The sequence below is a fragment of the Punica granatum genome, chromosome 4 (genome assembly GCF_007655135.1).
Source record: "Punica granatum isolate Tunisia-2019 chromosome 4, ASM765513v2, whole genome shotgun sequence".
NCBI lineage: Eukaryota > Viridiplantae > Streptophyta > Magnoliopsida > Myrtales > Lythraceae > Punica > Punica granatum.
The window spans coordinates 21,374,300-21,518,478 of record NC_045130.1 but is presented as its reverse complement, the minus strand read 5'-3'; positions in this window follow the sequence as shown (position 1 = coordinate 21,518,478).

Genomic DNA, 144,179 nt, shown 5'->3' with positions numbered 1-144,179 from the left:
GATGACTTCTGAGTTGCTTGGGCACTCCGGAGATTACTGTAATCTCTGTTTGTCAAGATTAGACCTCCAAGGACTTGAAGAGTGTATCTGAGACCTCTAAAGCACTGTTTGAGAGATCAGATGAGTTGTGTGAATTATTCCGACGACTCCACATTGAGCCTTAAGAAGGCTAGCATTGTGTAACGTAAGCATTCGGCGTCAAATTTCCCCAAAGAGGACCTCCGGATATGGATTTCCACTGAAAATGGTCATTTCCGCTCTTCGGAGGTTACTCGGGAAACCGCGAAGGGTTTTGCTGTCTGTTTTGCCCAATTGTGAATGTCTGCTAGAGTTTTCTGGGCAATGCAGTATGAACTTCGTTTGCCGTAATTCCATCAGACCCTTCTCCGGCTATGCTCTTCTGAAGAGGGGTATGCTTGTTTTGCCGTTCGGAAGTCATTTGAAGTGTCTGTGTGACTTCCAAAAGACAATCTGAAGCGTTGTTCCTACTCTGTGTGCTGATGGGGCATGGCCGCGTCTGATATTTGGAATTAACTTTTCTCTAGGAAACCGGCATTTTTGGACTTCCACTGAAAAGTTGTCTGTATACAGAAAGTTGTTCTGTATAGAACAGATGATTTGCAAAATGCCTTTGGGGACACTCTTCATCTATTTGGCACTGGTGTGGATTTTTGGAGTCCAATATTCACTATCTTCCGATGACCGAGCGAACTATCGGAAAATAGTGCCGTCCGTGTAATACACTGAAAACGCCGGTTTTGGACATTGTTGAGTTCTTTGGTCGCTCTGTTCCCCTTTGGTGACCCCTAGAGTCCTTCTGTCATGTCCATGGGCCATTTGCTCAATTTTGCCAACTTGAGGATGAATAGTGATTTCTTGCTCTGCCGAGCCGTTTTCTGTATTCTGCTCAAGTCGTGGCTTGGGTCATTGCTAATATCATTGTTTGGAATGGTGAGCCAAAATGGGGTGCTGACAGCTTGCCCCTCTTTGACTGCTTGCTCGAGTAGAGGATGCAATCAAAGATTTCAAAAGCACCCCAGTTTGATAGAAATGATCAAAATGGAATTTCCTATATGGCCCTCTCCTTTTGTTTTGGATATGTAGGATGTTGTACCTAATAAGAGGGAATATGGTGAGATGTGCACAATAACATGTAGAGTTCGGAACAAAGCTGAAACAGGCAATTAAAGTCGGGACTGACCCGACGGGGATTGACCCCAATGCAAGAAAAGTAATCGGGACTGACCGAAGGGGTTTGCAATATGCACGAAGAGTAATCGGGACTGACCCGAAGGGGACTGACCCCAATGCAGAAAAGTAATCGGGACTGACCCGAAGGGGACTGACCCAATGCAGGAAAAGTAGTCGGGACTGACCCGAAGGGTTGCAATATGCACGGGCGCATACCGAATGAACTGCATGGTTCAAAGGCGTACCCGGTGGACTTGCGAGATGCACGAGCGCTTGCTCGGCGAGTTTGCAATATGCACGGGGCGCATACCGAATGAACTGCATGGTTCAAAGGCGCCTACCCGGTGGACTTGCGATGTGCATGCAATTCTGAGAGGGTGCACGCTAATGAAAATGCATGCGGAAATAAATGTGCACTGCGGTCCTGAGAGGGTGCACGCTAATGAAATGCATTGCGAAATAAATGTGCACGCGGTCCTGAGAGGGTGCATAATGAAATGCATTGCGGAAATAAATGTGCACTGCGGTCCTGAGAGGGTGCACGCTAATGAAAATGCATTGCGGAATAAATGTGCACTGCGGTCCTGAGAGGGTGCACGCTAATGAAAATGCATTGCGGAAATAAATGCACTGCAGTCCTGAGAGGGTGCACGCTAATGAAAGTGCATTGCGGAAATAAATGTGCACTGCAGTCCTGAGAGGGTGCACGCTAATGAAAGTGCATTGCGGAAATAAATGTGCACTGCAGTCCTGAGAGGGTGCACGCTAATGAAAATGCATTGCGGAAATAAATGTGCACTGCAGTCCTGAGAGGGTGCACGCTAATGAAAATGCATTGCGGAAATAAATGTGCACTGCAGTCCTGAGAGGGTGCACGCTAATGAAAATGCATTGCGGAAATAAATGTGCACTGCGGTCCTGAGAGGGTGCACGCTAATGAAAGTGCATTGCGGAAATAAATGTGCACTGCAGTCCTGAGAGGGTGCACGCTAATGAAAATGCATTGCGGAAATAAATGTGCACTGCGGTCCTGAGAGGGTGCACGCTAATGAAAGTGCATTGCGGAAATAAATGTGCACTGCGGTCCTGAGAGGGTGCACGCTAATGAAAGTGCATTGCGGAAATAAATGTGCACTGCAGTCCTGAGAGGGTGCACGCTAATGAAAGTGCATTGCAGAAATAAATGTGTGAGAAGTAAATGCAAACACTGGGGAGTGGTGTGAGGTGTGGAAGGAATCATTGTGTTCCTTCCCTCGTTGATTTCGTCCATGTCGCAATCAATGCTGTGGTGGGACGTTTCATTGCTCGCCAACTGATTGCGATGTAACTGAGTGCCTGGAGTGTTGTCCTGAAGGTCTCTCTTCGGATTTAGACTGTAGCCTTTGGCATAAGACAGACATGCATTCGTCAAAAAGAAACTCTTTTCGGGGTTCAAATCCTGCTTCCTGCAACTAGAATCAAAAGGGCTAATAGTGGTTGTCAATCCTACTCTATAGCCATAATGAAGATGTATCAAGAAGTCTGAATAATAATGCTTTGGGGATTTGAACATGATGACCATTTAAAGGGGTGGTCGTCTCCCACTAGATTGTGACTCGACAAAAGGCTTATATTTACAGAATGGGCTTGACCCGTAGAATTTGCATTAAGGAAAATGGAAGGATTTTGGGATCCTCCATATCAAGGATACGACGATTCGACTGCATGTCGAAACGTGTCTTGTGCTGTGAGAGTCAAAGAGAGTTTGCTTGCATCGGAGACTGCCAAACTACTACTTGTTGTCGCTTCACACTGAGTGTAGTTGTTACTTCATAGTCGAGCTGCCGAAGGCCCCTAACTTTTGCCTAGGTCGCAAGATGCGTGACGACCTAGCGGGGTATTCTTTTAGACTCTTTTCTCATTTAGAGCTCACCTTTTGCTATGACCGTCCCAATTGGATTTGGTCATACCTCTCGGTTCCTCTAACTTTTGCCTAGAGCGCCTTTTCGGGTTTTCACTCTAGCGAGGATTTCGCTTTGTACTCTCCTTTTGCCACGATTCCCCTTTTTCGGGATTTTAAACCGTGCCCCTCATTCCCTAATTTTTGCCTAGGCCGCCTCAAAGAGGTTTTCAACCTAGCGGGAGATTTACTATTTTTCTCTCAGGACAAGTTCAGAGAAAGGGAAAAAGGCAGAAGCGGGGAGTGTATTAATAAGCGGAAATGAAAATGCTGGGAGATTGTACATGCGAAGAAAGTAAAGAAATGTAAATGTGCATTTGAGGAAAACATCCACGTGGAATGAGAGAAACACTATCATGGATAGTATTTCTTGAGTGTATCAGCATTGACCGGAAGAGCATTCTCGTTCCCGTCCATATCATTGAGAATGATTGCCCCACCGTCAAAGACTTCTTTAACAATGAAGGGACCGTCGTATTTGTAAGCGAATTTGCCCCTGGAATCAGGGGCAATATGCAGAACCTTTCGCAGGACGAGGTCGCCGGGGCTGAACTCGCGGGGACGAACTTTCTTGTTAAAAGCTCGGGCCATTCTTTGCTGATAGCACTGACCGTGGCAAAGTGCTGTTAGCCGCTTCTCATCAATGAGATTGAGCTGTTCGTAGCGTTGCTTTGCCCACTCTGCTTCCTTGAGCTTGGACTCGGCAAGGATCCTCATAGAGGGAATCTCTACTTCGATTGGAAGAACTGCTTCCATGCCGTAGACCAAAGAGTATGGGGTTGATCCAGTGGACGAGCGGATAGAAGTCCGATACGCCAAGAGTGCGAATGGGAGCATCTCGTGCCAGTCTCTGTAATTAACTGTCATCTTTTCGATGATCTTCTTTATGTTCTTGTTTGCTGCCTCTACTGCACCGTTCATTTGTGGACGATACGGAGAGGAGTTGCGGTGTAGAATCTTGAACTGTGCACAGAGCTCATCGATGAGCTTATTGTTCAAATTCTTGGCGTTGTCTGTGACAAGTGTCGCAGGGACCCCGTAACGTGCAATGATGTCACGTCTGAGGAAGCGTGCCACGGTCTTTGCAGTGACTGATGCAAGAGTGATAGCTTCGATCCATTTGGTGAAGTAGTCGATAGCTACCAATATGTACAAGTGCCCATTGGATGCTTTGGGGTTAATAGGACCAATCACGTCCATGCCCCACATTGAAAAGGGCCACGGAGCAGCCATTGGATGCAGCTCATTGGGTGGTGCTCTGATCTGATTTGCGTAAACTTGACACAAGTGACAGTGCCTGACATGTTTGACGCAGTCAGTCTCCATGGTGGACCAGAAGTACCCAAGTCGCATGAGCTTCTTTGCTAGCATGAGCCCGTTCATATGAGGTCCGCAATTTCCCTCGTGCACTTCTTCCATGAGGCGTTGTGCCTCATTCTCATCAACACACCGAAGCAGTGTGGCATCGAAAGAACGGCGGTAAAGGATTTCACCGCTCAGGAAGAAATTTGCTGCAATGCGCCGAAGAGTCCTCCGGTCATGTCGATCGGTGAATGCTGGGAACTGACCCGTTTGTAGCAAGTGTTTAATGTCTGCGTACCACGGCTTGCCGTCGATAGCGTCGATTACATCGCAATGGGCAGGACCCTGAGCAATCTCAAATTCGAGGGGCTCGATGAGATTCTCTTTTGTAATGCTAACCATGGAAGCGAGTGTTGCGAGTGCATCAGCGAACTGGTTCTTCATGCGTGGTGTGTATGTAAATGAGATGTCCTTGAAGTTTTCTGTCAAGTCTTCAAGGTACTCATGATATGGCACCAGTTTTGGATCTTTCGTCTTCCATTGTTTGAGTGTCTGAAAGATTGTGAGCATGGAATCTCCAAACACTTCAAGCTCCTTGACTTTGAGGTCGATTGCCGCCTGCAAGCCGAGGATACATGCCTCATATTCGGCTATGTTGTTGGTGCAGGGGAAATCAATCTTCGCTGCAACAGGAAAATGGCGCCCTTCCGGGGATATCAGCACTGCGCCAATCCCTGATCCGGTGGAATTAACTGCACCATCGAAGTACATCTTCCATCTGGTGGTTTCCTCCTCACCACTCATTTGGAGGATTTTTTCGTCGGGGAAATCAGAGTCGATCGGTGTGTCATCGACAATCGGGAATTCTGCTAAATGATCTGCTATCGCTTGGCCCTTGACTGATGTGCGCGACACATATTCGATGTCGTACTCCGTCAGTTGGCAACGCCATTTTGCTATGTTCCTCATGGAGGACGGAGTACTAAGCAGATATTTCAAAGGATCTGTCTTCGACAGCAGGCGAACAGTATGGTAGAGAGTGTATTGCCGGAGTCTCTGCATGACCCACACAAGTGCGCAACACATTTTCTCTATCTCAGGGTAGTTGGACTCCCCTTCAGTGAACTTTTTGCTCAAATAATAAATGGCTCGCTCTGCGTGAGAGGACTCGTCCTTTTGTCCTAACATGCATCCGATGGATTGTCGGCGCACCGTCAAGTACAAAATGAGAGGACGATCAGGTGAAGGTGGAACTAACACCGGCGGCTGACTTAAATATGCCTTGATGGTATCAAAAGCTTTCTGACACTCATCATCCCATTCGACCGCTGCATTCTTGCGAAGCAAACGGAAGAGTGGTTGGCACTTGTCTGTCAAATTTGCGATGAAACGCGCGATGTAATTCAGCCGTCCTAAGAAGCTCCTCACTTCGCGCACTGTCGATGGAGGGGGCAATTCCATGATCGCTTTAACTTTGTCAGGGTCGACCTTGATGCCTTCCTCACTGACTATAAACCCTAACAATTTCCCTGACTTGACGCCAAATGTGCATTTTGTTGGGTTAAGTCGGAGTTTGTATTTCTTGAGGCGGTCGAACAATCGTTTGAGGTTAACCAAATGATCTTCTCCTTCTTTGGACTTCGCGATCATGTCGTCTACATAGACCTCGATCTCTTTATGCATCATGTCATGAAAGAGAGTGACCATTGCTCGTTGATAGGTTGCCCCGGCATTTTTGAGACCGAAAGGCATGACCTTGTAGCAAAATGTACCCCACATCGTGATGAATGTGGTCTTGACTTTGTCTTCTTCGGCCATCTGAATCTGATTGTATCCAGAGAAACCGTCCATGAAGGAGAATTGTGAGTGGCGTGCTGTATTGTCCACCAAGACATCGATGTGTGGCAGCGGAAAATTATCCTTTGGGCTAGCCCTATTGAGATCTCGGTAGTCGATGCAGACTCTGACTTTCCCATTTTTCTTTTCCACTGGAACAATGTTCGCTACCCATTCAGAGTAATTGCATACCTCCAGGAATCCCGCGTCTACTTGCTTGATGACTTCTTCCTTAATGCGTAAGAGAAGGTCAGCTCTTTGACGTCGCAAGTGTTGGCGTTTGGGTGGGAATCTTTCAGTATCGAGTGGGAGGAAATGCTTTACGATTGAGGGGTCTAGGCCTGGCATATCGGCGTAGGACCAAGCGAAGACCTCCTGGTACTCTGTCAAGAAGTCGATCATTCGGGTCCTCTGTGCAGAGTCGAGTCCTATTCCGATTCTAAGGGTGCGTGGTTCGTCTGCATTGCCTACGTTGATGTCTTCGGTTGGCTCAACGGAAGTGAGTTGGTGGTTTTCGAGACGATGCAAACTCTCTTCTATCTCGGGCACGCGACCATCCTCGTCAAGTCCTTCCCGAAGTATATGGGTAGGGACTTTCCGAGATGTGTTTCGAGTGAATCCGAATCGTTATATCCATGATTTGGATTCGATTGGAGCCTGGACATGAAAGTGAATTGTCTTAGAAATTAAAGATGTTAGAAGCGAGTGCAAGAGAGAATTTAGGGACAGGAAATCAAAAACATGCAGGGATTCTATTAACAAGCCATAACAAAAACCCCTCTTCTGTCATGTGGCTTATGGCATTGCCGACATGCAGGTAGCATTATGTATAAAGACCGTCTTACACATCGGCAACTATGGCCGAGTAGAGCGGGATTGAAGTCCAGTTGGTAAGCTCCTCATCCTCCTGTGCAGGACGGATATGAACCTTAGAAGATGTCTCCTCAATGACGGCATGTATGGCTGGCAAAGCCAAAAACGCTTCAACCGCATCCGAAGAGAAGTCATCTGTTTCAGTGATTGGGTTCTCTGAGGTGTCTCCCATGATTTGTGGTGGTGCTGCAAAAAACTGTGAGAGTGGTGGAAATGGCATGCCCCTATAGAGCTTCCCATAATGTGCAGCAAGGTGGTGTAGATGTTTTCCGCGACGGGCTTGTGTGACCTCATGGCAGGAAGGGCGAAAGCCGAGTCCCCTCCTATTGCGGTATTCCTCCATTTCGATTGGTCGAAGGATTCCCTGTGCGCGTGCCCCGAGTCCAGTTCCAGGGACATAATTGTTCTTCAAGAGAACCTTTCCAATCATGCGATCAGTTCGCGATGGACTAACCTCTCCGTAGTCTCGAATTACGGAGATCATGTCAAAAGAATGGAAAGGGAGATTCTGATCTTCTCCAATGCTGATATAAGGGATGGCCGTTTCTTTATAGACCGCGTAATCTTCCTCGCCGTTGACAGTGATGAGTTTGCCTTCGGCAAAGAATTTTAACTTCTGGTGCAATGATGAAGGAACGGCGCCGGCGGCGTGAATCCATGGTCTTCCAAGTAGGAGACTAAAAGCATTGGGTATTTCCAAGATCTGGAAGGTAATAGAGAATGAGCAAGGACCCACCTCGATTAGGAGATCAATTTCACCGTTCACCACTCTCTTAGAGCCGTCAAAGGCTCGAACGGTGGTCTTGCTTGCACGAATGTGACTCATGTCCACGTTCATCTGTTTCAACGTGGAGACGGGGCAAACGTTAAGAGCAGAGCCGTTGTCGATCATGACTCGACCAACGATGTGGTTGTTGCACTTGCAAACTATGTGCAACGCCCGCAAATGTGCTTGTCCTTCCGTGGGAATTTCGTCTTCCGAAAAGGAAATCTGATTTGAGAAAATAGAATTCACCGTCTCCTCAATTCTATTCGGTGCAGTATCTTTCGGGACTTGTGCCGCGGTGAGAACTTTCAGCAAAGCGTTCCGATGAGGTTCGGAGTTCAAAAGCAATGCGAGCAATGATATATGAGCTGGTGACTTGCTCATTTGCTCGATCACTTTGTACTCGCTTGCTTTGATCACCTTCATGAAGTCTTCGGCTTCTTGATCGGTGACCTTCTTTGTAGAGAATGACACGGCTTTTGGAGCGATTGAGGATTCAGTAGCAAGAGCCTTTCCTTTGTCAATATGCTCTGGACCCTGATATACTCGTCCCGAACGCGTGATTCCCATCGTGCTCATCTTCAATTCTGCACTGGCAACCTCGCTCTCGTATGTCCAGGGAACTCGACTATCGTGATAAGGCTCCTTTGCAGGAACTTCTATAACGAACGGGGCGGGAGCGAATGCGAGTTCTACTGGAGCATAGTTAATAGCAAATGGAATTGAGGGCTTTCGCGCATCTTCTTCCTCCTCAATAGCAGCAATGCTAATCATGTTCACAGAAGGTCCTGCACCTGATCCATGATCCGGAAGAGGATTTGCACGGACATTTGGCGGCTTCACCTCATTAAAGGAGATTTGTCTTGCATCAATCATCTCCTGAATTTTATCCCGGAGTCTCCAACAAGTGTCCAGGGTATGACCAGGAGCACCCCGATGAAATTCGCATCGAAGATTCTGGTTCTGCATGGACGGATCGAAACGAGGATTTGGTGCTTCCGTTTTGATCTTGTCGCCTGCAAGGAGCTGTCTGAATATGTAAGAGGGAGGAGCCGGCAAATTGGTGTATTGCTTGCGTGAACGCGGTTGAGCAGTATTGTCTTGTTGAGTTCTAGGAGCTGGGACACGTTGAGCCGGCTGAGGAGGCCTCGAAGTCGGGGGTCTAACTGGTTGAACTTGAACAGAAGGGTACGGTTGCGGAGGTTGCGACTGGATAACAGTGGGCGGGGTTGAGAAGTAAGCTTGCGGCGTTTGATGAGGTTGCATATACTGCACGGGATGCGCATATGGCTGAGAAATCGGTAATGCAGGGGCGTAGTCCACCGACATTGGGTGTGGAGCTTGATGTCCAGGATTGACGATGCCGATAGTCGCGTTTTTGTCTCTTCTGGATGTTCCGGCAGTTTGTTTCTTCGGTGTCTCTCTGTCTTTATTCCTTGCCGGATCTTCAATTCTTCCTAACTTAACTCCCATATCCAACTTCTTTCCTGCCTCAATCAGGTCTGAGAAAGAGGAAGTATGAGCCAGGAGATGTGAATAATACGCGCCTCTGAGCGTAGAATGAAACAGTTGAACTTGCTGACGCTCAGTGATTGGAGGTATATGCTTTGCCGCTTTTCCCCTCCATTCCGTTGCGTATGCTTCGAAAGTTTGACTTTCTTTCATCTCTGCCATGCTAAGATCAAGAAGAGTAGGAGGTGTCTCTGCACAGAATCGGTATTGGTCGAGGAATTTCTGAGAGAGATCTGTCCATGTAGAGATGTCGCCGGCTTTCAGGGTCATAAACCAATCTAGCGCTGATCCCGTAAGACTGTCTTGGAAAGTCTGGACGACAAATTCCTCATAATCCCAATACGGAAGCATTTTGCTATGGTAGTGACGGAGATGATGCCGAGGGTCTTTGGTCCCGTCGTACCTCTTGAAATCTGGAATTTTGATCTTAGGGGGTAACAACATGCCTGGAAAGAGATTCCAGTCACTATCGCTGAAGTCATGACGGGACGTGCCTGCTTGGAGGGTTCGAATGGTTTCCTCCATTCTCTTCATTCCTTTTCTCCTGTTCATTTTCAGGAGGAATGTTCGTCGGTAGAATTGCAGGTGCGGCATGAGTAGGTGTGCCAGGCTCAGTGGGAGGAATATTTAGAGGCGGTGGAGTTTGGTAGGAGAAGCTCATTTGGGTTTGTGGAGCTTGGAATGAAAAAGGTTCCATAGTGGGAGCAGGGACTTGTGTGATCGCGACTGGAGGAACCGTCGGTGGTGGAACGGTGTAAATGGGGGATTGAGTAGGTATGGTGAGCGGCGGCAAAGTGATCATTGCGGGATCTGTTGATAGGAACGCCGCGGGTGGAAATGGCACTGATGTCGGAGCCGGTGGTGGTGGCATAGGATCACTGACTGGAGTGATTGTCGGCACATATGTCGTTGCTGGAAAAGACATATCTTCGCTATCAGTCACATAAATAGGAGGGTCAATCGGATTCCGATGAACAGTTGTCCTGCGTTCAGGAGGCGGAGTATGGCTTGAGGAAGCTCGGTTTTGATCCCGAAGCATTGCCATGAGCTCTGTCATATTGGTGTTCATATTGGCAGCCAACTGATTAACAATCCCTTCAAGTGCGGCAAAGCGCACGGGATCGACAACATTGGGTGACACTTGTGCAGGAGAAGGGAAGTGCGCTGGAATAGCACCGGAATACGTTGTAGGTGCTGGGAATGATATCACGTGTGTGTCTTCCGGGATGGACTGTGCAGGCATCGGTGGCGCGTCTTGCTCCGAGATAACAGGTTGTTGCTCTTCAGCCATTTTTCCGCGTGCCCGAGTAGGGTATCGATGCGACGCCAGTTGTTAATACCTATATATGTGTAAGTGTATAAGTGCAATTGTTATGTGTTAACCATCTTCTAGATGTAAATGACAGTATATAAATGCATGAGATGTATGAGTTTAAAAACACTAATGCCATTACATCAGCTTGATTCGCGTTTCATAATTTACAAAGGCAGTCTGTTCAAAAGGAAACATAAACATTAAACCGCCAACTGTTACGACCCGTAGCTGAGTGAGCGCTACGCGGATTCTGTACAGGCAAAAACGCTCAGTAAATGAGCTCAAGGGTGGGAGATCCTGCTCGCTCTTGCCTGCGCTCGATCCAGCGTAGCGTTCAAACGCGCTATCTCCCTGTCTTGGCCGGCTACGCGTGCACGAGTTTGAACCAACTCGCTCTGAAGCTCTCTGTGATCAGTGAGTTCTGCGCGAATATCCACTAGCTCACAGCGAAGACGATCTCGTTCTGCTCTAATAACCTGCAGCTCTGTGCGTGCGACTCCTTGACTTGAGCTCTCTGCATCCGAAATGTCTGCGTGCGATGTTGGCAGTATCCGTGGCATGCGTAGTCGACGAACAGGTGCGAATCCATATGGATGGAACTGCATCACATACGCTGCTGTAGCTGCAAAAGCTCGCTCCTCGTCAGTGGGATGTTCTGGAAAGTACAATTGCTGGATGATGCGCGTGCTCCATAAGCGTCGGACCTCTCTAACCCGTAGAATCCTATCCGGGAGTGAAATTGTGGTGTTTGACCATCTGAAGCGGTGTGAAGTGCGATCTGCTTCTATAGGAATATCTTGTAACCCGCCGAGTTGTCTGATGACTCGGGATGGAAAGATAAGTGTGCTCCCCAAATGACTGATTAAGGGAAGCCCTATAATCGAAGGACATCCCATGATCATGGGACCGCCAGGATTCCAACGTGTAGTCCATAAAAACTGTGCTGGGGTGAGCTCCTCCATAAACTGCATCCAGTCGGTGTAGTTACGGTCGGAAGGTCGAAACACATGAAGTAAGCGAGCGATGAGTGATCGCTCGTCGGTGATACATGAAAAAGGATGAGATAAGCCGAACGGCCTGAGGTGTGCGAGAAGCCAAATCTGAAGCAAATGTGGAGATCCTCTCATCCTGCCCCGTCGATTCTCTCGTACATAGTCAAGAGACCGAATGGTCTCAGCCAAAACGGCTTCCACATAACTATGGCCTCCTACCACTTGGAGGATGACTTGAGCAAGTGCCCCGTCTGTGAGGTGCGACGAGTACGGGAATAGCATGGTTCCGAAGATGAGTAAAAGAAATCCGTGACAAGCGTCGCGCTGATAAGACTCTCCTGTGGCATTCAAAGCACGGGTCTGTATGAAGTCTATGAGCCATGTGGTCCTAATGCTGTGCTCCCCTCCATACTGAAGCTCGCAATAAACTTCTTCGTTGCGGAGACCTAAAAGGACGGCTAGTCTGTTCTGTATCGTGGCAAACGGGTTGGGCACCACGATGTCATGAACCGGTGTAGACAGCTGAAGAAGCGTCGCATATTCCTCTATTGTAGGTGCTAACTCTGTCCCATGGAAGCTGAAAACGGCTCGCTGAGTATCCCAAAAACTAATGGCAGTTCTGAGTAGGGTCCAATCAATGGGAGAATCGGCGAGCAATGGTAGGTCTCCTATGAAGAGCCGGAGGAATGCGCGGTCTACTGGGCGGAATATGTTCCAAAGGCGAGTAATGTCCGCTGACGGTGTGATGATGACATCCAGCCTAGGACAGGGACGCGGGCGATCCATTCTTACCTAAATGGATAAGATATTGGTTTAATGTTTATAAACAAACTGATGTAATGTCCTAGTTTGTTTTGGAAATATGCATGCAGGTACAGAAAATAAATTATAGCACGAGTTCTTTACATTATACAACACTCTCTTAGTGAAAACAACAAAAGGCTCGCCTAAAAAAGAAAACTACGAGCCGACTCAAAGACTCAACTTTTGGGTCGGTAGGCGGCGTGAAGGTTATTTTTGGTCCAGCATGACGGTCCCTGTTTATGCATGGTTTCAGTGCTCTACTGGGAAAACCACTAACTAGGGATGGGGGCCCTCGATTCAAGGGTGTCAATTCCTTGAAATCGAGAGAGGATCTTTGGGGGCCGGTTCGGTGGCGGAGCCGACTCGATCCGTTCCCTTACTCGGAACCTCTGACTAACCTAGCTTCCAAAATTGGCGCCCGTGGGATTTCAGGCGAGGTACCTAAATCCACTAGTATGATGCAATGCAAGTGCGGAAAGTAAAGGTGCATAAAGTAGATAAGCGGAAAATTGCAGAAAGCGGTAAATGAACATGCAAGCAAACAAACGGGATCGAGCCTGAACCCACTAAGTATGTCCCCAGTGGAGTCGCCAAGCTGTACGGACCCGAATGTGGACTCTCGTCGGGGCCCGCATCGCGCGCTTTTGGATCGCGCGGCTTGGTCGGAACGTCCACCTTCCCGCGGGGGCGCGCGTCGGACACGCGTGAGAGAAGGAGTCGCCACTTATCATTTTACGACCCGAAGGTCGAGGGCGGATAAGTTACCCTGGGTCTAGGGGTATGGAACACCTAGTTTGTTGTTAAGGCATTGGTATGTGCGGAACCGGAAAGTCCGTGTTCGGGGGTTCATGTTACGTGCGGGCCTATATCCCGCACGCCCTTTCGGTACTCTGGTTTGCTAGGCTTGCATGTTTTATTATTTACCGCGTGAATTAAGCTGCACTCGGCTCGCACGTTTTGACACCGGAGATTCGATGAACCAAACGATGTCGGTTGAGAAGCCGGGAGAGAAGTAAATCTATATGTCAGGGAATTGGTTCACAATCTTGCGTTACAGTTCATCGAACCATGGAGGTTGAATCCCTGCGTGAACCAGAACCGCGAGATCTTGGATTTACTTGTGTCTGGGCAAGCATTAGACCGATTCGATTAATTCGACTCTCGGACCGTTCGCTCACTGACTGGAATTCTTACAGAATAAATGCACCAAATAGAATCTTTACAATGCTCTCAAAACAATAAATACAAATTACAAAAGGGTCGAATTCCAGTCGTTTTGCGTTCGGTTATTATTCCACTCTAACTCACCGTGAGTTTAGGGAAAAGACCGAAGAACTGAAATTCAATGGACGCTATCACTGAATAGGGCGTTGGACCCTGTGACTGTTGATTAGGGTGTTGGACCCTGTGCTCGATGATTAGGGCGTTGAACCCTAATATTATTCGGCCTAGGGATCAGGCTCGACCCGCATGGCAAACAGGTGCGGAAAGATAACACGCAACATGTTAATAACAGACAAAGTGTTTGTTATTGTCGTGTTTACGTGAATTAACAGATTATTAACCCAAGGGTGTTTTTGCAAGCAAATGCCATATGCTAAACAATCAAACATATGTCAATGTTTCAGCATTCGGCTTTGTTTTGAGAACTTGACAAAGAGAGTCAAATCTCAGGTGTGTGAATCGCTTTTACAGTTGTTCTGTATTGTGACACTGAATTACCACTGAATTAACCAAACTCGTGTTTTGACTCTAGATTTGGAATCTAGAATTCCTCCTAACCATTATCTAGTGTTTGGTTAGGTCGAGTGAAAGGTTAATCAGCATTTCACAGGTTTTCTGACAAGGATCAACTGTTCTAGTTACCCGAGTCTATGTTAGGATAACAGAAACTCATCAGTTAGATAAGAAAAGGCTATGCAGATGAACCTGCACCTGAACAGGTAGCCCGTTCTTATCCCGTACTGTAGTGTTTCTGTTATGCTAACCCTAAGGATGTCGCTGGATTGTGAAAAGACAATTTTGCCCTCTATTTGAAAATTGTTTTCAAAAAAGGGGAAAGATCGCAGTGCGGGCCACCTCGGCCTGTAGCCGGTGTCGACCGATTCCCTGGATCATCCAGGGTTGTGCAAGAACCCCAAAAAAGCCAAAGAACCGGTCGATCTGCCCGGAAGTGATCTAGAAAGATCTTCTGTATCTTGACCTGAGTTACCTAGAATCAGGTAAAAACTCAAGTTGAGACACAGAAGCCCTTTCCAGACATCCATGCTACATCGGACCGCGCGTTTCGGGTTTTGAAATTGATAAGTTTGAAAAGGGCACCAACGTCCTTTGACGACTCGTCGACGCGAGTTATCAATTAATGTCCAATTCGGGTAAACTTTATCAGTGTGAAGTGAGTTTAATCGTGTGAGCGTCCCGGTTAACCAGTTTGTGGCATTAATGCTTAAGGGTTGTGCCGAATGCATTAATTGTGAAAACGATTCGCGACTCGACGACCAAGACGATTCCATAAGGATCGAGGATAATTTGGTCTAATGACCGAAACTATCCTCATAACCAAATGGACCCGAATGAGTCATCGATACTCGAATCCATGCATGCTTCGTTTGAAAGAGTCTTTACATGATATTTTAATGGGAATCGTAAAGACATTGAAGTAAAACTTCACATCATCCGATCAACAAATTAAACTTGAGATAAGGAACTCATTCTTGACCCAAGGAAGGCCAAGAAGCCCTCGGCTTCATCTTGTGAAGGGTGGCCGAAGGTTCTCATGGCTCTATCCGAGTCACGAATGATTTCCTAATCGTGGTTTAATTATTTCTCGCATGCTCAAACATCAACCGTGATAAATAGCACCCTTTTTTAACAAAAGCCGGCGTTATCACGATTTGTTTAGCTCATTCAAACATACAAACATTCACAAACGTGTTAATTAAGGAAAAGGATAACATAACACCGGCTTCATGCATTCAATAATGATAAACAAACTCGGAAATTAACTTGAATAGGCTAAGGAGACCGATCTTAACCCGAAAAGAGCAATTTAAATCTCAACCCTCTCCTTTAGAGAATTGGCCGAGACTTAATGTGCCATAATAGGGTCGGGATAGTCTTCTTTATGATGATCCAAGCCCCTTTCCGACATGGTAGCAAGTCCTAAGATAGTGTACGTGCATAATATAACATAAAATTGCATAAAAATTAAATCTTGCAAATGAAACATGCATGAAACACCATAATACTCCATAGCCATGCAAAAATATAAAAAGTCCTAACTCCTCTAAGTCAGAAGTGTTTTACCTAGCCTCGGAATATGAGGAAAGAGTCGGGGAAGTGTTTGAGAGTCGGGTGACTCGGTGGAACCCTTAACAGGGTATTCGGGCGCAAGGGTGGACGTGCACGGGCGTTGGTGGGCACTGACAAGCGCTGGTGTTGGGCAAGGACGTGCGCGGGTGACGGGCGCGGGCGTGCGCGGATGGCGGGCACGGACGGGCGCGGGTGACGGGCGCGGGCGTGCGCGGATGACGGGCGCGGGCGTGCGCGGATGACGGGCGCGGGCGTGCGCTGGTGACGGGCGCGGCGTGCGCGGGTGACGGGCGCGGGCGTGCGCGGATGACGGGCGCGGCGTGCGCTGGTGACGGGTGCGGGCGTGCGCTGGTGACGGGCGCGGCGTGCGCTGGTGACGGGCGCGGGCGTGCGCTGGTGACGGGCGCTGGCTGCGCTCGGTGACGCCTGGCTGCGGATGCTGGCTGCGCTCGGTGACGCCTGGCTGCGCTCGGTGACGCCTGGCTGCGGATGCTGGCTGCGCTCGGTGACGCCTGGCTGCGCTCGGTGACGCCTGGTGACGGGCACTGTTCACCCGAGAGCTCCAACTTCACCCGAAATGATCCAAAATGATAAGCAAACGACTCCAAACTAAAAAACTGGGTTCAGAAATGGAATCCTTGGGTCCGAAACATGTCGTCTATGAAGTTTGAAGAATTTTGGATATAAGTCGGAATAGTGCCCGCTATGGATCCCGACCTAAACTCCAAAGCTATTTGGCTTGATTCTTGATTTTCATGAAGTTCTTTGCTTGCTGCTGGTTCCTAAGGAGTTGAGAGCATTTTCTAGAGGGAGAAACTAGCAAGATGAGGTGTGCCTCATGAATGATTAGCTTAATCACAAATAGGCAATATATATGTGAAGCTAATGAGCAATTAAGCAAAACAAAGCACCATTAAGGGCCTCATTAATGAAGGTCGGTTGCCCTAATGGAGATGAGGATGAATGTCATCCAAGTATCTTGATGAGGAAGAGCCAAGAAGCATTAATGGAGGTGGAGTTAATGGCTTGAGTGTTGACTTGGAAGACCAAAGATATTTTGGGCTAGGTGAGGGCAAGAGAGGAAAGGGGAAAAGGCCGAAAAGTTTGGGGCAAAGGGCGGTTGCCCTTGGGCAGCCCGTGGGTCCCACGGCTTGTGAGGAGAAACCGGGAAAAGACTCGGGTCTCGATTGGTCGCGTATTCGAAGTTCGTGGTTCGAATTGAACGTCGAATTGTCTGTATACGCGTGAAAACGGAGTTAATGAGCCCAAGATTGACATTTTCTATTGAGAAATGTCCCGGATGTGTGTGGGGCTCGGGAGCCGATTTTGCCCATTGCAAGTGATCGGGGCGAAGTTGTCCGCTTCTGACAGCATATCCCGTGTCTGCATCTCATGTTGGTCATTTTGGCATAAGTTGTCAAACCACGTGAACAATCATCCCTTAAGCCGGTAATGCTAACGTGGGGGCCGGAGACGTCCTAGGAGGCCGAGACTGGTTTTCTCAAGATGACTTCTGAGTTGCTTGGGCACTCCGGAGATTACTGTAATCTCTGTTTGTCAAGATTAGACCTCCAAGGACTTGAAGAGTGTATCTGAGACCTCTAAAGCACTGTTTGAGAGATCTAGATGAGTTGTGTGAATTATTCCGACGACTCCACATTGAGCCTTAAGAAGGCTAGCATTGTGTAACGTAAGCATTCGGCGTCAAATTTCCCCAAAGAGGACCTCCGGATATGGATTTCCACTGAAAATGGTCATTTCCGCTCTTCGGAGGTTACTCGGGAAACCGCGAAGGGTTTTGCTGTCTGTTTTGCCCAATTGTGAATGTCTGCTAGAGTTTTCTGGGCAATGCAGTATGAACTTCGTTTGCCGTAATTCCATCAGACCCTTCTCCGGCTATGCTCTTCTGAAGAGGGGTGTGCTTGTTTTGCCGTTCGGAAGTCATTTGAAGTGTCTGTGTGACTTCCAAAAGACAATCTGAAGCGTTGTTCCTACTCTGTGTGCTGATGGGGCATGGCCGCGTCTGATATTTGGAATTAACTTTTCTCTAGGAAACCGGCATTTTTGGACTTCCACTGAAAAGTTGTCTGTATACAGAAAGTTGTTCTGTATAGAACAGATGATTTGCAAAATGCCTTTGGGGACACTCTTCATCTATTTGGCACTGGTGTGGATTTTTGGAGTCCAATATTCACTATCTTCCGATGACCGAGCGAACTATCGGAAAATAGTGCCGTCCGTGTAATACACTGAAAACGCCGGTTTTGGACATTGTTGAGTTCTTTGGTCGCTCTGTTCCCCTTTGGTGACCCCTAGAGTCCTTCTGTCATGTCCATGGGCCATTTGCTCAATTTTGCCAACTTGAGGATGAATAGTGATTTCTTGCTCTGCCGAGCCGTTTTCTGTATTCTGCTCAAGTCGTGGCTTGGGTCATTGCTAATATCATTGTTTGGAATGGTGAGCCAAAATGGGGTGCTGACACCCGTGACATGCGTCGCGCTGGTAGGACTCCAGTCTGAAAGCTATGCGATCCTGACGCCGTGATCCCATCCTTGATGAAGCTCTTGGTGGACCTCTTGGACGGGTATGCCGAGGAGGGCGGAGAGTTGGCTTCGAATTACTGCGAATGGGTTGGGCACAAAGATGCCTTGGGTGGTAGGCGTGGGCCTCTGGATGAGTGCCATATACTCCTCAATTGTGGGTGCCAACTCTGTTCCCTGGAAGTTGAACACTGCATGTTAGGGGTCCCAGAATTCGGCGGTGGTCCTTAGGAAGATCCAATCCACCGGAGTTTCAGTGAGCATAACCACGTCTCCGATGATGCCTTGAATAAAGGCGCGATCCACTAGGCGGAGTGTCCTCCAAATGCGCATGATTTCTTGTCTAGGCGGTGTGATTGCTTCAAGCCTGAGGCCGGGAGCCGGGTGGTCCATCCTTACCTAAATGGAGGAGATGCCGACTTAACGTCTTAAGAATCAAACCAATGTAATGTCCTAAGTCGTTTTGGAAATAATGCATGCAGTGTGGAAAGATAAACTATAACCGTGTTCTTTACAGTATACATCATTCTTTCTCAAAGAAAACAACAAAAGTAAATGTGCTTAACATAAATGTACGGAAAGCGATAAATAAACATGCAAGCAAGCAAATGGATTTGAGCCCGAACCCACTAAGTATGTCCCCAGTGGAGTTGCCAAGCTGTGCGCACCCGAATTTCATCTCGTCGAGGCACGCATGCGCGAAGCCTATGCAACGCGCCTTGGGAGTGTCCACCTTCCCGGGGACGCGCGATGGACGCGCGTGAGAAGGAGTCGCCACTTATTGTTTACGACCCGTAGGTCGAGGGCTGTTGAGTCGCCCGGGTTTAGGGTACGGGGTACACCTAAATACTAAGGCAATGGTCGTACGGAACCAGAAATTCCGAATTCGGGGGTTCTATTACGTGTGGGCCTATATCCCGCACGCCCTTTCGGTACTCTAGTTTGCTAGGCTTGCCGTTTTGTTTATTTACCACGTGATTTAGGGTTGCACTTGACTCGCCCATTTTGACACCGTAAAGTCGATGAATTGATCAAGTTGGGCCAAGAATCCGAAAGATGAGTAAACTTGTGCGTCGAGGAATCGGTTCACATTCTTCGCGTTACAGTTCATCGGACCGTGGTGGTCGATTTCCTGCACGAACCGAGACCACGAGTATTCGAGTTTACTCCTCTCTTGGTAACAATAGACCAACTTGACCGGTTCAACACTCGGACCTCTCGCTCGCCGATCGGGGATCCTTACAAATGAATGAGTGAATGTACAAACAAAATCCTTGCAATGTTCTCTCGAATAATTACAAAGTGCAACTGAATAAGTAAATGGATCCCGATCGGTTTGCATTAAGCCAATATTCCACTTCGGCTCACCGTGTGTTTTGAATGACCGATAAATAAATTAAGGCAACGCGGGCTCAAGGAGCCGGGGGTCGGGTCCGATTGAACCGACGGTTTGCGGGAGAACCGATTAGTTCTCACTGTAACCGTTCAGCCAATCGAGCTCCCGGGTGATATCTAAACACGTTTCACACATCGAATCCAAATTGCCTTCCACATAGGCCATATTTGGAATGTGACGGTGACTCGAGGCTAGATCCCATTCCGCACTCGGGTTGCACGCGCTCAGTGAGTTAGGAGGCGTTGGACCTCGTGTTCGGTGATTTGGGGGGTTGAACCCCGTGCAACACGTAACCTATGGGCTCGGACCCGAACCGCAACAAATTAGCAAGAGTAAATGGAAAACAGAAGAAAACTGATGAAACTAATGGAAAACAAACAATAACTGACAAATAGAGTTAAATACAGACAAGTTGTATATTAAGTCGAGTGTACGTGACTTAATCAGTTATTAACCGGGGTTGATTATCAAACAATGTATCTAACCTAGGCAAACAAAGAAGTGGGCTAGGATAGGGTTCTAGGCCAATTATATGTGTGAATTTATTTTAGAACTTTATTCGGTGAGGTGTCACTGCGGTTTCACCGAATTAGCCAAACTTGTATTTTTGACTCTAGATTGGAACCTAACATTCCACCTATCCATTATCTAATGTTTGATTAAGTCGAATACATGATTAATCCAGTTCTTCGTGTTTTGCAACGAAAATAAGAACGTCCACCACCGGATCTACAATAGGGGGTAGAAACACCGAAAGCAGACGGAATGGGCCATACGAATGAAACTCGCACCCGAACGGGCAGCCCCTTTCCGTCCATAGATCGAGGTGTTTCCGACCCCCTAATGCCTAGGATATCGGTGAATCATGGAATGACAATTATGCCCTTGGGTAATAAAACATGTGATGTTTAGATATAAATTAAAGATCGTGTGACACGAGGAGGTCTAAAAAGAACTCGCGCGCCTCGACTCGAGCCGCCTCAAATTGGGCCCGGACTCGAGTCGTAATGCGCGAGTACTCGCTAGACTCCGATTCTACTCGCATTACACATCTCAATGTTTTGAAATTGTGAGCTTTTTAAGGAAAATGGCATTTCCGCCGTTCCGTGAACCATCGATGTGTTTACGAATCAGTGATCAATTTATCCAATTATTTAGTCCAAGTGATTTAATTAATCGAATAACACGTCCCATTTCTCCCATTCGTGAAATTCTTCGATGATTATTGTTCCACATTGCGGTTATGGTTTTGATGGGTAATTGTCCGGATCTAGCATGCCTAACAAGTAACTTGCACTTATTCATCAACTAAAGAGGAATATAACCACAAACAATTCCAAGAATCGGCTTTAAAATGGTAGGAGAGACAAACCCTCACTCAAAGGGGTCTCGAAGCTTTCGGCCATTCCCTAAGGATAGTCGGCCGAATGCCCCTCGACCCGATATGAGTGTCGATGGGTCTCTCGTATCAATTTTAACCGACCCTTGCATGCATCAAGTAACGTGCACACGAGAATAACACACATCCCATTAAGTCAATGTCAACAAAGCGATATTTACTCATTTAATGATAAACTCGGAAGTGAATCACGGGAAACGCACGGCATCACGGAACGAAGAAATCCAAGACTTCGAGTGGGTCAAGGAACCTCACGGCCCCCTTTGCAAGGAAGATGGCCGTAGGTTTTCCTTGACACAACCGACCCATAGGGTCTCTCCCTCCTAGATTCCGAACCTTTCTCGTCGTGCCATCACATTTCAATCACGATTAGAGACATCACGATCGTGGGAACGACTAAATCCGGAAGGATGAGATGGTCATGGACCCTAGAGAGTCAAAGAGGCTCACGGCTCCCCATATGAGGCTTGGCCGAGAGGTTCCATGGCTCTCTTGAGTCTATGTCGGCCTCATCCCTTTAGATTTGAGCCATTTCACGTTATGCATACATATCATATGATAATAAAAATCTAAAACGTGGGGAAATGAACACATTCGAAGAAGGAGAGAACCTCATGTCCTCGGATGAGCTTGGAAAGCTCACGGCACCCTCCAATGGGTACCAGCCGTGAGCCCTCATGGCTCCTCCTCGACATGAAGGTCTCTTCAACTCCAACCATGGCGTCATGGCATGCACATTTATACGATGTATGGACGTAGCAAAAAAGAATAAAACACGTAACATTGCATGGGGTTGCATGGGAGTACATGAATCCGCATGGAAGAAAATAACTCGCATGTTCTTCAATTAACGATCACCTCAACTCCTTAAGACAAACAAATATGAAGAACCTAACTTCTCTAAGTCGTAGAGGAATGTTACCTAGCCTCGATGTACGAGGGAAAGAGTCGGGGAAGCGGCGAGAGGGTCGGGTGACCCAATTGGACGTCACGGGCGGGAGACACCTGTAAGGCAACTTGGAGAAAACGAGGTCGACACGCTAGCTCCGACCACGGCACGGTGCAAGATCGGGTTCCTTGGACTCCTAAGGGACGGACCTAGACGTTCGTGGATAGTCCCGAATAAGCCAAGGCCTAGACAAACCCGAAACAGTGAGAGAAAGTTCGGTGAAAAACAACGGAACCCGATAAAGGGAAAGGAGTGAAACGGAGGTTGTGCATGGTTGTATAGCTCTTGGACCGTGACCACCTCTTCACGAGGAAGAGTGAGGGTCATGAGGGACCCTTCGAACGTGATGGCACGACTCGCCGAAGTCGTGGGAAGAAATGGCACGTCGTAGAAGTCCGGATGCACCCGATGACGGTCTCGGGACCCGATGGTTCTCACGGCTAGAATGTGATATTAGAGGCTTCAAATGGAAAATATGAGCTCGGGAATGGACTTAGAGGGTGGGAAATATGTAGGATATGAAGTTTGGTTATGTTTGGCTTGAGTCGGGTCGGGCGGTGCTCGAAATACCGAGTGGTTTTCCATCGGTTTTGGCCGGTTTCGGCCTTGGGACGGGTCGGACGAAATGAGGGAGAGGGCTGGGGTTTGAGAGGATTTTAGAGAGAAGTTGGCTTGAGAGAGAGTGAGAATGAGGAAGTGATTAAACTTAACGGTGTAAGGGCTTATAAAGGGGACCTTAATGAAGCAATTAGGGAAGGTTAAGTGTGCTTATGAGGGTTAAGTGTGGGCTGCCGAAAATATCAAGAGGGTTAGGGTGGGGTTTTGTGAGTGGAAGGTTGATGGGAGTTGATGGGAATTGATGGAAAGATGGGAGTTGATGTGAAGAAGTGTAAGGGATATTTGAATTGTGTGGTGGAGGGAATGGGGGAGGATTGAGCCGCCGGCCATGGGATCTAGCCGTGGCTAGGAGTTGGAGCGGAGGCTTAGGGTTTGAGCCGTGGCTTGGAGGCTTGGCTTGGCTGAGCTGTGGGTCCCATTCGACTAGGAGAAAAGCCAGGAGAAGCTCGAGGCTCGATCGATCGCGCGTCCGATCCCTGAGTTCCGATTAAATGATAGATTTGGAATGTTTGCACGAAGAGAATTTGAATGAGCCTAATATCACCATATGTCATGTGAACGAATATTCGAGTGACTCGGCACCTCGAGAGTCGGTTTTGCCCCATTTGGACACTTAGAGTGGAGTTGACCGTCCCCGTTCTCCAATTGCTCCTTTGTGCATTGTAGTGTTCGTCTCGGTGAGCTTTTTGTCTCGTGCGGGATCGTTGGCTCGTCGTCCTCGACTGGAGGCCCTGGGCCGGAGGTGACCTAGGGATCCGCGATTGGGGTTTTCTCAGTGTTTCCCGAATGTCTTGAGGTGTTTGGAAACCGCTGTGGCCTCCGTTCGTCAGAAACATGCTCCGAAGACTTGCAGAGAGGCGTTCGTGACCACTGAAATGTCACTCGGGAGACTTGACTGATTTGCTTGGCCCGAGACGAAGTGATTTCCCTAGTCCTAGGAGTTGTAGGGAGTGAGTGGTGTGAAGCTCGGACGTCAACTTTTCACCGAATGAGCTCTGAACGCTAGATTCTGTTTGACGGGGTCCCCTTTTCCGGGTCGGGACTCACTCGGGAGACCAATGTTTGGAAGATTGTGAGCATAGAGTCGCTGAATACTTCTAGCTCTTTTACCTTGAAGTCGATTGCCGCTTGTAGGCCGAGGATGCATGCCTCGTATTCGGCCACGTTATTGGTGCACGGGAAGTCGATCTTTGCCGCCACCGGGTAATAGCGTCCGTCCTAGGTGTCAGCACCCCATTTTGGCCCACCGGCTTCCCGCACAAGGATTCCCGACTGAAGCTCTGGACACTATTCATCGCCCGGCAATCGGAGGCAAATAGGCGGGCACGGGGTCATGAACAATAAAGAAAAACACGGTCCACTGAGAAAGGCGGAAGAAAGCAGTAAGAAGAACAGACGAACGAGGAATCCCGAAAACAACGGAGTTGGCACTGTGGCACTATTCATCACTGAGTCACCGAAGCACCGAAAGGTGCCCAATATGGGGCTCCAAAAATCCCTCCCAGTGCCAAAATGACCAATGACACGTCCGGGCGCATTTCCGGGACATCCTGCTTAAGCCGGGACACCCCGATCCCCCCACAGACGCCTTTTCTAACAGAGCTCCCGGGGTTCGCTCCACTGACAAGCAAACGGCCCCTCAAAACGGGTGTACAGGCGCCCAGGGACCACCAGGGCCGGGGAACAAGCTTCAGACAACCTTCCGGAACTCGGCTCGATCTCCCGAAGTACGCTTCAGTGATCACGAACGCCTCCCGGTGAACCTTCGGGTATTTCCACGGAAAGCAGAGACCACAACGATCTCTGAGTACCTCACGATAACCTCCAAGCACCTCAAGGCATTTAGGGCACACTGAGAAAATCCTGGTCGAAGTCCCTAGGCCTTCCCGGGCCAACGATCCCCCCACGGGGCAAAAGGATCGTCAAAACAAATGCAAGGATGCACAAAGGTCAATCGGGGGTCGAGGGGCGCTAAATTCCACTCCGAACGTCCAAACGGGGCGAAACCGACTCCCGAGGCGCCGAGTCGCCCGAACGTTCATCCACGCGACGCATGGCGATATTGGGCTCGCTCAAATCCTCATAGTCCAAGCATTCCAAATCTTCAAATTAATTGAACATCGGAGGTCGGATGCGCGCTCAATCAAGTCTCAAGCGTTTGCCGGCTTTTCTCCTAATCGGATGGGACCCACAGCTCAGCCAAGCCAAGCCGTCAAGCCGCGGCTCAACCCCAAGCCACGGCTCAACCCTCGGCTCCGATTTGACAGCCCAAGCCGCGGCTCAAACGGCTCAATTTGGTGGCTCAAACCCAAGAAGCTCCCTCCACCACACATTTCAAATCCTTCTTACACCCATCACTTCCTATCACTTCCACTCTTCCATCCATCAACTCCACTCTTCCATCCATCACTTCCCATCAACCTTTTCAAGACAACTTCCCCTCCCTAATCCCTCTTAAGAAATTCGGATGCCCTAAGCACCATTTAATTGCATTTAACTTCACTCAATCTTGTCATTAAGCTTGCATTTATAAGTCCATTTGGTCATTAACTTAAACACTTCTTCATTCTCCTTCTCTCTCAAGCCAATCTCTCTCTAAAATCCTCTCAAACTCCAGCCCCTCCCCTCACTTTCATTCAGCCCGTGCCAAGGCCGAAACCGGCTAAAATCGCCGGAAAACCACCCGGTATTCCGGTAACCACCCGACCCGACTTAACCCAAAAATTCTCAAACTTCATAGCCTACATATTACCTACCCCCTAAGTCCATTTCCGGACTTGGATTTTCGATTTGAGGTCCCCAAGACCCCGTTCCAGCCGAAATTGCAATCGGGTCCCGAGACCCTCACCGTGCGCACCGAACACTAACGGCGTGCCATTTCATCCCACGACCTCGGAGAGTCGTGCCATCACATTTAAAGGGTTCCTCACAACCCTCACCCTCTCTCGTGAAGAGGTGGTCACGATCCGAGGGCCGACCAACCGTGCACGACCTCCGTTTTGCCCATTTTCGCTAACCGGGTTTTTGTGTTTTCACTGGAATTTCTCTCATCATTTCCGACTTATTCAGGGTTCGGCACGCTCGGAGCTTTCCGTGCCCACCTAGATCTGCCTCTTAGGAGTCCAACGAGCCCGACCTTGCACCGTTCCGTGATCGGAGCGAGCGTGCCAAGCCGTTTTCCCGTGACTGCCGCGGCTGCCCACACTCGGGTCACTCCATCCGCAACTTCAAGCCGAGTCTTGCGACTCCCACGGCCACTTCTCCGACTCCTTCCTCGTGTTCCGAGGCTAGGTAAGACTCCTCTATGACTTAGAGAAGCTAGGTTCTTCGATATTTGTTTGATATGGGGTGTTAGGGGGCTCATTTCGCATGATTTTCCTTAGATCCCGGGTTTGGCCCTTGAGCAACTTCGTGAACCATCCGACTTTGAAATGAGCTGAAATTTTTACCACAGACTCTTGATGTTATTTTAAGTCCCCACATAAAATTTCAGATTTTTTTGGGCGCTGGATCTCTGGATAAAAAATGTTTACCCGTTATTTCGGTATTCTCGGCCAGATTTTGATATGTCTCGTGAACCATCCGAGTTCGAAATGAGCTGAAATTTTTACCACAGACACTGGATGTTATTTTAAGTCCCCATACAAAATTTCAGATTTTTCTGTGCACTGGATCTCCGGATAAAAAATGTTTACCCGTTATTTCGGTGTTTCCGGTCTGATTTTGATAGATCTCGCGAACCATCCGACTTCAAAATGAACTGAAATTTTTACCACACATTCCTGATGTTATTTTAAGGTTCCACACAAAATTTCATATTTTTATGGGCGCTGAAACTCCAAATAAAAATTATTTACCGAACTTTTCGTATATTCGACAAATGATATCACCCTGTTTTTTTGGGTCTAATTTAGCCCTCTCCAAACTGAATCTAGATCCAAAATAGACCCCTTGACCCTGATCCAACTCTGTTTTCATGTTTATTACGTTTACGATTTACCTCATTTTTCGTGCCGATGCCATTTTATTGATTCCATTATATATCATGTTTGTGTTTGTATTACATGTTTATTTGTGATTCCAAGACCATGGTGGCATCGACTTTGTAAATGTGTGTTCTTATTATGTTTGGCGTCTTACGCATGCAAGAAACGATTAAAACCGATTCTTGTAATTGATTGCAATTATATTTTTTGTTTAAATCATTAGCTTCACGATTAATTTACATGTTAGGCGCATTAACCCCGAACAATCATCTCATTAGCCCATAATAATCAAGGTTTAACTCCTCAATCACTAAACCATTCCACAAACGAGAAATGGGACGCATCATTTGATTAATTAAATCACTTGGACTAAATAATTGGACAAATTGAATATTAATTCGTAAACGTATCGATGGTTCATGGAACGGCGGAAATGCCCTTTTCCTTAAAAGCTCATAATTTCAAAACATCGAGACGTGTAACACGAATAGAATCGTGTCTAGCAAGTACTCGCGTACTATGACTCGAGTCCGGGCCCAATTTGAGGCGGCTCGAGTCGAGATGCGCGAGTCCTCTTTAGACCTCTTCGTGTCACACGATCTTTAATTTATATATGAACATCACATGTTTTACCACTCAAGGGCATAGTCGTCATTCCGTGATTCATCGATATCCTAGGCTTTAGGGAGTCGGAAACACCTCGATCTATGGACGGAAAGGGGCGGCCCGTTCGGGTGCGAGTTTCATTCGTACGGCCCATTCCGTTCACTTTCGGTGTTTCTATCTTCCTATCGTAGATTCGGTGGTGAACCTTTTTATTTCAGTTGAAAAAGACGAAGAACCGGATTAATCATGTACTTGACTTAAACAAACATTAGATAATGGATAGGTGGAATATTAGATTCCAATCTAGAGTCAAAATACGAGTTTGGCTAATTCAGTGAAACCGCAGTGACACTTAATTGAATAAGAGTCATAAAACAAACACACACATGTAATCGGCTTAGAACCTTATCCTAGCCCGCCCTCTACGTTTGCCTAGGTTAGATGCATTGTTTGCCAATCAACCACGGGTAATAACTGATTAAATCACGTACATTCGACTTAATACACCACTTGTCTGTATTCACCGACAATTGTCAGTTGCTTTCTGTATCGTGTCAGTTGCATCCGTTTTTTTTTGTTTTATTCTTGCTTTTGATGATTTATTGCGGTTCGGGCCCGAACCCATAGGTCACGTGTTGCATGGGGTCCAACGCCCCAAATCACCAAACACGAGATCCAACGCCTCTTAACTCACCGAGCGAGTGCAACCCGAGTGCGGAATGGGATCTAGCCTCGATTCACCGTCACACTCCGAATACGGCCTATGTGGAAGGCGGATTTGGATTGAGTGCGTGAAACGTGTTTAGATATCACCCGGGAGCTCGATCGATCCAACGGTTACAGTGGAAACAAGTCGTTTTTCTGCAAACCGACGGTTCGATCGGACCCGACCCCCGGTTCTTTGAGCCCGCGTTACCTTAATTTATTTATCGGTTATTCAAAATACACGGTGAGCAGGAGCGGAATAGTGGCCCAATGCAAACCGATCGGGATCCATTTACTTATTCGGTTATACTTTGTAATTGTTCGAGAGAACATTGTGAAGATTCTATTTGTATGTTCATTCATCTCCTTGTAAGGATCCCCGATCGGTGAGCGAGAGGTCCGAGTGCTGGATCGATTAAGTTGGTCTATCGCCACCAAAGGGTGAGTAAGCTTGGATACTCGTGGTTTCAGTTCACGCAGGGAATCAACCATCACGGTTCGATGAACTGTAACGCTAAGATAGTGAACCGACTCCTCGATGCACAAGCCTACTCATCTTTCGGACTCTTGGTCCAACTTGATCAATTCATCGAATTTACGGTGTCAAAACGAGCGAGTCGAGCGCAACTCTAAATCACGCGGTAAATAAACAAAATGGCAAGCCTAGCAAGCTAGAGTACCGAGAGGGCGTGCGGGATATAGGCCCGCACGTAATAGAACCCCCGAATTCGGAATTTTCGGTTCCGTACGACCATTGCCTTAGCATTTAGGTGTACTCCGTACCCCTAGACCCGGGTAACTTGCCGGCCCTCGACCTTCGGGTCGTAAAATGGCAAGTGGCGACTCCTTCTCACGTGCGTCCGTCGCGCGTCCCCGGGAAGGTGGACACTCCCAAGCCGCGTTTGCTTAGGCGCGCGCATGCGTGCCCCGACGAGATGAAATTCGGGTGCGCACAGCTTGGCGACTCCACTGGGGACATCTAGAGGGTTCGGGCTCAATCCCGTTTGCTTGCTTGCTTGTTTATTTACTGCTTTCCGTCGTTTACGGCTTATCTACTTATGCACATTTATTTCACGCATGCATTGCATATCATGCTAGCTTTAGGTGCCTTGTCCGAAATCCCACGGGCGCCAAAATAGTAAGCTAGGTTAGTCAGAGGTTCCGAAATCCTCGCTCGATTTCAAGGAATTCACACCCTTGAGTCGGGAGCCCCCATCCATAGATAGCACGGTCCTTGTAGCACCGAACCATGCATCGTGCTATGCCTCCATGCAAGCCTTCAACCCGACGCCGACAACAGTCCATCGAGTCGGCCTGCGTGCCACTTGAGTCTTTTCCATTTCGAGAGCGATGTACATGTAATTTCTATTAAGCCGTGGGCATTTACTCTCTTCGCACACATGCATCATGCAATTTTCAAAAAATAGGATGTCATTCATGTTGACGAGTCCTAGGCGGATTTTCCTGTTGTCTTGGTAAGGGACGCCTCGCTCGGCCTCCTGCCCGCGCCTCGGCAGAGTCCACCAGAACACAAGAACCTCACCGACCCGCCACGAAATGCAGATGGCGTATACTCTGGGACAACATGATCGACCTCATCAACACTAGGTTCGATCACCGAGAGGTCGTTGAGAAACGAAGAACTCGCCGGCCAACCACCTTAGAGGGAGCTCTCCCAAACTCGTGCCAAGATGCAGAGATGCGGTCAGGAGCTCGCTTGAGCGAACGCCGCCCTGGAGAGGTCTAGGAAAGGGCCTCATGAAGACCCACACATGCACTCTAGGATAGATATCTCCGCGAGGCCCTCGCCTAGACCCGGCGCTTTCCAAGGCGGCGCTCGCTCAAACCCCGAGTGTGGTGGCAAATCAGCTTAAGGCTCTATTTTACAAAATTTGCATTGTACTTTGAACTTTTCGAGTCAATGTGAACGACAACATTAGCTTTTGAAAACTCACGCATTGCACGCATCCTATTTATTTACTATTTTACACGAGAATTAACACTACCACACGGTAGACAAAGTTGTGACCGCCTTTGCAGGTGGATCTCTCGTGGTCCTCACCCTTCCTCCACGGCGAGACGATCAGTAGCTCAAGGGCCAACCATCTAAGCAACACTAACTCCCCATTAATCCCGCGCAATCGATTACGTCATTGCATGGTTGAGCACACGTCCCTCGATGCTACAAGTGCTTCCACCAGCACAATAGTGTGCTCTTTCCGCGTCGTGCGAGCACACCCCTACCTTGCCCATGCACGCATCCTCGACACACCTTGTGCATGTCCCTCAGCGCGCTCGCACGACGCCTACCAGGCTAGTTCAATCCCCTAAGCCCTTATGCTGAAATCGCGAATATAGTTTGCTCCTTCATTGTTTTCTTTCCCATTGTAGAAAATTCTACACAAGAAGACAGCATGAATACTGATCGACCACAATTGAGACAACAAACGTCTTACATCCATCCAGCTCTGTGGGATTTCAACACTAAGTCCTCATCCCTGCTCCACAAAGCAAGACCGCAAGCAAATCAGCGTCACCGCATTGCAGCGCCTCACGCTATTCCTCAGCATTGACCTTTGCTTTCGCATTTCTTGCACTTTCCTATCAACCCCGCATTTACTACATCGGGCTTCGGCCCCGCATCGGGCTCCGGCCCTGCATCGGGCTCCGGCCCCGCATTTATTGCATCGGGCTCCGGCCCCGCATTTATTGCATCGGGCTTCGGCCCCGCATCGGGCTCCAGCCCTGCATCGGGCTCCGGCCTCGCATTTACTGCATCGGGCTTCGGCCCCGCATCGGGCTCCGGCCCTGCATCGGGCTCCGGCCCCGCATTTATTGCATCGGGCTCCGGCCCCGCATCGGGCTCCAGCCCTGCATCGGGCTCCGGCCTCGCATTTGCTGCATCGGGCCTCGGCCCCGCATCGGGCTCCGGCCCCGCATTTATTGCATCGGGCTTCGGCCCCGCATCGGGCTCCGGCCCCGCATTTACTGCATCGGGCCTCGGCCTCGCATCGGGCTCCGGCCCTGCATCGGGCTCCGGCCCCGCATTTATTGCATCGGGCTTCGGCCCCGCATCGGGCTCCAGCCCTGCATCGGGCTCCGGCCCCGCATTTACTGCATCGGGATTCGGCCCCGCATCGGGCTCCGGCCCTGCATTTACTGCATTGGGCTTCAGCCCCGCATCGGGCTCCAGCCCTACATCGGGCTCCGGCCTCGCATTTATTGCATTGGGCTTCGGCCCCGCATCGGGCTCCGACCCTGCATCGGGCTCCGGCCCTGCATTTACTGCATCGGGCTCCGACCCTGCATTGGGCTTCGACCCCGCATTTACTGCATTAGGCTTCGACCATACATCGGCCTCTGGCCCTGCATTTACTTTTGGGTTTCGGCCCTGCAGCGGGCTCCGGCCCCATTTTTGGGCTTCGGCCCCGCATCGGGCCTCGATCTTGCATTTACTGCTTTCGGGCCTTGGTCCTACATTTACTGCTTTCGGGCCCCGGCCCAGTATTTACTGCTTTTAGGGTTTGACACCTCGCATCTACTGCTTTCAGGCTCATCTAAAGTCAAAAATCGACTTGGATTCAAATTCATCCAAGCGATACTCCGATGAGCAAGTCTAATCCTTCAACCGCAAAAGATCACAAGCAACGACTCCGACGAACAGAGCATGGCCCTGCCCACCCGCCGCGAGAGTCACTAGCACGGTCACATCTCCAACCGGAGAATGATCCCTACCCACCTTCCGCTGTGGCCAACGACCAGCCGCCGGGGCAACACGCATTCTTCCTTAAACTCTCTTCTATATATGCATTCATAAATGGGTTCCCGACGTGAACAAACCCTTCTAGTGGCACTAGGACAGTCCCGAAGACGCCCTATTGATTCTGTCGGATCTGTTCAACTCGCCAGTCCTCTTAGGACCCGGCTCCTCGAGTCTTTCTTAAGACGGCTGCGAATGCCAACCCGCAATTAGGGAAAGTACGCCTATACGGCTCACAATCACAGTCTGACCACCCCAGGGTGGTGATGATTAGACTCCCGGAATTTAGTGTCCCCCACGCGCGGCACCCACGGGTCGCGCGCTGGATGAGGGAACCTCCCATGGGTCCACCTTACATTTCTTACCACACATTTCACCGCATAATCGCCTAATACATCACTTCCTTTGTTGTATTTCACAGGGGCACGCCGGTCACAGGCAAAGAGCAATGCGCGGGTTCACACCTCCTCGAGAACTCTATCGGGCCCTTCACCCTTTTACTTCGATCGGGGAAGGGTCCGACCATGAGGTACCCCCCTACGGAGCTGAAGACGAAGACAATTGAGCGAATTACTCAGCATCGATGAAACCGTCTTCCTTGAACATTCGACAACTTTAATAGCGTGCACCATCCAAGAGGCACGCACTGTATTGAACAGCAAGAAACGATCGGGGATATCGCACCAGAAGCTTGCCACGGGCCAACTTAATAAATGAAGACTGGGGCATCCCCGTTTGGACATTCGTACAGGGGCAACATCGGTTGTTTATTCGCGGAGCAATCCTACATTTTCTTTTCTTAGACAATAGGGGAAATTCACTTATAGTACTTGTAAGGGCAAATGACGAAGTTCGACTTCCGAGTGCCTAAGAGTCAAGCTTCCGAGAAGACCGTTCCCCATGAAGTGGGATTGGGTCAAGTACACTAAAGCATCTCAGCAATACAAAGTCGAGGAGTTTCAAACAAAGGCACGGGGCACAAAACAAACCCCAGCTGCGAAAAAAGAGCGAAAAGACGCGGGAAAAACCCGCCAACAAAGAAGAGAAGAGAGAGCGAAAAGACGCGGGAAAAACCCGCCAACAAAAAAATGGGCCAATGCCGAGGTTCACCAAAGCACCGGCTCCGCCAATCCAAAGAAATCAACAAACCCCAACAAAAAGGGGGGCAGCAGTCGCAACTCCTTGACGAAGACAAAATATCTCGCACTCGGAGGTCGAATTTTTCGAACCCTTCACCCTTGCAAACTCGAGAGACAAAAGAATCGAGCCCGCTAGGTCGAAAACCCCCCTTTGGGGGCGGCCTAGGCAAAAATTAGGACAAAAGAGAGGCACGACTGAAAATCCCAAGGCGGGCGGTCGTGGCAAAAGGAGAGTTCATCCCCTTTAGGTTGAGAGGTACGGCCCCGAGGTGGGTGACCGTAGCAAAAGGAGAGCAAAACGAGAGATAAACAAAACAGTCACCCTAGGCTCTCGCACACTGCGCGAGCTAGGGATCCCCAAGGGAAATGGCCAGGTTATCCACTCCAAAGCGATCCCCGATCGGCTTTTCAACACAATCCAACTTTCCAAGGCGGATTCTTTCCCAGGCATACTGGACAACCGAGCACGTCATCCGAGGAGTTTGGCACAGCCCATATCGCGGAAAGACAAGAAGGGGGGTACATTTCGCTGCAGGCGTGAACCCGTGTATCCTTTTAGCTTGGGGCAACGTGCTCTCTAAGCTCTCTCTTTTCTCCTTATCATTTACATAACTCCAAACTGGATCACAGTCACCCCTCAATCGACTACCACAAAGCCAAAATCCCAGACATTCCTTTCCGGGAGCCTAGTCATAACACTTTGGGAAGACTAGACTGAGGTCTGGTCAAATTTGCGCAGAACTCCCCATACGGGTCACAAACGCAGCCGCCTTGCGCTACCCTGACGAGAAGGGTCCTAAGCCGACAAGCGCGTCGAACAATCGACGAAGTCGTTAGGGCGTCACTGAGGACGTCTTAATTTACCCACGCGTGGTCAAGAAAGTCCCTGAAGGCCTCGCCTCGAGGCCTTTGAAAGCGGAATCCAGTCGTATTTACCGAAGCAAAGTTCTTTACGGGTCACCTAGGGAACCCAAAACTGAAGCGTCGTGTGTCACAATGACATCATCTTCATAAGCATTGGTACACCAATACATCGTTAATGACTCACTACGACTTGCTAATGATGTTAGGGTCACAGGTGCCGAGCAGCTAAAACCACGGCAGACGTTGATTCCCGGTCTCACGAGATTCGTAGGTGCTCACTATTCTGCAGGGCCAAGTCCCGACTTCACTTTTTTGCAGGGCCAAGTCCCGTCATTACTTTTCTGCAGGGCCAAGTCCCGTCATTACTTTTCTGCAAGGCCGAGTCCCGTCATCAGCATTCTGCAGGGCCGAGTCCCGCCTTTACTCTTATGCAGGGCCGAGTCCCATCTTTACTTTTCTGCAGGGCCGAGTCCCATCTGCAGGGCCAAGTCCCACCACTACTTTTATGCAGGGCCGAGTCCCGTCATCAGCATTCTGCAGGGCCGAGTCCCGCCTTTGCTCTTATGCAGGGCCGAGTCCCATCTTTACTTTTATGCAGGGCCGAGTCCCGTTTTCACTTTTCTGCAGGGCCAAGTCCCGTCATTACTTTTCTGCAGGGCCAAGTCCCATCTTTACTTTTCTACAGGGCCAAGTCCCGTCTTTACTCTTATGCAGGGCCGAGTCCCATCATTACTCTTATGCAGGGCCGAGTCCCATCTGCAGGGCCAAGTCCCGTCATTACTTTTCTGCAGGGCCAAGTCCCATCTTTACTTTTATGCAGGGCCGAGTCCCGTCTTTACTCTCATGCAGGGCCAAGTCCCGTCATTACTTTTCTGCAGGGCCAAGTCCCGTCTTCATTCTTATGCAGGGCCGAGTCCCGTCTTTACTCTTATACAGGGCCGAGTCCCGTCTTTATTCTTATGCAGGGCCGAGTCCCATCTGCAGGGCCAAGACCCACCACCACTCTCATGCAGGGCCAAGTCCCATCTTTACTTTTCTGCAGGGCCAAGTCCCATCTTTACTTTTGTGTAGGGCCGAGTCCCGTCTTTACTCTTATGCAGGGCCAAGTCCCGTCTTTATTCTTATGCAGGCCGAGTCCCATCATTACTCTTCTGCAGGGCCAAGTCCCATCTGTAGGGCCAAGTCCCACCACCACCTTTTACGCAGGGCCAAGTCCCACCGCCGCGTTTCTGCAGGGCCGAGTCCCGTCTTCACTCTTCGCAGGGCCGAGTCCCGCCATTACTTTACTGCTTTACGGATTTCGCGTCCACTTTACTGCTTTTCGGATTTCGCATCCACGGACTTCGCGTCCACTTTACTGCTTTTCGGACTTCGCGTCCACTTTACTGCTTTCCGGACTTCGCGTCCACTTTACTGCTTTCCGGACTTCGCGTCCACTTTACGGCTTTCCGGACTTCGCGTCCACTTTATCGCTTTCCGAACTTCGCGTCCACGGACTTCGCGTCCACTTTACTGCTTTCCGGACTTCGTGTCCACTTTACTGCTTTCCACGGGCTTCGGCCTAGTAACTTTACTGCTTTCCATGGGTTTCGGCCTAGTAACTTTACTACTTTCCACGGGCTTCGGCCTAGTGATTTTACTGCTTTCCACGGGCCTTGACCCTACACATGCTGTCGTGCGGGGTTACACCCCCCATCTACATTCCATAATATTCGCTTCATAATCAGGTGGTTATCCTACGGCAGGTTCGGGCACCTTCGCACATCCTCCCTAAATATCCAACACGGGGGAGCAAGCTATCACATAAAACGACAACTGAAGCGGTCGCCGGGACCAAAAAGGGTGCCTCTCATGGTCTTTGGCTACATCCTCTAACCGAGCATGCAACCAAAGAGGGGCAAGCTGTCAGCACCCCATTTTGGCCCACCGGCTTCCCTCACAAGGATTCCCGACTGAAGCTCGGGACACTATTCATCTCCCGGCAATCGGAGGCAAATAGGCGGGCACGGGGTCATGAACAATAAAGAAAAACACGGTCCACTGAGAAAGGCGGAAGAAAGCAGTAAGAAGAACAGACGAACGAGGAATCCCGAAAACAACGGAGTTGGCACTGTGGCACTATTCATCACTGAGTCACCGAAGCACCGAAAGGTGCCCAATATGGGGCTCCAAAAATCCCTCCCAGTGCCAAAATGACCAATGACACGTCCGGGCGCATTTCCGGGACATCCTGCTTAAGCCGGGACACCCCGATCCCCCACAGACGCCTTTTCTAACAGAGCTCCCGGGGTTCGCTCCACTGACAAGCAAACGGCCCCTCAAAACGGGTGTACAGGCGCCCAGGGACCACCAGGGCCGGGGAACAAGCTTCAGACAACCTTCCGGAACTCGGCTCGATCTCCCGAAGTACGCTTCAGTGATCACGAACGCCTCCCGGTGAACCTTCGGGTATTTCCACGGAAAGCAGAGACCACAACGATCTCTGAGTACCTCACGATAACCTCCAAGCACCTCAAGGCATTTAGGGCACACTGAGAAAATCCTGGTCGAAGTCCCTAGGCCTTCCCGGGCCAACGATCCCCCCACGGGGCAAAAGGATCGTCAAAACAAATGCAAGGATGCACAAAGGTCAATCGGGGGTCGAGGGGCGCTAAATTCCACTCCGAACGTCCAAACGGGGCGAAACCGACTCCCGAGGCGCCGAGTCGCCCGAACGTTCATCCACGCGACGCATGGCGATATTGGGCTCGCTCAAATCCTCGTAGTCCAAGCATTCCAAATCTTCAAATTAATTGAACATCGGAGGTCGGATGCGCGCTCAATCAAGTCTCAAGCGTTTGCCGGCTTTTCTCCAAATCGGATGGGACCCACAGCTCAGCCAAGCCAAGCCGTCAAGCCGCGGCTCAACCCCAAGCCACGGCTCAACCCTCGGCTCCGATTTGACAGCCCAAGCCGCGGCTCAAACGGCTCAATTTGGTGGCTCAAACCCAAGAAGCTCCCTCCACCACACATTTCAAATCCTTCTTACACCCATCACTTCCTATCACTTCCACTCTTCCATCCATCAACTCCACTCTTCCATCCATCACTTCCCATCAACCTTTTCAAGACAACTTCCCCTCCCTAATCCCTCTTAAGAAATTCGGATGCCCTAAGCACCATTTAATTGCATTTAACTTCACTCAATCTTGTCATTAAGCTTGCATTTATAAGTCCATTTGGTCATTAACTTAAACACTTCTTCATTCTCCTTCTCTCTCAAGCCAATCTCTCTCTAAAATCCTCTCAAACTCCAGCCCCTCCCCTCACTTTCATTCAGCCCGTGCCAAGGCCGAAACCGGCTAAAATCGCCGGAAAACCACCCGGTATTCCGGTAACCACCCGACCCGACTTAACCCAAAAATTCTCAAACTTCATAGCCTACATATTACCTACCCCCTAAGTCCATTTCCGGACTTGGATTTTCGATTTGAGGTCCCCAAGACCCCGTTCCAGCCGAAATTGCAATCGGGTCCCGAGACCCTCACCGTGCGCACCGAACACTAACGGCGTGCCATTTCATCCCACGACCTCGGAGAGTCGTGCCATCACATTTAAAGGGTTCCTCACAACCCTCACCCTCTCTCGTGAAGAGGTGGTCACGATCCGAGGGCCGACCAACCGTGCACGACCTCCGTTTTGCCAATTTTCGCTAACCGGGTTTTTGTGTTTTCACTGGAATTTCTCTCATCATTTCCGACTTATTCAGGGTTCGGCACGCTCGGAGCTTTCCGTGCCCACCTAGATCTGCCTCTTAGGGGTCCAACGAGCCCGACCTTGCACCGTTCCGTGATCGGAGCGAGCGTGCCAAGCCGTTTTCCCGTGACTGCCGCGGCTGCCCACACTCGGGTCACTCCATCCGCAACTTCAAGCCGAGTCTTGCGACTCCCACGGCCACTTCTCCGACTCCTTCCTCGTGTTCCGAGGCTAGGTAAGACTCCTCTATGACTTAGAGAAGCTAGGTTCTTCGATATTTGTTTGATATGGGGTGTTAGGGGGCTCATTTCGCATGATTTTCCTTAGATCCCGGGTTTGGCCCTTGAGCAACTTCGTGAACCATCCGACTTTGAAATGAGCTGAAATTTTTACCACAGACTCTTGATGTTATTTTAAGTCCCCACATAAAATTTCAGATTTTTTTGGGCGCTGGATCTCTGGATAAAAAATGTTTACCCGTTATTTCGGTATTCTCGGCCAGATTTTGATATGTCTCGTGAACCATCCGAGTTCGAAATGAGCTGAAATTTTTACCACAGACACTGGATGTTATTTTAAGTCCCCATACAAAATTTCAGATTTTTCTGTGCACTGGATCTCCGGATAAAAAATGTTTACCCGTTATTTCGGTGTTTCCGGTCTGATTTTGATAGATCTCGCGAACCATCCGACTTCAAAATGAACTGAAATTTTTACCACACATTCCTGATGTTATTTTAAGGTTCCACACAAAATTTCATATTTTTATGGGCGCTGAAACTCCAAATAAAAATTATTTACCGAACTTTTCGTATATTCGACAAATGATATCACCCTGTTTTTTTGGGTCTAATTTAGCCCTCTCCAAACTGAATCTAGATCCAAAATAGACCCCTTGACCCTGATCCAACTCTGTTTTCATGTTTATTACGTTTACGATTTACCTCATTTTTCGTGCCGATGCCATTTTATTGATTCCATTATATATCATGTTTGTGTTTGTATTACATGTTTATTTGTGATTCCAAGACCATGGTGGCATCGACTTTGTAAATGTGTGTTCTTATTATGTTTGGCGTCTTACGCATGCAAGAAACGATTAAAACCGATTCTTGTAATTGATTGCAATTATATTTTTTGTTTAAATCATTAGCTTCACGATTAATTTACATGTTAGGCGCATTAACCCCGAACAATCATCTCATTAGCCCATAATAATCAAGGTTTAACTCCTCAATCACTAAACCATTCCACAAACGAGAAATGGGACGCATCATTTGATTAATTAAATCACTTGGACTAAATAATTGGACAAATTGAATATTAATTCGTAAACGTATCGATGGTTCATGGAACGGCGGAAATGCCCTTTTCCTTAAAAGCTCATAATTTCAAAACATCGAGACGTGTAACACGAATAGAATCGTGTCTAGCAAGTACTCGCGTACTATGACTCGAGTCCGGGCCCAATTTGAGGCGGCTCGAGTCGAGATGCGCGAGTCCTCTTTAGACCTCTTCGTGTCACACGATCTTTAATTTATATATGAACATCACATGTTTTACCACTCAAGGGCATAGTCGTCATTCCGTGATTCATCGATATCCTAGGCTTTAGGGAGTCGGAAACACCTCGATCTATGGACGGAAAGGGGCTGCCCGTTCGGGTGCGAGTTTCATTCGTACGGCCCATTCCGTTCACTTTCGGTGTTTCTATCTTCCTATCGTAGATTCGGTGGTGAACCTTTTTATTTCAGTTGAAAAAGACGAAGAACCGGATTAATCATGTACTTGACTTAAACAAACATTAGATAATGAATAGGTGGAATATTATATTCAAATCTAGAGTCAAAATACGAGTTTGGCTAATTCAGTGAAACCGCAGTGACACTTAATTGAATAAGAGTCATAAAACAAACACACACATGTAATCGGCTTAGAACCTTATCCTAGCCCGCCCTCTACGTTTGCCTAGGTTAGATGCATTGTTTGCCAATCAACCACGGGTAATAACTGATTAAATCACGTACATTCGACTTAATACACCACTTGTCTGTATTCACCGACAATTGTCAGTTGCTTTCTGTATCGTGTCAGTTACATCAGTTTTTTTTTGTTTTATTCTTGCTTTTGATGATTTATTGCGGTTCGGGCCCGAACCCATAGGTCACGTGTTGCATGGGGTCCAACGCCCCAAATCACCAAACACGAGATCCAACGCCTCTTAACTCACCGAGCGAGTGCAACCCGAGTGCGGAATGGGATCTAGCCTCGATTCACCGTCACACTCCGAATACGGCCTATGTGGAAGGCGGATTTGGATTGAGCGCGTGAAACGTGTTTAGATATCACCCGGGAGCTCGATCGATCCAACGGTTACAGTGGAAACAAGTCGTTTTTCTGCAAACCGACGGTTCGATCGGACCCGACCCCCGGTTCTTTGAGCCCGCGTTGCCTTAATTTATTTATCGGTTATTCAAAATACACGGTGAGCAGGAGCGGAATAGTGGCCCAATGCAAACCGATCGGGATCCATTTACTTATTCGGTTATACTTTGTAATTGTTCGAGAGAACATTGTGAGGATTCTATTTGTATGTTCATTCATCTCCTTGTAAGGATCCCCGATCGGTGAGCGAGAGGTCCGAGTGCTGGATCAATTAAGTTGGTCTATCGCCACCAAAGGGTGAGTAAGCTTGGATACTCGTGGTTTCAGTTCACGCAGGGAATCAACCATCACGGTTCGATGAACTGTAACGCTAAGATAGTGAACCGACTCCTCGATGCACAAGCCTACTCATCTTTCGGACTCTTGGTCCAACTTGATCAATTCATCGAATTTACGGTGTCAAAACGGGCGAGTCGAGCGCAACTCTAAATCATGCGGTAAATAAACAAAATGGCAAGCCTAGCAAGCTAGAGTACCGAGAGGGCGTGCGGGATATAGGCCCGCACGTAATAGAACCCCCGAATTCGGAATTTTCGGTTCCGTACGACCATTGCCTTAGCATTTAGGTGTACCCCGTACCCCTAGACCCGGGTAACTTGCCGGCCCTCGACCTTCGGGTCGTAAAATGGCAAGTGGCGACTCCTTCTCACGTGCGTCCGTCGCGCGTCCCCGGGAAGGTGGACACTCCCAAGCCGCGTTTGCTTAGGCGCGCGCATGCGTGCCCCGACGAGATGAAATTCGGGTGCGCACACTAGGATATTAGCACTGCGCCGATGCCAGACCCCATGGAGTTGACGACACCGTCAAAATACATCTTCCATTCCGTCTTCTCCTCCTCATTATCTACTTGAAGAATCCCCTCATCCGAGATGTCGGGATTGATCGGCGTACTGTCCTCAATTGGGAATTCTGCCAGATGATCTGCGATCGCCTACCCTTTAACCGAGGTACGGGACATGTACTCAGTGTCGTATTCCGTTAACTGACAGCGCCACTTGGCGATGTTCTGCATAGAGGATGGGCTATCAAGCAAATATTTCAGGGGATCCGTCTTTGACAGCAAGCGAATCGTGTGATAAAGAGTGTATTGTCGGAGTCTCTGCATGACCCACACCAATGTACAGCACATCTTCTCGATTTCCGGATAATTGGACTCTCCGTCGGTGAACTTTTTGCTCAGATAGTAGATTGCGTGCTCCGTGTGTGTGGATTCCTCCTCCTGCCCTAACATGCACCCCAATGATTGTCGGCGTACCGTTAGGTAAAGTACGAGGGGGCGGCCTGGTGTAGGCGGAACAAATACAGGCGGTTGAACTAGAAATGCCTTGATGGTGTCGAAGGCTTTCCGACATTCTTCGTTCCATTCGATCGCTGCGTTCTTGCGGAGCAAGCGAAAGAGTGGTTGGCATTTGTCTGTCAAGTTTGTGATAAATCGTGCGATGTAGTTCAATCGCCCTAAGAAGCCTTGTACTTCACGGATCGACGATGGTGGAGGGAGCTCTCTGATGGCTTTGACTTTATGCGGATCAACTTCGATGCCGCGTTCATTGACCACAAACCCCAACAACTTCCCCGACCTGGCGTCGAATGTGCACTTCGTCGGATTGAGCTGAAGCTTATATTTTTTTAGGCGATCGAAAAGGAGCTCTAAGTTGACAAGGTGATCTGCCCCTTCTCTTGACTTGGCGATCATGTCATCGACGTAGACCTCTATTTCCTTGTGCATCATGTCGTGGAACAACGTGACCATGACCCTCTGATAGGTTGCCCCGGCGTTCTTGAGGCCGAAAGGCATGACTCGATAACAGAAGGTTCCCCACATTGTCGTGAATGTCGTCTTGATCTTGTCTTCTTCGACCATTCGAATTTGGTTATATCCGGAGAAGTCGTCCATAAAGGAGAATTGAGTATGGCGCGCGGTGTTGTCGACCAAAACGTCAATGTGAGGTAATGGAAAGTTGTCTTTGGGACTGGCTTTGTTGAGGTCTCGGTAGTCGACGCAAACTCGGACCCTTCCGTCTTTCTTCTCTACCGGTACAATATTTGCCACCCATTCGGAATAGTTACAGACTTCGAGGAAGCTCGCGTTGATCTGCTTGACAACCTCCTTTTTGATGCGGAGGAGGAGGCTCGCTCGTTGTCGTCACAACTGCTGTCGCTTGGGTGGGAACTTTTTCGTGTCAAGTGGGAGGAAGTGCTTGACTATCGATGGATCTAGACCCGGCATGTAGGCGTAGGACCCGGCGAAAACTTCTTGGTACCTTGTCAGGAAATCGATCATTCGGGCTCATTGCGTTGGGTCGAGGCCCGTGCCAATCTTTAAGGTACGGGGCTCATCTTCGGTGCCCACATTAATCTGTTCCGTTGGCTCGAGTGAGGTGAGCTGGCGGTCCTCGAGGCGGCGCAAACTCTCTTCTATCTCGAGCACTTGACTGTCTTCGTTGAGCTCTTCCCCGAAGTATATGGGCCCGGGCTCTTCGAGACACTCTTCGGATGGGTTCGAATTGACATGTCAATGATTTGGATTCGAGTGGAGCCTGGAAAATTGAAAGGATTGTTTTAGAAAATTTAGAACGCTGTGAACGAGAGAGTAGGGAAAGAAGATAAAACATGCAGGAATTAAAAAAAAATGCATGTAGGGATTTCATTGATATTATGAATCGTGAAACCATAACAGAGATCCCTCTTCCGTCGTGCGGCCTATGGCTACACCAATACGCGGGAAACATCTTGTACATAGATAAATCTTACACATCGGCGATCACAGCCGAATAGCGCGGGACTGAAGTCCAGTTGTTAAGCTCCTCATTTTCCTGCGCCGGGCGGATGTGAACCCCTAAAGGAATATCCTCGGTGACGGCATACACGGTTGGCAAAGCGTCAGGCGTGTCATCGAAGTCCGAGGAAGGGCCGTCAAGGGTGCTCCCGATGATGAGTGGAGGTCCGGGAAAGAAGTGAGACAGCGAGGGAACTTGCATGCCCCTGTTGAGCTTCCCATAGTGCATGGCGAGGTGGTGGAGGTGGTTGCCCCTGCGAGCTTCAATGATTTCATGGCAAGAGGGGCGAAAGCCGAGTCCCCTCCTATGCTTATACTCTTCAACTTCAATGGGCGGTTGATCCCTTGCCGGCGCGCCCCAAGGCCGGTGCCGGGGATGTAGTTGTGGCGCAAGAGAACTTTCCTTATCATGCGGTCGGTGCTGGATGGTCCGACCTCTCCGTAATCTCGAATGACGGAGATGGTCTCGAAGAAGTGGAAGGGCACATTTTCGTCGTTTCCGACGCTGATGTAAGGGATCGCCGTCTCTTTATAGATGGCGTAATCTTCCTCCCCTTTGACCGTGATAATCCTCTCTTCAACGATGAATTTCAGCTTCTGATGTAGAGAGGAGAGAATGGCGCCGGCCAAGTGGATCCAAGGCCTTCCGAGTAGGAGGCTGAAGGCGTTCGGGATATCCAGCACTTGGAATGTGACGCTGAAAGAGCACGGGCCAACATCTATGAGGAGGTCGATTTCCCCATTCACCTCCCTCCGCGAGCCGTCGAAGGCTCGGACCGCTGTCTTGCTCGGGTGGACGCGGTTGAGATCCGCGTTCATCTGCTTCAAAGTAGTCATCGGGCATACGTTGAGCGCGGAGCCGTTGTCAATCATGACTCGACCAACGATATGGTTATTGCACTTGCAGACAATGTGCAATGCCCGGGAATGTACGCATCCTTCAGAGGGGAGCTCGTCGTTCGAAAACGAGATGGTATTAGAGAAGATGGAGTTGATGGTTTCCTCTATCCGGTCCGGAGACGTCCCCTTGGGAACTTATGCAGCCGTTAGGACCCGCAGGAGGGCTTCCCTATGTGGTTCCAAGCTAAGGAGGAGGGTGAGCAACGATATATGGGCCGGAGATTTGGCCATCTGTTCCACTACCTTATACTCACTCGCCTTGATGATTTTCATGAAGGCTTCAGCTTCTTCTTTGGTCACCTTCTTGGGCGGAGTAGGCGGGACTCCGGGTATCGCCTCGGTTTCCGCGGCGGGTGCCTTCCCTCTGTCTGTGGCTGCTGGATTCTCATATACCCGTCCCGAGCGCGTTATGCCCATGACGCCGAATTGTTGCTCAAGGCTTCCGACACCTCCCTCATAAAGTCGATGAATTGATCAAGTTGGGCCAATAATCCGAAAGATGAGTAGGCTTGTGCGTCGAGGAATCGGTTCACTATCTTAGCGTTATAGTTCATCGAACCGTGATGGTCGATTCCCTGCGCAAACCGAAACCGCAAGTATTCGAGCTTACTCATCTCTTGGTGATGATAGACCAACTTAACCGGTTCGACACTCGAACCTCTCGCTCACCGATCGGGGATCCTTACAAATGGATGAATGAATGTACAAACAAATCCTCGCAATGTTCTCTCGAGTAATTACAAAATACAACCGAATAAGTAAATGGATCCCGATCGGTTTGCATTGGGCCAATATTCCGCTCCGGCTCACCGTGTGTTTTGAATAACCGATAAATAAATTAAGGCAACGTGGGCTCAAGGAGCCGGGGGTCGGGTCCGATCGAACCAACGGTCTGCCGGAGAACCGGTTGATTCCTACTGTAACCGTTGGACCGATCAAGCTCCCGGGTGATATCTAAACACGTTTCATACATCCAATCCAAATTGCCTTCCACATAGGCCATGTTTGGAGTATGATGATGAATCGAGGCTAGATCCCATTCCGCACTCGGGTTGCACGCGCTCAGTGAGTTGGGAGGTGTTGGACCTCGTGTTCGGTGGTTTGGGGCATTGGACCCCGTGCAACACGTAACCTAATTACGTGAGGTGAGGTGACACTGCGGTTTCACCGAATTAGCCAAACTCGTGTTTTGACTCTAGATTGGAATCTAGTATTCCACCTATCCATTATCTAATGTTTGTTTAAATCAAATATATAATTAATCCGGCTCTTCGTATTTCGTAACTGAAATAAAATGTTCACCGCCGAATCTACGATAGGAAGATAGAAGCACCAAAAATGAACGGAATGGGCTGTGCGAATGAAACTCGCACCCGAACGGGTTGCCCTTTCTCGCCCGTAGATCGAGGTGTTTCCAAATCCCTAACGCCTAGGATATTGGTGAATCACGGAATGACGGTTATGCCCTTAGATAATAAAATTGTGATGTTCGTATGCAAATTGAAGATCGCATCACACGAAGGGGTCTAAAAAGGACTCGCGCATCTCGACTCGAGCTGCCTCAAATTGGGCCCGGACTCGAGTCATAGCACGCGAGTACTCGCTAGACACCGATCCTATTCGTGTTACATTTCTCGGTGTTTTGAAATTGTGATCTTTTAATGAAAAGAGCATTCTCGCCGTTCCGCGAACCATCGATGCGTTTACGAGTTAATAATTAACTTTGTCCAATTATTTAGTCCAAGTGATTTAATTAGCCGAATGATACGTCTCGTATCTCCCATTCGTGAAATTATTCGATGACGGTGACCTTGTATTACTGGTATTATGGATTTAACGAGTGGTTGTCCGAAACCAACGTGCCTAACAAGTAATTAACATATAGACAACAATTAAAAGGAAGCGTAATTGTGAACAATTCTAAGGATCAACTTCGGAATGATGAAGAGGCCAACCGGAACTCCAAAAGAGGTTACGAAGGAGTCGGCCATCCCCCAAAGGATGATTGGCCGAATGCTCCTTGACCCGATTCGGGTCTCGGTGGATCTCTCACGTCATTCCTAATCGTTCCTTGCATACATCAAGCAACGTACACGTGAGAATAACACACATTTCACTAAATCAATATCAACAAGATCCCGATTTGCACAAATAAACACGTGAGACACTCAAAACACCATATTTGAGGAACCAACAAAACGACATTGACTCATTTAACGATAAACTCGGAAGTAAATCACGGGAAAAGCACGGCATTACGAAGCAAAGAGTCCCAAGGCTTCGAGTAGGTCAAGGGACCTCTCGGCCCCCTTGTAAGGAGGATGGCTGTGAGCCTCCCTTGACACGTCCGACCCCTTTGGGTCTTTTACACCTAGATCCCGAGCCTTTCCCGTCGTGCATGCATATCATAATCACGGTTAGAGATAATGAGGGGTAGGGATCAACGAACCTCGGGGCGAAAGAGCTTCCCGTGCGTCCGTGAGGGACAAGGGGACTCTCGGCCATCCCTTCGGGAAGCATGGCCGTGAGTTCCCGTGACCCCTACGGACCACGAGGACCTCTTCAACCTCGAAATAGGTCATCTCCCATTACGGCATGCATGTTCATACGACGTTCAGGCGTAGCAAAGGAAATAAAAGAACGGGACTATGCATGGGTTGCATGGGAAGTTCGGATCTAAAAGAAAAGAGTGACTTTCATGCTTTCGGGTCTTTTAATCACCTTAATACTTCAATACAAACAAGCATCGAGGATCCTAACTTCTCTAAGTCGTAAAGGGATGTTACCTAGCCTCGATGCACGAGGGAAAGAGTCGGGGAAGTGACCTTGGGAGTCGCAAGACTTGGCTGGTCACGGCGGGCAGTGACGGGTACCCGAGAGCAGCGACTGTGGCAGCTTAGGAAAATCGAACTTGGCATGCTAGCTCCGAGCACGGCACGGTGCAAGATCGGGCTCCTTGGACTCCTAAGAGACGGATCTAGGCGTTCGTGGACAGTCCGAACGTGCCAAACCCTAGACAAGCCCGAAATAGTGAGAGAAAGCTCGGTAAAAGAAAATGGACCCGGTAAAGAAGGATCGGGTGGAACAGTGGTATGGCTCTCGGACTGTGACCACCTCTTCACGGGGGAGAGTGAGGGTTATGAGGGACCCTTTGAACGTGATGGCACGAGTCGCCAAAGTCGTGGGTGGAAATGGCACGTGTAGAGGTCCAGGTGCACCCGGCTAGTGACTTTCGGGACCCGATGGTGCTTTCGGCTGAAACGTGGTGTTGGGGGCCTCAAATGAAAAATCTAAGCCCGGAAATGGACTTAGGGGGTGGGAAATATGTAGGTTAGGAAGTTTGGTGATTTTTGGCTTAAGTCAGGTCGGGTGGTTATTGGAATACCGGGTGGTTTTCCATCGGTTTTGGCCAGTTTCGGCCTTGGGATGGGCTGTACGAGGATGATGGAAAGGGCTGGAGGTTGAGAGCTTTTTAGAGAGAAGTTGGCTTGAGAGAGAGTGAGAATGAAGAAGTGATTAGAGTTAATGATGAATGGGAACTTATAGGAGTGACTAATGGTGTGATTAGGATGAGCTAAGTGTAGTTAGGGAAGCTTATGTGGGCTACCAAAATTCCCAATGGGATTAGGGAGGGGAAAGTGTCACTTAGAGTGTGGGGAAAGGAAGGGAAAAGTGGATGGGAGGTGATGGATGGGTGATGTGTGTAAGAGATATTTGAAATTTGTAGTAGAGGGAATGGGAGAAGGGTTGAGCCGCCGGCCCTAAGGGATTTAGCCGTGGCTTGGGCGGTGGAGCCGTGGCTTGGGGATTGAGCCGTGGCCTGGGGTTGAGCTGAGGCTTGGAGGCTTGGATTGGCTGAGCTGTGGGTCCCATTCGACTAGGAGAAAAGCCGGGAGAAGCTCCAGACTTGATTGAACGTGCGTCCGATCCCCGATGTTCGATTAATTAATAGATTTGGAATGCTTGTACGAAGAGGATTTGAATGAGCCTAATATCGCCATATGTCATGTGAGCGAATATTCGGGTGATTCGGCACCTCGAGAGTCGGTTTTGCCCCGTTTGGATATTCAGAGTGGAGTTGAGTGTCCCTGTTCTCCAATTGCTCCTTTGTGCATCGTAGTGGTCGTCTCGGTGAGCCTTTTGTCCCGTGCGGGATCGTTGGCTCGCCGTCCCTGACCGAAGACCATTAGCCGGAGGAGACCTAGGGACTTGCGACCAAGGCTTTCTCAGTGTTTCCAGAATATCTCGAGGTGTTCGGGGATCGCTGTGATCTCTGTTTTCCATGAATGTGCCCCGAAGATTCGTCGGGAGGCGCTTATGACCACTGAAACGTCCCTCGGGAAGCCTGACTGATTCGCTTGGCTCGAGGCGAAATGATTTATTTGACCCTAAGAGTGGTAGGGAATGAGTGGCGTGGAGCCCGGACGTCAACTTTCCACCGAATGCGATCCCCGCGTTGGATTCCGTTTGATAGCGACCCCTTTTCCGGGTCCGGACTTACTCGGGAGACCAAGAGGAGCCTCGAAAGGCGATCCAGAACTTGTTCCATGGTCCTAGTGGTCCTTAGGTGCGTGCGGACCCGTTTCCGGGTGCCGTTTACTTGTCAGTGGATCGGGCCCCTCGGAGCCCTGTCAGAGAAAAGGCGTTTGCGAGAGTTCGGGGGGTGCCCCGGCTTGAGCATGACATCTCCGAAACGCGTCCGGACGTTTCATTGATCACTTTGGCACCGAAAGGGATTTTTAGAGTCCCATATTGGGCACCTTTCGATGCTTCGGTGACTCGGTGATGAATAGTGCCGCAGTGCCAACTCCTATTGCTTCGGGACTTGTCGTCTGTTTACCCTTTTTATTGTTCTCCCCTGTCTTCTTAGTGGACCATGCTCCTCTCCTGTACTTCATGGTTCCGTGCCCGCATGCTAGCCTCCGATTGTCCAGTGATGAATAGTAATCCGGGCTTTGGCCGGGGATTCTCGTGTAGGGAGCCGGTGGGCCAAAATGGGGTGCTGACAGCTTACCCATCTTTGGTTGCATGCTCGGTTAGAGGATGTGTAGCCAAAGATTATAAGAAGTACCCCCTTTTGGGTCCGGCGACCGCTCTGATACCGTTCCCTCATGGCTGCTCGCACCCTGCTTGGATGTATCGGGATATAGTGCTGAAACTTAGAACCGGGATGGACCCGAACATGAATTTAGACCATGATGGACCCGAACAGGAATTTAGACCGGGATGGACCCGAACTGAAATTTAGATCGGGATGGACCCGAAACAGGAATTTAGACCGGGATAGACCCGAAACAGGAATTTAGACCGGGATGGACCCGAACATGAATTTAGATCGGGATGGACCCGAAACAAGAATTTAGACCGGGGTGGACCCGAAACAGGAATTTAGACCGGGGTGGACCCGAAACAGGAATTTAGACCGGGGTGGACCCGAAACAGGAATTTAGACCGGGGTGGACCCGAAACATGAATTTCGACCGGGATGGACCGGAACATGAATTTAGACCGGGATGGACCGAAACAGGAATTTAGACCGGGATGGATCCGAAACAGGAATTTAGACCAGAGTGGACCCGAACAGGAATTTAGACCGGGATGGACCCGAACAGGAATTTAGACCAGGGTGGACCCGAACAGGAATTTAGACCGGGATGGACCCGAACAGGAATTTAGACCGGGATGGACCCGAACATGAATTTAGACAGAGATGGACCCGAAACAGGAATTTAGACCGGGGTGGACCCAAAACAGGAATTTAGACCGGGGTGGACCAGAACATGAATTTAGACCGAGATGGACCCGAACAGGAATTTAGACCGGGATGGACCCGAAACAGGAATTTAGGCCGGGATGGACCCGAACAGGAATTTAGACCGGGTGGACCCGAACAGGAATTTAGACCGGGATGGACCCGAAACAGGAATTTAGACCGGGATGGACCCGAAACAGGAATTTAGACCGGGATGGACCCGAAACAGGAATTTAGACCGGGATGGACCCGAAACAGGAATTTAGACCGGGATGGACCCGAACAGGAATTTAGACCGGGATGGACCCGAAATAGGAATTTAGACCGGGATGGACCCGAACAGGAATTCAGACCGGGATGGACCCGAACAGGAATTTAGACCAGGGTGGACCCGAACAGGAATTTAGACCGGGATGGACCCGAACAGGAATTTAGACCGGGATGGACCCGAACATGAATTTAGACAGGGATGGACCCGAAACAGGAATTTAGACCGGGGTGGACCCAAAACAGGAATTTAGACCGGAGTGGACCAGAACATGAATTTAGACCGAGATGGACCCGAACAGGAATTTAGACCGGGATGGACCCGAAACAGGAATTTAGACCGGGATGGACCCGAACAGGAATTTAGACCGGGGTGGACCCGAACAGGAATTTAGACCGGGATGGACCCGAAACAGGAATTTAGACCGGGATGGACCCGAAACAGGAATTTAGACCGCGATGGACAGGAACATGAATTTAGACCGGGATGGACCCGAATCAGGAATTTAGACCGGGATGGACCCGAAACAGGAATTTAGACCGGGATGGACCCGAACAGGAATTTAGACCGGGATGGACCCGAAATAGGAATTTAGACCGGGATGGACCCGAACAGGAATTCAGACCGGGATGGACCCGAAACAGGAATTCATACCGGGATGGACCCGAAACAGGGATTAAGACTTTGGAATTTGAACAAAGCGCTGTGTGATATAGCCCGCTTGGCGCTTGGGCTGAACCGCCTCATGCGCGGCGACTGATGATGTTCTCTTATCGTTTGTCCTTCTTTGAACATCGTCGGTTTGGGCGGTGTGGCGCATCCCTCGACGGCTTCCGGCATATCGAAAGCACGTCCTGTCGCGTGAGGCAGACATGAATCCGTCGGCGGGGAGTATCCTTTAGGATTCCTGATCGCGCCTGCATGTAGAAAAGAGAAAACCTACAAAGGATGTCACCTGCGCGAAATCGTTGAGACTACGACGTGTAAGAGGAATCTATGTAAAGATGTATCGGGGATGTATAGGTGGCCATTGGAGGGCGGCCGCGTCCCTATCGGAGAATGGCTTTTTCTGAAACGGGTAACCCGTGGAATATGTGCTTAAAGGTAAAGGAAGAGATCTTATGGGATCCTCCAAATCAAGGATACGTCGATTCGACCCCATTCTGGGGCGAGCCTCGATCCTGGAGAGTCGAAGAGAGTTTGCTTGCATCGGAGGATGCCGAACCACTACTCGGTGTCGCTTCACGGAGAAGTGTTGCCTTCCTTTTGTAGTCGAACTGACATTGTCCCCTAACTTTTTCCTAGGCCGCGAGATGCGTGATAGCCTAGCGGGGTATTTTATTTGATTTTTCTCACATGAATGCTCACCTTTTGCTACGATCACCCGTGTTTGGGTGAGATCGCACCCCTCGGATCCTCTGACTTTTGCCTAGTCCACCCTTTGAGGGTTTTCGACCTAGCGAGGAAATGATTTATGCTCTCCTTTTGCCACGACTCCCCTTCGCGGGATTTTAAGTCGTGCCACTCGTTCCCTAGCTTTTGCCTAGGCCTCCTCGAGGAGGTTTTCGACCTAGCGGGAGAATTATTCTTTTTTCTCTCAAGAAGATTTTGTACTGGAAAAATGGCTGGAGTTGGTACTCGTATATATGAACGGAAATGTTTTACAAACGAGACGGATGCGAGGCCCGGCAAATGAAAGGCAAATACGAGTGATCAGGGATAATATTTCTTGATGGCGTCAGCGTTGACGGAAAGTGAGTTTTCGGTGCCATCCATATCGCTCAAAATGATTGCTCCCTCGGAGAAAGTCTCTTTAACGACGAAGGGACCGTCGTATTTGTACGAGAACTTCCCTCGAGAATCGGGTGCGACATATAAGACCTTTCTCAGGACAAGGTCGCCGGGACTGAACTCTCGGTGACGGACCTTGGCGTTGAATGCTCGAGCCATCCTCTGTTGGTAGCACTGTCCGTGGCATAGTGCTTTCAGCCTTTTCTCGTCAATGAGGTTTAATTGATCGTATCGTTGTCTTGCCCATTCCGCTTCCTCAAGTTCGGCCTCGGCAAGGATCCTCATGGAAGGTATTTCGACGTCAATTGGGAGGACTGCCTCCATACCATAGACCAGTGAGTACGGAGTTGCCCCTGTTGAAGTTCGTATGGATGTTCGGTACGCTAGGAGTGCATAGGGGAGCATCTCGTGCCAATCCTTGTAGTTCACCGTCATTTTTTCGATGATCTTCTTGATGTTCTTATTTGCCGCCTCCACCACACCGTTCATTTAGGGACGATATGGGGTGGAGTTGCGGTGTTGGATTTTGAATTGTGCACAGAGCTCGTCGATAACCTTGTTGTTCAGGTTCTTGGCGTTGTCCATGATGATTGTCACGGGGACCCCGTACCGGGCAATGACGTCGCGTCTGAGAAAACGGGCCACGGCTTTTGTGGTGACTGACGCGAGAGTGATAGCCTTGATCCATTTGGTGAAGTAATCAATCGCCACCAAGATAAACATATGTCCGTTAGACGCCTTGGGGTTGATCGGGCCAATCACATCCATTCCCCACATTGAGAAAGGCCACGGGGCTGTCATAGGGTGTAGCTCATTGGGCGGCGCTTTAATCTGATCGGCGTAAATTTGGCATCGGTGGCAATGCCTGACGTGCTTTACACAATTAGTCTCCATGGTGGACCAATAGTAGCCTAAGCGCATAATCTTTTTGGCGAGCATGAGACCGTTCATATGGGGTCCACAATTTCCTTCGTGCACTTCCTCCATAAGACGTCGTGATTCGTGTTCTTCGATACACCGGAGGAGCGTGGAGTCAAAGGAACGGCGGTAAAGTATCTCGCCGTTCAGAAAATAGTGTATCGCAAGGCGTCTGAGCGTCTTTCGGTCGCGGCGATCGGCGAACGGGGGATATTGGCCTGTTTGTAAGAAGTTCCTGATGTCCTCGTACCATGGCTTCGCTTCGGACGCTTCGATTGCGCTGCAGTGGACTGGGCCTTTGGCCACTTCGATTTCGAGAGGTTCAATGACGTTCCCCTCTGAGATGCTCGCCATAGATGCGAGTGTTACGAGCGCATCCGCGAACTGGTTCTTCGCGCGCGGAGTGTAGGTGAATGAGATCTTCTCAAAACTCTTAGCTAATTCCTCGAGGTACTCATGGTACGGGACTAACTTTGCGTCCTTTGTCTTCCACTGCCCCAGTGTTTGGAATATTGTGAGCATGGAGTCACAAAATACCTCTAACTCCTTCACCTTGAAGTCGATTGCCGCTTACCAACCGAGGATGCATGCCTCGTACTCGGCCACATTATTGGTGCAAGAGAAATTCACTTTTGCAGCGACCGGATAATGACGTCCGTCCGGGGATATCAACACTGCGCCAACTCCAAATCCCATGGAATTGATAACCCCGTCGAAGTACATCTTCCATGTTGGCTCCTCCTTCTCTTCATCCACTTGGAGGATTCCTTCGTCTGGGAAATCGGTGTTAATCGCCGTGTCGTCGTTGATCAGGAATTCTGCTAGGTGGTCGGCGATTGCTTGCCCCTTAACAGATGTACGGGGCACGTACTCTATGTCGTACTCCGTCAGTTGACAGCGCCATTTTGCGATTTTTCTCATGGAGAAGGGGCTATCGAGCAAATATCGCAGGGGGTCCGCTTTTGACAGCAAGCGGATTGTGTGATAAAGCATGTACTGTCGGAGCCTTTGCATGACCCATACTAACGCGCAACACATCTTCTCAATCTCCGGATAATTGGATTCCCCTTCGGTGAACTTCTTGCTCAAGTAATATATCGCTCTTTTCGTGCGTGTTGACTCGTCTTCTTGCCCTAGCATGCACCCTAAGGATTGCCGGCGTACCGTGATGTATAAAATGAGGGGCTGATTCGGCACGGGTGGGACCAATATCGGCGGTCGAATTAGGTAGGCCTTGATGGTGTCGAAGGCATTCTGACATTCGTGGTCCCACTCCATTGCTGCATTCTTGCGGAGCAAGCGAAAGAGCGGTTGACACTTATCCGTCAGGTTTGCGATGAAGCGCGCAATGTAGTTCAGCCGCCCTAAGAAACCGCGCACCTCTCGAACCATTGACGGCGGGAGAAGCTCTTTGATCGCCTTGACTTTGTCCGGATCCACCTCGATACCACGCTCGCTGACCACGAATTCTAACAGCTTTCCTGATCGGGCTCCGAATGTGCATTTTGCCGGATTAAGCCGGAGCTTGTATTCTTTTAAGCGATCGAAAAGGCGTTTCAGGTTGACAAGGTGGTCTTCCACTTTTTTAGACTTGGCGATCATGTCGTCGACATACACTTCGACTTCCTTGTGCATCATGTCATGGAATAATGTGACCATGGCCCTCTGATAAGTTGCCCCTGTGTTCTTGAGGCCGAAAGACATAACACGATAGCAAAAATCCCCCACATCGTGGTGAACGTCGTCTTGAATTTGTCCTTTTCGGCCATTCGAATTTGGTTGTATCCGGAGAAGCTGTCCATGAATGAGAACTGGGCGTGGCGTGCCGTATTGTCGACTAGGACGTCAATGTGTGGCAGGGGAAAATTGTCCTTAGGGCTGGCTTTGTTGAGGTCTCGATAGTCGACGCAGACTCGGACTCTTCCGTCCTTTTTTTCCACCGGCACAATATTGGCCACCCATTCGGAATAGTTGCAAACTTCAAGGAACCCCGCGTTGATCTGTTTGACGACCTCTTCTTTGATGCGGAGGAGAAGGCTAGCCCACTGTCGTCGTAACTATTGCCGCTTGGGTGAGAATTTCTTAGTGTCGAGTGGAAGGAAGTGCTCGACTATTGAGAGGTTTAAGCCGGGCATATCAGCATAGGACCAGGCGAAGACCTCTTGGTATTCCCTTAGGAAATCGATCATCCGGGCTCGTTGCGCAGGGTCGAGGGCTGTCCCAATTTTCAAAGTGCGGGGCTCTTTTTCGGTGCCCACGTTGATCTCTTCTGTTGGCTCGACCGAGGTGATTTGATGGTCCTCGAGGCGATGCAAACTCTCTTCTATCTCGGGCACTTGACTGTCCTCGGGAAGCCCTTCCCTAAAGTATACGGGTTGGGGCTCACCGAGGTGCTCTTCGAATGGGTTCGAATTGAAGTGTCGATGATTTGGATTCGAGTGGAGCCTGGAAATTCGAGAGAATAGTCTTAGAAAATTTAGAGTGCTGCGAAATAAAGAGATGAAAGAGGAGATGAAACGCATGGGAGTTCAAAAAATGCACGTAGAGATTTCATTGATGATATGAACATGAAGCCATGATAGAAACCCCTCTCCCGTCGTGTGGCGCATGGCTATGCCGACACGCGGGGAACATCTTGTACATATGCTTTACACATCGGCGATCACAGCCGAGTAGCGCGGGACTGAGGTCCAGTTGTCAAGCTCCTCATTTTCCTGCGCCAGGCGGATGTGAACCCTTGAAGGAGTCTCCTCGGTGATAGTGTACACGACTGACGGAGCGACAGGAGTGTCGTCGGAGTCCGAGGAAGGGCCGTCAAGGGCGCCCCCGATGATATGTGAAGGCCCGGGAAAGAAGTGGGATAGCGGGGGAATTGTAATGCCCCTATTGAGCCTCCCGTAGTGTGCGGCGAGGCGGTGGAGATGGTTGCCCCTGCGGGCTTCGACGATTTCATGGCAGGAGGGGCGAAAGCCGAGTCCCCTCCTATGCTTGTATTCTTCAACTTCGATGGGGCGGCTGATCCCTTGTCCACGTGCCCCAAGGCCGGTGCCGGGAATGTAGTTGTGGCGTAAGAGTACCTTCCCTATCATGCGGTCGGCGCGGGACGGTCCGATTTCTCCGTAGTCCCGAATGACGGAGATAGTTTCGAACGAATGGAACGGAAGGTTTTCATCGTCCCCGACGCTGATGTAGGGCACCGCCGTCTCTTTATAGATGGCATAGTCCTCTTCTCCTTTCACCATGATTAGCTTCTCTTCGACGATAAATTTCAGCCTTTGATGTAAAGAGGAGGGGACGGTGCCGGCCGAGTGGATCCAAGGCCTTCCGAGCAATAGGCTGAACGCGTTCGGGATGTCGAGCACCTGGAACGTGATGCTGAACGAGCACGGGCCAACGTCTATGAGAAGGTCGATTTCTCCATTTACCTCTCTCCGTGAACCGTCAAAGGCTCGGACCGCTGTTTTGCTTGGGCGGACGCGGTTGAGGTCCACGTTCATCTGATTCAAGGTGGTTACCGGACAAACGTTGAGCGTGGAACCATTATCAATCATGACTTGGCCGATGATGTAGTTATTACATTTGCAAACAATGTGCAATGCCCGCGAATGTGTCCAGCCTTCAGATGGGAGCTCGTCGTCCGAGAACGAGATGGTATTGGAGAAGATGGAGCCAACAGTCTCCTCTATCCTATCCGGAGGTGTTTCCTTCGGGACCTGTGCCGCAGTCAATACCCGCAGGAGGGCCTCTTGGTGAGGTTCCGAGCTGAGGAGGAGAGCAAGCAGTGAGATGTGGGCCGGGGACTTGGCCATTTGCTCGACTACTTTGTACTCGCTCGCCTTTATGATTTTCATGAACGCTTCTGCTTCCTCTTCGGTCACCCTCTTGGATAGGAAAGGCGTGCCTTCGGGTACTGCCTGTGCACACCCGAAATTCATCTCGTCGGGGCACGCATGCGCGCGCCTAAGCAAATGCGACTTGGGAGTGTCCACTTTCCCGGGGACGCGCGACGGACGCACGTGAGAAGGAGTCGCCACTTGTCATTTTACGACCCGAAGGTCGAGGGCCGGCAAGTTACCCGGGTCTAGGGGTGCGGGGTGCACCTAAATGTTAAGGCAATGGTCGTACGGAACCGGAAATTCCGAATTCGGGGGTTCTATTGCGTGCGGGCCTATATCCCGCACGCCCTTTCGGTACTCTAGCTTGCTAGGCTTGCCGTTTCATTTATTTACCGCGTGATTTAGAGTTGCACTGGACTCGCCCGTTTTGACACCGTAACTTCGATGAATAGGTCAAGTTGGGCCAAGAGTCCGAAAGATGAGTAAGCTTGTGCATCGAGGAGTCGGTTCACTATCTTAGCGTTACAGTTCATCGAACCGTGATGGTCGAATCCCTGCGTGGACCGAAGCCACGAGTATCCGAGCTTACTCACCCTTTGGTGGCGATAGACCAACTTATCCGATCCGGCACTCGGACCTCTCGCGCACCGATCGGGGATCCTTACAAGTATACGAATGAACATACAAATAGAATTCTTGCAGTGTTCTCTCAACTAATTACAAGGTATAACTGAATAAGTAAATGGATCCCGATCGGTTTGCATTGGGCCAATATTCCGCTCCGGCTCACCGTGTATTTTGAACAACCGATAAGTAAATTAAGGCAACGCGGGCTCAAGGAGCCGGGGGTCCAGTCCAATCGAACCGACGGTTTGCAGGAGAACCGATTAGTTCCCACTGTAACCGTTGGACCGATCGAGCTCCCGGGTGATATCTAAACACGTTTCACACATCCAATCCAAATTGCCTTCCACATAGGCCATATTTGGAGTGTGATGGTGACTCGAGGCTAGATCCCATTTTGCACTCGGGTTGCACGCTCTCGGTGAGTTAAGAGGCGTTGGACCTCGTATTCGGTGGTTTGGGGGGCGTTGGACCCCGTGCGACACGTAACCTATGGGCTTGGGCCCGAACCGCAATAAATCATCATAGGCAAAGACAAAACAGAAGAAAACTGATAAAACTGACATAATACAGACAATAACTGACAACTGTCGGTGAATACAGACAAGTGGTGTATTAAGTCGAATGTACGTGATTTAATCAATTATTAACCGGGGTTGATTAGCAGACAATGTATCTAACCTAGGTAAACATAGGGGGCGAACTAAGACATTATTTTAAGCCAATTATATGTGTGAATTTGTTTTAGGACTCTTATTTAGTTGGGGTGGCACTGCGGTTTCACCGAATTAGCCAAACTCGAGTTTTGACTCTAGATTGGAATATATCATTCCGCCTATCCATTATCTAGTGTTTGATTAGGCCGGATGTATGATTAGTCCGATTCTTTGTGCTTTGTAACTGAAATAAAACGCTCCCCACCGAATCTACAATAGGAAGATAGAAACACCGAATGTGGACGGAATGGGCCGTGCGAATGAGACTCGCACCGGGACGGGTTGCCCTTTTCCGTCCATAGATCGAGGTGTTTCCGACTCCCTAGCGCCTAGGGTATCGGTGAATCACGGAATGACGGTTATGCCCTCGGATAGCGAAATTGTGATGTTCGTATGCAAATTGGAGATCGTATGACACGAAGGGGTATGAGGAAGACTCGTGCGTCTCGACTCTAGCCTCCTCAAATCGGGCCCGGACTCGAGTCGTGGCACGCGAGTATTCGCTAGACATCGGTTCTATTCCTGTCGCACGTCTCGGTGTTTTGAAATTGTGGGTTTTTAAAGGAAAAGGGCATTTCCGCCATTCCGTGAACCATCGATGCGTTTACGAATTAATATTTGATTTGTCCAATTATTTAATCCAAATTGTGCGCACCCGAATTTAATCTCGTCGGGGCACGCATGCGCGCGCCTAAGCAAACGCAGCTTGGGAGTGTCCACCTTCCCGGGGATGCGCGACGGACGCACGTGAGAAGGAGTCGCCACTTACTGTTTACGACCCGTAGGTCGAGGGCCGTTGAGTCGCCCAGGTCTAGGGGTACGGGGTACACCTAAATGCTAAGGCAGTGGTCATGCGGAACCGAAAATTCCGAATTCGGGGGTTCTATTACGTGCGAGCCTATATCCCGCACGCCCTTTCGGTACTATAGCTTGCTAGGCTTGCCGTTTTGTTTATTTACCGCGTGATTTAGGGTTGCACTTGACTCGCCCGTTTTGACGCCGTAAAGTCGATGAATTGATCAAGTTGGACCAAGAATCCGAAAGATGAGTAGGCTCGCACGTCGAGGAATCGGTTCACTATCTTAGCGTTACAGTTCATCGAACCGTGATGGTCGATTCCCTACGCGAACCGAAACCGCGAGTATTCGAGCTTACTCACCTCTTGGTAACAATAGACCGACTTGGCCGGTTCGACACTCGGACCTCTCACTCGCCGATCGAGGATCCTTACAAGTGAATGATTATACAAATAAAATCCTCACGATGTTCTCTCGAATAATTATAAAGTGCAACTGAATAAGTAAATGGATCCCGATCGGTTTGCATTGGGCCAATATTCCGCTCCGGCTCACCGTGTGTTTTGAATGACCGATAAATAAATTAACACAACGCGGGCTCAAAGAGCCGGGGGTCGGGTCCAATCGAACCGACGGTTTGCAGGAGAACCGATTAGTTCCCACTGTAACCGTTGGACCGATCGAGCTCTCGGGTGATATCTAAACACGTTTCACACATCCAATCCAAATTTCCTTCCACATAGGCCATATTTGGAGTGTGATGGCGACTCGAGGCTAGATCCCATTCCGCACTCGGGTTGCACGCGCTCGGTGAGTTAAGAGGCGTTGGACCTCGTGTTCGGTGATTTGGGGCGTTGGACCCCGTGCAATACGTGACCTATGGGTTCGGGCCCGAACCGCAATAAATCATCAAAAGCAAGAATAAAACAGAAGAAAACTGATATAACTGACATAATACAAAAAGCAACTGACAATTACTAATAAGTGTCGGTGAATACAAACGAATTATGTATTAGGCCTAATATACGTAATTTAATCAGTTATTATCCGTGGTTGATTGGCAAACAATGCATCTAACCTAGGCAAACATAGAGGGCGGGCTAGGATAAGGTTCTAAGCCAATTACATGTGTGTGTTTGTTTTATGACTCTCATTCAGTTAAGTGTCACTGTGGTTTCACCGAATTAGCCAAACTCGTGTTTTGACTCTAGATTGGGATCTATATTCCCACCTATCCATTATCTAGGATTCGATTAGGCCGAATGTACGATTAATTCGGTTGTTCGTGTTTTGCAACTGAAATAAAATGTTTCCCACCAAATCTACGATAGGAAGATGGAAACATCGAGAGTGGGCGGAATGGGTCGTGCGAATGAGACTCGCACCCGGACGGATGGCCCTTTTCCGTCCATAGATCAAGGCGTTTCCGGCTCCCTAGCGCCTAGGGTATCGGTGAATCATGGAATGACGGTTATGCCCTTGGATGATAAAATTGTGATGTTCGTGTATAAATTGGAGATTTGCGTCACACGAAGGAGTCTAAGAAGGACTCTCGTGCCTCGACTCGGGCACGTGAGTACTCACTACACATTAACTCCATTTGTGTCACGTGTCTCGGTATTTTGAAATTGTGAATTTTGATGAAAAAGGGCATTCACGTCGTTCCGTAAATCATCGATGCGTTTACAAATTAATAACCAATTTACCCAATTATTTAGTCCGAATGATTTATTTAACCGAATGTTACGTCCCGTTTATTCCGCTTGTAAAGTTATTCGGTGGTGGTAATTTCATGTGGTTATCTCGGTTTTAATGGGGAATTATTCAAAATTAACGTATCTATCATCCAATTATCATGTGAATAACGAAAAATATGAGACACGGATACAAACAATCCCAAGGGACGATTCCAATCATGCCTTACATGCATAATATGCTTAAACTCAAGAACGAAATCTATTTCAACAAAACAAAAGAAAGTCGACGCCGTCAAGGTCTCTCAAACGCAAACGGACACACAAACACGTACACATAACACGTAATATAACGAAATCCACAAAAATGACGTCGACTCATACGATGGGAAAACGTGAAACATGGGAACCGACTCATTTCGGGATGGGAGAAACCACCTTAGACCCGTGTGGTCCAAGGGGACTCTCGGCCACACCCATCCAAGAGTGGCCGTGAGTCCTCATGGCTCACGCGAGTCAAGGGGAGCTCTCTAAACCCGATCTAAGCCTATTCCCACCATGCTAATACGTGGTACATGACAAAACAGCGGCAAAAGAGAACGGGGACCGGCTAGCTTCGAGGAAAAAGAAGTGCCCTAGCCTCGGAGGAACCATAGAGGCTCACGGGTCGCCCCCTCAAGGCTAGACCGTGGGTTCCATGGTTCGGCCGTGACTCGGGACCTCTCCCGCTTCGATCCACGTCGTCTCCCCTCATGAGATATACGTTCATGTAGTTTACGAGCATGATAGATAAAGTAAATAGATGCTGGACGTTGTATGGCATGCATGAGGCGTCCGGATCCGAGAAAAATATGCAAGCTTTCACCTATCCCGAACCTTTAAAGCATATTAACACCACACGTAAGTAAATATCAAAGATCCTAACTCCTCTAAGTTAAAAGGGGTGTTACCTAGCCTCGATGTACGAGGGAAAGAGTCGGGGAAGTGGCCGTGGGAGTCACAAGACTCGGATAGAGGGCCACGGGTGGGTGACCCGAATGTGGGCAGCCGCGGCAGTCCGTGGAAGAATGGGTCGGCACGCTCACTCCGGTCACGGCACGGTGCGAGGTCGGGCTCGTTGGACTCCTAAGAGGCGGATCTACATGAGCACGGGCAGACCCGAGTGTGCCAAGGCCTGAACAAACCCGAAAATGTGAGAGAAAACTCGGTAAAAATGAGGAAAACCCGGTTTGACAGAAACGGGTGAATGGCGGTTGTGCACGGTTGATCGGCCCTCGGACCGTGACCACCTCTCCACGGGGGAGGGTGAGGGTTGTGAGGAACCCTTTGAACGTGATGGCACGACTCTCCGAAGTCGTGGGAAGAAATGGCACGTCGAGGAGCTCGGTTGCACGCGATTGACGTTATCGGGACCCGACTCTCTTCACGGCTGGAACGTGGTGTTGGAGGCTTCAAATCGAAAATCTAAGCCCGGAAATGGACTTAGGGGGTGGAAAATATGTAGGCTAGGAATTTTGATGATTTTTGGCTTAAGTCGGGTCGGGTGGTTACCGGAATACCGGGTGGTTTTCCGGCGATTTTAGCCGGTTTCGGCCTTGGCACGGGCTGAACGAAAGTGAGGGGAGGGGCTGGAGTTTGAGAGGATTTTAGAGGGAGATTGGCTTGAGAGAGAAGGAGAATGAAGAAGTGATTAAAGTGTCTTGCAATTAGGCACTTATAGGATGCCTTAATGAGCCAAATTAGTGAGTTTAAGTGCAATTAGAGGGGGGAGCTTAGGGGTTCCGAATTTTTGGAGGGAAGATTAGGGTGGGGAAGTTGTCTTGTTGAGTGTGGGGAAAGGAAGAGAAGGGAAAGTTGATGGGAGGTGATGGGGAAGTGATAGGAGTTGATGGGTGTGTAAGAGGAAGTGAAAGAAGTGAGGGAAATTTGAATTGTGGTGGGGGGTGCTTGGAGTCGACGGTGGGAGGAAGGAGCCGACGGCTTGGGGCTGTCCAATCGGAGCCGAGGGTTGAGCCGTGGCTTGGGGTTGAGCCGCGGCTTGATGGCTTGGCTTGGCTGAGCTGTGGGTCCCATCTGATTGAGAGAAAAGCCGGAAAATGCTTGAAACCCGATTGAGCTTGCATCCGACCTCCGATGTCCAGTTAATTTGAAGATTTGGAATGCTTGAACGACGAGGATTTGAATGAGCCTAATATCGCCATGTGTCGTGTGGACGAGCGTTCGGGCGACTCGGCGCCTCGGGAGTCGGTTTTGCCCTGTTTGGACGTTCGGAGTGGAATTTAGCGCCCCTCGACCCCCGATTGTTCTTTGTGCATCCTTGCATTTGTTTTGGCGAGCCTTTTGCCCCGTGAGTGATTGTTGGCTCGTCGTCCTCGGTCGGGGACCATTGGCCCGGGAAGACCTAGGGACCTTGATCGGGATTTTCTCAGTGTGCCGTGCTCTTCTCTTATTGTTCATGACCCCGTGCCCGCCTATTTGCCTCCGATTGTCGGGTGATGAATAGTGCCCCGGGCTTCGGTCGGGAATCCTCGTGTGGGAAGCCGGTGGGCCAAAATGGGGTGCTGACAGCTTGCCCCTCTTTGGTTACATGCTCGGTTAGAGGATGTGGCCAAAGATCATGAGAGGCACCCCTTTTTGGCCTCGGCGACCGCTTCTGTCGTCGCTCTCTGTGATAGCTTGCTCCCTCGTGTTGGATACTTAGGGAGGATGTGCGAAGGTGCCCGAACCTATCGTAGGATGACCACCTGATTAAGAAAGCGAAGATTATGAAATGCAAGTGAGGGGTCTAAGCCCGTAGAAAACGGTAAAGTGGACGCGAAGTCCATGGGCGCGGAATCCGGAAAGCAATAAAGTTACTAGGCCGAAGCCCGTGGAAAACAGTAAAATGGACGCGAAGTCCGTGGACACGAAGTCCGAAAAGCAATAAATTGTAAGTTTACGAAAAGTAGAGACACGGGTTTATGGGTCCATGTGGTGCAGGGAGGTAAGAACACGGGCTTATGGGCCCATGCAGCAAAGTAAAGACAGGACTCGGTCCTGCAGAGGGTGAAGACGGGACTCGGCCCTGCAGAAAAGTAATGATTGGACTTGGCCCTGCATAAAAGTAATGATGGGACTTGGCCCTGCATAAAAGCAAAGATGGGACTCGGCCCTATAGAAAAGTAAAAACAGGACTCGGCCCTGCAGAAAAGTAAAGACGGGACTCGGCCCTGCAGAAAAGTAATGATGGGACTTGGCCCTGCATAAAAGCAAAGATGGGACTCGGCCCTACATAAAAGTAAAGATGGGGCTCGGCCCTGCAGAAAAGTAATGATGGGACTTGGCCCTGCATAAAAGTGAAGACGGGACTCGGCCCTATAGAAAAGTAAAAACGGGACTCGGCCCTGCAGAAAAGTAAAGACGGGACTCGGCCCTGCAGAAAAGTAATGATGGGACTTGGCCCTGCGTAAAAGCAAAGATGGGACTCGGCCCTACATAAAAGTAAAGATGGGGCTCGGCCCTGCAGAAAAGTAATGATGGGACTTGGCCCTGCATAAAAGTGAAGACGGGACTCGGCCCTATAGAAAAGTAAAAACGGGACTCGGCCCTGCAAAAAAGTAAAGACGGGACTCGGCCCTGCAGAAAAGTAATGATGGGACTTGGCCCTGCATAAAAGCAAAGATGGGATTCGGCCCTACATAAAAGTAAAGATGGGGCTCGGCCCTGCATAAAAGTGAAGACGGGACTCGGCCCTGCAGAAAAGTGAAGACGGGACTCGGCCCTGCATAAAAGTGAAGACGGGACTCGGCCCTGCAGAAAAGTGAAGACGAGACTCGGCCCTGCATAAAAGTGAAGACGGGACTCGGCCCTGCAGAAAAGTGATGACGGGACTCGGCCCTGCATGAAAGTGAAGACGAGACTCGGCCCTGCATGAAAGTGAAGACGGGGCTCGGCCCTGCATGAATGTGAAGACGGGACTCGGCCCTGCATAAAAGTGAAGACGGGACTCGGCCCTGCATAAATGTAAAGATGGGGCTCGGCCCTGCATGAAAGTGAAGACGGGACTCGGCCCTGCATAAAAGTGAAGATGGGGCTCGGCCCTGCATAAAGTGAAGACGGGACTTGGCCCTGCAGAATAGTGAGCGCCTACGTATCCCGTGAGACCAGGAATCGACGTCTGCCATGGTTCTAGCTGCTTGGCATCTATGATCCTAACATCATTAGCAAGTCGTAGTGAGTCATTAACGATGTACAGGTGTATCAATGCTTATGAAGATAACGTCATTGTGACACACGATGCTTCAGTTTTGGATTCCCTAGGTGACTCGTGAAGAACTTTGCTTAGGCAAGTACGACTGGATCTCGCCTTCAAAGGCCTCAATGCGAGGCCTTCAGGGACTTTTGTCGACCATGCATGGGCATATTAAGACGTTCTCAGTGATGCCCTAGCGACTCTATCGATTGTTCGACGCGTTTGTCGGCTCAGGACCCTTCTCGTCAGGGTAGCGCAAGGCGGCTGCGTTTGTGACCCGCATGGGGAGTTCTGCGCAAGTTTGACCAGACCTCAGTCTAGTCTTCCCAAAGTGTTATGACTAGGCTCCCGGAAAGGAATGTCTGGGATTTTGACTTTGTGGTAGTCGATTGAAGGGTGGCTGTGACCCATTTTGGAGTTATGTAAATGACAAGGAGAAAAGAGAAAGCTTAGAGAGCACGTTGCCCCAAGCTAAAAGGATACACGGGTTCACGCCTGCAGCGAAATGTACCCCCTTTTTGTCTTTCCGCGGTGTGGGCTGCGCCAAACTCCTCGGATGGCGTGCTCGATTGTCCACTACGCCTGGGGAAGAATCCTCCTTGGAAAGTTGAGTTATGTTGAAGAGCCGATCGGGGATCGCGTTGGAGTAGACATCCTGGCCATTTCCCTTGGGGATCCTTAGCTCGCGCAGTGTGCGAGAGCCTCGGGTGACTGTTTTGTTTATCTTTCGTTTTGCTCTCCTTTTGCTACGGTCACCCACCTCGGGGCCGCACCTCTCAACCTAAAGGGGATGAACTCTCCTTTTGCCATGACCGCCCGCCTCGGGATTTTCGGTCATGCCTCTCTTTTGCCCTAGCTTTTGCCTAGGTCGCCCCGAGGGGTTTTCGACCTAGCGGGCTCGATTCTTTTGTCTCTCGAGTTTGTAAAGGCAAGGTGCTCGAATGATTCGACGTTCGAGTGCGTTACGTTCTGTCTCCGTCGAGGAGTTGCGTCTGCTGCTCCCCCTTTTTGTCGGGGTTTGTTGATTTCTTTTTCGAATTGGCGGTGTCAGAGTTTTATATCTCGGCGGTGCCTTGTTTTGTTCATTAGCGGGTTTTTCCCGCATCTTTTCTCTCTCTCTTCATTGGCGGGTTTATCCCGCTTCTTTTCGCTCTGTTTTTTTTGCAGCTGGGGTCTATATTGTGCCCCTTGTATTTGTTTGAAACTCCTCGACTTTGCATCATCGAGGCTGCTTTTGTTTGCTTCGCCCCATGGAGACTTGACGTACTTTGTTGTCCTAGCCCAATTTTGTGAGGGTTGGTTTTCTCAGAAGTCTGATGCTTGTGCACTCAAAAGCCGAACTTCGCGTCTTTTGTCCTTGCAAACTTTACAAGTCCTTTCCCCTATTGTCTAAAAAGAAAACAAAATTGCCCCAGGAGTGTGGGTGACCAAGGTTGCCTCGCATGAATGTTGGACGGGGATGCACCGGTCTTTGTGATTTGTGTCGGGCGTCTTGTACAATCATCGTCCCCTATCGTGCTTGTGGTTCTAGCATCAGCTGTACGCCGGAAAGGTGTGCTCTCGAAGCCGATAGGCATGTTTGTTTGTCGATTGAGACGGTTGCGCTGAAGGCATGCAGCTCGTTCGGATGCTTCCGTCGTCGGCTTCATAGGGGGTACCTCCTTGTCGGGCCCTTCCCTACTAAAGTATAGGAAGAAAGACCCGATAGGAGTTCTCGAGGAGGTGTGAACCCGCATATCGCTCTTCGCCCGCGACTGGCGTGTCCCTGTGAAGGATGACAAAGAGGATGATGCATTAGGCGATTATGCGGTGGAATATGTAGTAAGAAATGTAAGGTGGACCCATGGGAAATTCCTTCATCCAGCGCGCGACCCATGGGGTGCCGCACGTTGGGGACACTCAATTCCGAGATCTAGTCATCGCCACCCTGGAGTGGGCAGACCGTGGCTAGGGGCCACATAGGTGTACTTTCCCCAATTACTGGTTGGCATGCACAGCCGTCCTAGCGAAGGCTCGAGATGCCGGATCCCATGAGGACAGACGAATCGAACAATTCCGACAAAACCAATAGGGCGTCCCGAGAACTGTCCTAATGCCCCTTTCTTGTCCGGAGTCTGCTTGGGAATGCATTAAGCTAAATGTAAAGAGAGAGTTTAAGGAGGAGTATGTTTTTGCAAGGCGCCTGGTTCTCCGTCTGTTGGTTAGTATCCACTGCGGTGGGTGGGGTCGGCGTCTCAAAAGCGCAGCTCGAAATACATAAGTCGCTGTGTCGGTTGGCTGCGCTTGAGTGGAACCTAGCAATGAAAATAATTCTTTTCAGCAGGCGAAAGTGCTTGAAATAAATGAGGAGAAAGAATATACAGGTGCGACGATTTCAAAACATGCGAAGGTATTTTCATTAAGATTGGCATTCGAGTTACAACAAAAGTCCTTCTTCCGCCGTGCGGCTCATAGTTTCGACCGCGCGTAGGGAACGTTCTTCGTAGGTAGTCTCATGGGGAAATCAACCCTTCCTCTTCGGCATTGTCCTTGCCCCTAGGGTAAATACCGATCAGATCGATAGCCGCGTCAGAGCTTGATCCATGGTCGGGGAGAGGGTTAGCCTGGACGTTCGGTGGCTTGACTTCATTGAAAGAGAGTCGGTTCTTCTCAATCATCTCCTGTAATTTGCCCCGGAGGGTGTAACATTCGTCCGTAGTGTGCCCCGGGGCACCCATATGGTATTCACAACGGAGATTCTGATCCTGATTCGCGGGATTGAACTGGGGATGAGGGGCCACGAGTCTAATTTCCTTAGCTGCCAAAAGTTGGCGATAGACTTGTGACTGGGGAACCAGTAAAGGCGGGTACTGCGGACGCGGCCTAGCCTGCCCTCCTTGTCGGGGTTGCAAGTTTGGGGCTTGTTGAGCCGTTGGTGGAGCTTCTAAAGCTAGAGGCCCATTTGGAGATGCCCAATGAGGGGTAGACGTGTAATTGTGACCGTGTGATTGCGGGGCCCGTGTCGGAGGGTAAGCCGATGGCGCCGAGTGATTAATCGGCAGGGCCGGGTATTGCTGCTGGTACGGCATGGGCATTTGGTGTCCAAGGTTGACGGCATTAACGGACGCGTCTCTGCCCTTTTTGTTACCCGTTGGTGATGGCGCAGTAGCGGCATTCTTTGATGACTGCTCCTCCTTTCCGGTCGGTCCTTCTATCTTCCCAAGCTTGATGCCCGTGTCAAGTTTCTTCCCAGCGTCGATCAGATTGGAGAATGAGGAAGTGTGGGCCAACAAATGCGAATAATACACTCCTCTTAGCGTGGAGTGGAACAGCTGGATCTGTTGCGCCTCGCTGATCGGAGGGATGTGCTTTGCTGCTTGGGTCCGCCACTTGGTAGCATACTCCTCAAACTTTTGGCCCCGCGCCATTTCTTTCGTGCTTAACTCTAAAAGGGTGGGAGGCATTTCTGCGCAATACCGGTACTGGTCGATGAACTTCCGAGAGAGGCCCTCCCACATCGGGATGTCTTCGGCCTTCAGCGACATGAACCAATCGAGGGCCGATCCCGACAGGCTATCTTGGAAGGAGTGAATGACAAACTCCTCGTACTCCCAGTATTGCAGCATCTTTCCCCGGTAGTGGCAAAGATGGTGGCGCGGATCCGTCGTGCCCTCATAAGTCTTGAACTCTGGGATCTTGAACTTTGGGGGCAGCCGCATAGTCAGGAATAGGCTGCAGTCGCCGTAGCATGCGATGGGACGAGCATCACCCGCTTGTAGGGCCCGTATCGTCTCTTCTATCCTCTTGAGCCTTCGTTCCTGTTCGGTGTCAGCCTTGGGGAAGAAATGCATTGGGGAGGCGAACTGGGCCGCGTGAGGCTGTAGAGTCGGATAGGGAGGAAGCTCCGTGGCTTGAGGATGAGTTGGGGCCGGTGCGGTGGTTGCCGGGAAAACCGTCGGCGGAGGCACCGTGTAGATCATAGCCGGAGCCGGTATGGGAGCAGGTGGAGGTGCAGACAGAATGCGTTCCGAGGATAGGAAGGCTGCCGGTGGAAGAGGGACGGCCGTGGGGGCCGGTGGTGGCGGATATGGGCCGGTGACAAGATGAGCCATGGACGTGTGCAATGTTGGTGGCGGGGGTGCCTCCATATTCTCCGGGGCCTGAGTCGGCGGAATCCAGGGAGTCGGCTCAGTCATTGGCCCTTGTCCCGGCGGAGGCGTGGAACTCAAGGAGGCCCGGTTGGGTCCTCTGAGCAGGGCGAGTAGCTCTGCCATGTTAGTGGCCATTTGGTTGACCGTGCCTTCGAGGACCGCAATGCGGGCTTGGTCATCGGTGGCGGCGGAGGTTGGTGAGACCGGTGGCTGAGGTGCCCCCGAAGACGCCGGGGGCGGGAGATGTGTTGGAAGAGCGCCGGAGTACACCGGGAGTACGCCTGCAGGAGTGAGAGGCGGTGGAGTGTGTGTTTGCGGTGGCTGAGAGAGAGTTGGGACCGAAGGGTTGACTTCTTCGGAAACATCGAGGTGATCTCCTTCCGCCATCCTGAGACGCTGACGAGTTGGGTAGCGGTGTGACACCAGTGGTAATCACCTGTATTAACAAGTGTGTAAATTTCTACGCAAACGAGTTACGTTCTAAAAATAAAAACGTGTGAAATAATAAGTAAGGGGATGACGTGCATGAGATGCATGGATTTGAAAACTAATGTTGTCACTCGCATTGATTCAAAAGGTTTCTAAGATACAATGCAATTAAAAACAAGCCCTAAGTCGTTCTTCCACCACGCTCAGGGTGCGAGTGACTGTTGCCGTGGAGAGCACCGATTCAGGTGAGGGCCTGGTGGAGGCGTCTATCCTAAGGGGTGCGTGGACCTCCACGGGCTCTCTTCCTGAACCTCTCCAAGGCGACATTCGCTCGTGCCAGCTCCTGCTCGCGCCTCTACAGCTCGGCGCGGGCCTGGGCGAGCTCTCTCTGTAATTGCCGCTGATCCACAAGCTGCTCGTCTTTCTCTGCGATTTCCCGACGAAGGTGATCTCTCTCGGCCCTGAGGTTAGCAAGCTCCGCTTGGATGGCCACGTTCGGGGTGAGAGATGCTCCCGTTGGTCTGTTATCTTCAGCTCGTGAAGAGTCGGCGGAATCCTCGTGTGCTGTAGGACCCCACCGATAGAAACGGAGGACATATTCCTCGGTAGCCTGGAAATCCTGTTCTTCAAGGGTTGGATGCTCGGGGAAATACGGACGCTCGATGACCACGGTTCGCCACGCGTCCAAAACCCGTTCGATGTCTCTTTGGCGATCTACGGATGTCTGATCCTCCCGCCAAGTGTGTTCGAATTTAGCCCGTGCCGTGTCCTCGGGGACTGTCTGCAGGCTGCCAAACTGCCTCATCACTCGCGCCGGGAAATATGCGGTGGACCCCGCATGACTTACGAGTGGGACTCCGTTAAAATCAGGACACCTAAGGGCCGCGGGTCCGGGTGGCATCCACGCGGCTCGCCACTTAAAGCCCCTAGGTGGTATTTTGCGAAAAATTTTGATCCACTCGGAAATCTTGCGTTCTTCCACGCGCACGAGGGACAACAATCGAGAAATGATCGACTCAGAACCATTAAAATACATAACCGGGCCCACTAGACCGAAGGGGTTTGCGTGGCTTTGAAACCAAATTTGTAAGAGGATGGGGGATCCTCTTATTCTTCGGTCGCGTGTTCTCAAAACACGGTCGAGGGACCGAACGGTCTCCGCCACAAGGGCTACCTCGTAACCGCGCCCTCCGACCACTTGGAGGACAACACCGGCCAAGGCCGCATCGATGAGACTATGCGAGCGAGGGAATAAGAGGGTCCCAAAGATTAGCAATAGAACAGCATGACACAAATCCTTTTGAAGAAAATCCCCCTGGACCCTATTCGCTCGGGACTCAATAAAAAGAAGGAGTTTCTCGATTGCAATCTCCGTGCTGCCGGAGTATGCGAGTTCAGCATTTAAACGGGTCGTAGGAACCCCGAGTAGGCGTGAGATTAGGGTTGGTCGGGTGGTGTGGAAGTTGGGTTCTACAATGCCGTGGACAACTGCAATCCAACCGATGAGTGTCCGGTACTCCTCGATGGTTGGCGTGAGCTCGGTACCCTGTATATCGAAGACGGCACGACTTGGGTTCCAGAATGCGATGGCGGCCTCGAGGAAATTCCAATCTACACGTCGGGTAGCCAAAAAGGGAACATCTCCTACGAACGCAGCGATATAGTGGCGGTCGACCGGGCGTAGCGCTGTCCATATGCGGGCAATCTCCTCGAGTGGCGGTGTGACTCTATCGAGGCGCGGACAGGAGGATGAGTGCGCCATCCCTTACCAAGATGAAAGGAAGATCGACTTAAGACTCATCAATGGGAATGACATCCTAATTTTGAAAATTTACATGATGCATGCTTGCGAAAATGTAAATGCCCACGACTTAATTCATGATACAAGGTACATGTACATCGCTCTTGAAACAGAAAAAGATTCAAATTGGCACGCAGGCCGACTCGATGGACTGTTGTCGGAGTCGAGTTGGAGGACGGCATGGAAGCATAGTACGATGCATGGTTTCGGTACTACAGGGACCGTGCTACGTAAGGATGGGGGCTCCCGACTCAAGGGTGTCAATTCCTTGAAATCGAGCGGGGATCTTTGGGGGCCTAATCGAAGGTCCAACCGTGCGACGTACCCTTACTCGGAACCCCTATTTAACCTATGCTCCTATTACCGGTCATGGGACGCGACCCATAGGTACCTAGAAGCTAGTAGGATATGCAATGCATGTGCGGGAAATAAATGTGCGTTAAGTAGATAAGTGGGAAATGCGGAAAGCGGTAAATAAACAAGCAAACAAAGCAAGCGGGAACGAGCCCGAACCCTCTAAGTGTCCCCCGTGGAGTCGCCAAGCTGTGCGCACCCGAATTTAATCTCGTCGGGGCACGCATGCGCGCGCCTAAGCAAACGCGGCTTGGGAGTGTCCACCTTCCCGGGGATGCGCGACGGACGCACGTGAGAAGGAGTCGCCACTTACTGTTTACGACCCGTAGGTCGAGGGCCGTTGAGTCGCCCAGGTCTAGGGGTACGGGGTACACCTAAATGCTAAGGCAGTGGTCATGCGGAACCGAAAATTCCGAATTCGGGGGTTCTATTACGTGCGAGCCTATATCCCGCACGCCCTTTCGGTACTCTAGCTTGCTAGGCTTGCCGTTTTGTTTATTTACCGCGTGATTTAGGGTTGCACTTGACTCGCCCGTTTTGACGCCGTAAAGTCGATGAATTGATCAAGTTGGACCAAGAATCCGAAAGAAGAGTAGCCTCACACGTCGAGGAATCGGTTCACTATCTTAGCGTTACAGTTCATCGAACCGTGATGGTCGATTCCCTGCGCGAACCGAAACCGCGAGTATTCGAGCTTACTCACCTCTTGGTAACAATAGACCGACTTGGCCGGTTCGACACTCGGACCTCTCGCTCGCCGATCGGGGATCCTTACAAGTGAATGATTATACAAATAAAATCCTCTCGATGTTCTCTCGAATAATTATAAAGTGCAACTGAATAAGTAAATGGATCTCGATCGGTTTGCATTGGGCCAATATTCCGCTCCGGCTCACCGTGTGTTTTGAATGACCGATAAATAAATTAACGCAACGCGGACTCAAAGAGCCGGGGGTCGGGTCCAATCGAACCGACGGTTTGCAGGAGAACCGATTAGTTCCCACTGTAACCGTTGGACCGATCGAGCTCCCGGGTGATATCTAAACACGTTTCACACATCCAATCCAAATTTCCTTCCACATAGGCCATATTTGGAGTGTGATGGCGACTCGAGGCTAGATCCCATTCCGCACTCGGGTTGCACGCGCTTGGTGAGTTAAGAGGCGTTGGACCTCGTGTTCGGTGATTTGGGGCGTTGGACCCCGTGCAATACGTGACCTATGGGTTCGGGCCCGAACCGCAATAAATCATCAAAAGCAAGAATAAAACAGAAGAAAACTGATATAACTGACATAATACAGAAAGCAACTGACAATTACTAATAAGTGTCGGTGAATACAAACGAATTATGTATTAGGCCGAATATACGTAATTTAATCAGTTATTATCCGTGGTTGATTGGCAAACAATGCATCTAACCTAGGCAAACATAGAGGGCGGGCTAGGATAAGGTTCTAAGCCAATTACATGTGTGTGTTTGTTTTATGACTCTCATTCAGTTAAGTGTCACTGTGGTTTCACCGAATTAGCCAAACTCGTGTTTTGACTCTAGATTGGGATCTATATTCCCACCTATCCATTATCTAGGATTCGATTAGGCCGAATGTACGATTAATCCGGTTGTTCGTGTTTTGCAACTGAAATAAAATGTTTCCCACCGAATCTACGATAGGAAGATGGAAACATCGAGAGTGGGCGGAATGGGTCGTGCGAATGAGACTCGCACCCGGACGGATGGCCCTTTTCCGTCCATAGATCAAGGCGTTTCCGGCTCCCTAGCGCCTAGGGTATCGGTGAATCATGGAATGACGGTTATGCCCTTGGATGATAAAATTGTGATGTTCGTGTATAAATTGGAGATTTGCGTCACACGAAGGAGTCTAAGAAGGACTCTCGTGCCTCGACTCGGGCCGCCTCAAATTGGGCCCGGACCCGAGTCACGGCACGTGAGTACTCACTACACATTAACTCCATTCGTGTCACGTGTCTCGGTATTTTGAAATTGTGAATTTTGATGAAAAAGGGCATTCACGTCGTTCCGTAAATCATCGATGCGTTTACAAATTAATAACCAATTTACCCAATTATTTAGTCCGAATGATTTATTTAACCGAATGTTACGTCCCGTTTATTCCGCTTGTAAAGTTATTCGGTGGTGGTAATTTCATGTGGTTATCTCGGTTTTAATGGGGAATTATTCAAAATTAACGTATCTATCATCCAATTATCATGTGAATAACGAAAAAAATGAGACACGGATACAAACAATCCCAAGGGACGATTCCAATCATGCCTTACATGCATAATATGCTTAAACTCAAGAACGAAATCTATTTCAACAAAACAAAAGAAAGTCGATGCCGTCAAGGTCTCTCAAACGCAAACGGACACACAAACACGTACACATAACACGTAATATAACGAAATCCACAAAAATGACGTCGACTCATACGATGGGAAAACGTGAAACATGGGAACCGACTCATTTCGGGATGGGAGAAACCACCTTAGACCCGTGTGGTCCAAGGGGACTCTCGGCCACACCCATCCAAGAGTGGCCGTGAGTCCTCATGGCTCACGCGAGTCAAGGGGAGCTCTCTAAACCCGATCTAAGCCTATTCCCACCATGCTAATACGTGGTACATGACAAAACAGCGGCAAAAGAGAACGGGGACCGGCTAGCTTCGAGGAAAAAGAAGTGCCCTAGCCTCGGAGGAACCATAGAGGCTCACGGGTCGCCCCCTCAAGGCTAGATCGTGGGTTCCATGGTTCGGCCGTGACTCGGGACCTCTCCCGCTTCGATCCACGTCGTCTCCCCTCATGAGATATACGTTCATGTAGTTTACGAGCATGATAGATAAAGTAAATAGATGCTGGACGTTGTATGGCATGCATGAGACGTCCGGATCCGAGAAAAAAATGCAAGCTTTCACCTATCCCGAACCTTTAAAGCATATTAACACCACACGTAAGTAAATATCAAAGATCCTAACTCCTCTAAGTTAAAAGGGGTGTTACCTAGCCTCGATGTACGAGGGAAAGAGTCGGGGAAGTGGCCGTGGGAGTCACAAGACTCGGATAGAGGGCCACGGGTGGGTGACCCAAATGTGGGCAGCCGCGGCAGTCCGTGGAAGAATGGGTCAGCACGCTCACTCCGGTCACGGCACGGTGCGAGGTCGGGCTCGTTGGACTCCTAAGAGGCGGATCTACATGAGCACGGGCAGACCTGAGCGTGCCAAGGCCTGAACAAACCCGAAAATGTGAGAGAAAACTCGGTAAAAATGAGGAAAACCCGGTTTGAGAGAAACGGGTGAATGGCGGTTGTACACGGTTGATCGGCCCTCGGACCGTGACCACCTCTTCACGGGGGAGGGTGAGGGTTGTGAGGAACCCTTTGAACGTGATGGCACGACTCTCCGAAGTCGTGGGAAGAAATGGCACGTCGAGGAGCTCGGTTGCACGCGATTGACGTTATCGGGACCCGACTCTCTTCACGGTTGGAACGTGGTGTTGGAGGCTTCAAATCGAAAATCTAAGCCCGGAAATGGACTTAGGGGGTGGAAAATATGTAGGCTAGGAATTTTGATGATTTTTGGCTTAAGTCGGGTCGGGTGGTTACCGGAATACCGGGTGGTTTTCCGGCGATTTTAGCCGGTTTCGGCCTTGGCATGGGCTGAACGAAAGTGAGGGGAGGGGCTGGAGTTTGAGAGGATTTTAGAGGGAGATTGGCTTGAGAGAGAAGGAGAATGAAGAAGTGATTAAAGTGTCTTGCAATTAGGCACTTATAGGATGCCTTAATGAGCCAAATTAGTGAGTTTAAGTGCAATTAGAGGGGGGAGCTTAGGGTTTTCGAATTTTTGGAGGGAAGATTAGGGTGGGGAAGTTGTCTTGTTGAGTGTGGGGAAAGGAAGAGAAGGGAAAGTTGATGGGAGGTGATGGGGAAGTGATAGGAGTTGATGGGTGTGTAAGAGGAAGTGAAAGAAGTGAGGGAAATTTGAATTGTGTGGTGGGGGGTGCTTGGAGCCGACGGTGGGAGGGAGGAGCCGACGGCTTGGGGCTGTCCAATCGGAGCCAAGGGTTGAGCCGTGGCTTGGGGTTGAGCCGCGGCTTGATGGCTTGGCTTGGCTGAGCTATGGGTCCCGTCTGATTGAGAGAAAAGCCGGAAAATGCTTGAAATCCGATTGAGCTTGCATCCGACCTCCGATGTCCAGTTAATTTGAAGATTTGGAATGCTTGAACGACGAGGATTTGAATGAGCCTAATATCGCCATGCGTCGTGTGGACGAGCGTTCGGGCGACTCGGGCCTTGGGAGTCGGTTTTGCCTTGTTTGGACGTTCGGAGTGGAATTTAGCGCCCCTCGACCCCCGATTGTTTTTTGTGCATCCTTGCATTTGTTTTGGCGATCCTTTTGCCCTGTGAGTGATTGTTGGCTCGTCGTCCTCGGTCGTGGACCGTTGGCCCGGGAAGACCTAGGGACCTTGATCGGGATTTTCTCAGTGTGCCGTGCTCTTCTCTTATTGTTCATGACCCCGTGCCCGCCTATTTGCCTCCGATTGTCGGGTGATGAATAGTGCCCCGGGCTTCGGTCGGGAATCCTCGTGTGGGAAGCCGGTGGGCCAAAATGGGGTGCTGACACAAATGATTTAATTAACCGAATGAGACGTCCCGTTTGCCCACTTGTGAGATTCTTCGGTGATTATTGTTCCACGTTACGGTTACGGTTTTAACGGGAAGTATCCGGGTCTAACATGTCTAATGAGTAATGAACGTGTAGACAATGAGTAAAAGGAAGCGTAATCACGAACAATTCCAAGGATTGATTTCGGAACAACGAAGAGACCAACCGAGGCTCCAAGGAGGTCACAGATGATTCGGCCACCTCTCAAGGATGAATGGCCGAATGCTCCTTGACCCGATTCGAGTTTCGGTGGGTCTTTCACGTCGTTCCTAATCGGCCCTTGCATGCAACGAACGACATACGCATAAAGATGACGAACGTTTCATTAGATTGACATTATCGTAACACCAATTTACGCGAATAAACACACAAGACATCCAAAGCATCATATTCACGAAATCCAAAAACAATCTTATCCAATTTCACGATAGGATCAAGGGTGGTGTGCGGGAATCATGCGGCCTCGAGGAAAGGAGAGCTTGGAGGCTTCGCCACACCAAGGAGCCTCACGGCCCCTATTGCAAAGGGGATGGCCGTGAGCTCCTTGGCATGGCCGAGCCCTTCTCGAGCTCTTCTCCCTTGATCCCGTATTATTCCCTTCATTTAATCACGTTTAGCCATGGTCACGATCGCATAAAATTATACAAAACACACACGAATGGCACGTTTGAATGGAAACAACGTCACGACATCGATTCAACTAATAACGCAAAGAAGGAAAACACGGGAATCGGCCCGACTCGGGGTGGAAGAAGACTTCTCGGACTCGTGTGGTCCAAGGAAGCTCTCGGCCATGTTCCTTCAAGGAAGGCCGTGGGCTTCCATGGCTCACGCGGGTCGGGAGAGTTTCTCCGGCCCCGATTCGAGTCTTTTCCCGTCATGCCATCATGCTACATGCAACTAACGGTAAAGAGATGTAGGAATCAACTCTTTTCGGGAAAGGAGAGAACACCCTAGCCCCAGGCAAGCCAAGGGGGCTCACGGGTCTCTCCCTAGAGACTAAGCCGTGAGTCTCGTGGCTCAACCGTGGCCAAGGGGGCCTCACCCGTCCGAAACCGAGCCCCTTTCCACCATGGCACGCAAGCTCACACCTCATATGGACACGGCACGATCATACAAGTAGACATAAGGCACGCACGTTGCATGAAAATGCATGGGAGGCGTGGATCCGAGGAAAAAATAAAAACTTTCATGCATTCCGGATCTTGAACTATATTAACGTCTCATGCAAACGAATGTCGGAGATCCTAGATTCTTTAAGTCGTGAAGAAGTGTTACCTAGCCTCGGTGCTCGAGGAAAAGAGTCGGGGAAGTGGCCGTGGGAGTCGTGAGACTCGGGTTGGACGTTACGGGCGGGTGACCCGGGTGAAGGCGCAGCCGCGGCAGTCTCGGGAAAATGGCTCGGCACGCTTGCTCCGGGCACGGCACAGCGCGAGATCGGGCTCGTTGGACTCTTTAGAGACAGATCTAGACGACCATGGGCAGACCCGAACGTGCCAAGGCCTGAACAAACCCGAAAATGTGAGAGAAAGTTCGGTAAAAATGTGAGGAACCCGGTAAGAGAGGAACGGATGAACGACGGTTGTGTACGGTTGATCGGCCCTCGGACCGTGACCACCTCTTCACGGGGGAGGGTGAGGGTTGTGAGGAACCCTTGGAACGTGATGGCACGACTCACCGAAGTCGTGGGAAGAAATGGCATGTCGGAAGGCTCGGTGTGCACGGCTAGGGGGTCTCGGGACCCAATTGTTCTTGTGGCTGGAACGGGATGTTGGGGACCTTAAATGGAAAATCTAAGCCTGGAAATGGACTTAGGGGGTGGGAAATATGTAGGCTAGGGTGTTTGGTGATTTTTGGCTTAAGTCGGGTCGGGTGGTTACCGGAATACCGGGTGGTTTTCCGGCGGTTTTGGCCGGTTTTGGCCTTGGCTCGGGATGGGCGAGTGAGTGGGAATGGGCTGGGGTTTGAGAGGATTCTAGAGGGAGATTGGCTTGAGAGAGAAGGAGAATGAAGAAGTGATTAAAGTTAATGATGGATGGGGCTTTATAGGCTAGGCTAATGGCCCGATTAGGGAGATTTAATCACGGCTTAGAGGCTTAAGAGGGGGCTGCTGAATTTTTGAGGGAGATTAGGGTGGGGAAAGAGTCATGTTGAGTGTGGGGGAAGCTAGAGGAGTGATGGGTGTGATGGATGGATGATGGGAGGTGATGGATGTGAGAGAAATTCAAAATGCGTAGTGGAGGGAAGGCCTTGGGAGATGGAGCCGCCGGCCATGGGTTCTAGCCGAGGCTAGGTGCGGCCAAACCGTGGCTTGGAGGGTTGAGCCGTGGCTTGGGGTTGAGCCGCGGCTTGATGGTTTGGCTTGGCTGAGCTGTGGGTCCCTTTCGATTGAGAAAAAAGCCGGAAAATGCTTGAAATTTGATTGAGCTCGCATCCGATCTCCGATGTCCAATTAATTTGTAGATTTGGAATGCTTGAACGACGAGGGTTTGAATGAGCCTAATATCGCCATGCGTTGTGTGAATGCACGTTCGGGCGACTCGGCGCCTCGAGAGTCGGTTTTGCCCTATTTGGACGTTCGGAGCGGAGTTTAGCGTCCCCCGGTCCCCGATTGCTCTTTGTGCGTCTTGACATTCGTTTTGGCAACCCTTTTGCCCCGTGGGGATCGTTGGCTCGTCGTCCCCGGCTGAGGACCGTTAGCTCGGGGAGGCCTAGGGACTTGTGACCGGGATTTTCTCAGTGTTCCCTGAATGTCTTGAGGTGCTCGGGGATCGTTGTGATCTCTGTTTTCCGTGGACTTGCCTTGAAGGCTCGCCGGGAGACGTTCATGACCACTGGAACGTCCCTCGGAGAACCCAGTCGAGCTCCGGAAGGTCATCTAAGGCTTGTTCCCCGACCTTGGTGGTCCCCGGGTGCCTGTAGGCCCGTTTTGGGGGGCCGTCTGCTTGTCAGTGGAGCGAGCCCCAGGAGCTCTGTCAGAAAAGGCGTTCGTGAGAGATTGGGGTGTCCAGGCTCATGTGGCATGCCCCGGAAATGCGTCCGGATGTGTCATTGGTCATTTTGGCACCGAGGGGGATTTTTAAAGTCCCATATTGGGCACCTTTCAGCGTTTCAGCGACTCGGTGATGAATAGTGCCACGGTGCCAACTTCGCTGTTTTCGGGGCTCCTCGTCTGTAGGTTCTTCCGACTGATCTCTTCAGCTTTTCTAATGGACCCGGCTCTTCTCTTGTCGTTCATGACTTTGTGACCGCACGTTCGCCTCTGATTTGCTGGGTGATGAATAGTGACCCGGGCTTTGGTCGGAGGTTCTCATGTGGGAAGCCGGTGGGCCAAAATGGGTGTTGACAACTTGCCCCTCTTTGGTTGCATGCTCGGTTAGAGGATGTAGCCAAAGATCATAAAAAGCACCCCCTTTTTGGGCCCGGCGACTGCTCTGTTGTAGCTTCCCCGTGGCTGCTCGTGCCCTGCTTGGATGTATTGGGACACTGTGCGGGAAATTAGAATCGGGATGGGCCCGAATGCCTATGAACCAGGATAGCCCTGAATGTGACCGGGATAGACCCGAATGCATGAACCAGGATAGACCTGAATAACCGGGGTAGGCCGGAATGCATGAACCAGGATAGACCTGAATAACCGGGGTAGGCCGGAATGCATGAACCAGGATAGACCTGAATGACCGAGATAGACCCGAATGCATGAACCAGGATAAACCTAAATGACCGGGGTGGACCCAAATGCATGAACCAGGATAGACCTGAATGACCAAGATGGACCCGAATGCATGAAACAGGATAGACCTAGATGATCGGGATGGACCCGAATGCATGAACCAGGATAGACCTGAATGACCGGGATGGACCCGAATGCATGAACCAGGATAGACCTGAATGACCGGGATGGACCCGAATGCATGAACCAGGATAGACCTGAATGATCGGGATAGACCCGAATGCATGAACCAGGATAGACCTGAATGACCGGGATGGACCCGAATGGATCCTGAGTGACTGGGATTTAGACCGGAAGGATCTGAATGACCGGAATTTTGACCGAATGGATCCTGAGTGACCGAGATTTAGACCAGAAGGATCCGAACGAATGAAAATTAGGTCGAATGAGCCCAAACGACCGAGAGGACCTGAGTGACCGGAATTTAGACCGGGAGGACCTGAGTAACCGAACGGGGCTGAATGAGGCCAGGGTGGACCTGAATGATCGGGACGGACCCGAATGTGACCAGGATGGACCTGAATGACCGGGATGGACTCGAATGTGACCAGGGTGGACCTGAATGACCGGGATGGACCCGAATGTGACCAGGATGATCCTGAATGACCGGGATGGACCCGAATGTGACCAGGGTGGACCTGAATGACCGGGATGAACTCGAATGTGACCAGGATGGACCTGAATGACCGGGGTGGACCCGGATGTGATCGGAAATTTAGACCGGAAAATGCTATTTGATATGGGTCGCTCGGGGTTAAGTTCGAACTGCCTTATGTGCGGTGACTGATGGCGATCTCCTGCTGTTTGTTCTTCTTTCAACCTTGTTGGACTAGATGGCGTGGGGCATTCCTTGACGACTTCCGGCGCCTCGAGAGCACGGTTTGCCACATGAGGCAGATGCGAATCCGTCGACGGGGAGCGTCCCTTAGGGTTCCCGATCTTACCTGTACAGGGGAAAGAGAAGCCTACAAAGGATGTCAGCCGCGCGAAATCATTTAGACTACAACGCGTAAATGAATCTATGTAAAGATGTGTTGGGGACATGATATCGGTGGCCATTTGGAAGGTGGCCGTGTCCCTATTGGAGAATAGCTTTTCTGAGACGGATACATCGATTCGACCCCATTCCAGGGCGAGTCTCGAGCCTGGAGAGTCGAAGAGAGTTCGCTTGCGTTGGAGAATGCCGAACCACTACTCGGTGCAGCTTCACGGGGAAGTGTTGCCATTCTTTCGTGGTCGAGCCGATATTGTCCCCTAACTTTTGCCTAGGCCGCAAAATGCGTGATGACCTAGCGGGGTGCTTTATTTGATCTTCTCACATAAGTGCTCACCTTTTGCTGCGGTCCGCCGTGTCCGGGTGAGACCGCACCCCTCGGGTCCTCTAACTTTTGCCTAGGCCGCCTCGAAGAGGTTTTCGACCTAGCGAGGAAATGATTTATGCTCTCCTTTTGCCGCGACTCCCCTTTGCGGGATTTTAAGTCGTGCCACTCGTTCTCTAACTTTTGCCTAGGCCGCCTCGAAGAGGTTTTCGACCTAGCGGGAAAATTTATTTTTTTCTCTCAAGAAAGCTTAGTATTGGACAAATGGTGGGAATTGACGCTCGTCCACGAAAACGGAAATGTCTTATAATGAAAAGGGCACGGAGCCCGGCGAATGATAAAAACAAAAACACATACAAGCGCTCAAGGATAATACTTCTTGATGGCGCCGGCGTTGACGGGGAGGGTGTTTTCGGTGCCGTCCATATCGCTCAGAATGACTGCTCCTCCGGAGAAGACCTCTTTGACGACGAAGGGGCCGTCGTATTTGTACGAGAACTTCCCTCGAGAGTCCGGCATGACGTGTAGGACTTTCCTCAAAACGAGGTCGCCGGGGCTGAAGTCGTGGTGGCGGACTCTTGCGTTGAAGGCTCGAGCCATTCTTTGCTGGTAGCACTGTCCGTGGCATAGCGCTTTCAGCATCTTTTCATCAATGAAGTTCAACTGTTCGTACCGCTGCTTCGCCCATTTTGCTTCTTCAAGTTCGGTCTCGGCAAGAACCCTCATGGAAGGGATCTCCACTTCGATTGGGAGGACGACCTCCATGCCATAGACTAGGGAGTACGGGGTTGCCCCAGTTGAGGTCCGTATGGATGTCCGGTACGCCAAGAGTGCATAGGGGAGCATCTCGTGCCAATCCTTGTAGTTCACCGTCATTTTTTTGATGATCTTTTTGATGTTCTTATTCGCCGCTTCCACCGCACCGTTCATTTGGGGACGATACGGGGTGGAGTTGCGGTGTCGAATTTTGAATTGTGCACAGAGCTCGTCGATAACCTTGTTGTTCAGGTTCTTGGCGTTGTCTGTGATGATTGTCGCAGGGACCTTGTACCGGCCGATGACGTCGCGTCTGAGAAAACGGGCCACGGCTTTTGCGGTGACTGACGCAAGAGTGACGGCTTCGATCCATTTGGTGAAGTAGTCGATCGCCACCAAAATGAACATATGTCCGTTAGACGCTTTGGGGTTGATCGGGCCGATCACGTCCATCCCCCACATTGAGAAGGGCCACGGGGCTGTCATAGGTCGTAGTTCGTTGGGCGGCGCCTTAATCTTATCGGCGTACACTTGGCATCGGTGACAGTGCCTGACGTGCTTTGCGCAGTCAATCTCCATGGTGGACCAATAATAGCCTAAGCGCATGATCTTCTTGGCGAGCATAAGGCCATTCATGTGGGGCCCACAATTTCCTCCATGTACCTCCTCCATAAGGCGCCGTGACTCGTGTTCGTCAATGCATCGGAGTAGCGTGGAATTAAAGGAACGGCGATATAGTATCTCGCCGCTCAGAAAGTAGTGCATCGCAAGGCGCCTGAGCGTCTTTCGATCGCGGCGATCGGCGAACGGGGGATAATGGCCCGTTTTCAAGAAGTTCTTGATGTCCTCATACCACGGCTTCGCTTCGGACGCTTCGATCGCGTTGCAGTGGGCTGGGCGTCTGGCCACTTCGATTTCGAGAGGTTCGACGACGTTCCCTTCTGAGATACTCGCCATGGACGCGAGTGTCGCGAGTGCGTTAGCGAACTGATTCTTTGCGCGTGGAGTGTAGGTGAACGAGATCTTCTCGAAATTCTTCGCCAATTCCTCAAGGTATTCGTGGTACGGGACTAACTTCGCGTCTTTTGTCTTCCATTGCCCCAACGTTTGGAAGATTGTGAGCATGGAATCACCGAACACCTCTAACTCCTTCACCTTGAAATCAATCGCCGCTTGCAAACCGAGAATGCACGCCTCGTACTCGGCCACGTTGTTGGTACAGGAGAAATCCACTTTTGCCGCGACCGGATAATGGCGCCCGTTCGGGGATATCACAACTGCCCCAACTCCAGATCCCACGGAATTGACAGCCCCGTCAAAGTACATCTTCCACGTCGATTCCTCTTTCTCTTCATCCACCTGGAGGATTCCTTCATCCGGAAAGTCCGTGTTGATCGGCGTGTCGTCATCGATCGGGAATTCTGCTAGGTGGTCGGCAATCGCTTGCCCCTTGACAGATGTGCGAGGCACGTACTCTATGTCATATTCCGTCAACTGACAGCGCCATTTTGCGATGTTCCTCATGGATGAGGGGCCGTCGAGCAAATACCGCAAGGGGTCCGCTTTTGACAATAAGCAGATCGTGTGATAGAGTGTGTACTGTTGGAGCCTTTGCATGACCCATACTAACGCGCAACACATCTTCTCGATCTCCGGATAATTGGATTCCCCTTCGGTGAACTTATTGCTCAAGTAGTATATCACCCTTTCCGTGCGCGTTGACTCGTCTTCTTGCCCCAGCATGCACCCTAAGGACTGTCGGCGCACTGTGAGGTACAAAATGAGGGGCTGGCTCGGCACGGGTGGTACCAATATTGGCGGCTGAATTAGGTAGGCCTTGATGGTGTCAAAGGCCTTCTGGCACTCGTGGTCCCATTCCATCGCTGTATTTTTGCGGAGCAAGCGAAAGAGCGGTTGGCACTTATCTGTCAGGTTTGCAATGAAGCGTGCAATGTAATTCAGTCGCCCCAAAAAGCCGCGCACTTCTCGGACCGTTGACGGCGGGGGAAGCTCTTTGATCACCTTGACTTTATCCGGGTCTACCTCGATACCGCGCTCACTGACCACGAATCCCAGTAGTTTTCCTGACCGAGCGCCGAATGTGCACTTTGCCGGATTAAGCCGGAGTTTGTATTCTTTTAGGCGGTCGAAAAGGCGCTTCATGTTGACGAGGTGGTCTTCTCCTTCTTTGGACTTGGCGATCATGTCGTCAACATATACCTCGACTTCCTTGTGCATCATGTCGTGGAATAGTGTGACCATAGCCATCTGATAAGTTGCCCCCGCATTCTTGAGGCCGAAAGGCATAACGCGGTAGCAAAAGGTTCCCCACATCGTAGTGAACGTCGTCTTGAGTTTGTCCTTCTCGGCCATTCGGATCTGATTGTATCCGGAGAAGCCGTCCATGAAAGAGAATTGGGCGTGGCGTGCCGTATTGTCGACTAAGACGTCGATGTGCGGCAAGGGGAAGTTGTCTTTAGGGCTGGCCTTATTGAGATCTCGGTAGTCAACGCAGACTCGAACCCTTCCATCCTTCTTTACCACTAGCACGATGTTCGCCACCCACTCAGAATAATTGCAGACCTCGAGGAACCCCGCGTTGATCTGCTTGACGACTTCCTCCTTGATGTGGAGGAGAAGACTAGCTCGCTGTCGTCGTAACTGTTGCCGCTTGGGCGGGAATTTCTCGGTGTCGAGTGGGAGGAAGTGCTCGACTATTGAGGGGTCTAGGCCGGGCATGTCGGCGTAAGACCAGGCGAAGACCTCTTGATATTCCTTTAAGAAGTCGATCATCTGGGCTCGTTGCGTAGGGTTGAGGGCTGTCCCAATCTTCAAGGTGCGAGGCTCTTCTTCGGTGCCCACGTTGATCTCCTCCGTTGGCTCGATCGAGGTGATTTGATGGTCTTCGAGGCGACGCAAACTCTCTTCTATCTCGGGCACTTGACTATCCTCGGGAAGCCCTTCCCCAAAGTATACGGGTTGAGGCTCACCGAGTTGCTCTCGGGATAGGTTCGCATCGAAGCATCGAGGATTTGGATTCGAGTGGAGCCTGGAAAATTGAGAGAATTGTCTTAGAAAATTTTATAGTGCTGCGAAATGGAGAATAGGAGAGGGAGAAAGAATGCAAGGGAATTCAAAAAATGCGTGAGAGATTTCATTGATGTTGTGAACAAGAAGTCATAATAGAAACCCCTCTCCCGTCGTGTGGCGCATGGCCATGCCGACACGCGGGGAACATCTTATACATAGATAAGCCTTACACATCGGCAATCACAGCCGAGTAGCGCGGGACTGAGGTCCAGTTGTCCAGCTCCTCGTTTTCCTGCGCCAAGCGGATGTGAACCCCTGAAGGAATCTCCTCGGTGACGGCGTACACGGCTGACGGAGCGGCAGGAGTGTCGTCGGAGTCCGAGGAAGAGCCGTCAAGGGTGCCTCCTATGATGTGTGAAGGCCCGGGGAGGAAGTGAGATAGTGGGGGGATTGAAGCGCCCCTGTTGAGCCTCCCGTAGTACGCGGCGAGGCGGTGAAGATGGTTGCCCTTGCGGGCCTCGATGATCTCATGGCAGGAAGGGTGAAAGCCGAGTCCCCTCCTGTGCTTGTATTCCTCGATCTCAACGAGGCGGCTGATCCCTTGTCCGCGCGCCCCGAGGCCGGTGCCGGGAATATAGTTGTTGCGCAGGAGAACCTTCCCTATCATGCGGTCGGCACGGGACGGTCCACTCTCTCCGTAGTCCCGAATGACGGAGATGGTTTCGAATGAGTGAAAGGGAAGGTTTTCATCGTCCCCGACGCTGATATAGGGCACTGCCGTCTCCTTGTAGATGGCGTAATCCTCCTCTCCTTTCACCGTGATGAGCTTCTCCTTGACGATGAACTTTAACCGTTGGTGCAGAGAAGAGGGGACGGCGCCGGCCTAGTGGATCCAAGGTCTCCCGAGCAACAGGCTGAACGCATTCGGGATGTCGAGCACTTGGAACGTGATGCTGAACGAGCATGGGCCAACGTCTATGAAGAGGTCGATCTCCCCGTTCACCTCCCTGCGCGAGCAGTCGAAGGCTCGGACCGCTGTTTTGCTTGGGCGGACTCGGTTAAGGTCCACGTTCATCTATTTCAGGGTGGTCACCGGGCAAACGTTGAGGGCGGATCCGTTGTCAATCATGACCCGGCCGATGATGTAATTGTTGCACTTGCAGACAATGTGCAACGCCCGTGAGTGCGACCATCCTTCGGACGGGAGCTCGTCGTCCGAGAACGAGATGGTGTTGGAAAAGATGGACCCGATCGTTTCTTCTATCCTGTCCAGGGGTGTTTCCTTCGGGACTTGTGCCGCGGTCAGTACCCGGAGGAGGGCCTCTCGGTGAGGTTCCGAGCCGAGGAGGAGGGCAAGCAATGAGATGTGGGCCGGGGATTTGGCCATTTGTTCGACCACCTTGTATTCGCTTGCCTTCACGATTTTCATGAAAGCTTCGGCTTCCTCTTCGGTCACCTTCTTGGACGGGAAATGTGAGCTTTCGGGCGTCACTTCGTCTTCGACGGCGGGCGCTTTCCCTTTGTCCTTGGCCGCCGGGCTCTCGTATACCCGTCCCGAGCGTGTCAGCCCCATGACACTGAATTGCTGCTCGACGCTCCCGGCGCTTCCTTCGTAGGTCCAGGGGACCTTGCTATCTGAGTACGGCTCCCGGGCAGGGATGTCGACGACGAACGGGGTCGACGAGGCCACGTGTCCCGTGAACCCGACCGTGAGTTATTCGGGAGTGTAATTGATCACGAAGGGAGGGGGATTCTCCTGCGCTTCTTCATCCCTCTCCGAGACGCATATAGAGATCATGTTGATGGACAGCCCCGAACTCGGCCTATGGTCCGGGAGGGGGTTGGCCTGCACATTTGGAGGCCTGAAAGCATTGAAAGTGAGTCGATTGCTGTCGATCCTACTCTGAATTTCGTCCCGCAGCCTCCAACAATTGTCGAGAGTGTGTCCCGGTGCGCCCTGATGATATTCGCAGTGCTTGGATTGGTCCTGAACGGACGGGTCGAAGTTCGGACCCGGGGATATCGGCTGAATCTGATTTCCCGCCAAGAGTTGCCGATATATGTGAGAGAGAGGAGCGGGTAGAGGTGTGTACTGTCTGCGGGGTCGATGTTGCGAGGTGCCGACCTGTGGACCCTGCGAGGTGGGGTTCCATTGTGCTGATGGAGGGGCTCTCGACACCGGGGGCCTAGGTTGAGGGGACTAAGCTGACGCGGACGCTGTCAGCACCCCATTTTGGTCCACCGGCTCCGACAAAGGACTTCTGACCAAAGCTCGGGACACTATTCACGATCAGAAAACCGGAGGCGAATGTACGGGCACAAAGTCAAGAATAACAAGAGAAAAACAGGGTCTACTAGGAGAGCACGAGAAGGCAATCGGAAGAGTAAATAGACAGCGAACCCTGAAAACAGCAGAGACCGGCACTGTGGCCCTATTCATCACTGGATTACCGAAGCGTCAGAAGGTATCCAATATGGGACTCTAAAAATCCCTCTTGGTGCCAAAATGACCAATGGCACATCCGGGCACACTTCAGAATCACCTTGCTTAAGCCGGGGCACTCCCGAACATTCATAGACGCCTTCCTGACGGGGCCCCCGAGAGGCCCGATTCACGAACAGATAAACGGCACTCGAAAATAGGCCTGCACATACCCAAGGACTACCAGGACCATGGAATAGGATTCAGACTGCGTTTCGGGGTTCATCTTGGTCTCCCGAGTGGATTCCGACCAGGGAAAAAGGGGCCATTTTCTACAGAAAGACATAACCGGAGACCCTTTTAACAAATCGTCAGTGCACGAAATTTGCGCCAATCAATCCCAGGGACCTCAAGGGCTTAGGAGATAAACCCCGATAACATTGCATGATCCATTTAGGTTTCCCGAGTACCATTCCAGTAATGAAAGGGCCCCTTTCACGGGGAATCTTGTGCTCAGAGCTCATTCGGGAAAATGTTGACGTTCGAGCTTTGCACCACCCACTCCCAATAACCCCAGGGGCTAGGAAATCATTTCAGTTCGGACCAAGCAAGTCATACCGATCTCCCGAGTGACGTTTCAATGGTCACGAACGCCTCCCGACAAGCCTTCGGGACTCATTTTTGACAAACGGAGATCACAGTGGTCTCCGAACACATCAGAACACTCGGGAAACACTGAGAAAGCCCCGTTCGCAGATTCCTAGGTCATCTCCGGTTATTGATCTCCAGCCGGGGTCGGCGAGTAAACCGTTTCGCTCATTGCAAAGAACACGCCGACACGAGCAGTACATCACGCAGAGGCGCGAACAAGCGACAGAAACGAACAACTTCACCTTGATCATCAAAATGGAGTAAAACCGGCTTCCGAGTCCTCGAGATGCCCGAGCATTCACCCATACGAATAATGTCAATATTAGGCTCATTAAAACCGTATTCGCGCGTACATCGATAATTCATCGTTCAAGCGAACCACGGAAATCGAATGCGTGATCAATCAAGCCCCGAGCTTCTTCCGGCTTTCTTCCTAATCAAGTGGGACCATTGAGCTAGCCAAGCCGAGTCGAGCCAAGCTGCGAGCCATGGCTCACCTCTAAAGACAAGCCAAATGAGCCTCATCCACCCATTTTTCAAAATATCTCTTACACCCATCAACTCCACTCTTCCATCCATCAACTCTACTCTTCCATCCATCACTTCCCATCACCTTTCAAGACAACTTCCCCTCCTTAATCCATCTTAAAAATTCGGATCCCCCTAACCCTCTCCTTAATTGTGCTTTGTTTTCATTAATTGAGCCATTAAAGCTACCTTTATAAGCCCATTGGGTCATTAACTTAATTACAACTAAACTTCCATCATCTCTCTAGCTTTCTCACTCTAGGAAACCCTCTCCAAGCCCTCTCAACTACAGCATTTTTTCAGAAATCGCATGGCCTTCCCTCAGCCCGGTTACAAGGCAAAATTGTTCGAAAACTCAACCGTTTTCCGGCGACCACCACCCAACCTTAGCCAACTTCAACCAAACTTCATATCCCATATGTTTTTGACCTCCCGAGTCCATTTCCGGTGTTAGTTTTGCAATTTGAAGCTTCCAGCTTGCCAAACCACCTCTGTCCAGAACCTAGTTCCATAGGCATTTTCACGGTTTCCCGGGCTTCCTCGACATTTCCACCACCCCACGACTATGGCGAGTCGTGCCATCACTTTCTAGGGGTTCCTTACAACCCTCACTCTCCCCCGTGACGAGGTGGTCGCGTGCCGAGAGCCGTCCAACCGTGCACCACCGCCATTTCCCTCTTTTCTCCCTTCACAGATTTTTCCAGTTTTTTTACCGGTTTTCTTTGCATCTTTCAGGAAAATCGACGTGTCCAATCATCATGAAACCACTGCAGGCATGATCCTCACTCAGTTAGGAGTCCAATGCCACCGACCTTGCATCAAAAGACCACCGGGAGCCTCCCGTAGAGTCGTTTCTTCATCGGGGTGTCAGTCGGGTTTGTTCCTCTGGTCGTCTTTTCTGACCCGAACTTTGTAGGAACGTACAGGTCAGCTCGGGTTGAATCTTGCTACAAGCCACCTATGACCATGATCCTCAGTCAGTTAGGAGTCCAATGCCACCGATCTTGCACCAAAATACCACCGGGAGCCTCCGAGACAGCCATTCCTTTCCGACCTGCCCAGTCAGGTCAGTTCCGCCCAGTCGGTTCTGTTTTCTGCTAGCTAACCCGACTTTGTTTTTGATTCCCAGAAATTATACATGTCCAATCCTCATGAAACCACCGCAGGCATGTTCTTCAGTCGGTTAGGAGTCCAATGCCACTGATCTTGCACCAAAAGACCACCGGGAGCCTCCCGTAGAGTCGTTTCTTCATCGGGGTGTCAGTCGGGTTTGTTCCTCTGGTCGTCTTTTCTGACCCGAACTTTGCAGGAACGTACAGGTCAGCTCGGGATGAATCTTGCTACGAGCCACCTATCACCATGATCCTCAGTCAGTTAGGAATTCAATGCCACCGACCTTACGTCAAAATACCACCGGGAGCCTCCTGTGGAGCCGTTTCTTCATCGGGCGCCAGTCGGATCTGTTTTGACCCGGCTGGGTCTGTCCTTTTTTTTACTGACCCGACTTTGTTTTTGATTTCCAGAAAATCTACGCGTGCTCTCCTCCCGAAACCACCGCAGACGCGATCCTTAGTCTCTTGGGAATCCAACGTAACTGGCCCCGCGCAAAAATTCTATCCCGATCAACCGGTACAGCCCCGACAAGCCAGACTGCCAGTCGGGTCTGCCAGTCGACCCGACTGCACTAGTTTGGGTCTGTTCGTTCCAGCCGAGTCTCCTGACTCCCTTTGCCACTTCTCCGACTCTTTCCCGCATCCCGAGGCTAGGTATAATCATTCCCGACCCAGAGAAGTTAGGACTTTTACGTTTTCTTTGCGTTTGTGGGGAGATAAGTCCATGACCGATTCGCACACAAGTTTACGTTTTTATGTGTTTTTTTTACATCGTATTATGCATGTATTCATCGTATATAGTGCTAGCATGTCGGGAAATAGTTTGAATCGGAGTCGAGGAGACTTCGTTGGCTCGAGCAAGCCGAAGGAGCCTCTCGGCCTCACCCCAAGGGAGGTGGCTGAGAGCCCCTCTTGGCTTCCTCGGGCCATAGATGGCCTCCTTTCCCCGACTCAAGTTGTTTTCCCGAGTTGTTACATTTTTCGCTTCCCATGAGTCGGGGCCGTTTTGTCGATTCCTCTAAATATCGTGTTTGTGCTTGTTTGTATGTTTAATCGCGTTCCTAAGATCATGGCGGCACCGGCTATGTAAAAAATGTACGTTGTCATCGTGTTTGATGTTTTATGCATGCAAGAAACGGTCAAAACCGATTCTTGGAATTGATTGTCATCACAATTTTCATTTAATCATTGGTTTCATGTCAATTCGTATGTTAGGTATGTTAATATCGAACTATCATTTCATTGATCCATAACAATTGAAGTCCGCGGTCTTAATCATTAAACCACTCCACAAACGGGAAACGGGACGTGCCACTCGATTAATTAAATCACTTGGACTAAATAATTGGGTTAATCGATCCTTAATTCGTAAACGCATCGATGGATCACGGAACGGCGGGAATGCCCTTTTCCTTAAAAGATCACAATTTCAAAACACCGAGACACGTAACACGAATAGAATTGATGTCTAATGAGTACTCGCGTGCTATGACTCGAGTCCGGGCCCGATTTGAGGCGGCTCGAGTCAAGACGCGCGAGTCCTCCTTAGATTTCTTCGTGTGATGTGATTTCCAATTTACATACGAACATCGCAATTTTATCCAAGGGCATAATCGTCATTCCATGATTCACCGATATCCTAGGCGTTAGGGAGTTGGAAACACCTCGATCTATGGGCGGGAAAGGGCAATCCGTTCGGGTGCGAGTTTCATTCGCACGGCCCATTCCGTTCACTTTCGGTGTTCCTATCTTTCTACCGTAGATTCGGTGGTGAACAATTCATTTCATTTACGAAACACGAAAAACCGGATTAATCATGCATTTGGCTTAATCAAACATTAGATAGTGAATAGGCGGAATGCTAGATTCCAATCTAGAGTCAAAATACGAGTTTAGCTAATTCGGTGAAACCGCAGTGTCATCTCACTGAATAAGAATCTTAAAACAAATTCACACACATAATCGGCTTAGAACCATATTCTAGTCCACCATCTATGTTTGCCTAGGATAGACGCATTGTTTTTTAATTAACCCCGGTTAATAACTGATTAAATCACGTACATTCGACTTAACACACAACTTGTCTGTATTCACCTACATTTGTCAGTTGTTATCTGTCTTTCATCAGTTTTATCAGTTTTCTTCTGTTTTCCATTATCCTTTACTGATTTGTTGCAATTCGGGTCCAAGCTCATAGGTTACGTGTTGCACGGGGTCCAACACCCCAAATCACCGAACACGAGGTCCAACGCCTCCTAATTCACTCAGCGCGTGCAACCCGAGTGCGGAATGGGATCTAGCCTCGAGTCACCATTGCGCTCCAAACATGGCCTATGTGGAAGGCAATTTGGATTGGATGCGTGAAACGTGTTTAGATATCACCCGGGAGCTCAATCGGTCCAACGGTTGCAGTGGGAACTAATCGGTTCTCCTGCAAACCGTCGGTTCGATTGGACCCGACCCCCGGCTCTTTGAGCCCGCGTTGCCTTAATTTATTTATCGGTCATTCAAAACACACGGTGAGCCGGAGCGGAATATTGGCCCAATGCAAACCGATCGGGATTCATTTACTTATTCAGTTACACTTTGTAATTATTCGAGAGAACATTGTGAGGATTTTACTTGTATATTCACTCATTCACTTGTAAGGATCCCCGATCGGTGAGCGAGAGGTCTGAGTGTCGAACCGGTCAAGTCGGTCTATTGTCACCAAGAGATGAGTAAGCTCGAATACTCGTGGTCTCGATTCGCGCAAGGAATCGACCATCGTGGTTCGATGAACTGTAACGATAAGATAGTGAATCGATTCCTCGACTCACAAGCTTACTCATCTTTCGGATTCTTGGCCCAACTCAATCGATTCATCGACTTTACGGTGTCAAAACGGGCGAGTCAAGTGCAACCCTAAATCACGCGGTAAATAAACAAAACAGCAAGCCTAGCAAACTAGAGTACCGAAAGGGCGTGCGGAATATAGGCCCACACGTAATAGAACCCCCGAATTCGGAATTTTCGGTTCCGCATGACCATTGCCTTAACATTTAGGTGTACCCCGTACCCCTAGACTCGGGCGACTCAATGGCCCCCGACCTACGGGTCGTAAACAGTAAGTGGCGACTCCTTCTCACGCGTGTCCATCGCGCGTCCCCGGGAAGGTGGACACTCCCATGGTGCGTTGCATGGCTTTCGCACATGCGTGCCCCGACAAGATGAAATTCGGGTGCGCACAGCTTGGCGACTCCACTGGGGACATCTAGAGGGCTCGGGCTCAATCCCGTTTGCTTGCTTGCTTGTTTATTTATTGCTTTCCGTCGTTTACCGCTTATCTACTTATGCACATTTATTTCATGCATGCATTGCATATCATGCTAGCTTTAGGTGCCTTGTCCGAAATCCCACGGGCGCCAAAATAGGAAGCTAGGTTAGTCAGAGGTTCCGAGTAAGGGAACGGATCGAGTCGGCTATGCCACCGAACCGGCCCCTAAAGATCCTCGCTTGACTTCAAGGAATTCACACCCTTGAGTCGGGAGCCCCCATCCATAGGTAGCACGGTCCTTGTAGTACCAAGCCATGCATCGTGCTATGCCTCCATGCAAGCCTTCAACCCGACTCCGACAAATAGTCCATCAGGTCGGCCTACGTGCCACTTTGAGTCTCTTCTATTTCGAGAGTGATGTACATGTACCTTGTAATTTATATTAAGCCGTGGGCATTTACTCTCTTCGTACACATGCATCATGCAGTTTTCAAAAATTAGGATGTCATTCATGTTGACGAGTCCTAAACGGAGTTTCCTGTCGTCTTGGTAAGGGACGCCTTGCTCGGCCTCTTGCCCGCGCCTCGACAAAGTCCGCCAACACACGAGGACCTCACCGACTCGCCACAGAACGCGAATGGGGTATATTCCGGGACAAAATGATCGACCTCATCAACACTAGGTTCGATCACCGAGAGGTCGCTGAGAGATGAAGAACTCGCCGGCCAACCACCTTAGAGGGATCTCTCCCAAACCCATGCCAAGATGCAGAGATGCGGTCAGGAGCTTGCTTGAGCGAACGTCGCCCTAGAGAGGTCTAGGAAGAGGGCTTGAGGAGGCCCACACATGCACTCTACGATAGATATCTCTGCAAGGCCCTCGCCTAGAACCGATGCTTTCCGAGGCCGCGCTCGCTCAAACCCCGAGTGTGGTGGCAAATCAGTTTAAGGCTCTATTTTACAAAATTTGCATTGTACTTTGAACCTTTCGAGTCAATGTGAACGACAACATTAGCTTTTAAAAACTCACGTACTGCATGCATCCTATCCAATTACTGTTTTACACGACAATTAACACTACCACACGGTAGACAAAGTTGTGACCGCCTTTGCAGGTGGACCTCTCGTGGTCCTCACCCTTCCTCCACGGCGAGACGATCAGTAGCTCAAGGGCAAACCATCCAGGCAACACTAACTCCCCATTAATCCCGCGCAATCGATTATGTCATTGCATGGTTGAGCACACGTCCCTCTATGCTACAAGTGCTTCCATCAGCACAACTGAGCGTGCCATTTCCGCGTCGTGCGAGCACACCCCTACCTTGCCCATGCACGGATCCTCGACACACCTTGTGCATGTTTCTCAGTGCGCTCGCACGACGCCTACCAGGCTAGTTCAATCCCCTACGCCCTTACGCTGAAATCGCAAATATAGTTTGCTCCTTCATTGTTTTCTTTTCCCATTGTAGGAAATTCTACACAAGAAGACAGCATGAATACTGATCGACCACAATTGAGACAACAAACGTCTTCCATCCATCCAGCTCCTTGGGATTTCAACACTGAGTCCCCATCCCTACTCCACAAAGCAAGACCGCAAGCAAATCAGCGTCACCGCATCGCAGCGCCTCACGTTATTCCTCAGCATTGACCTTTGCTTTCGCATTTCTTGCACTTTCCTATCAACCCCGCATTTATTGCATCAGGCTTCGGCCCCACACCGGGCTTCAGCCCTGCATCGGGCTCCAGCCCTGCATTTATTACATTGGGCTTTTGCCTCGCATTTATTACATCGGGCTTCAGCCCTGCATCGGGCTTCGGCCCCGCATTTATTACATTGGGCTTCTGCCCCGCATTTATTACATCGGGCTTCAGCCCTGCATCGGGCTCCGGCCCTGCATTTACTGCATTGGGCTTCGGCCCCGCATCGGGCCCCGGCCCCGCATCGGGCCCCGGCCCCGCATCGGGCCCCGGCCTCGCATTTACTGCATCGGGCTTCGGCCTTGCATCGGGCTTCGGCCCCGCATTTACCGCATTGGGCTCCGACCTCGCATCGAGCTCCGACCCTGCATTTACTGCATAGGGCTTCGGCCCCGCATCAGGCCTCGGTCCTACGTTTACTGCTTTTGGGTTTCGGCCCCGCATTTACTACTTTCAGGTCTTGACACCTCGCATTTACTGCTTTCAGGTTCATCTGAAATCCAAAATCGACTTGGATTCAAATTCATCCAAGCGATACTCCGAGGAGCAAGTCTAATCCTTCAACCGCAAAAGATCACAAGCGACAGCTCCGACTAACAGAACATGGCCCTTCCCACCCGCCGCAAAAATAATTTGCGCGATTGCATCTCCGACCGGAGAATGGACCCACCCCACCCTCCGCTGTGGCCATCAACCAGCTACCGGGGCAACACGCACTCTTCCTTAAACTCTATTTTATATTTATATGCATTCATAAATGGGTTCCCGGCATGAACAAACCCTTCTAGTGACATTAGGACCGTCCCAAAGACGCCCTATTGATTTTGTCGGATATGTTCAACTCGCCTGTCCTCTTGGGACCCGGCTCCTCGAGCCTTCCCTAGGACGGCTGCGCATGCCAACCCGTAATCGGGGAAAGTATAACTATGCTGTCCCTAGTCACGGTCTGACCACTCCAAGGTGGTGATGATTATACTCCCGGAATTGAGTGTCCCCCACGCGCGGCACCTTATGGGTCGCGCGCTGGACGAAGGAATTTCCCATGGGTCCACCTTACATTTCTTACCACATATTCCACCGCATAATCGCCTAATGTATCATCCTCTTTGTCATCCTTCACAGGGACACGCCAGTCGCAGGCGAAAAGCGATGCACGGGTTCACACCTCCTCGAGAACTCCTATCGGGTCTTTCTTCCTATACTTCAGCAGGGAAGGGCCCGACAAGGAGGTACCCCTATGAAGCCGACGACGGAAGCGTTCGAACGAGCCGCATGCCTTCAGCGCAACCGTCTCAATCGACAAACAAGCATGTCCATCGGCTTCGAGAGCACACCTCTCCAGCGTACAACTGATGCTAGAGCCACAAGCACGATCGGGGACGATGATTGTACAAGGCGCCCACTACAGGTCACATTAACAATGAAGATCGGGGCATTCACGTTCATCATTCAGACCGAGACCACCTCGAACATCGTCCGACCACGATGAGCATTTCCAAGCGACGTACGCTGGGGCATCCCCGGTTGAAGCTCGCGACAACACGACCTCGGCAAGCGATGTACACTGGGGCATCCCTGGTTAAAGTTCGCCCTGAGGTCGCCATAGTGGGTCACTCTAACAAACGACACTGGAACGCTCCTAGTTATCCGCATCAAGAATGGGCATCTTCCACAGCAAGCATCATGACAACCTCGGTCACACACTCCTGGGGCAATTTTGTTTTCTTTTTAAACAATAGGGGAAAGGACTTGTAAAGTTTGCAAGGACAAAAGACGCAAAGTTCGGCTTTTGAGTGCACAAGCATCAGACTTCTGAGAAAACCAACCCTCACAAAATTGGGCTAGGACAACAAAGTACATCAAGTCTCCATGGGGCGAAGCAAACAAAAGTAGCCTCGATGATGCAAAGTCGAGGAGTTTCAAACAAATACAAGGGGCACAATACAGACCCCAACTGCAAGAAAAAAAACAGAGCGAAAAGAAGCGGGAAAAACCCGCCAATGAAGAGAGAAAAAAGATGCGGGAAAAACCCCCAATGAACAAAACAAGGCACCGCCGAGATATAAAACTCCGACACCGCCAATTTGAAGAAGAAATCAACAAACCCCGACAAAAAAGGGGAGCAGCAAACGCAACTCCTCGACGGAGACAGAACGTAACGCACTCGGAGGTCGAACTATTCGAACCCTACGTCCTTGCAAACTCGAGAGACAAAAAAATCGAGCTCGCTAGGTCGAAAATCCCTCGGGGCGACCTAGGCAAAAGTTAGGGCAAAAGAGAGGCACAACCGGAAACCCCTTGTGGGCGGCTGTGGCAAAAGGAGAGCTCATCCCCTTTAGGTTGAGAGATACGGCCCCTAGGCGGGTAACCGTAGTAAAAGGAGAGTAAAATGAGAGATAAACAAAACAGTCACCCTAGGCCTTCGCACACTGCGCGGACCAGGGATCCCCAAGGGAAATGGCCAGGTTATCTACTCCAACATGATCCCCGATCGGCTCTCCTACCGAACTCAACCGTCTAAGGCGGATTCTTCTTCAAGCACAGTGGGCGACCAAGCACGCAATCCAAGCAGCTCAAGACAGCCAACACCAACCGAAGGACGGAAGAGAAGGGGGTACATCTCATGGTAGGCGTGAACCCGTGTATCCTTTCAGCCTTGGACAACGTGCTCCCTAAGCTTTCTCTTTTCTCTTTGTCATTGCACAACTCTAAAATGGGTCACAGCCACCCTTCAATCGGCTACCACAAAGCCAAAATCCTAGACATTTCTTTCCGAGAGTCTAGTCATAACACTATGGAAATGACTAGACCGAGGTCTGACCAAATTTGAACAAAAATTCCCCATGCGGGTTACAAATGCAGCCGCCCTACGGCACTTTGATGAGAAGGGTCCTAAGTTCACAAGCGCGTCGAACAACCGATAGAGCCGCTTGGGCACCTTTGAGAACGTCTCGATATGCCCATGTAAGCCCAACAGGAGCCCAAGAGGCCTCGCATCGGGGCCTTTGAAAGCGGGACCCCCATTCACATCACCAAAGCAAAAACTCTCCACGGGTCGTCCAGGCGACCCGAAACTGAAGAGCATGCGTCACAAATACTTCCTTTTACCTGTGCTTACAAATCACTAGTAATCTCATGACTTACTAATGATGTCAGGATCACAGGTACAACAAACGCGGGAACTACGACAGACTCTGATTCCCGATCCCTCGGGACACGTAGGCGCTCCACCCTAGAGCTCGAGTCCCACATCACAAGACTGGGGCATTCCTAACAAACAGGCAATCGCCCCAACAGCGGGACCAGCCTCCGGCAAATCAATGCCTTCACGGCCGCATACCTGATGCCATTGTCCAACAAATTCTTAATCGTGCGACAAATGGCGACCGGCGCCAACCACCACGTCCCCACGGCACACCCGCGACATTTAGTGCTTTCCGGACTTCGCGTCCACGGACTCCGCGTCCACTTTACTGCTTTCCGGACTTCGCGTCCATTTTACCGCTTTCCGGACTTCGCGTCCACTTTACTGCTTTAGGGACTTTGGGTCCCCGGACTTCGCGTCCACTTTACTGCTTTAGGGACTTTGGGTCCCCGGACTTCGCGTCCGCATTTACTGCTTTAGGGACTTCGAGTCCCCGGACTTCGTGTCCGCATGTACTGCTTTAGGGACTTCGGGTCCCCGGACTTCGTGCCCGCATTTACTGCTTTAGGGACTTCGGGTCCCCGGACTTCGCGTCCGCATTTACTGTTTTAGGGACTTCGGGTCCCCGGACTTCGTGTCCGCATTTACTGTTTTAGGGATTTCGGGTCCCCGGACTTCGTGTCCGCATTTACTGTTTTAGGGACTTCGGGTCCCCAGACTTCGTGTCCGCATGTACTGTTTTATGGACTTCGGGTCCCCGGACTTCGTGTCCGCATGTACTGTTTTAGGGACTTCGGGTCCCCGGACTTCGTGTCCGTGTTTACTGCTTTAGGGACTTCGGGTCCCCGGACTTCGTGTCCGCATTTACTGCTTTAGGGACTTCGGGTCCCCAAACTTCGCGTCCGCATGTACTGCTTTAGGGACTTTGGGTCCCCGGATTTCGTGTCCGCATTTACTGCTTTAGGGACTTCGGGTCCCCGGACTTCGTGTCCGCATTTACTGCCTTCTGGACTTCGCGTCCACTTTACTACTTTCCACGGGCTTCAGCCTAGCATTTTACTGCCAACCGCGGGCTTCGGCCTAGCGACTTTACTGCTTTCCGCGGGCTTCGGCCTAGCGACTTTACTGCTTTCCGCGGGCCTCGGCCTAGTAATTTACTGCTTTCCACGGGCCTTGGCCCTACACATACTGTCATGCGGGCTTAGGCCCCTCATCTACATTTTATAATTTTCGCTTCTCAACCATATGGTTACCTTGTGACAGGTTCGGGCACTTTTGCACATCCTTCTTAAGTATCCAATGCGGAGGGGCGAGCTACTACAGAGAGTGACAACAAGGCGGTCGCCGGGACGAAAAAGGGATGCCTCTCATGATCTTTGGTTACCTCCTCTAATCGAGCACGCAACCAAAGAGGGGCAAGCTGTCAGCACCCCATTTTGGTTCACCGGCTCCGACAGAGGACTTCTAACTAAAGCTCGGGACACTATTCACGATCGGAAAACAGGAGGCAAATGTACGGGCACAGAGTCATGAATAACAAGAGAAAAGCAGGGTCTACTAGGAGAGCACGAGAAGGCAATCAGAAGAGTAAACAGACAGCGAACCCTGAAAACAGCAGAGACCGGCACTGTGGCACTATTCATCACCGGATTACCGGAGCATCAGAAGGTATCCAATATGGGACTCTAAAAATCCCTCTTGGTGCCAAAATGACCAATGGCACATCCGGGCACACTTCAGAATCACCCTGCTTAAGCCGGGGCACTCCCGAACATTCACAGACGCCTTCCTGACGGGGCCCCCGAGAGGCCCGATTCACGAACAGATAAACGGCACTCGAAAACAGGCCTGCACATACCCAAGGACAACCAGGACCATGGAATAGGATTCAGACTGCGTTTCGGGGTTCATCTTGGTCTCCCGAGTGGATTCCGACCAGGGAAAAAGGGGCCCTTTTCTACAGAAAGACATAACCGGAGACCCTTTTAACAAATCGTCAGTGCACGAAATTTGCGCCAATCAATCCCAGGGACCTCAAGGGCTTAGGAGGAAAACGCCGATAGCATTGCATGATCCATTTAGGTTTCCCGAGTACCATTCCAGTAATGAAAGGGCCCATTTCACGGGGAATCTTGTGCTCAGAGCTCATTCGGGAAAATGTTGACGTCCGAGTTTTGCACCACCCACTCCCAATAACCCCAGGGGCTAGGAAATCATTTCAGTTCGGACCAAGCAAGTCATACCGATCTCCCGAGTGACGTTTCAATGGTCACGAACGCCTCCCGACAAGCCTTCGGGACTCATTTTTGACAAACGGAGATCACAGTGGTCTCCGAACACATCAGAACACTCGGGAAACACTGAGAAAGCCCCGTTCGTAGATTCCTAGGTCATCTCCGGTTATTGATCTCCAGCCGGGATCGGCGAGTAAACCGTTTCGCTCAATGCGAAGAACACGCTGACACGAGCGGTACATCACGCAGAGGCGCGAACAAGCGACAGAAACGGACAACTTCACCTCGATCATCAAAACGGAGCAAAACCGGCTTCCGAGTCCTCGAGACGCCCGAGCATTCACCCATACGAAGAATGTCAATATTAGGCTCATTAAAACCGTATTCGTGCGTACATCGATAATTCATCGTTCAAGCGAACCACGGAAATCGAATGCGTGATCAATCAAGCCCCGAGCTTCTTTCGGCTTTCTTCCTAATCAAGTGGGACCCTTGAGCTAGCCGAGCCGAGCCGAGCCGAGCCAAGCCGAGCCAAGCCGCGAGCCATGGCTCTCCTCTAAAGACAAGCCAAATGAGCCTCATTCACCCATTTTTCAAAATATCTCTTACACCCATCAACTCCACTCTTCCATCCATCAACTCTACTCTTCCATCCATCACTTCCCATCACCTTTCAAGACAACTTCCCCTCCTTAATCCATCTTAAAAATTCGGATCCCCCTAACCCTCTCCTTAATTGTGCTTTGTTTTCATTAATTGAGCCATTAAAGCCACCTTTATAAGCCCATTGGGTCATTAACTTAATCACAACTAAACTTCCATCATCTCTCTAGCTTTCTCACTCTAGGAAACCCTCTCCAAGCCCTCTCAACTTCAGCATTTTTTCAGAAATCGCATAGCCTTCCCTCAGCCCGGTTACAAGGCAAAATTGTTCGAAAACTCAACCGTTTTCCGGCGACCACCACCCAACCTTAGCCAACTTCAACCAAACTTCATATCCCACATGTTTTTGACCTCCCGAGTCCATTTCCGGTGTTAGTTTTGCAATTTGAAGCTTCCAGCTTGCCAAACCACCTCTGTCCAGAACCGAGTTCCATAGGCATTTTCACGGTTTCCCGGGCTTCCTCGACATTTCCACCACCCCACGACTATGGCGAGTCGTGCCATCACTTTCTAGGGGTTCCTTACAACCCTCACTCTCCCCCGTGACGAGGTGGTCGCGTGCCGAGAGCCGTCCAACCGTGCACCACCGCCATTTCCCTCTTTTCTCCCTTCACAGATTTTTCCAGTTTTTTTACCGGTTTTCTTTGCATCTTTCAGGAAAATCGACATGTCCAATCATCATGAAACCACTGCAGGCATGATCCTCACTCAGTTAGGAGTCCAATGCCACCGACCTTGCATCAAAAGACCACCGGGAGCGTCCCGTAGAGTCGTTTCTTCATCGGGGTGTCAGTCGGGTTTGTTCCTCTGGTCGTCTTTTCTGACCCGAACTTTGCAGGAACGTACAGGTCAGCTCGGGTTGAATCTTGCTACGAGCCACCTATCACAATGATCCTCAGTCAGTTAGGAGTCCAATGCCACCGATCTTGCACCAAAATACCACAGGGAGCCTCCGGGACAGCCATTCCTTTCCGACCTGCCCAGTAAGGTCAGTTCCGCCCAGTCGGTTCTGTTTTCTGCTAGCTAACCCGACTTTGTTTTTGATTTCCAGAAACTCTACATGTCCAATCCTCATGAAACCAACGCAGGAATGATCCTCAGTCAGTTAGGAGTCCAATGCCACCGAACTTGCACCAAAATACCACCGGGAGCCTCCCGTAGAGTCGTTTCTTCATCGGGGTGTCAGTCGGGTTTGTTCCTCTGGTCGTCTTTTCTGGCCCGAACTTTGCAGGAACGTACAGGTCAGCTCGGGTTGAATCTTGCTACGAGCCACCTATCACCATGATCCTCAGTCAGTTAGGAATTCAATGCCACCGACCTTACGTCAAAATACCACCGGGAGCCTCCTGTGGAGCCGTTTCTTCATCGGGCGCCAGTCGGATCTGATTTGACCCGGCTGGGTCTGTCCTTTTTTTTACTGACCCGACTTTGTTTTTGATTTCCAGAAAATCTACGCGTGCTCTCCTCCCGAAACCACCGCAGACGCGATCCTTAGTCTCTTGGGAATCCAACGTAACTGGCTCCGCGCGAAAATTCTATCCCGATCAACCGGTACAGCCCCGACAAGCCAGACTGCCAGTCGGGTCTGCCAGTCGACCCGACTGCACCAGTTCGGGTCTGTTCGTTCCAGCCGAGTCTCCCGACTCCCTTTGCCACTTCTCCGACTCTTTCCCGCATCCCGGGTCTAGGTATAATCATTCCCGACCCAGAGAAGTTAGGATTTTTACGTTTTCTTTGCGTTTGTGGGGAGATAAGGAAGTCCATGACCGATTCGCACACAAGTTTACGTTTTTATGTGTTTTTTTTACATCGTATTATGCATGTATTCATCGTATATAGTGCTAGCATGTCGGGAAATAGTTTGAATCGGAGTCGAGGAGACTTCGTTGGCTCGAGCAAGCCGAAGGAGCCTCTCGGCCTCACCCCAAGGGAGGTGGCTGAGAGCCCCTCTTGGCTTCCTCGGGCCATAGATGGCCTCCTTTCCCCGACTCAAGTTGTTTTCCCGAGTTGTTACATTTTTCGCTTCCCATGAGTCGGGGCCGTTTTGTCGATTCCTCTAAATATTGTGTTTGTGCTTGTTTGTATGTTTAATCGCGTTCCTAAGATCATGGCGGCACCGGCTATGTAAAAAATGTACGTTGTCATCGTGTTTGATGTTTTATGCATGCAAGAAACGGTCAAAACCGATTCTTGGAATTGATTGTCATCACAATTTTCATTTAATCATTGGTTTCATGTCAATTCGTATGTTAGGTATGTTAATATCGAACAATCATTTCATTGATCCATAACAATTGAGGTTCGCGGTCTCAATCATTAAACCACTCCACAAATGAGAAACGGGACGTGCCACTCGATTAATTAAATCACTTGGACTAAATAATCGGGTTAATCGATCCTTAATTCGTAAACGCATCGATGGATCACGGAACGGCGGGAATGCCCTTTTCCTTAAAAGATCACAATTTCAAAACAACGAGACACGTAACACGAATAGAATTGATGTCTAACGAGTACTCGCGTGCTATGACTCGAGTCCGGGCCCGATTTGAGGCGGCTCGAGTCAAGACGCACGAGTCCTCCTTAGATTTCTTCGTGTGACGTGATTTCCAATTTACATACGAACATCGCAATTTTATCCAAGGGCATAATCGTCATTCCGTGATTCACCGATATCCTAGGTGTTAGGGAGTTGGAAACACCTCGATCTATGGGCAGGAAAGGGCAACCCTTTCGGGTGCGAGTTTCATTCGCACGGCCCATTCCGTTCACTTTCGGTGTTCCTATCTTTCTACCGTAGATTCGGTGGTGAACAATTCATTTCATTTACGAAACACGAAAAACCGGATTAATCATGCATTTGGCTTAATCAAACATTAGATAGTGAATAGGCGGAATGCTAGATTCCAATCTAGAGTCAAAATACGAGTTTGGCTAATTCGGTGAAACCGCGTGTCATCTCACTGAATAAGAATCTTAAAACAAATTCACACACATAATCGGCTTAGAACCATATTTTAGCCCACCATCTATGTTTGCCTAGGATAGACGCATTGTTTTTTAATTAACCCCGGTTAATAACTGATTAAATCATGTACATTCGACTTAACACACAACTTGTCTGTATTCACCTATATTTTTTAGTTGTTATCTGTCTTTCATCAGTTTTATCAGTTTTCTTCTGTTTTCCATTATCTTTTATTGATTTGTTGCAATTCGGGTCCAAGCTCATAGGTTACGTGTTGCACGGGGTCCAACACCCCAAATCACCGAACACGAGGTCCAACGCCTCCTAATTCACTCAGCGCGTGCAACCCGAGTGCGGAATGGGATCTAGCCTCGAGTCACCATTGCGCTCCAAACATGGCCTATGTGGAAGGCAATTTGGTTTGGATGCGTGAAACGTGTTTAGATATCACCCGGGAGCTCAATCGGTCCAACGGTTGCAGTGGGAACTAATCGGTTCTCCTGCAAACCGTCGATTCGATTGGACCCGACCCCCGGCTCTTTGAGCCCGCGTTGCCTTAATTTATTTATCGGTCATTCAAAACACACGGTGAGCCGGAGCGGAATATTGGCCCAATGCAAACCGATCGGGATCCATTTACTTAGTCAGTTACACTTTGTAATTATTCGAGAGAACATTGTGAGGATTTTACTTGTATATTCACTCATTCACTTGTAAGGATCCCCAATCGGCGAGCGAGAGGTCCGAGTGTCGAACCGGTCAAGTCGATCTATTGTCACCAAGAGATGAGTAAGCTCGAATACTCGTGGTCTCGATTCGCGCAAGGAATCGACCATCGTGGTTCGATGAACTGTAACGATAAGATAGTGAATCGATTCCTCGACTCACAAGCTTACTCATCTTTCGGATTCTTGGTCCAACTCAATCGATTCATTGACTTTACGGTATCAAAACGGGCGAGTCAAGTGCAACCCTAAATCACGCGGTAAATAAACAAAACAGCAAGCCTAGCAAACTAGAGTACCGAAAGGGCGTGCGGGATATAGGCCCACACGTAATAGAACCCCCGAATTCGGAATTTTCGGTTCCGCATGACCATTGCCTTAACATTTAGGTGTACCCCGTACCCCTAGACCCGGGCGACTCAACGGCCCCCGACCTCCGGGTCGTAAACAGTAAGGGGCGACTCCTTCTCACGCGTGTCCGTCGCGCGTCCCCAGGAAAGTGGACACTCCCAAGGTGCGTTGCATGGCCTTCGCGCATGCGTGCCCCGACGAGATGAAATTCGGGTGTGTACGGACGCGTAGGGGTCATATGATTACGAGGTCATTGTCGGCGGGGCCGGAGGAGTTGAGTAATAAATCGACTGAGGTTGATGCGGTGGAGGTGGAGGGAAGTACGTAGGAGCGGCAGTCGGTGTGGTCGTGAGATCCACCGAATATTGTTGGGACGCCTGATGTGCCGTGTTGACGGCGTTAACCGAGGCTTCCTTTCCTCTCCTCCCGCCGGAAGACTGGGACATTGCAGGGACCTTCTTCGATGGCTCTTCCCTCTTGTCGGCGGGGCCTTCCATCCTCCTGAGCTTGATCCCCAAATCAAGCTTTTTCCCGGCCTCGATGAGGTCGGAGAATGAAGAAGTGTGGGCCAACAGGTGCGAATAATATATCCCTCTCAGCTTGGAGTGAAACAACTGAACCTGTTGTGCTTCGCTGATCGGAGGGATGCGCTTTGCTACTTGGGCACGCCACTTGGCAGCATATTCCTCGAACCTTTGGCCCCGCGCCATTTCTTTTGTGCTCAACTCCAGAAGTGTGAGAGGCGTTTTCGCGCAATATCGGTATTGGTCGATAAACTTCTGGGAGAGGTCCTCCCACGTCGGGATGTCCTCGGCTTTCAACGACATGAACCAATCGAGAGCGGAACCCGATAGGCTGTCTTGGAAGGAATGGATGACGAACTCCTCGTACTCTCAATACTGTAGCATCTTCCCCCGGTAATGGCGGAGATGGTGGCGTGGATCCGTCGTGCCCCCGTAGGCCTTGAACTCCGGGATTTTGAACTTCGGGGGCAGCCGCATGCCTGGGAATAAACTGTAGTCACCATAGCGCGCATCGGGTCGAGCATCGTTTGCTTGCAGGGCTCATATTGTCTCTTCCATTCGCTTCAGTCTGCGTTCTTGTTCGGCGTCAGCCTCGGGGAAGAAGTGAGTTGGTGAGGCGAATTGGGCTATAAGGAAACGGCTATCCCTTATATCAGCATTGGCGAAGACCAGAATCTTCCCTTCCATTCTTTCGACATGATCTCCGTAATTCGAGACTACGGAGAGGTTAATCCATCACGAACTGATCGCATGATTGGAAAGGTAATTACGTCCCTGGAACTGGACTCGGGGCACGTGCACAGGGAATCCTTCGATCGATTGAAATGGAGGAATACCGCAATAGGAGGGGACTCGGCTTTCGCCCCTCCTGCCATGAGATCATGCAAGCTCGTCGTGGAAAACATCTACACCGCCTTGCTGCATATTACGGGAAGCTCTGTAGGGGCATTCCGGTTCCACCGCTCTCACAATTTTTTGCAGCACCACCGCAAATCATGGGAGGCACCTCCGAGAGTCCGATCACTGAAACAGATGACTTCTCTTCGGATGCAGTTGAAGCGTTTTTGGCTTTGCCAGCCATATATGCCGTCACTGAGGAGATATCTTCTAAGGTTCATATCCGCCCTGTACGGGAGGATGAGGAGCTTACCAACTGGACTTCAATTCCGCTCTACTCGGCCATAGTTGCCGATGTGTAAGACGGTCTTTATACATAATGCTACCTGCATGTCAGCAATGCCATAAGCCACATGACAGAAGAGGGGCTTTTGTTATGGCTTGTTAATAGAATCCCTGCATGCTTTTTGATTTCCTGTGTCTAAATTCTCTCTCTTGCACTCACTTCTAACACCTTTAATTTCTAAAACAATTCACTTTCATGTCCAGGCTCCAATCGAATCCAAATCACGGATATAACGATTCGGATTCACTCGAAACACACCTCGGAAGGTCCCTACCCATATACTTCGGGGAAGGACTTGACGAGGACAATCGCGTGCCCGAGATAGAAGAGAGTTTGCATCGTCTCGAAAACCACCAACTCACTTCCGTCGAGCCAACCGAAGACATCAACATAGGCAATGCAGAAGAACCACGCACCCTTAGAATCGGAACGGGACTCGACCTTGCACAGAGGGCCCGAATGATCGACTTCTTAACAGAGTATCAGGAGGTCTTTGCATGGTCCTACGCCGATATGCCAGGCCTAGACCCCTCAATCGCGAAGCATTTCCTCCCACTCGATACTGAAAGATTCCCACCCAAGCACCAACACTTGCGACGTCAACGAGCTGACCTTCTCTTACGCATTAAGGAAGAAGTCATCAAGCAGGTAGACGCGGGATTCTTGGAGGTATGCAATTACTCTGAATGGGTAGCGAACATTGTTCCAGTGGAGAAGAAGAATGGGAAAGTCAGAGTCTGCATCGACTACCGAGATCTCAATAGGGCTAGCCCAAAGGATAACTTTCCGCTGCCTCACATCGATGTCTTGGTGGACAATACAGCGCGCCACACACAATTCTCCTTCATGGACGGTTTCTCTGGATACAATCAGATTCAGATGGCCGAAGAAGACAAAGTCAAGACCACATTCATCACGATGTGGGGTACATTTTGCTACAAGGTCATGCCTTTCGGTCTCAAAAATGCCGGGGCAACCTATCAACGGGCAATGGTCACTCTCTTTCATGACATGATGCATAAAGAGATCGAGGTCTATGTCGACGACATGATCGCGAAGTCCAAAGAAGGAGAAGATCATTTGGTTAACCTCAAACGATTGTTCAACCGTCTCAAGAAGGATAAACTCCGACTTAACCCAGCGAAATGCACATTTGGCGTCAAGTCAGGGAAATTATTAGGGTTTATAGTTAGTGAGGAAGGCATCAAGGTCGACCCTGACAAAGTTAAAGCGATCATGGAATTGCCCCCTCCATCGACAGTGCGTGAAGTGAGGAGCTTCTTAGGACGGCTGAATTACATCGAGCGTTTCATTGCGAACTTGACAGACAAGTGCCAACCACTCTTCCGTTTGCTTCGCAAAAATGCAGTGGTCGAATGGGATGACGAGTGTCAGAAAGCTTTTGATACCATCAAGGCATATCTAATTCAGCCACCGGTGTTGGTTCCACCTTCACCAGACCGTCCGCTCATTTTGTACCTGACGGTACGCCGACAATCCATTGGATGCATGTTAGGGCAAAAGGACGATTCCTCTCACGCAGAGCGAGCAATTTATTATTTAAGCAAAAAGTTCACTGAAGGGGAGTCCAACTACCTTGAGATAGAGAAAATGTGTTGCGCACTTGTGTGGGTCATGCAAAAGCTCCGACAATACACTCTCTACCATACTGTTCGCCTGCTGTCAAAGACAGATCCTTTGAAATATCTACTTAGCAGTCCGTCCTCCATGAGGAACATAGCAAAATGGCGTTGCCAACTGACTGAGTACGACATCGAATATGTGTCGCGCACATCAATGAAGGGCCAAGCGATAGCAGATCATCTAGCAGAGTTCCCAATTGTTGATGACACACCAATCAACTCTGACTTTCCAGATGAAAAATCCTCCAAATGAGTGGTGAGGAGGAAATCACTAGATGGAAGATGTACTTTGATGGTGCAGTCAATTCCACCGGGTCAGGTATTGGCGCAGTGCTGATATCCCCGGAAGGGCGTCATTTCCCTGTTGCAGCGAAGATTGATTTCCCCTGCACCAACAACATAGCCGAATATGAGGCATGTATCCTCGGCTTGCAGGCGGCGATCGACCTCAAAGTCAAGGAGCTCGAAGTGTTTGGAGATTCTATGCTCACAATCTTTCAGACACTCAAACAGTGGAAGACGAAAGATCCGAAACTGGTCCCATATCATGAGTATCTCGAAGACTTGACAGAGAACTTCAAGGACATCTCATTTATATACACACCGCGCATGAAGAACCAGTTCGCCGATGCACTCGCAACGCTCGCTTCCATGGTTAGCATCACAAAAGAGAATCTCATCGAGCCCCTCGAGTTTGAGATTGCTCAGGGTCCTGCCCATTGCGATGTAATCGACGCTGTCGAAGGCAAACCGTGGTATGCAGACATTAAACACTTGCTACAAACGGGTCAATTCCCAGCGTTCACCGATCGACATGACCGGAGGACTCTTCGGCGCATTGCAGTAAATTTCTTCCTTAGTGGTGAAACCCTCTACCGCCGTTCATTCGATGCCACACTGCTTCGATGTGTTGATGAAAATGAGGCACAACGCCTCATGGAAGAAGTGCACAAGGGAAATTGCGGACCTCATATGAACGGGCTCATGCTAGCAAAGAAGCTCATGCGACTTGGGTATTTCTGGTCCACCATGGAGACTGACTGCGTCAAACATGTCAGGCATTGTCATTTGTGTCAAGTCTATGCGAATCAGATCAGAGCACCACCCAACGAGCTGCATCCAATGGTTGCTCCGTGGCCCTTTTCAATGTGGGGCATGGACGTGATTGGTCCTATTAACCCCAAAGCATCCAATGGGCACCTGTACATACTGGTAGCTATCGATTACTTCACCAAATGGATCGAAACTATCACCCTGGCATCGGTCACTGCAAAAACCGTGGCACGCTTCCTCAAACGCGACATTATCGCACGTTACGGGGTCCCTGCGACACTTGTCACAGACAATGCCAAGAATTTGAATAATAAGCTCATTGACGAGCTTTGTGCACAGTTCAAGATCCTACACCGCAACTCCTCTCCGTATCGTCCACAAATGAACGGCGCGGTAGAGGCAGCAAACAAGAACATAAAGAAAATCATTGAAAAGATGACAGTGAATTACAGAGACTGGCACGAGATGCTCCCGTTCGCACTCTTGGCGTATCGGACTTCTATCCGCTCGTCCACTGGAGCAACCCCGTATTCTTTGGTCTACGGCATGGAAGCAGTTCTTCCAATCGAAGTAGAGATTCCCTCTATGAGGGTCCTCGCCGAGTCCAAGCTCAAGGAAGCAGAATGGGCGAAGCAACGCTACGAACAGCTCAATCTCATTGATGAGAGGCGGCTAACAGCACTTTGCCACGGTCAGTGCTATCAGCAAAGAATGGCCCGAGCTTTTAATAAGAAAGTTCGTCCCCGCGAGTTCAGCCCCGGCGACCTCGTCCTGCGGAAAGTTTTGCATATCGCCCCTGATTCCAGGGGCAAGTTTGCTTACAAATACGACGGTCCCTTCATCGTTAAAAAAGTCTTTGACGGGGGGGCAATCATTCTCAATGATATGGACGGGAACGAGAACGCTCTTCCGGTCAATGCTGATACACTTAAGAAATACTATCCATGATGGTGTTTCTCTCATTCCACTGTGGATGTTTTTCTCAAATGTACATTTACATTTTTAGCTTTCGTCGCATGTACAATTTCTCAACACTTTCATTTCTGCTTACTAATACACTCCCCTCTTCTGCTCTTTCCCTTTCTCTGAACTTTTCCTGAGAGAAAAATAATGAATCTCCCGCTAGGTTGAAAACCTCTTTGAGGCGGCCTAGGCAAAAATTAGGGAATGAGGGGCACGGTTTAAAATCCCGCAAAGGGGGGCCGTGGCAAAAGGAGAGTACAAAACAAAATCCTCGCTAGAGTGAAAACCCGAAAGGGTGCCCTAGGCAAAAGTTAGAGGAACCGAGAGGTATGACCAGATCCAATCAGGACGGTCATAGCAAAAGGTGAGCTCTAAATGAGAGAAGAGTCTAAAAGAATACACCGCTAGGTCGTCACGCGTCTTGCGACCTAGGCAAAAGTTAGGGGCCTTCGGCAGCTCAACTATGAAATGACAGCTACACTCAGTGTGAAGCGACAACAATTAGTAGTTTGGCAGTCTCCGATGCAAGCAAACTCTCTTTGACTCTCACAGCACAAGACACGTTTCGACATGCAATCGAATCGTCGTATCCTTGATGTGGAGGATCCCAAAATCCCTCCGTTTACCTTAATGCAAATTCTACGGGTCATGCCCGTTCTGTAAACATAAGCCTTTTTTGTCGAGTCACAATTTAGCGGGAGACGACCACCCCTTTAAATGGTCATCATGTTCAAATCCCCAAAGCATTATCATTTAGACTTCTTTACACATCTTCATTATGGCTATAGAGTAAGATTGACAACCACAATTAGCCCTTTTGATTCTAGATGCAGGAAGCAGGATGTGAACCCCGAAAAGAGTTTCTCTTTGACGAATGCATGTTTGCCTTATGCCAAAAACTACAGTCTAAATCCGAAGAGAGACCTTCAGGATAGCACTCCAGGCATTCAGTGACGTCAAAATCAGTTGGCAAGCAATGAAGCATCCTACCGCAGCATCGATTGCGACATGGACGAACTCAGTGATGGAGGAAGCACAATGATTCCTTCTACACCTCACACCACTCCTCAGCGTTTGCATTTAATTCGTGCACCTTTATTTCCGCAATGCATTTTAATTGGCGTGCACCTTCTCAGGATCGCATTTCCGCAATGCACTTTAGTTGGCGTGCACCTTCTCAGGATTGCAGTGCGCCTATATTTCCGCAATGCACTTTAGTTGGCATGCACCTTCTCAGGATCGCAGTGCGCCTTTATTTCCGCAATGCACTTTAATTGGCGTGCACCTTCTCAGGATCGCAGTGCGCCTTTATTTCCGCAATGCACTTTAATTGGCGTGCACCTTCTCAGGATCGCAGTGCGCCTTTATTTCCGCAATGCACTTTAATTGGCGTGCACCTTCTCAGGATCGCAGTGCGCCTTTATTTCCGCAATGCACTTTAATTGGCGTGCACCTTCTCAGGATCGCAGTGCACATTTATTTCCGCAATGCAATTTAATTGGCGTGCACCTTCTCAGGATCGCAGTGCACATTTATTTCCGCAATGCAATTTAATTGGCGTGCACCTTCTCAGGATCGCAGTGCACATTTATTTCCGCAATGCACTTTAATTGGCGTGCACCTTCTCAGGATCGCAATGCACATTTATTTCCGCAATGCACTTTAATTGGCGTGCACCTTCTCAGGATCGCAGTGCACATTTATTTCTGCAATGCACTTTAATTGGCGTGCACCTTCTCAGGAACGGAGTGCACCTTGCAAACCCGCCGAGCAAGCGCTCGTGCACCTCGTAAGTCCACCGGGTAGGCGCCTTTGAACCATGCAGTTCATTCGGTATGCACCCCATGCATATTGCAAACCCTTCGAGTCAATCCCGACTTTACCGGGGTCAATCCCCTTCGGGTCAATCCCGACTTTACTTTCTGCACTGGGGTCAGTCCCCGTCGGGTCAATCCCGACTTTAATTGCCTGTCTCAGCTTTGTTCCGAACTCTACGCATCTATTTTGCACATCTCACTATATTTCCTTTTTTATTAGGTACAACATCCCACATATCCAAAGCAAGAAGGAGAGGGCCATATAGGAAATTCCACCTTGATCATTGCTATCAAACTGGGGTGCTTTTGAAATCTTTGATTGCATCCTCTACTCGAGCAAGCAGTCAAAGAGGAGCAAGCTGTCAGCACCCCATTTTGGCTCACCATTCCAAACAACGATATTAGCCATGATCCAAGCCGCGACTTGAGCAGAATATAGAAAACGGCTCGGCAGAGCAAGAAATCACTATTCATCATCAAGTCGGCAAAATTGAGCAAATGACCCATGGATGTGACAGAAGGACTCCCGGGGTCACCAAACGGCAACAGAGAGACCAAAGAGTTCAACAATGTCCAAAACCGGCATTTTCAGTATATCACACGGACGGTACTATTTTCCGATAGTTCGCTCGGTCGTCGGAAGATAGTAAATATTGGACTCCAAAAATCCACATCAGTTCCAAAAAGATGGAAAATGTCTTCAAAGGCATTTTGCAAATCATCTGCTCTATACAGAACAATTTTCTGTATACAGACAACTTTTCAGTGGAAGTCCAAAAATGCCGGTTTCCTGGAGAAAAGTTAATGCCAAATATCAGACGCGGCCATGCCCCATCAGCATACAGAGCATGAACAATGCTTCAAATTGTCTCTTGGAAGTCACACAGACACTTCAAATGACTTCCGAACGGCAAAACAAGCATACCCCTCTTCAGAAGAGCATAGCCGGAGAATGGTCTGATGGAATTACGGCAAACGAAGTTCATACCGCATTGCCCAGAAAACTCTAGCAGACATTCACAATTGGGCAAAACAGACAGCAAAACCCTTTACGATTTCCCGAGTAACCTCCGAGGAGCGGAAATGACCATTTTCAGTGGAAATCCATATCCGGAGGTCCTCTTTGGGGAAACTTGACGCCGAATGCTTACGTTACACAATGCTAGCCTTCTCAAGGCTCAATGTGGAATCGTCGAAATAAATCACACAACTCATCTAGACCTCCCGAGCAGTGCTTTAGAGGCCTTAGATACACTTTTCAAGTCCTTGGAGGTCTGATCTTGACAAACAGAGATTACAGTAATCTCCGGAGTGCCCAAGTAACTCAGAAGTCATCCTGAGAAATCCAGTTTCGGCCTCCTAGGACGTCTCCGGCCCCACGTTAGCATTATCGGCTCAAGGGATGATTGTTCACGTTGTCTGACAACTTATGTCAAAATGACCAACGTGAGATGCAGATACGAGATATGCTGTCAGAAGCGAACAACTTCGCCCCGGTCACTTGCAATGAGCAAAACCGGCTTCCAAGCCTCACACATATCCGGGACATTTCTCTATGAAAAATGTCAATCTCGGGCTCATTAACTCCGTTTTCACGCGTATATCGACAATTCGACGTTCAATTCGAACCACGAACTTCGAATACGCAACCAATCGAGACCCGAGTCTTTTCCCGGTTTCTCCTCACTAGCCGTGGGCCCCACGGGCTGCCCAAGGGCAACCGCCCTTTGCCCCAAAACTTTCGGCCTTTTCCTCTTCCTCTCTTGCCCTCACCTAGCCCAAAATATCTTTGGTCTTTCTAGTCAACACTCAAGCCATTAACTCCACCTCCATTAATGCTTCTTGGCTCTTCCTCATCAAGATACATGGAGGACATTCATCCTCATCTCCATTAGGGCAACCGAATTTTGCTAATGAGGCCCTTAATGGTGCTTTGTTTTGCTTAATTGCTCATTAGCTTCACATATATATTGCATACTTGTCATTAAGCTAATCACTCATGAAGCACATATGATCTTGCTAGTTTCTCCCTCTAGAAAATGCTCTCAACTTCTTAGGAACCAGCAGCAAGCAAATAACTTCATGAAAACCGAAAACCAAGCCAAATATCCTTGGAGTTTAGGTCGGGGATCCATAGCGGGCACTATTCCGACTTATATCCAAAATTCTTCAAACTTCATGGACGACATGTTTCGGACCCAAGGATTCCATTTCTGAACCCAATTTTTTTAGTTTGAAGTCATTTGCTCATCATTTTAGGTCGTTTTAGTCATTTCGGGCGAGATTCAAACTCTCAGGTGAACAGTAACCCGTCACCAGCGTCATCGAGCCCAGCAGCGTCCGTCATCGAGCGCACCTGAGCCCGTCACCCGTGCTTGTCACCAGTGCCCGTCATCCAGCACACCGTGCCCGTCACCAGCGCCCGTCATCCAGCATGCCTGTGCATGTCACCAGCGCCACCACCGCCCGTCATCCAGCACGCCCGTGCCCGTCACCAGAGCCACCACCGCCCGTCATCCAGCACGCCCGTGCCCGTCACCAGAGCCACCAGCGCCCGTCATCCAGCACGCCCGTGCCCGTCACCAGCGCCATCAGCGCCCGTCATCCAGCACGCCCGTGCCCGTCACCAGCGCCCTTCATCCAGCACGCCCGTGCCCGTCACCAGCGCCACCAGCGCCCTTCATCCAGCACGCCCGTGCCCGTCACCAGCGCCAGCAGCGCTCGTCATCCAGCACGCCCGTGCCCGTCACCAGCGCTACCAGCGCTCGTCATCCAGCACGCCCGTGCCCGTCACCAGCGCCACCAGCGCCCGTCATCCAGCACGCTCGTGCCTGTCACCGTGCCCACCAGCGCCCGTCATCGTGCCCAACGCCCGTCACCGTGCTTGGCCGTACCCGTGCGCGTCCACCCTTGTACCCGAATACTCTTTCAAGGGTTCCACCGAGTCACCCGACTCTCAAACACTTCCCCGACCCTTTCCTCGTATCCCGAGGCTAGGTAAAACATTCTCGACCTAGAGGAGTTAGGGCTTTTCATATTTTTGCATGGCTATGGAGTATTATGGTGCTTCATTCATGTTTAACTTGCAAGATCCAATTTTTATGCAATTTTATGTTATATTATGCATGTGCACTACCTTATGACTTGCTAGCATGTCGGAAAAGGGCTTGGATCGTCGTAAAGAAGACTATCCCGACCCGACTATGGCAAACTAACTCTCGGCCAAGTCTCTAAATGAGAGGGTTGAGACTTAAATTGCTCTTTCCGGGTTAAGATCGGTCTCCTTAGCCGATCCAAGTTAGTTTTCGAGCTTGTTTTATCGTTATTGCACGTATGAAGCCGGTGTTATTTTATCCTTTCCTTAACTAACACGTTTGTGAATGTTTGTATGTTTAAATGAGCTAAACAAATCGTGATAACCCCGGCTTTTTGTTAAAAAGGAGTGTTATTTATCACGGTTGATGTTTGAGCATGCGAAAAATAATTAAACCACGACTAGGAAATCATTTGTGACTCGGATAGAGCCATGAGAACCTTCGGCCACCTTTTATAAGATGAAGCCGAGGGTTTCTTGGCCTTCCTTGGGTCAAGAATGATTTCCTTATCTCAAGTTTAATTCGTTTATCGGATGGTGTGAATTTTTTAACTTCAATGTCTTTACGATTCCTATGTTAAAGTATCGTTTAAAGACTCTTTTAAAATAAACGTGCATGGATTCATGTATCGAGGACTCATTTGGATCCATTCGGTTATAAGGATATTGTCGGTTATTCAACTGAATTATCCTTGATCGTTATGGATTCATTTTGGTCGTCGAATCACGAATCGTTTTCCTAATTAATGCATTCGGCTATAACCCTTAAGCATTAATTCCACAAATGGGTTAATCGGGACGCCCACATGATTAAACCCACTTCACACTGATAAAGTTTACACGAATTGGCCATTAACTGATGACTCGCGTCGACGAGTCGTCAAATGACGTTGGTGCCCTTTTCAAACTTATCAATTTCAAAACCCGAAACGCGCGGTCCGATGTAGCATGGACGTCTGAAAAGGGCTTCTGTGTCTCAACTTGAGTTTTTACCTGATTCCAGGTAGCTCAGGTCACGATACAGAAGATCTTTCTAGATCACTTCCGGGTAGATCGACCGGTTCCTTGGCTTTTTTGGGGTTCTTGCACAACCCTGAACGATCTAAGGATTTGGTTGACACCGGCTACAGGCCGAGGTAGCTCGCACTGCGATGTTTCCCCTTTTCTGAAAATAATTTTCAAATAAATGGCAAAAATCGTCATTTCACAATTCAGCGACACTCTTAGGGTTAGCATGATAGAAACACTACAGTACGGGATAAGAACGGGCTACCTGTTCAGGTGTAGGTTCATCTGCATAGCCTTTTCCTATCTAACTGATGAGTTTCTGTCATCCTAACATAGACTCGGGTAACTAGAACGGTTATCTCTGTCAGAAAACATGCAAAAATGCTGATTAACCTTTCACTCGACCTAACCAAACACTAGATAAGGGTTAGGAGGAATTCTAGATTCCAAATCTAGAGTCAAAACACGAGTTTGGTTAATTCAGTGGTAATTCAGTGTCACAATACAGAACAACTGTAAAAGCAATCCACACACATGAGATTTGACTCTCTTTGTCAAGTTCTCAAAACAAACGCCGAATGCTAAAACATTGGCACGTGCTTGTTTGTCTAGGGTAGGATTTGCATGCCAAAATACCCCGGATTAACAACTTGTTAAAACACGTACACTCGATAATAACAAACACCTTGTCTGTTATTTGCCTGCTGCGTGTTATCTTTCCGCACCTGTTTGCCATGCGGGTCGAGCCTGATCCCTAGGCCGAATAATATTAGGGTTCAACGCCCTAATCATCGATCACAGGGTCCAACACCCTAATCAACACTCACAGGGTCCAACGCCCTATTCAGTGAGAGCGTGCATTGAATTTCAGTTCTTCGGTCTTTTCCCTAAACTCACGGTGAGTTAGAGTGGAGTAATAACCGAACGCGAAACGACTGGAATTCAACCCTTTTGTAATTTGTATTTATTGTTTTCGAGAGCATTGTAAGGATTTCATTTTGTACATTTATTTTGTAAGAATTCCAGTCGGTGAGTGAACGGTCCGAGAGTCGAATTAATCGAATCGGTCCAATGCTTGCTCAGATACAAGTAAATCCAAGAACTCGCGGTTCTGGTTCACGAAGGGATTCAACCTCTATGGTTCGATGAACTGTAACGTAAGATTGTGAACCAACTCCCCGACATACGGGTTTACTTCTCTCTCGGCTTCTCAACCGATATCGTTTGGTTCACCGAATTACCGGTGTTAAAACGTGTGAGCCGAGTGCAGCTTAATTCATGCGGTAAATCATAAAACATGCAAGCCTAGCAAACCAGAGTACCGAAAGGGCGTGCGCGATATAGGCCCGCACGTAACATGAACCCCCGAACACGGATTTTCCGGTTCCGCACAGATCAATGCCTTAACAACAAACTAGGTGTTCCATATCCCTAAACCCAGATAACTTATCCGCCCTCGACCTTCGGGTCGTAAAGTGATAAGTGGCGACTCCTTCTCTCACGCGTGTCCGTCACGCGTCCCCACGAGAAGGTGGACACCCCCCAAGCCGCGCGATCCAAAAGCGCACAATGCGGGCCCCGACGAGAGTCCACATTCGGGTCCGTATAACCTAGCTTCCTATATTGGTGCCCGTGGGATGTCGGACAAGGTACCTAAGAGCCCGCTAGAATGATGCGATGCAAGTGCAAGAAGTAATGGTGCTCGAAAATTAATGTACGGAAAGCGGTAAATAGACACGCAAGCAAGCAACCGGAAACGAGCCTGAACCCTCTAAGTGTCCCCAGTGGAGTCGCCAAGCTGTGCGCACCCGAATTTCATCTCGTCGGGGCACACATGCGCGCGCCTAAGCAAACGCGGCTTGGGAGTGTCCACCTTCTCGGGGACGCGCGACGGACGCACGTGAGAAGGAGTCGCCACTTGTAATTTTACAACCCGAAGGTCGAGGGCCGGCAAGTTACCCGGGTCTAGGGGTGCTGGGTGCACCTAAATGTTAAGGCAATAGTCGTACGGAATCGGAAATTCCGAATTCGGGGGTTCTATTGCTTGCGGGCCTATATCCCGCACGCCCTTTCGGTACTCTAGCTTGCTAGGCTTGCCATTTCGTTTATTTACCGCGTGATTTAGAGTTGCACTCGACTCGCCCGTTTTGACACCGTAACTTCGATGAATAGGTCAAGTTGGGCCAAGAGTCCGAAAGATGAGTAAGCTTGTGCATCGAGGAGTCGGTTCACTATCTTAGCGTTACAGTTCATCGAACCGTGATGGTCGAATCTCTGCGTGGACCGAAGCCACGAGTATCCGAGCTTACTCACCCTTTGGTGGCGATAGACCAACTTATCCGATCCGGCACTCGGACCTCTCGCGCACCGATCGGGGATCCTTACAAGTATACGAATGAACATACAAATAGAATTCTCGCAGTGTTCTCTCAACTAATTACAAGGTATAACTGAATAAGTAAATGGATACCGATCGGTTTGCATTGGGCCAATATTCCGCTCCGGCTCACCGTGTATTTTGAACAACCGATAAGTAAATTAAGGCAACGCGGGCTCAAGGAGCCGGGGGTCGGGTCCAATCGAACCGACGGTTTGCAGGAGAACCGATTAGTTCCCACTGTAATCGTTGGACCGATCGAGCTCCCGGGTGATATCTAAACACGTTTCACACATCCAATCCAAATCGCCTTCCACATAGGCCATATTTGGAGTGTGATGGTGACTCGAGGCTAGATCCCATTCCGCACTCGGGTTGCACGCTCTCGGTGAGTTAAGAGGCGTTGGACCTCGTGTTCGGTGGTTTGGGGGGCGTTGGACCCCGTGCGACACGTAACCTATGGGTTCGGGCCCGAACCGCAATAAATCATCATAGGCAAAGACAAAACAGAAGAAAACTGATAAAACTGACATAATACAGACAATAACTGACAACTGTCGGTGAATACAGACAAGTGGTGTATTAAGTCAAATGTACGAGATTTAATTAGTTATTAACCGGGGTTGATTAGCAGACAATGTATCTAACCTAGGCAAACATAGGGGGCGAACTAAGACATGATTCTAAGCCAATTATATGTGTGAATTTGTTTTAGGACTCTTATTCAGTTGGGGTGGCACTGCGGTTTCACCGAATTAGCCAAACTCGTGTTTTGACTCTAGATTGGAATATATCATTCCGCCTATCCATTATCTAGTATTTGATTAGGCCGGATGTATGATTAGTCCGATTCTTTGTGTTTTGTAACTGAAATAAAACGCTCCCCACCGAATCTACAATAGGAAGATAGAAACACTGAATGTGGACGGAATGGGCCGTGCGAAGGAGACTCGCACCCGGACGGGTTGCCCTTTTCCGTCCATAGATCGAGGTGTTTCCGACTCCCTAGTGCCTAGGGTATCGGTGAATCACGGAATGACGGTTATGCCCTCGGATAACGAAATTGTGATGTTCGTATGCAAATTGGAGATCGTGTGACACGAAGGGGTCTAAGGAAGACTCGTGCGTCTCGACTCGAGCCGCCTCAAATCGGGCCCGGACTCGAGTCGTGGCACGCGAGTATTCGCTAGACGTCGGTTCTATTCGTGTCGCACGTCTCGGTGTTTTGAAATTGTGGGTTTTTAAAGGAAAATGGCATTTCCGCCCACTTGTGAGATTCTTCGGTGATTATTGTTACACGTTGCGGTTACGGTTTTAACGGGAAGTATCCGGGTCTAACATGTCTAATGAGTAATGAACGTGTAGACAACGAATAAAAGGAGGCGTAAACACGAACAATTCCAAGGATCGATTTCGGAACAACGAAGAGACCAACCGAGGCTCCAAGGAGGTCACGGATGATTCGGCCACCTCTCAAGGATGAATGGCCGAATGCTTCTTGACCCGATTCGAGTTTCGGTGGGTCTTTCACGTCGTTCCTAATCGGCCCTTGCATGCAACGAACGACATACGCATAAAGATGACGAACTTTTCATTAGATTGACATTATCGTAACACCGATTTACGCGAATAAACACACAAGACATCCAAAGCATCATATTCACGAAATCCACAAACAATCTTATCCAATTTCACGATAGGATCAAGGGTGGTGTGCGGGAATCATTCGGCCTCAAGGAAAGGAGAGCTTGGAGGCTTCGGCCACACCAAGGAGCCTCACGGCCCCTATTGCAAAGGGGATGGCCGTGAGCTCCTTGGCATGGCCGAGCCCTTCTCGAGCTCTTCTCCATTGATCCCGTATTATTCCCTTCATTTAATCACGTTTAGCCATGGTCACGATCGCATAAAATTATACAAAACACACACGAACGGCACGTTTGAATGGAAACAACGTCACGACATCGATTCAACTAATAACGCAAAGAAGGAAAACACGGGAATCGGCCCGACTCGGGGTGGAAGAAGACTTCCCGGACTCGTGTGGTCCAAGGAAGCTCTCGGCCATGTTCCTTCAAGGAAGGCCGTGGGCTTCCATGGCTCACGCGGGTCGGGAGAGTTTTTCCGGCCCCGATTCGGGTCTTTTCCCGTCATGCCATCATGCTACATGCGACTAACGGTAAAGAGACCCGTCATGCCATCATGCTACATGCGACTAACGGTAAAGAGATGTGGGAATCAACTCTTTTCGGGAAAGGAGAGAACACCCTAGCCCCGGGCAAGCCAAGGGGGCTCACGGGTCTCTCCCTAGAGACTAAGCCGTGAGTCTCGTGGCTCGACCGTGGCCAAGGGGGCCTCACCCGTCCGGAATCGAGCCCCTTTCCACCATGGCACGCAAGCTCACACCTCATATGGACACGGCACGATCATACAAGTAGACATAAGGCACGCACGTTGCATGAAAATGCATGGGAGGCGTGGATCCGAGGAAAAAATAAAAACTTTCATGCATTCCGGATCTTGAACTATATTAACGTCTCATGCAAACGAATGTCGGAGATCCTAGATTCTCTAAGTCGTGAAGAAGTGTTACCTAGCCTCGGTGCTCGAGGAAAAGAGTCGGGGAAGTGGCCGTGGGAGTCGCGAGACTCGGGTTGGACGTTACGGGTGGGTGACCCGGGTGAAGGCGCAGCCGCGGCAGTCTCGGGAAAATGGCTCGGCACGCTTGCTCCGGGCACGGCACGGCGAGAGATCGGGCTCGTTGGACTCCTAAGAGACAGATCTAGACGACCATGGGCAGACCCGAACGTGCCAAGGCCTGAACAAACCCGAAAATGTGAGAGAAAGTTCGGTAAAAATGTGAGGAACCCGGTAAGAGAGGACTGGATGAACGACGGTTGTGCAAGGTTGATCGGCCCTCGGACCGTGACCACCTCTTCACGGGGGAGGGTGAGGGTTGTGAGGAACCCTTGGAACGTGATGGCATGACTCGCCGAAGTCGTGGGAAGAAATGGCACATCGGAAGGCTCGGTGTGCACGGCTAGGGGGTCTCGGGACCCGATTGTTCTTGTGGCTGGAATGGGATGTTGGGGACCTCAAATGGAAAATCTAAGCCCGGAAATGGACTTAGGGGGTGGGAAATATGTAGGCTAGGGTGTTTAGTGATTTTTGGCTTAAGTCGGGTCGGGTGGTTACCGGAATACCGGGTGGTTTTACGGCGGTTTTGGCCGGTTTTGGCCTTGGCTCAGGATGGGCGAGTGAGTGGGAATGGGCTGGGGTTTGAGAGGATTCTAGAGGGAGATTGGCTTGAGAGAGAAGGAGAATGAAGAAGTGATTAAAGTTAATGATGGATGGGACTTTATAGGCTAGGCTAATGGCCCGATTAGGGAGATTTAATCACGGCTTAGAGGCTTAAGAGGGGGCTGCCGAATTTTTGAGGGAGATTAGGGTGGGGAAAGAGTCATGTTGAGTGTGGGGGAAGCAAGAGGAGTGATGGGTGTGATGGATGGATGATGGGAGGTGATGGATGTGAGAGAAATTCAAAATGTGTGGTGGAGGGAAGGCCTTGGGAGATGGAGCCGCCAGCCATGGGTTCTAGCCGAGGCTAGATGCAGCCAAGCCGTGGCTTGGAGGGTTGAGCCGTGGCTTGGGGTTGAGCCGCGGCTTGATGGCTTGGCTTGGCTGAGCTGTGGGTCCCATTCAATTGAGAGAAAAGCCAGAAAATGCTTGAAATTTGATTGAGCTCGCATCCGATCTCCGATGTCCAATTAATTTGTAGATTTGGAATACTTGAACGACGAGGGTTTGAATGAGCCTAATATCGCCATGCGTTGTGTGAACGCACGTTCGGGCGACTAGGCACCTCGAGAGTCGGTTTTGCCCTGTTTGGACGTTCGGAGCGGAGTTTAGCATCCCCCGGTCCCCGATTGCTCTTTGTGCGTCTTGACATTCGTTTTGGCGACCCTTTTGCCCCGTGGGGATCGTTGGCTCGTCGTCCCCGGCTGAGGACCGTTAGCCCAGGGAGGCCTAGGGACTTGTGACTGGGATTTTCTCAGTGTTCCCTGAATGTCTTGAGGTGCTCGGGGATCGTTGTGATCTCTGTTTTCCGTGGACGTGCCCCGATAGCTCGCCGGGAGACATTCATGACCACTGAAACGTCGCTCGGGGAACCCAGTCGAGCTCCGGAATGTCATCTAAGGCTTGTTCCTTGACCTTGGTGGTCCCCGGGTGCCTGTAGGCCCGTTTTGGGGGGCCGTCTGCTTGTCAGTGGAGCGGGCCCTAGGAGCTCTGTCAGAAAAGGCGTCCGTGAGAGATCGGGGTGTCCTGGCTCATGTGGCATGCCCCGGAAATGCGTCCGGACGTGTCATTGGTCACTTTGGCACCGAGGGGGATTTTTAAAGTCCCATATTGGGCACCTTTCGGCGCTTCAGCGAATCGGTGATGAATAGTGCCACAATGCCAACTTCGCTGTTTTCGGGGCTCCTCGTCTGTAGGTTTTTCCAACTGATCTCTTCAGCTTTTCTAATGGACCTGGCTCTTCTCTCGTCGTTCATGACTTTGTGACCGCACGTTCGCCTCTGATTTGCTAGGTGATGAATAGTGACCCGAGCTTTGGTCGGAGGTTCTCATGTGGGAAGCCGGTGGGCCAAAATGGGGGGCTGACAGCTTGCCCCTCTTTGGTTGCATGCTCGGTTAGAGGATGTAGCCAAAGATCATAAGAAGCACCCCCTTTTTGGGCCCGGCGACTGCTCTGTTGTAGCTTCCCCGTGGCTGCTCGTGCCCTGCTTGGATGTATTGGGACACTGTGTGGGAAATTAGAATCGGGATGGGCCCGAATGCCTATGAACCAGGATAGCCCTGAATGTGCCCGGGATAGACCCGAATGCATGAACCAGGATAGACCTGAATGACCGGGGTAGGGCGGAATGCATGAACCAGGATGGACCTGAATGACCGGGATAGACCCGAATGCATGAACCAGGATCGACCTGAATGACCGGGATGGACCCGAATGCATGAACCAGGATAGACCTGAATGACCGGGATGGACCCGAATGCATGAACCAGGATAGACCTGAATGACCGGGATGGACCCGAATGCATGAACCAGGATAGACCTGAATGACCGGGAAGGACCCGAATGCATGAACCAGGATAGACCTGAATGACCGGGATAGACCCGAATGCATGAACCAGAATTGACCTGAATGATCGGGATGTACCCGAATGCATGAACCAGGATAGACCTGAATGACCGGGATGTACCCGAATGCATGAACCAGGATAGACCTGAATGACCGGGATAGACCCGAATGCATGAACCAGGATAGACCTGAATGACCGGGATGGACCCGAATGCATGAACCATGATAGACCTGAATGACCGGGATGGACCCGAATGCATGAACTAGGAAAGACCTGAATGACGGGGATGGACCCGAATGCATGAACCGGGATAGACCTGAATGACCGGGGTGGACCTGAATGCATGAACCGGGATAGACCTGAATGACCGGGGTGGACCCGAATGCATGAACCCGGATAGACCTGATGGCGACTGATGGCGATCTCCTGCTGTTTGTGCGGTGACTGCCTTATGTGCGGTGACTGATGGCGATCTCCTGCTGTTTGTTCTTCTTTCAGCCTTGTTGGACTAGATGGTGTCAGCACCCCATTTTGGCTCACCTTTCCAAACGATGATATCAGCAATGATCCAAGCCACAACCTGAGCAGAATACAGAAAAACGACTTAACAGAGCAGAAAATCACTATTCATCCTCAAGTCGGCAAAATCGGGCAAATGACACATGCATATGACAGAAGGACTCCAGGGGTCACCAAAGGGTAATAGAGTGACTAGAGAGCTCAGCAATATCCAAAATCGGCATTTTCAGTATATCACACGGACAGTTCTATTTTCCGATAGTTCGCTCGATCATCGGAAGATAGCTAATATTGGACTCCAAAAATCCACTCCAATGCCAAACAGATGAAAAGTGTCCCCAAAGGCATTTTGCAAATCATCTGCTCTATACAGAACAACTTTCTGTATACAGACAACTTTTCAGTGGAAGTCCAAAAATGCCGGTTTCTCGGAGAAAAGTTAATTCCAAATATCAGATGCGGCCATGCCCCTCAATCATACAGAGCACGAGCAATGCTTCATATTGTCTTTTAGAAGCCATACAGACACTCTGAATGACTTCCGAACGACAAAACGGGCATACCCTTCTTCGGAAGAACGTAACCGGAGACTGGTCTGATGGAATTACGGCAAACGAAGTTCACACTACATTGCCCTGAAAACTCCAGCGGACATTAGCAATTGGGCAAAACAGACAGCAAAACCTTTCACGGTTTCCCGAGTAACCTCCGAGGGGCACAAAAGGCCATTTTCAGTGAAAATCCATATCCGGAGGTCCTCTTTGAGGAAACTTGACGTCGGATGCTTACCTTACACAATGCTAGCCTTCTCAAGGCTCAATGTGGAATTGTCGGAATGAATCACACAACTCATCTAGACCCCTCGAGCAGTGCTTTAAGGGTCTCAGATGCACTTTTCATATCCTTAGAGGCCCAATCTCAGCAAACAGAGATCGCAGTAATCTCCGGATCGCCCAAGAAACTCAGAAAGCAATCTGAGAAATCCAGTTTCGGCTTCCTAGGACATCTCCGGCTCCATATTTGTATTTACCGGCTTAAGGGACAAGGACCCACGTAATTTGACAATTTATGTCAAAATGACTGACGTGGGATGCAGATACAAGATATGCTGTCAGAAGTGGGTAACCTCGCTCTGAATGCATAAAAGGGGCAAAACCGGCTTCCAAGCCTCATACAGACATTTGGCAATTTCTCACGGAAAATGCCAATCTCGAACTCATTAAATCCATTTCCTCGCGTATATCGATAATTCGACGTTCAATTCAAACCACGAACTTCGAATGCGCGATCAATCGAGACCCGAGCTTTTTCCCGGTTTCTCCTCTTCGGTCGTGGGACCCACGGGCTATTCAAGATGAGTCACCCTTTACTCTAGAAGCTTCTTCTTCTTCTTCAATGCAAGAAGCCAACTTGCACTCTTGCTTGAAAATATTCAAGAGTTTGAAGACAACACTCAAGCCTCCATCAATGGAAGAGGATGAGGCTTGATATTTTCGAAGCATGGGGGTTAAGAGCACTTGCTTTTGCTAATTGTGTCATTAGCTTTGCCTATAAATGGCCCAAAAGTGATTAAGATAAGCACTTCTCCTCTTACACACTCTTTCCAACCTTTCTCTTTCAAGAAATCCTCTCAAACTCCATAGTCAAGAACACTCAAGAACCAAAGAAAACTTCAGCACTTAGAAGGAAGAGAAAAGAAAACCGAAAAGATCAAAAGAGAGCCTTGAGTTCTTAAGTCGGAAGCCGATGTTCATCATCCCGACTTAAGCTCAAAATTTCTCAAACTTCATATCCCACTCATTTTGGACCCATGGAGTTCATTGGTGAAATTGGTTTTTCCATTTGAAGTCTTTAAATTATTGTTTCAGGTCAAATAGTGCATTTCGGGTGAAATCGCTACTCTCGGGTGAATAGTGACCCGCCAGCGCCAGCCGCGCGCCCGCCCGCGCACGCCCGCGCCCCGCGCACGCCCGCGCGCCCCGCGCGCACGCCTGCTCGCGCCCGCGCGCCTCCCGTGCATTCCAGCCGCATTCCCCGTGCACCTAGCTCCCCGAACGTGCATCCTTTGCACCCGAGCATCCTTCCAAGCGTTCAACCGAGTCACCCGACTCTCGAACACTTCCCCGACTCTTTCCTCGTATCCCGAGGCTAGGTAAATCACTCTTGACTTAGAGGAGTTAGGGCTTTTTATATTTTGCATGGCTATGGAGTATTATGGTATTTTATGCATACTTAACTTGCAAGACTTAACTTTTATGCAATTTTATGTTATATTATGCATGTGTATTACCTTATAACTTGCTAGCATGTCGGAAAAAGGTTTGGATTGTTGTTTGGAAGACCATCCCGACCCGGAAATGGCAAGTGAGCTCACGGCCAAGTCTCTAAATGGGATGGCCGAGACTTGAGTTGCTCTTTTCGGGTTAAGATTGGTCTCCTTAGCCCGATCCAAGTTATTTTCCGAGTTTATTTTGTTGTTCTTGCATGCATGAAGCCGGTATTATTTTATCGATTCCTTAAATAACATGTTTGTGAATGTTTGCATGTTTAAATGAGTTAATCAAATCATGGTAATACCGGCTTTTGTCAAAACGTGTTATTCATGATGTTTGATGTTTGAGCATGCGAAAAATGATTAAACCAAGACAAGGAAATTCTTTGTGATTTGAATCGAGCCATGAGAGTATTCGGCCATCTTTGACAAGGTGAAGCCGAGGGCTTCTTAGCCCTTTTTGGATCAAGAATGATTTCCTTATTTCGAGTTTAATTCATTTCTCGGATTGTACGAAATTGTAATTTCGATATTTCCACGATTCCCATGTTAAAACATCGATTACATGTCTTTTCAAAACAAAACATGCATGGATTCGGGTATTGTTGACTCATTCGGGTCCATTCGGTTACGAGGGTAGTTTCGGTCATTGGACCAAATATCCTCGATCCTTACGGATTCGTGTTGGTCGTCGAATCACGAATCGTTTTCACAATTAAAGTATTCGGCAATAACCTTAAGCATTAATTCCACGAACGGGTTAATCGGGACGTTCACACGGTTAATTCATTCAATTTAAACAACTTTGCACGAATTGGACATTAATTTGTAACTCGTGTCGACGAATTACAAAACGGTGTTAATGCCCTTTTCAAAACCCCCATACTTCCAAATCCTTATTGTGTTGTTCTCCTTTTCTGAAAACAAATTTTCAAATCAAGGGCAAGAACATCATTTCGTGATTCGCCGACATCCTAGCGCAGTTTAAGATGTCAGTTGGGTATTCTGTATCAAAATACAGTTATCGGACTAATCATTTCACTCGACTTAACCAAATCCTAGAAAATGGTTAGGCGGAACTCTAGGTTCCAAATCTAGAGTCAAAACACGAGTTTGGCTAATTCAGTGAAAATTCAGTGTCACAATACAGAACAACTGTAAAAGCAATCCACACAAATGAGATTTGACTATCTTTGTCAAGTTCTCAAAACAAAGCCGAATGCTAAAACATTGGCACGTGCTTGTTTGTCTAGGATAGGATTTGCATGCCAAAATACCCCGGATTAACAACTTGTTAAAACACGTACACTCGATAATAACAAACACCTTGTCTGTTATTTACCTGCTGCGTGTTATCTTTCTGCACCTGTTTGCCATGCGGGTCGAGCCTGATTCCTAGGCCGAATAATATTAGGGTTCAATGCCCTAATCATCGAGGACAGGGTTCAACACCCTAATCAACACTCACAGGGCCCAACGCCCTATTCAGTGAGAGCGTCCATTGAATTTCAGTTCTTCGGTCTTTTCCCTAAACTCACGGTGAGTTAGAGTGGAATAATAACCGAACGCGAGTCGATTGGAATTCGGCCATTTGTAATTTGTATTTATTGTTTTCGAGAGCATTGTAAGAATTTTATTTTGTACATTTATTCTGTAAGAATTCCAGTCGGTGAGCGAACGGTCCGAGAGTCGAATTAATCGAATCGGTCTAATGCTTGCCCAGATACAAGTAAATCCAAGAACTCGCGGTTCTGGTTCACGCAGGGATTCAACCTCCATGGTTCGATGAACTGTAACGCAAGATTGTGAACCAATTCCCTGACACACGGGTTTACTTCTCTCTCAGCTTCTCCACCGACATCGTTTAATTCATCGAAGTTACGGTGTCAAAACGTGTGAGCCGAGTGCAGCCTAATTCATGCGGTAAATAAAACAAAAATGCAAGCCTAGCAAACCAGAGTACCGAAAGGGCGTGCGGGATATAGGCCCGCGCGTAACATGAACCCCCGAACACGGATTTTCCGGTTCCGCACAGATCAATGCCTTAACGACAAACTAGGTGTTCCATACCCCTAGACTCGGGTAACTTATCCGCCCTCGACCTACGGGTCGTAAAATGATAAGTGGCGACTCCTTCTCTCACGCGTGTCCGTCACGCGTCCCCTTGGGAAGGTGGACACTCCCAAGCTGCGCGATCCAAATGCGCGCAATGCGGGCCCCGACGAGAGTCCACATTCGGGTCCGTACAGCTTGGCGAACGGTGAGTTAGAGTGGAATAATAACCGAACGTGAGTCGACTGGAATTCGGCCATTTGTAATTTGTATTTATTGTTTTCGAGAGCATTGTAAGGATTTTATTTTGTACATTTATTCTGTAAGAATTTCAGTCGGTGAGCGAACGGTCCGAGAGTCGAATTAATCGAATCGGTCTAATGCTTGCCCAGATACAAGTAAATCTAAGAACTCGCGGTTCTGGTTTACGCAGGGATTCAACCTCCATGGTTCGATGAACTGTAACGCAAGATTGTGAACCAATTCCCTGACACACGGGTTTACTTCTCTCTCAGCTTCTCCACCGACATCGTTTAATTCATCGAAGTTACGGTGTCAAAACGTGTGAGCCGAGTGCAGCCTAATTCATGCGGTAAATAAAACAAAAATGCAAGCCTAGCAAACCAGAGTACCGAAAGGGCGTGCGGGATATAGGCCCACATGAACCCCCGAACACGGATTTTCCGGTTCCGCACAGATCAATGCCTTAACGACAAACTAGGTGTTCCATACCCCTAGACTCGGGTAACTTATCCGCCCTCGACCTACGGGTCGTAAAATGATAAGTGGCGACTCCTTCTCTCACGCGTGTCCGTCACGCGTCCCCTTGGGAAGGTGGACACTCCCAAGCCGCGCGATCCAAAAGCGCGCAATGCGAGCCCCGACGAGAGTCCACATTCGGGTCCGTACAGCTTGGCGACTCCACTGGGGACATACTTAGTGGGTTCAAGCTTGACCCGTTTGCTTTGCTTGCATGTTTATTTGCCGCTTTCAGTACATTTCCCGTTTATCTACTTTACGCACTTTTATTTAAAAGCACTTGCATTGCATATCACGCTAGCACTAGGCACCTATGGATCGCGTCCCACGACCGATTTTAGGAAACCCAGGTTAGATAGGGGTTCGAAGTAGGGGTACGGCGCACAGTTCGACTGTCGTTTAGGCCTTGAAAAGAATCCCGCCCGATTTCAAGGAATTGACACCCTTGAGTCGGGGGCCCCCATCCCTAGGTAGCACGGTCCCTGTAGCACTGAACCATGCATCGTGCTATGCTTCCATGCAAGCCTTCTACCCGACTTCGGTAACAGTCTATCGAGTCGTCCCGCGAGCCACTTGAGTCTTTTCCATTTCAAGAGCGGTGTACATGTACCTTGTAATTTTATTAAGCCGTGGGCATTTATTTTTCGCACTCATGCATCATACAGTTTTCAAAATTAGGGTGTCATTCGCATTGATGAGTCCTAAGTTGATCTTCTTTACATCTTGGTAAGGGATGTCGCATTCGGCTTCCTTTCTGCGCCTCGACAGAATCACGCCACCGCTTGAGCAGATCAGTCACATATGGACCAGCCTGCGTCAAATTGACCGAAACTATATCACTTCCTTCGTCGGAGATGTGCCCATGCTCTCCACACGCCGAGTGGATTGGAATTTCCTAGGAGCAGCTATGACGTTCTGGGATCCAACCCATGCGGTCTTCAACATTCAGGGTACAGAGCTTACGCCTATCATTGAGGAGTATCGGACCCTCATTGGTAGGACTGCTATTTCTCACGGCATTGTGAAGCCTAACCTCCGTACTACTCGATTGGTCTTAGTCTCGCGCCTACTCAGGGTGCACAGATCTCAACTGCATGCCGAACTTGCATACTCCGGAGGCACTGAGATAGTAACCACGAAACTTCTCTGCTTTATCAAATCACAAGCATGCGAGGTTCGAGGGGACATTTTTCAAGCAAACTTATGTCATGCAGTTTTGCTCCTTATTTTTGGAACCCTTTTATTCCCTAGCGCAGTCGATCGCATTGACGCAGCTTTGGCTAGCGTCATCCTCCAAGTGGTCGGAGGTCGCGGGTACGAGGTAGCCCTAGTGGCTGAGACCATTCGGTCGCTCGACCGCGTTACGCGAACAGCTGATCGAAGGTTGAGGGGGTCCCCAATCCTTTTGCAAATTTGGCTACAGAGCCACGCAAGCCCCTTTGCCCTCGTGCCCCCAGTTCTGTTTTTCAACCACTCGGAGTCGATCATTTCCCGGTTACTACCTTTAGTGCACGTGGAAGAACGCAAGGTTTCCGAGTGGATCAAAATTTTTCGTGAAATATCACCCAAGGGCTTTAAGTGGCGTGCCGCGTGGATGCCACCCGGACCCATGGCCCTTAGATGCCATGATTTTAACGGAATCCCACTTTTGAGCCATGCGGGGTCCACCACTTACTTCCCGTCGCGAGTAATGAGGCAATTTGGTAGCCTACAGACAGTCCCCGAGGACACGGCACGGACTAGGTTCGAATGCACTTGGCGGGAGGATCGGACGTCCGTAGATTGCCAAAGTGATATCCAACAGGTTCTATCCGCATGGCGCACTGCGGTCACAGAGCTACCTTACTTTCCCGAACACCCTACTCAGGATGAACGGGATTTTTAGGCTACGGAAGAGTACATCCTCCGTTTCTACTGACGGAGTTCGTTAGTACACGAAGATTCCACCGACTCTCCACAACTTGAGGATAGCACACCATATGGGGCACCCTCAACTTTGAGCATCGCCGTCCAAGCGGAACTCACTAGCCTCAGGTCTGAGAGGGACCGCCTTCGTTGGGAGGTCGCCGAGAAAGATGAGCAACTCATCAATCAGCGCCCGCTTCAAAGGGAGCTCGCCCAAGCACGCGCCGAGTTACAGAGACGTGATCAGGAGTTGGCACGTGCGAACGCTACCTTGGAGAGGTCCAAGAAGAGGACCCATGGAGGTCCCCACCCATCTTAGGATAGATATCTCCACTAGGCTTTCGCCTGGAATTGGTGTTTTCCGTGGCAATGTTCACTTGTGCCCCGAGCGGGATGGAAGATCGACTTAAGGATTTATTTTCCAAACCGCATTGTATTTTAAACTCTTTGAATCAATGCGAACGACAACATTAGCTTTCAAAACCCACGCATTGCATACATTTGATATATTTATTGTCTTGCGGCTACAATGCATTTCCGCGCGATAGACAAGTTGTGCCGACCTTCGCGGGTAGACCACTTGCGGTCTTCACCTCTCCATGGCGAGACGTGCTATGACCAGAGGCCGTCCAGCCCGGCCACCCACCCCGCACGATAGGTGAGTCGTGCCCACTTTTGCGGGCAGGCCACTCGCGGCCTTCACCCTTCCTCCATAGCAAGACGAATTGTGGCCCGAGGGCCGATCAACCTTCCCAGGCGAAGTTAACCAACACTAACTTCTTCTTAACAGAGAGTGTCACAGCGTGATCGGACGCACATCCCTCCGCGTGACCCCACGCATCTACCAATGATCAAGCGTGCCTCACACATGTCCAAGCATGTTCACACCAACTCATACATGCATGCTCAACGTATCAATGCATGTCTCTCGGTGTGCTCGCACGACACCTACCAGGCCAGTTCGCTTCCCTACACTCTTGCATTAAAATCCCGAGCAGTTCATACTCCTTCATTGTTTTCTTTTCCCATTACAGGAAATTCTCAACAAGAGGACAGCCTGAATACTGAGCGACCACAATTGAGACAACAAACGTCTCTCATCCAGCTCCTTGGGATTTCAACACTAAGTCCCCATCCTTGCTCCACAGAGCAATACCGCAAGCAAATCAGCGTCACCGCCTTGCAGCGCTCTGCGCTGTTCTCCAGCATTGACCTTTGCTTTTGCATCTCTTGCACTTTCTTATCGAGCATGCATTTACTGCATTGGGCTTCGGCCTAATATCGGGCTCTGGCCCTTCATCGGGCTTCGGCCCCACTTTTGGGCTTCGGCCTCGCATCGGGCCTCGGTCCTGCATTTACTATTTTCGAGCCCCGGCCCAGCATTTACTGCTTTTGGGCTCCGGACCCGCATTTACTGCTTTTAGGTTTTGACACCTCGTATTTACTGCTTTCAGGCTCATCTGAAATCCAAAATCGACTTGGATTCAAATTCATCCAAGCGATACTTCAAGGAGCAAGTCTAATCCTTCCACTGCAAAGACAGAAAGTGACAGCTCCACAAACAGAGCATGACCCAACTCTCGATCGTAGACCAGCACGGTCATGCCTCCGATCAAAGAATGGATCTCATCCACCTCCGTTGTGGTCACCGACTAAACACTGGGGCAACACGCGCAGTTTTCTTTAAACTCTCTGTTGCTTTCATTCAAATGCATTCCCACAAATGGGCTCCCGACATGAACAAATCCTTCAATGGAGCATTAGGACAATCTCGAAGACGCCCTATCAGTTCTGTTGGACCTGTTCGACTCACCTATCCTTGTGGGACCCGGCTCCTCGAGCCTTCCCTAGGACGGCTGCACATGCCTACTCGCAATTAGGGAAAACATGCTTATGTGACCTCGGTCATGGTCTAACCATTCCAGAGTGGTGATGACTACATTCCCGGAAACAAATGTCATCCACACGCGACACCCCATGGGTCGCGTGCGGGACAAAAGGGATTTTCCCATGGGTCCACCCCATATTTCTTACCGCATACTCCACCGCACAGTCGCCTAACACACCATCTTCTTTGTCATCTTTTATAAGGACACGCCGGTCACAGGTGAAGAGTGATGCACAGGCTCACACCTTTCCGAGAACTCCTCTCGAGCCTCCTCCCTTATACTTTGACAGGGAAGGGGCTCGGCACGGAGGTACCCCCTACAAAGCTAAAGACAAAAACAACTGAGCGAGCCTTATGCCATCAACGCAACGATTTCAGATGACATTGACGACATGAGACGGCCAGGGGCGACAGTTGCACAAACCGCCCACCACGAGTCACATCGACGATAAAAGACCAGGGCATTCGCGTTCAACGCTTGCACCGAGACCACCTCGGACATCATCCACCCACGATAAGCATTTCCAAGCGACGTACACTGGGGCATCCCCGGTTGAAGTTCGCATTAGCACAACTTTTCCAAGCGACGTACACTGGGTCATCCCCGGTTGAAGTTCGCGCCAACACAACCTCGGCAAGCGACATACACTGGAGCCTCCCTAGTTGAAGTTCGCCCCGAGGTCGCCATTGTGGGTCACTCCAACAAGTGACGTTGGAACGCTCCTGGTCATTTACGTCAAGACCAGGCCTCCTCCACAACAAGCACCAGGACAACCCCGGCCACTGATTCCTTATGGCAATTTTGTATTTTCCTTCTAGACAATAGGGGAATTCACCTGAAGAGATTGCAAGGGCAAATGACACGAAGTTCAGCTTTCGAGTGCACGGGAGTCAAACTTCCAAGAAAGCCGGTCCTCACAAAATAGGGCTAGCAACACACAACAAGTCTCCACGAGGCGAAGCACACTAAAGCGGCCTCGGCGATGCAAAGTCCAGGAGTGTCAAACAAAGACACGGGGCACAAAACAAACCCCAGCTGCAAGAAAAAAAAAACAGAGCGAAAAGAAGCGGGAAAAACCCGCCAATGAAGAGAGAGAGAAAAAGAAGCGGGAAAAACCCGCCAACCAACAAAACAGGGCAACGCCGACGTTCACCAAAAGCACCGGCACCGCCAATTCAAAAGCATTCAATAAACCCCGAAACAATAAAAAAGAAGGGGGAAGCAGTAGACACCACTCTTCGATGGAGACAGAACACAATACACTCGGAGGTTGAATCCTTCAAACCCTTTGCCCTTGCAAATTCGAGAGATAAAAGAATTGAGCCCGCTAGGTTGAAAACCCCTTTTGGGGCGGTCTAGGCAAAAGCTAGGGCAAAAGAGAGGCACGACCGGAAACCCTCTAGGGCGGTCGTGGCAAAAGGAGAGCTCATCCCCTTTAGGTTGAGAGGTACGGCCCCGAGGTGGGTGACCGTAGCAAAAGGAGAGCAAAACGAGAGATAAATAAAATTGCCCCCTAGTCTCTCACACATCGTGTGGACAAGGGATCCCCAAGGGAAGTGGCCAGTTTATCTATTCCAACACGATCCCCGATCGGCTCTCCAATACCATTCAACCGTCCAAGAGGGAACCTTCCTCAAGCACAGTGGGCAACTGAATACGCCGTCCAAGCAGTTCAGTACAACCTACACAACAGAAGGACGAAGAAAAATGGGGGTACATCTCATTGCAGGCGTGAACCCGTGTATCCTTTTAGCCTGCGGGCAACGTGCTTCCCAAGCTTTCTCTTTTCACTTTGTCTTTGCATAACTCCGAATGGGTCACAGCCGCCCTTTAACAGGCTACCACAGAGCCAAAATCCCAGACATTCCTCTCCGGGGTTTAGTCATAACGCTTTAAAAATGGTCAGACCGAGTCTGACCATATCTGAACAGAAATCCCCAAGCGGGTTGCAAATGCAGCCACCCTACTGTACCCTATTGAGAAGGGTTCAAAGCCGACGGGCGCGTCGAACAAACGATAGAATTGCTAGGGCATCGTCGGGGAAGTCTCGATATGCCCAATACATAGCTAACGGGAGCCCCTGGAGGCCTCGCATCTAGGCCTCCGAGAACGGGACCTACTTATACTGTCAAAGCAAAAATCTTCATGGGTTGTTTAGGTGACCCAAAACTGAAGATCTGCGTGTCGCAACAACATTTTCATGCTTACCTGTGTCCATTACTTGTTAGCATTTCTAACATGATTTACTAGTAATGTCAGGATCACAGGTACTGCAAACAGCATGAACTACGACAGACTCTGATTCCTAGTTCCACGGGATAAGTAGGCGCTCTGTCTTAGAGCTCAAGTCTCGCAATACAAGACGCCAACTTTCGGCGAACTTCTTGCAGGTCAAAGCATGACCGCCCAAGCAGCAGAGCTGGCCTCCGACAAAGCACAATCATTCCTCAGCAGCAAAGTCGGTTTCCGGCAGCCCAATAGGTAACCGCCTAGCGGCGAGCCCGGCTTTTGGCAAATCAAACACATCACTGCCACAGAGGTAAGGCTTCAGTGAAATGACTTCGTCCCAGCATCAACGCTTGCCTCCGACAAATCAACGCTCCTTGGAAGATATCTCCCCAAGATCGATTCATCTCTACTTCATATGAAGGGTGACAATCTCAACCCAAGAGGAGAATCTTCAGAGCAGCACTCCGTGCATTCAATCGCATCACAATCAGTTGGCAAACAATGAAATATTCTGCCACAACATCGATTGCAACACGGACAAGCTCAATGACGGAGGAAGCACAATGATTCCTTCCACACCTCACGCAACTCCCTAGCGTTTGCATTTACTTTCTGCAATGCATCCCATGCAATTTACTTTTCTGCATTTCGGGTACGTCCCGACTACTTTCTTGCATTTCGGGTACGTCCCGACTACTTTCCCGCACTTCGGGTACGTCCCGACTACTTTCCCGCACTTCGGGTACGTCCCGACTACTTTCCCGCACTTCGGGTACGTCCCGACTACTTTTCCGCAATTCGGGTACGTCCCGACTATTTTCCGCATTTCGGGTACGTCCCGACTATTTTCCGCACTTCGGGTACGTCCCGACTACTTTTCCTGCACTTCGGGTACGTCCCGACTATTTTCCGCACTTCGGGTACGTCCCGACTACTTTTCCGCATTTCGGGTACGTCCCGACTACTTTTCTGCACCATGCAAACCGCCGGGCAAAACACCCCGCACCTTGCAAACCCGCCGGGCAACACGCCCCGCACCCCGCAAGTCCATTGGGTAGGCGCCTTTGAACCATGTTGTTCATTCGGTATGCGCCCCGTGCATATTGCAAACCCTTCGGGTACATCCCGACTACTTTTCTGCATTTCGGGTACGTCCCGACTACTTTCCCGCATTTCGGGTACGTCCCGACTACTTTCCCGCATTTCGGGTACGTCCCGACTACTTTTCCTGCATTTCGGGTACGTCCCGACTACTTTCCTGCACTTCGGGTACATCCCGACTACTTATCTGTTTAGGGATCCATCCCCTCAGGTTCATCCTGACTTTTACATTTCTGCATCAGGTATAACATCCCCACATATCCAAAGTAAGAGGGAGAAGACTGTTATCGGAAATTCCATGTCAATCATTGCTATCAAATTGGGGCGCTTCTGAAGTCTTTGGCTGCATCCTCTACTCGAGCATGCAGTCAAAGAGGGGCAAGCTGTCAGCACCCCATTTTGGCTCACCTTTCCAAACGATGATATCAGCAATGATTCAAGCCACAACCTGAGCAGAATACAGAAAAACGACTTAACAGAGCAGAAAATCACTATTCATCCTCAAGTCGACAAAATCGGGCAAATGACACATGCATATGACAGAAGGACTCCAGGGGTCACCAAAGGGTAATAGAGTGACTAGAGAGCTCAGCAATATCCAAAATCGGCATTTTCAGTATATCACACGGACAGTTCTATTTTCCGATAGTTCGCTCGATCATCGGAAGATAGCTAATATTGGACTCCAAAAATCCACTCCAATGCCAAACAGATGAAAAGTGTCCCCAAAGGTATTTTGCAAATCATCTGCTCTATACAGAACAACTTTATGTATACAAACAACTTTTCAGTGGAAGTCCAAAAATGCCGGTTTCTCGGAGAAAAGTTAATTCCAAATATCAGATGCGGCCATGCCCCTCAATCATACAGAGCACGAGCAATGCTTCATATTGTCTTTTAGAAGCCATACAGACACTCTGAATGACTTCCGAACGACAAAACGGGCATACCCTTCTTCGGAAGAACGTAACCGGAGACTGGTCTGATGGAATTACGGCAAACGAAGTTCACACTACATTGCCCTGAAAACTCCAGCGGACATTAGCAATTGGGCAAAACAGACAGCAAAACCTTTCACGGTTTCCCGAGTAACCTCCGAGGGGCACAAAAGGCTATTTTCAGTGAAAATCCATATCCGGAGGTCCTCTTTGGGGAAACTTGACGCCGGATGCTTACCTTACACAATGCTAGCCTTCTCAAGGCTCAATGTGGAATTGTCGGAATGAATCACACAACTCATCTAGACCCCTCGAGCAGTGCTTTAAGGGTCTCAGATGCACTTTTCATATCCTTAGAGGCCCAATCTCAGCAAACAGAGATCGCAGTAATCTCCGGATCGCCCAAGAAACTCAGAAAGCAATCTGAGAAATCCAGTTTCGGCCTCCTAGGACATCTCCGACTCCATATTTGTATTTACCGGCTTAAGGGACAAGGACCCACGTAATTTGACAATTTATGTCAAAATGACTGACGTGGGATGCAGATACAAGATATGCTGTCAGAAGTGGGTAACCTCGCACTGAATGCATAAAAGGAGCAAAACCGGCTTCCAAGCCTCATACAGACATTTGACAATTACTCACGGAAAATGCCAATCTCGGACTCATTAAATCCATTTCCTCGCGTATATCGATAATTTGACGTTCAATTCAAACCACGAACTTCGAATGCGCGATCAATCGAGACCCGAGCTTTTTCCCGGTTTCTCCTCTTCGGTCGTGGGACCCACGGGCTATTCAAGATGAGTCACCCTTTACTCTAGAAGCTTCTTCTTCTTCTTCAATGCAAGAAGCCAACTTGCACTCTTGCTTGAAAATATTCAAGAGTTTGAAGACAACACTCAAGCCTCCATCAATGCTCATCAATGCTCATCAATGTCTTATCTCTTCTTCATTAATGCAATGGAAGAGGATGAGGCTTGATATTTTCGAAGCATGGGGGTTAAGAGCACTTGCTTTTGCTAATTGTGTCATTAGCTTTGCCTATAAATGGCCCAAAAGTGATTAAGATAAGCACTTCTCCTCTTACACACTCTTTCCAACCTTTCTCTTTCAAGAAATCCTCTCAAACTCCATAGTCAAGAACACTCAAGAACCAAAGAAAACTTCAGCACTTAGAAGGAAGAGAAAAGAAAACCGAAAAGATCAAAAGAGAGCCTTGAGTTCTTAAGTCGGAAGCCGATGTTCATCATCCCGACTTAAGCTCAAAATTTCTCAAACTTCATATCCCACTCATTTTGGACCCATGGAGTTCATTGGTGAAATTGGTTTTTCCATTTGAAGTCTTTAAATTATTGTTTCAGGTCAAATAGTGCATTTCGGGTGAAATCGCTACTCTCGGGTGAATAGTGACCCGCCAGCGCCAGCCGCGCGCCCGCCCGCGCACGCCCGCGCCCCGCGCACGCCCGCGCCCCGCGCACGCCCGCGCGCCCCGCGCGCACGCCTGCTCGCGCCCCGCGCGCCTCCCGTGCATTCCAGCCGCATTCCCCGTGCACCTAGCTCCCCGAACGTGCATCCTTTGCACCCGAGCATCCTTCCAAGCGTTCAACCGAGTCACCCGACTCTCGAACACTTCCCCGACTCTTTCCTCGTATCCCGAGGCTAGGTAAATCACTCTTGACTTAGAGGAGTTAGGGCTTTTTATATTTTTGCATGGCTATGGAGTATTATGGTATTTTATGCATACTTAACTTGCAAGACTTAACTTTTATGCAATTTTATGTTATATTATGCATGTGTATTACCTTATAACTTGCTAGCATGTCGGAAAAAGGTTTGGATTGTTGTTTGGAAGACCATCCCGACCCGGAAATGGCAAGTGAGCTCACAGCCAAGTCTCTAAATGGGATGGCCGAGACTTGAGTTGCTCTTTTCGGGTTAAGATTGGTCTCCTTAGCCCGATCCAAGTTATTTTCCGAGTTTATTTTGTTGTTCTTGCATGCATGAAGCCGGTATTATTTTATCGATTCCTTAAATAACATGTTTGTGAATGTTTGCATGTTTAAATGAGTTAATCAAATCATGGTAATACCGGCTTTTGTCAAAACGTGTTATTCATGATGTTTGATGTTTGAGCATGCGAAAAATGATTAAACCAAGACAAGGAAATTCTTTGTGATTTGAATCGAGCCATGAGAGTATTCGGCCATCTTTGACAAGGTGAAGCCGAGGGCTTCTTGGCCCTTTTTGGATCAAGAATGATTTCCTTATTTCGAGTTTAATTCATTTCTCGGATTGTACGAAATTGTAATTTCGATATTTCCACGATTCCCATGTTAAAACATCGATTACATGTCTTTGCAAAACAAAACATGCATGGATTCGGGTATTGTTGACTCATTCGGGTCCATTCGGTTACGAGGGTAGTTTCGGTCATTGGACCAAATATCCTCGATCCTTACGGATTCGTGTTGGTCGTCGAATCACGAATCGTTTTCACAATTAAAGTATTCGGCAATAACCTTAAGCATTAATTCCACGAACGGGTTAATCGGGACGTTCACACGGTTAATTCATTCAATTTAAACAACTTTGCACGAATTGGACATTAATTTGTAACTCGTGTCGACGAATTACAAAACGGTGTTAATGCCCTTTTCAAAACCCCCATACTTCCAAATCCTTATTGTGTTGTTCTCCTTTTCTGAAAACAAATTTTCAAATCAAGGGCAAGAACATCATTTCGTGATTCGCCGACATCCTAGCGCAGTTTAAGATGTCAGTTGGGTATTCTGTATCAAAATACAGTTATCGGACTAATCATTTCACTCGACTTAACCAAATCCTAGAAAATGGTTAGGCGGAACTCTAGGTTCCAAATCTAGAGTCAAAACACGAGTTTGGCTAATTCAGTGAAAATTCAGTGTCACAATACAGAACAATTGTAAAAGCAATCCACACAAATGAGATTTGACTATCTTTGTCAAGTTCTCAAAACAAAGCCGAATGCTAAAACATTGGCACGTGCTTGTTTGTCTAGGATAGGATTTGCATGCCAAAATACCCCGGATTAACAACTTTTTAAAACACGTACACTCGATAATAACAAACACCTTGTCTGTTATTTACCTGCTGCGTATTATCTTTCTGCACCTGTTTGCCATGTGGGTCGAGCCTGATTCCTAGGCCGAATAATATTAGGGTTCAACGCCCTAATCATCGAGCACAGGGTTCAACACCCTAATCAACACTCACAGGGTCCAACGCCCTATTCAGTGAGAGCGTCCATTGAATTTCAGTTCTTCGGTCTTTTCCCTAAACTCACGGTGAGTTAGAGTGGAATAATAACCGAACGCGAGTCGACTGGAATTCGGCCATTTGTAATTTGTATTTATTGTTTTCGAGAGCATTGTAAGGATTTTATTTTGTACATTTATTCTGTAAGAATTCATGTCGGTGAGCGAACGGTCCGAGAGTCGAATTAATCGAATCGGTCTAATGCTTGCCCAGATACAAGTAAATCCAAGAACTCGCGGTTCTGGTTCACGCAGGGATTCAACCTCCATGGTTCGATGAACTGTAACGCAAGATTGTGAACCAATTCCCTGACACACGGGTTTACTTCTCTCTCAGCTTCTCCACCGACATCGTTTAATTCATCGAAGTTACGGTGTCAAAACGTGTGAGCCGAGTGCAGCCTAATTCATGCGGTAAATAAAACAAAAATGCAAGCCTAGCAAACCAGAGTATCGAAAGGGCGTGCGGGATATAGGCCCGCGCGTAACATGAACCCCCGAACACGGATTTTCCGGTTCCGCACAGATCAATGCCTTAACGACAAACTAGGTGTTCCATACCCCTAGACTCGGGTAACTTATCCGCCCTCGACCTACGGGTCGTAAAATGATAAGTGGCGACTCTTTCTCTCACGCGTGTCCGTCACGCGTCCCCATGGGAAGGTGGACACTCCCAAGCCGCGCGATCCAAAAGCGCGCAATGCGGGCCCCGACGAGAGTCCACATTCGGGTCCGTACAGATGGCGTGGGGCATTCCTTGACGACTTTCGGCGCCTCGAGAGCACGGTTTGCCACATGAGGCAGACGCGAATCCGTCGACGGGGAGTGTCCCTTGGGGTTCCCGATCTTACCTGTACAGGGGATAGAGAAGCCTGCAAAGGATGTCAGCCGCGCGAAATCGTTTAGACTACGACGCGTAAAGGAATCTATGTAAAGATGTGTTGGGGACATGATATCGGTGGCCATTTGGAAGGCTGCCGTGTCCCTATTGGAGAATAGCTTTTCTGAGACGGATAATCCGTAGAATTATGTGCATAAAGGAAATGGGAGGGATCTTATGGGATCCTCCAAATCAAGGATACGTCGATTCGACCCCATTCCAGGGCGAGTCTCGAGCCTGGAGAGTCGAAGAGAGTTCGCTTGCGTTGGAGAATGCCGAACCACTACTCGGTGCAGCTTCACGGGGAAGTGTTGCCATTCTTTCGTGGTCGAGCCGATATTGTCCCCTAACTTTTGCCTAGGCCGCAAAATGCGTGATGACCTAGCGAGGTGCTTTATTTGATCTTTCTCACATAAGTGCTCACCTTTTGCTGTGGTCTCCCATGTCCAGGTGAGACCGCACCCCTCGGGTCCTCTAACTTTTGCCTAGGCCGCATCGAAGAGGTTTTCGACCTAGCGAGGAAATGATTTATGCTCTCCTTTTGCCGCGACTCCCCTTTGCGGGATTTTAAGTCGTGCCACTCGTTCCCTAGCTTTTGCCTAGGCCGCCTCGAAGAGGTTTTCGACCTAGCAGGAAAATTTATTTTTTTCTCTCAAGAAAGCTTAGTATTGGACAAATGGTGGGAATTGACGCTCGTCCACGAAAACGGAAATGTCTTATAATGAAAAGGGCACGGAGCCCGGCGAATGATAAAAACAAAAGCACATACAAGCGCTCAAGGATAATACTTCTTGATGGCGTCGGCGTTGACGGGGAGGGCGTTTTTGGTGCCGTCCATATCGCTCAGAATGACTGCTCCTCCGAAGAAGACCTCTTTGACGACGAAGGGGCCGTCGTATTTGTATGAGAACTTCCCTCGAGAGTCCGGCATGACGTGTAGGACTTTCCTCAAAACGAGGTTGCCGGGGCCGAAGTCGCGGTGACGGACTCTTGCGTTGAAGGCTCGAGCCATTCTTTGCTGGTAGCACTGTCCGTGGCATAGCGCTTTCAGCATCTTTTCATCAATGAAGTTCAACTGTTCGTACCGCTGCTTCGCCCATTCTGCTTCTTCAAGTTCGGTCTCGGCAAGAATCCTCATGGAAGGGATCTCCACTTCGATTGGGAGGACGGCCTCCATGCCATAGACTAGGGAGTACGGGGTTGCCCCAGTTGAGGTCCGTATGGATGTCCGGTACGCCAAGAGTGCATAGGGGAGCATCTCGTGCCAATCCTTGTAGTTCACCGTCATTTTTTCGATGATTTTTTTGATGTTCTTATTTGCCGCTTCCACCGCACCGTTCATTTGGAGACGATGTCAGCATCCCATTTTGGCCCACCGGCTTCCCACACGAGAATCCCCGACCAAAGCTCGGGTTACTATTCATGACCCGGCAATCAGAGGCAAATAGGCGGGCACGGAGTCATGAATAATGAGAGAAGAGCTGGGTCACTGAGAAAAGCAAAGGAAAGCCATCGGAAGAACGAACGGACAAAGAACCCCGAAAACGACAGAGCTGGCACTGTGGCACTATTCATCACTGAGTCACCGAAGCACCGAAAGGTGCCCAATATGGGGCTCCAAAAATCCCTCTCAGTGCCAAAATGACCAATGACACGTTCGGGCGCATTTCCGGGACATCCTGCTTAAGCCGGGACACTCCGATCCCCTCACGGACGCCTTTTCTGACAGAGCTCCCGGGGTTCGCTCCACTGACAAGCACACGGCCCCTCAAAATGGGCCTACAGGAACCCAGGGACCACCAGGGCCGGGGAACAAGCTTCAGACAACCTTCTGGAACTCGGCTCGGTCTCCCGAAGTACGTTTCAATGGTCGCGAACGCCTCCCGGCGAGCCTTCGGGTATTTCCACGGATAGCAGAGACCACAACGATCTCTGAGTACCTCACAATAATCCCCAAGCACCCCAAGGCATTCAGGGCACACTGAGAAAATCCCGGTCAAAGTCCCTAGGTCCTCTCGGACCAACGGTCCCCGACCGAGGACGACGAGCCAACGATCACCCACGGGGCAAAAGGATCGCCAGAACGAATGCAAGAATGCACAAAGATCAATTGAGGGTCAAGGGACGCTAAACTCCACTCCGAACGTCCGAACAGGGCAAAACCGACTCCCGACGCGCCGAGTCGCCCGAACGTTCGTCCACACGATGCATGGCGATATCAGGCTCATTCAAATCCTCGTCATTCAAGCATTCCAAATCCATAAATTAATTGGACATCGGAGATCGGACGCGCGCTCAATCAAGTCTCAAGCATTTTCCGACTTTTCTCTCAACTGAATGGGACCCACAGCTCAGCCAAGCCAAGCCGTCAAGCCGCGGCTCAAACCCAAGCCACGGCTCAACCCCTCCAAGCTCGGCTCGCCCGCAATCAGCCGTGGCTTCTCCCCATGGCCGGCGGCTCAGGCATTCCCCACCACACAATTCAAATTTCCCTCATTTCTTTCACTTCCTCTTACACATCCATCACACCCATCACTCTTTCCCTTCCTTTCCCCACACTCAACATGACATCTACCCCTCCCTAATCCTCTTGGAATTTTCGGCAGCCCCCTAAGCATGCCCTAACCCCACTTAACTTTGCTCAATTGCATCATTAAGCTTCCCTTTATAAGCCCTTTCACCATTAAGCCTAATCACTTCTCCATTCTCCCTCTCTCTCAAGCCAATCTCTCTCAAGAATCCTCTCAAGCTCCAGCCCTCTCCCTCACTTCCGCTCAGCCCGTGCCAAGGCCGAAACCGGCCAAAACCGCCGGAAAACCACCCGGTATTCCGGTAACCACCCGACCCCGACTTAAGCCAAAAATCACCAAACTCCCTAGCCTACACATTTTCCACCCCCTAAGTCCATTTCCGAGCTTAGATTTTCGATTTGGAGCTTTCTACACCCCGTTCCAGCCGAAAGTATAATCGGGTCCCGAGACCCTAACCGTGCGCACCGGACCTCTCTCGACGTGCCATTTCCTCCCACGACCTCGGAGAGTCGTGCCATCACGTTCAAAGGGTTCCTCACAACCCTCACCCTCTCTCGTGAAGAGGTGGTCACGATCCGAGGGCCGATCAACTGTGCACAACCACCGTTTCACTCGTTTCTCCTTTACCGGGTTCATTTGACTTCTACCGAACTTTGTCTCACATTTTCGGGTTTGTTCAGACCTTGGCACGCTCGGGTCTGCCCATGGTCGTGTAGATCCGTCTCTTAGGA